At 34.3% G+C, this 133,009-nt stretch overlaps 12 protein-coding genes across 12 annotated transcripts; 6 read left to right on the forward strand and 6 right to left on the reverse strand.

Moving 5' to 3' along the window:
• Positions 1-23,915: 23,915 nt before the first annotated feature.
• On the forward strand, positions 23,916-24,506 carry LOC122597171. Its single transcript, XM_043769800.1, has one exon. It carries the CDS (start codon positions 23,916-23,918, stop codon positions 24,504-24,506), a length of 591 nt encoding a protein of 196 aa, XP_043625735.1.
• A 1,737-nt stretch (positions 24,507-26,243) lies between these two features.
• LOC122597172 lies at positions 26,244-26,798 on the forward strand. The gene has a single exon (XM_043769801.1). It carries the CDS (start codon positions 26,244-26,246, stop codon positions 26,796-26,798), a length of 555 nt encoding a protein of 184 aa, XP_043625736.1.
• Positions 26,799-27,443: 645 nt separating this feature from the next.
• Positions 27,444-28,256, forward strand: LOC122598671. The gene has a single exon (XM_043771254.1). It carries the CDS (start codon positions 27,477-27,479, stop codon positions 28,125-28,127), a length of 651 nt encoding a protein of 216 aa, XP_043627189.1. The 5' UTR covers positions 27,444-27,476; the 3' UTR covers positions 28,128-28,256.
• A 4,619-nt stretch (positions 28,257-32,875) lies between these two features.
• LOC122597173 (metacaspase-4-like) lies at positions 32,876-33,714 on the reverse strand. Its single transcript, XM_043769802.1, has 2 exons — positions 33,697-33,714; positions 32,876-33,644 (listed from the first exon to the last, which is right to left on the reverse strand). Exons 1-2 carry the CDS (start codon positions 33,712-33,714, stop codon positions 33,078-33,080), a joined length of 585 nt encoding a protein of 194 aa, XP_043625737.1. The 3' UTR covers positions 32,876-33,077.
• Positions 33,549-35,353, reverse strand: LOC122595957 (putative F-box protein At4g21240). The gene is made up of 2 exons (XM_043768445.1): positions 33,808-35,353; positions 33,549-33,669 (listed from the first exon to the last, which is right to left on the reverse strand). Exon 1 carries the CDS (start codon positions 35,004-35,006, stop codon positions 33,867-33,869), a length of 1,140 nt encoding a protein of 379 aa, XP_043624380.1. The 5' UTR covers positions 35,007-35,353; the 3' UTR covers positions 33,549-33,669; positions 33,808-33,866.
• Positions 35,354-37,784: 2,431 nt separating this feature from the next.
• LOC122596199 lies at positions 37,785-40,110 on the forward strand. Its single transcript, XM_043768734.1, has one exon. It carries the CDS (start codon positions 37,852-37,854, stop codon positions 39,883-39,885), a length of 2,034 nt encoding a protein of 677 aa, XP_043624669.1. The 5' UTR covers positions 37,785-37,851; the 3' UTR covers positions 39,886-40,110.
• Positions 40,111-41,399: 1,289 nt separating this feature from the next.
• LOC122595593 (metacaspase-4-like) lies at positions 41,400-43,825 on the reverse strand. The gene is made up of 2 exons (XM_043767985.1): positions 43,352-43,825; positions 41,400-42,565 (listed from the first exon to the last, which is right to left on the reverse strand). The coding sequence occupies exons 1-2, from the start codon at positions 43,695-43,697 to the stop codon at positions 41,652-41,654; spliced, it is 1,260 nt and encodes a 419-aa protein (XP_043623920.1). The 5' UTR covers positions 43,698-43,825; the 3' UTR covers positions 41,400-41,651.
• Positions 43,826-47,935: 4,110 nt separating this feature from the next.
• On the reverse strand, positions 47,936-55,598 carry LOC122595109 (citrate synthase, mitochondrial-like). The gene is made up of 19 exons (XM_043767422.1): positions 55,512-55,598; positions 55,282-55,354; positions 53,876-53,938; positions 53,199-53,240; positions 53,051-53,116; positions 52,882-52,947; positions 52,400-52,513; positions 52,178-52,241; positions 52,022-52,104; positions 51,854-51,903; positions 51,551-51,757; positions 51,407-51,449; positions 50,937-51,023; positions 50,736-50,837; positions 50,459-50,566; positions 50,321-50,371; positions 49,082-49,155; positions 48,888-48,939; positions 47,936-48,394 (listed from the first exon to the last, which is right to left on the reverse strand). Exons 2-19 carry the CDS (start codon positions 55,333-55,335, stop codon positions 48,302-48,304), a joined length of 1,419 nt encoding a protein of 472 aa, XP_043623357.1. The 5' UTR covers positions 55,336-55,354; positions 55,512-55,598; the 3' UTR covers positions 47,936-48,301.
• A 6,720-nt stretch (positions 55,599-62,318) lies between these two features.
• On the forward strand, positions 62,319-67,775 carry LOC122595917 (GTP 3',8-cyclase, mitochondrial). The gene is made up of 7 exons (XM_043768394.1): positions 62,319-62,541; positions 64,697-65,317; positions 65,762-65,929; positions 66,014-66,205; positions 66,742-66,810; positions 67,038-67,136; positions 67,529-67,775. Exons 1-6 carry the CDS (start codon positions 62,491-62,493, stop codon positions 67,119-67,121), a joined length of 1,185 nt encoding a protein of 394 aa, XP_043624329.1. The 5' UTR covers positions 62,319-62,490; the 3' UTR covers positions 67,122-67,136; positions 67,529-67,775.
• A 5,091-nt stretch (positions 67,776-72,866) lies between these two features.
• Positions 72,867-73,767, reverse strand: LOC122596404 (ethylene-responsive transcription factor 13-like). The gene has a single exon (XM_043768975.1). It carries the CDS (start codon positions 73,684-73,686, stop codon positions 73,075-73,077), a length of 612 nt encoding a protein of 203 aa, XP_043624910.1. The 5' UTR covers positions 73,687-73,767; the 3' UTR covers positions 72,867-73,074.
• Positions 73,768-98,604: 24,837 nt separating this feature from the next.
• LOC122597779 lies at positions 98,605-99,671 on the forward strand. Its single transcript, XM_043770347.1, has 4 exons — positions 98,605-98,676; positions 98,762-98,876; positions 98,944-99,004; positions 99,325-99,671. Exons 1-4 carry the CDS (start codon positions 98,646-98,648, stop codon positions 99,610-99,612), a joined length of 495 nt encoding a protein of 164 aa, XP_043626282.1. The 5' UTR covers positions 98,605-98,645; the 3' UTR covers positions 99,613-99,671.
• On the reverse strand, positions 99,651-108,276 carry LOC122597778. The gene is made up of 6 exons (XM_043770346.1): positions 108,103-108,276; positions 106,449-107,104; positions 104,367-104,674; positions 103,741-103,797; positions 102,854-103,290; positions 99,651-100,149 (listed from the first exon to the last, which is right to left on the reverse strand). The coding sequence occupies exons 2-6, from the start codon at positions 106,982-106,984 to the stop codon at positions 99,865-99,867; spliced, it is 1,623 nt and encodes a 540-aa protein (XP_043626281.1). The 5' UTR covers positions 106,985-107,104; positions 108,103-108,276; the 3' UTR covers positions 99,651-99,864.
• Positions 108,277-133,009: the final 24,733 nt, after the last annotated feature.

Below are 133,009 nucleotides of genomic sequence, written 5' to 3' on the forward strand. Positions count from 1 at the left end.
GGAGTTTCTACTTCTACCTCTGCTCCAGTTGATGTTGATGTTGGTCCTTCTGAAGTCCCGGTTAATGTTGTTGAGGATTCAGAAGATGAAGAAGAGGAAGAAAGACTGCCAAAGCGAAGAAGAAGACATGCACGATCTCAAGCTAAAGTTGATAGAGAGTTTGTTGCTTATTCTGAAGCCATGGAGAGGTCTCATGCACCTACTGTTGGTGATACTCCATTGGTTGCTGCTTTAAGAGCTTCAGTTTCTGATGTTCCTGTTTCGGTGTCTACTACTTCTGCTGGTGTTGTTATTGGGGAGAGAAGGTCGAGACCAAAGTTTATAATAAGGGGAATTGGTTCTCGCTCACAAGTTGTTACTGAGGCTACGACTGTTACGATTCCTGCTACTCCGGAGTCTACAGTTCGTCAAGAGCCAGAGCCGACACTTGTTGCTCCTAGGCCTTCGTCTGCTCCTCTTCAGGCGACAGTTCCTGTTTCTACAATCATGGGACGTCTGTTGGCTCCTTTACAAAGACCGCAGATGCCTCCCACAGGAACTTCTAGTGCTCGTATGCCTTCGTTTGAAGCTACGTTGCCACCTCAGGCCTCTACATCTGATGTTGCTTCTACGTCTCATCCAGTTGTTCCTGTTCAAGTGCAGCTGAGTCGTTTATTTTCAGAGAAGAAGATGTTAGAGATGAGGGTCACAGCTTTGGAGAGTCAGCTAAAGCTCCATGCTGCTAAGCATCAGGAAGAGATGGACATGATGACTGCTCTTGTTCATTCTCTTGGATCTAGACTTGACCAATTCTTGGCTCAAGGGGGAGATAAAGATGGTTGTAAGGATGATGAGCTAGCAAAGAAGACTAGAGATGATGATCATGATGATCAAGATCGAGCTCAAGATCCAAATCAACATCAAGCATATGGTGAGCCAGAGAATAGAGGTCAAGATCAAGATGCTGTTGGTGAAGCTATGGATACAGAGACTGCAGATGTTCAGGGGGAGTCATCAAGACAAAGAGAGTCAGAGATTGCTGGTACAACTATTGCTAGTACTTCTGGGACTCAAGATAAAGGAAAAGTTGTGATGACCGCTCCAGATGCAGATCCTGATGATCCAGATAAAAATGATGATGGGGAAGATTCCAATTCAGGTAACTCCGATTCTATTTCTGATAGAATAGAAAGGGAGATAGTGAATGATCCTCATAATCATAAAGAAAAAGAAAATCTTAGCAAAGGAAAATCTACTCAGGATAGTGAGTCAACTAAGACTGATTCTACTACCAATGCCTCTACAGAGTCAGATTTGCACCCTTTAATTGTGCATAGACTAGAAAAGAGATTGGGATATGATCCACAAGCTCATATGAGAGCTAGAGCTGAGATTATGGATTATGATGATTATTATGATCCAGGATCACTTAGGAATCAAATGAAAGAACAGTCAGGGTTAACTCATACATCTTCAGAGTCAGAGTCAGATTCGGATTCAGATTCGGATTATGAATCTTAGTGCTATTGATTTTGTATTTTTAATTGATGTGTATACATTAGATTACTTGAGTTATAATAACAGTTTAGAGTGTTAATCAAAGTGTTATTCAGTTTAGAATAGTTATCAAAGAATTATTCTGTTCGGCTTAACATATTGACAGTGTAATTTTTAAAATACTCGAGTAATGAAAAATAATGATTATAAGATAAATATGAATGTATGTGTTACATTATATTTATGATATAATATTATTGTAAGTTAAAATAGATAAAGATTATAAGATAAATATTAATGTAATTATTACATTATATTTATGATATAGTATTATTTATTTTATTATGTCTTGACTTATGATTTATGTTTTTTATCTTTGTATATGTAAATCGTTTGAATTGCAGATAAGCTTCAAAGGATAGGTGCATTGGATGATCTTGATGCTGAAGAAGATCTAGAAAGTATCGATGATGAAGATTTGGAAGAAGGAGAGTTCATTACTTCGGAAGCTGATAGAGGAAGGTTGCTTGAGACACCTTATGACTTTGATCGTGTCTTTAATGAAGATGAAGTCATTCAAGTTGAACCAATAGCTGAAGTAGAACATCTCAATCTTAATCCAATCAGAGATAGTCCAGATGAACCTAAGAATGCTGCAAGGTTAAGATTTGCTGTATATGCAAACATAGTCGATGAAGGACATGACAATATTTTTGATCTATACTGGAATATAGATGCTACACGAGAGGTTGACCTTGAAAGATTTAATATACCTCCGGTGCAGCAAGATCATGAGTTTATTGTTAATAGACTAATTCCAGGTTATAGAGGACATACTGGTTTGATGATACGTGATACGTATAAACCATCGATGTTTTGGGAATATATCTTAGACAAGGATGCACCCAAATACTTCTCAGTGATACAAAGTTGGTTCTATGATCACAGTTTCAAATTGTTTATTATTAAGAGAAAAGATGGTTGCCAGTACATGTCAATAAGTCAAAGACATTTTCACTCTCTCAGTGATTCTGACATGATAGATCTGGGAAGACACTGGTTCGTTAATCTTTAGAGCAATGGACTTGCAGATTTCTACTGGAATAGATTCAGAGATGAAAAAATTAAATATTTCAGTGATAGAGGTCTGAAGCCAGAAGAAAGGTTGATAAAGCCAACACCTTTGAAGAGGATTAAGAATCCAGATGGCACATTTCGGTTTGTCCAGAGAAGAATTAAATGTGTTAAGAAGGTTCCCGCTATCAGATGGGATCAAGATATGCTGACGGAGATAACATTTTGGCAGATAGATATCAAGTCAGGCGAAGCACAGATGTTTGTTGATGATTCAAAGAAACAAATGTTGCTACGTATGTATGATCCAATGCAGGTTGTCAATTTGTCAAGAGGTGATCAGAGAAGACTTTTGGATACACCTTGTTCAGCTGTGGATTTTTGGAGAGTAGAGGAAAGACGCTATCGCAACATTCTCGCTCATTGTTTACAAGAGAGAATTCATGCGAATAGCACTAGACTTTTGTTTAATGGATAGCTTTGAAGTTCAAGTTTGAAGACTTTAAAGAGATCTAGTTGCAATCGTCAAGGGGGAGTCTGTAGATGCAGATTCGTTGTGACAATCGCAACATAGATTTGATTAGCGTTTATGTTTTTAGGAACTTGTGTGTAATCATTTAAATAAGAACTTGTGTTGATATTTAATGATTACGTTCGAACTTCAATATTATATCTGTTTATGTTTTGTATTCTATTTGTGTGTTATATATTGTTTTACAGGTACAAGAACATAGAATCAAGGTTTATAAGTGTCATAGAACACTTAAACGGTGATTGGATGTTATGTATGAGTCAAACAAAGTCAAACAAAGAACAAAGGATCGTCCATCGTGCTGACGTCATCAGCATGTAGGAACAACCTCGTGCTGACGTCAGCACGAGGCAGAATGATTGTTTATTGTTTCGGGCCTAATACGTAATTAAGGCCTAAGCCCACACCATCCAATACTTAACTAGTATAAATACAAGACCTAATCTACGAAATTAGGTTAATGATTTACGAAATCTTGAGAGATATTCACGAATTAACGAGCTAAGGTTATTTGTTCCTCCGTGTGATCTTCTACACGAACCACAAGCCTTGTGCATCTCCTTGGGTTGGTTAATTGCTTATTAATCAACAAAAGGCAATAGTAATCTAGTTATCCCAAGAGGATTCTGCACTCTTGACATAACGAATTACATCTTATTACGATCCACGCAACAATAGGGCACCTTACAGTTAGTGTACAAGGTGCATATGTAAATGTGACATGACGATGCCATAGGTTACATGTAAAAGTCTTTGTACTTTGCCCTCCTTCGTATTCGTAAATGTATGCAAGTATATTCACTAAGCCTTTGCTTATATTTTAGTTGTTTACACTCTTATAGGTAGTTCCGGAAGAAGGAACTAGCGTTGTTGATCTGAAGAAAGTTGAATTAGAGCTTGAAGTAACTTTTGGAAGTTCTTGAAGGTATTTAGGTCATCCTTGGATGGATGACAATCTTTTGGTGTAGATACCTAGTTGTCCCTCTCCTTTGGCTCATGGTACATTTTGATTTGGGGTCATGTTTCGGTAATATTTCTGTAAATGTCCAGGTTGTAAAGTCTCTGAAAAATTGGTATTGTTGTTTATGGGCGAAAATGTTGCCAAAACGGGTAAATGACCCGTTAGGGTTGTTCTTGGATTTGTGAAACTAGTTATATTGTAATTGGGTTTGAAATGCGTCTACTTTGTTGTTGGAAACCTTTGCAAAGTGTTTTGAGAAGTTCGTTTTGACATTTGAAGGTTGCAAGTTGGATCAAGTGTTAAGTTGATGTTAGGGTTGCTGGTCAGGTCTCCCACTGCGGCGCAGTGGGGGTGGTTTTGCCCACTGCGGCGCAGTGGGAATCCTCGGATCATATTTGGTTTCCTCCCACTGCGGCGCAGTGGGGGTGTGCCAAGCCCACTGCGGCGCAATGGGGCTTTGTCCCTTTCTTTGCCGAGGCTTTCCACTGCGGCGCAGTGGGGAGTGTTCGACCCACTACGGCGCAGTGGGATATATATATATAATAAAAATAATAATAAATTTGCGTTTTCGGATTTATCGAGTCTAGTCCTTTCAAGTTGGTATCAGAGCCGAGGTTTAAGGGATTTAGGTTTTCCCTCGTGTAGAGAGTGCGTAGACTTAAACCTTAGTTGAGACTCGACCTTAGGTGACCGAAATTTTATATGGGACCGAAAGATGTGTTTGATGATGCTAGTTTATCCACTTGCTAGTATTAAAGCACAATAAGAAGTCGGCCTTATTGTGGTTGAAGTACTAACAATTTTATAAACTGACGGCATCAAACCTTAGGACGGTTTAGTATAAAAGTATAGGTTTTGACTTTTAGCTCGAGAGAAATAGGGTGTATATTTAAATCAGTTTTATCTACTCTTATTATAGTATGGCTGAAAATCATAATGAAGAGGATGAACACAATAGAAGAAACGAAGAGGAAGTTCTTTTTCCCGAGCATAACATGGACATCTCCGATCAAATAGGGAGAGCGTTGAAAAATTACGCTTCTCTTTTACTCAAGAGATTAAATCAAACGATGGAAGGGGCAATGAACGACCACATTGCTCAAATGATTAGAGAAGAGGTTGCGGTCAATGTGCAACTGGAGTTTGAGAAAAGAGATGCCAAGGATAAGGGCAAGAAAACTAAAGACGAAAAAGAAGTAGAAGTGACTGGAGAAAGATTTTACAAGAAGAAGTTCACTTTCAGGGATTTCAAAGTTTGCCACCCACCGGAGTATCACGGAGACCGTGATCCCATTGTTTGTACATGATGGATATCGGAGATCGAAGGGGCATTCCGCACTAGTCAATGCCCCTCACATTTGAAGGTTGTATTCGCGGTGGGTATGCTTAGGAATAGTGGAAAGAGATGGTGGAATGGTTTGTTGGAAATCAAGAAGGAAGCCTTAGATAATGTAGAGTGGCCCGAATTCAAGACCATGTTTTTCAAAGAGTTTAGGTCGGAGGCCAAAGTTACTAAGTTGAGAAGTGAATTTCTCAACAATTGTCAAGGTAGTATGAGTTTGAACGAATTTCGAGCCCAATTCTTGGACAAGGCTCAATTTTGTCCGGAATTTCTTGAGAATGATCAGTTGCTCAAAGAGCAATTTTACTTGAAGTTGAAAAAGAGCCTTCGAGAGAAGATTAGCCTACGCCAAATGGAGTCCTTCTCCATGTTGGCGGATGTGGCTAGGGACCACGAAATTGAGATGGCTAGGGTGGACGAAGGTGAGTTAAAAAGGAAGCACGAAGATGTGAATTCTCCAAACAAACGGTTCAAACAGGAGGGTAGTTTCGGTAACAACTCTCATAAAAGAAACATCCCATTTTGCCGTCAATGCAAGAGAAATCATACCGGAATTTGTAAGGCATCGGAAAGGGGGTGCTATACATGAGGAAAACCGGGACACACAAGCCGGGAATGCAAGTCGAAACCGCATAAACCAGTTATATGCTTTAAGTGCTATGAAGAGGGACATATGAAAAGTTCTTGTCCCAAATTGACCGAAGAAGAAAGACTTGAAGAGAGGAGGAGGGAGGTGGAGATAAGGAATGCCCAAGCTCATGGGAATCAATGGGGGAGATTGTTCCAACTAACGGTGGAACAAGCTAGGAATGCGAATGATGTCGTTACAGGTACATTTCTTGTATATGATGTGCCCATGCGAATTCTCTTTGATTCAGGGGCAAATAAATCGTTTGTTGCAACTAGAGTAATTCATGTTATTCCCGTGTCTAAGTCATGTCTAGAAAATACCTTGCAAGTTGAGGTTGGTAATGGTAGGATGGAATTAGTGAGGGATGTGTATAAAGGGTGTGAAATCAAAATCTCTTCGGAACTCTTCCAAGCTAATCTAATTCCTTTTCCACTGGGAGAGTTTGACATAATCCTAGGTATGGATTGGTTAAGCTCTTGTAACGCCAAGATTGCGTGTGATGAAAAAGCGGTATACTTGAAGACTTCTAAGCGCGAAGACTTGGTGGTTTACGGTGATAGGAAAGAACGTTCTATATCCGTGTGTACCTTTGCTCGTGCTAAACGTTACATATCCCATGGATGTCATGCTTATCTTGCTCACATCGTTGATGTTGAGAAGAAACCCCTTTCTATCAAAGACATCCCCATTGTTAAAGATTTCGTCGATGTTTTTCCCGAGGACTTGCCGGGTATTCCTCCCGAATGGCAAGTTAAATTCTCCATTGATCTCATTCCGGGGGCTAACCCCATTGCTAAAGCTCCTTACCGTTTGGCTCCTACGGAAATGCAAGAAATGATGAAGCAACTCCAAGAGTTACTTGAAAAGGGTTTCATTCGACCTAGTAACTCTCCTTGGGGTGCACCTGTACTTTTTGTCAAAAAGAAGGATGGTAGCTTGCGGATGTGTATCGATTATCGTGAACTCAACAAAGTCACCGTAAAGAAAAAATACCCCTTGCCTAGAACTGACGACCTATTTGATCAACTTCAAGGAGCTTCATATTTTTCTAAAATAGATCTTCGTTCGGGTTATCATCAACTCAAGGTACGCGATGAAGATATTCCAAAAACTGCCTTCCGGACTCGTTATGGCCACTTTGAATTTGTTGTCATGCCTTTTGGTCTCACGAATGCTCCCGCGGCATTCATGGATCTTATGAACCGTGTTTGTCGTCCTATGCTCGATAAGTCCATGATCGTTTTCATTGATGATATTCTCATTTATTCCAAGAGTTCGTCCGATCATGAAGTTTATTTAAGGGAGGTGTTGGAAACGTTGCGCAAGGAGAAACTCTATGCCAAATTCTCCAAATGTGAATTTTGGCTAAGAGAGGTACAATTTCTTGGCCATGTTGTTAATAGTGAAGGAATCGCGGTGGATCCGGCTAAGATTAGTGCGGTGATGAAGTGGGAGCAGCCTAAAAATCCGTCGGAAATTAGAAGTTTTCTCGGTCTAGCGGGCTATTACCGTCGTTTCATCTAAGACTTTTCTAAAATAGCTTCCCCATTGACCAAATTGACTCGGAAGAATATTAAGTTTGAATGGAAAAGTGAGCAAGAAATGGCTTTCCAACAATTGCAAGAAAGATTAAGTCAAGCACCGGTTCTTGTTTTGCCCGATGGGTTGGAAGATATGGTGGTGTATTGCGATGCATCATCTAATGGCCTCGGTTGTGTCCTTACGCAACGGGGTAAAGTCATTGCCTATGCATCGAGACAATTGAAAGAGCATGAGAAGCGGTACCCTACTCATGATTTGGAGTTAGCGGCGGTGGTCTTTGCTTTAAAATTTTGGCGCCATTATCTCTATGGAGTCAAGTTTACCATCTATTCCGATCATAAAACAAATACTTCTTTGAACAACGAGATCTCAATAATCGCCAAAGAAGATGGTTAGATCTTTTGAAAGATTATGATTGTGAGATCTTGTACCATCCCGGAAAGGCTAATGTTGTGGCGGACGCCTTGAGTCGGAAGAGTTCTCATCATGCTTTAGTTGTTTCTCCCCTATGGGTCTTGATCACCAATGATATCTTCAATCAAGTTAAAGAAGCTCAAGAAAAGGCCTTGCAACGAGATCCCAAGAGAGAAAGAATTCAAGGCCAAATGCAATATTTCACTAAAGATTCTCATGGCCTTACTTTACGTTTTGGGAGGATTTGGATTCCATTCTCTTGTGAGTTGAAGCAAGTTCTCCTCGATGAGGCTCACAAATCCAAGTATTCCATTCACCCCGGTGCCACAAAGATGTACCATGATTTAAAAGTGGAGTATTGGTGGCCCGGAATGAAATGTGATGTGGTGAAGTACGTTGAGAAATGTTTGACTTGCGCACAAGTGAAGGCGGAGCATCAAAAGCCTTATGGTATGATGCAACCTTTGGAAATTCCCAAATGGAAGTGGGAAGAGATCACCATGGATTTCATCACAAAATTGCCCAAGACCCCTAGAAATCAATTTGATACAATATGGGTGATAGTTGATAGACTAACCAAGAGTGCCTTGTTTCTTCCTATCCGAGAGGCATCATCATCCGAAGTGTTGGCAAAGATCTACGTGAAAGAAGTCGTAGCTAGACATGGAGTTCCTATCTCCATCGTTTCGGATAGAGACACTCGTTTCACTTCTCACTTTTGGCGGAAATTTCATGAAGACATCGGTACCAAGCTCAAGCTTAGCACCACTTATCACCCACAAACGGATGGTCAAAGTGAGAGGACCATCCAAATGCTTGAGGACATGCTTCGGGCATGTATAATTGATTTTGGAGGCACTTGGGATCTTCACTTGCCTTTGGTAGAATTCTCATACAACAATAGCTACCATTCTGGTATTCAAATGCCACTGTATGAGATGTTGTATGGAAGAAAGTGTCGATCTCCAATTTGTTGGGGAGAAGTAGGCCAAAGAGAAATAGGGGGCACGGAAGTAGTGTTGAAAACCATCGAAAAGATTGATGTGATCAAGGATAGACTTAAGGCGGCTCAGGATCGGCAAAAGTCTTATGCGGATAAAAGGAGAAGACTGATTGAAATTCAAGTAGGTGATCATGTTTTGTTGAAAGTTTCACCTTGGAAAGGCATTCTACGATTTAGGAAGCGTGGAAAATTGAGTCCTCGTTTTATTGGTCCATTCAAGATTATGGCTAAAGTTGACAAAGTTGCAACTTTTCATGTGTCACATCTTAGAAAATGCCTTGCCGACAAGTCTTCCTATGTGCCATTGAATGAGATTGAGGTCGATAATAAGTTGAATTATATTGAGGAGTCGATTGCCATAGTCGAGGAAGAGCTTAGAAGAGTACAAAATAAGACGGTGAGAACTTACAAGATATTGTGGAAGCATGGTAGGATGTCCAATTGTACATGGGAATCCGAGCATGATGTGCTAGTTTATTATCCATCTTTGCATATGGCTTGGATCACGAGGCCGTGATCCATTCCAAGTGGGGGAGAGTTGTAACACCCCAAATATTTTAAGGTAAAAGAAATTAACCCTTTTTCATAGTTTTGACATTAAATTAATTTCCTAGTATTTTATTTTTGGATATGGGGTTAATTTAGTTGGAACTTTAACGGATAGCGGGTAAAATACCCACAAAAGGTGGGATGGGTCGTGGCATCTCCAAAGAGTGCCAGCCATCCTTTCGGCTTGTGAGTCACTTCCCACTCTCTTTTTCTCTATCTTTTCATGCATTCCTTCCTATTTCTTTTAAAATCAAAGCTCAATTCCTTCAATTCAAGATAGAAACTATCATAATAACCATCACCAATAATCCTTATCAAGCAATTTGAAGAGTTAGGGTTTGTGGGTGTTGTAGTTTGGCTGAAAATCCTAAGGAATTTAGGGGAGAAGAAATTGTAACTTAAAGTCTTGAATTAGTTCTTGGAAGATTGAGGTATTGAATTTCCTTAACCTAGTTTTATCTCCTTTTTCTCTTGAAATTAGGGTTCTTGGAGATTTCCAATTTGGGGGGGTTTTTGCTAGAAATTTATTATGGATGGATTTTTCCCAATTCCTTAGCTATCCTAGTGTCATTGAGTTATTTGATGTGTTTGATTATGAAATTGATAAGTTCTTGTGATAATTTAAGTTTATGAGAAAAGATGAGTTTTTCTAGTTATTGAAATAGTGATGAAAATGGTAGGCTGAACTAACTTTTTGTAATTGTGGGTAATGAAAGTAACTCAATGACAAATGGGTTGGGTTAGGTTTGGAAAGGCTAGTGATTTAGTATGACTAGGTTGAGCTAGTCAAGTTGTGAATGAAAGCTTATGCATTTTATGATATGATCATAGGTTGAGCTTGTTGAGCATTATTGTTTAGCTTTGTTGTCTTTGTTGCGGAGGAGGTGAGTATATTTGCATACCTATGTGTATACGTTGGGTCAATTACCATGAGATGTGAATGTTCCAAGCATGGTAATTGATTTGGCGTTTAGCCCATGTGGGGCATAGTTTATGAGACCTAAGAACCTCCGGGGCCTAAGAACCCCGATAGTTGATCGATTGAGGCCTAAGAACCTCCGGTGGCCTAAGAACCCCGATAGATGATCATGATTATGTTGTTTAGCTTATATGGATCCATATATGTATTGTTAGTGTACAAGGTGCATATGTAAATGTGACATGACGATGCCATAGGTTACATATAAAAGTCCTTGTACTTTGCCCTCCTTCGTATTCGTAAATGTATGCAAGTATATTCACTAAGCCTTTGCTTATATTTTAGTTGTTTACACTCTTATAGGTAGTTCTGGAAGAAGGAACTAGTGTTGTTGATCTGAAGAAAGTTGAATTAGAGCTTGAAGTAACTTTTGGAAGTTCTTGAAGGTATTTAGGTCATCCTTGGATGGATGACAATCTTTTGGTGTAGATACCTAGTTGTCCCTCTCCTTTGGCTCATGGTACATTTTGATTTGGGGTCATGTTTCGGTAATATTTCTGTAAATGTCTAGGTTGTAAAGTCTTTGAAAAATTGGTATTGTTCTTTATGGGCGAAAATGTTGCCAAAACGGGTAAATGACCCGTTAGGGTTGTTCTTGGATTTGGGAAACTAGTTATATTGTAATTGGGTTTGAAATACGTCTACTTTGTTGTTGGAAACCTTTGCAAAGTGTTTTGAGAAGTTCGTTTTGACATTTGAAGGTTGCAAGTTGGATCAAGTGTTAAGTTGATGTTAGGGTTGCTGGTCAGGTCTCCCACTGCGGCGCAGTGGGGGTGGTTTTGCCCACTGCGGCGCAGTGGGAATCCTTGGATCATATTTGGTTTCCTCCCACTGCGGCGCAGTGGGGGTGTGCCAAGCCCACTGCGGCGCAGTGGGGCTTTGTCCCTTTCTTTGCCGAGGCTTTCCACTGCGGCGCAGTGGGGAGTGTTTGACCCACTGCGGCGCAGTGGGATATATATATATATATATATATATATATAAAAAAGTTGCGTTTTCGGATTTATTGAGTCTAGTCCTTTCACTTTCCTTAGGGGTTTTTATCATAAAGTTGACGCTCATCACTTATATTAATATTAATTAATATATATACTATAAGACAGGTGAACTAATGACTTATTAACCAATCAAATCGCTCAATTTCATCAAATTGACTATCGCTTATGTCATCATTTAGATTAGCTATAAATTAAAAACTCTAATGATCATTATCCAAATATATTATTATATTAGTATTTATATTAATTTGTAAAAAAAATCTCATTAATTTACACTTTTTGTTTTTCATAAATAATTTACACTTTTTAGCCCTCAATACTTAATTTATATTTATTTTTAGCATCAACTTGAGGAGATTTTTTTAAAAAGTTACAAAAGGTATTTATATTTAATTTTTTTAAGTTTCAATTGTCACTCAAATCAAGAAATCTAATTGTTATCAAAGAATATGAAAAAAATCCTAATTATTATCTAAATATCATAGGACATGTGATTGAAAGTAAACCTATGCGTGTTATGAGTCCGCATCATGGTCAAATACATATACTTGAATGTCAAGTACAGGATCACAAGTATATTTATATTTTAATTCCTAACTATCTTTATTAATAATATCAAATTATGAGTATAACTGGTTTAAAAAAATCTATAATAGAGAAATTATTGTAGCATGTGTCTTGTGGAATGACTACGACAAACAATTTCATCAATGTGTCTCAGCTAATAATGACAGTGACAAACCTATGATTATTGTACTACAACTTGCAAAATATAACACTTAGAACCGTATACATTCAAAATTATATGTTTTTATAAGTTAAATTTATGAACATCTAATATTGATAATATCATAAACCTCGTGTTCAGTATTAGACACAAGTCTAAAATCTAGTTAATAAACTAAAACTTAGTTAGAAAATAATATTAAAAAAAAATATGTAAACGAGGTTTTGAATATATATAAATCTCAAACTTATATAATAATAATAATAATAATAATAATAATAATAATAACTTACGTACGAAGAGATATGTATGAAGTTTTAGAGATATAAATCTCAAACTTCAAGAGCCGACTTCAAGATATATTTCTTACTTTTTATTTTATTTTATTATTAATTAATGATGATTAGAATTAGTGATTAGGAATAATTTAAATGATTTGAAATGCTTAAAATTTGAAAATTAATGAAAAAATTACACATCATGAAAAATCTTATATGGTATGCTCTTATAATTACCAACTAAGAGAAAATATATCCTCTTTTGGTTATATAGAGGGATTGTGTTACAATAAAAAAATATATCATCAATATAGTATATGTAGATATCATCACTTACATCATTGTCATTATCGCCAAACCATCAATATCAATACCATTATCAAACGGGTAATTATCTGTACACTATTATTTTCTAGCGTTATATGCCTAGCTTTACATTGTTGTTTTATAATATAAAACTACAAAACACATTTGGTTATATACATTAAAAGACGGATAGTACAAATCGCTTCCGTTAAATAGAATAGATAACAAAGTTAAGTCTATGTAAGTCTTGATGTGTAGCTTTTGACCATACGAGTTTCATTTTGATCATCTTATACTATTATAGCATACAAATTTCACTGGGACAATTTATTCGTAGACTCTGAATTACATACGATATGACATTGGGGTCTTACACTCTTATTTATATATATTTATTAAATTGTTGTTGATACGATTATATATCTACCAATAAACTAAAACTGGATTGAGATGTTCTTGAAACAATATATGGCGTAATCCTTGATCGACACGTGTACTTTTAATTTATTTATTTTATTAAATTAGTTTTTTTTAATTCTATATCGATTTAATTTCCTTATTAGACTTAGAATCAAACTCTAACTCTGAGCTAATACAAAATACATTATAACCTTATTTTATTGATCATTTTATCATTAATAATTTATCTCTTTTTCTTTCTCAATATTTCAACTTCTATTACTTATATTAATTATAATAGGTTATTAACATGAAAATTTTAAAATTTGAGTTTACAATCCGTAATCAAAAGACTATATGTCGTCATCCACTATGTTTACAAGTTTTGATTTTGATGTAATTCTAAATATTTAACATAAATCCAAAACTGTAACTAAACATATATTATATTTATCATTACTGTTTATTATAATTTACCTTTGATCATCGGTTTATTTTAACCACAATTTATTTCATACTCATCAATGAGGCATATTCGAATTTTTTTATAATACAATCTGCTATATAGTGCTATATAGCTACTGTACATCGTATTAAAACTAGATTATATAATATATATATATATATCTACCAATAAACTAAAACATGATTGGGATGTTTTTAAAACGACACGGGACATAATAATCCTAAATCGACACATGTCTTTTTAATTTGTTTATTTTATTAAAAAAATTTTTAGTTCTATATAGATTCAAATTCTTTATTAGATTAGAATTAAACTATAACTATTGGCTTATAGATACAAAACCTATTATAACTTTATTTGTGTAACACCCCGCCTTACCACAACACAATATTGTCTGTTTTATTCGCAGGCTCACGGCTTTGTTTCTGGTTGCTCGGACAAACTTTTCAGAACGGTCACCAATTTGGCATTGCTGCAGCCCGAACACGCTTAACTGTGGAATTCTCCTCTCATCCACAGCCAATACACCCAAAACGCGTTGTGTTATGTAAGACCAATGATATTACTTATAGCCAGGATCCCCCTTGTATGTCAGCGATGTATGCTTTCATACCCCCTCAACACAACTCAACTTCCTCGTTGAGTCATGCAAGTGCGTCATACACTCCTAGCAATCACAAGGGTTGCTCTGATACCACTTCACATCATATAACTGCAATTAATCAGCAATTAATAAGCATCTAGGGGGCATCATAGCAGTTTGAAGCAAAAACTAAGTTAATAACATATATATCAGTATGGCCAAACATTCATATTCTATTGGTTTAAGTTCAGACTGAATATAAGTGACATCATTGGCCTTACATAACACAACGCGTTTTGGGCGCATTGGCTGTGGATGAGAGGAGAACTTTACAGTTAACCGTGCTCAGGCGGCAGCAATGCCCAATGGGTGACCCTTCTGGGAAGTTTGCTTGAGCAACCAGAAATAAAGCCGTGAGCCTGCGGGCAATATTGTGTTGAATGGGTGACCCTTCTAAGAAGTTTGCCCGATTTGGATTCTATTGTTTTTTAATTGTTTTCTGAATAACTTATGTGTAATTTTGAAGTTTATAATTGTGTGGAGCATGGATTATCATCCGTTATACAATTACGTGAAGATTTGTATTCTTATCATATGTGCACGAATATTGCTATAGTCATATGTAAAGAACAATCATCGGTTGAGTTTGATTTGAAAAGTTCTCAAAGATTTTCGCAAAAAAGGGGTCTCAAACTCCCAACGGTCATAGCTGCCTATGAGCATGTCTATTTGATTTTTTATTTCTACTATTTTTCCTTTTTTGTCCCACCTTTATCACATAATAGTGTAATACCAAAATGTAGCTTTTATTAATTTTATATTTATACTATTATATTATTATTAGCAACTATAAATAAACCAATCATATTCTAACTACACAGTTAGCAGCCAACTAAAAGTGTACTCTAGGTCTGTAGCATCAAAGTTTTGAATTGTTTATATATATATTAATGTATTAAACTATATGATTATCACTTTCAGTCTTCAATCAGATATAACAGTCTGGAAGACCAATTAGGTGCACCGATATACAATAGAGAGTCTGAAAATATGTGTAGTGTTAGAAAATTCAAGATTTGCAGATTATGCTCCATGAAATTCATGCTGAAGGAATGACACTGAGCGAGACATTCCAAGTTGCTTGCATGATAGAGAAACTGCCACCAAGTTGGATTGATTTCAAGAATTATCTCAAGCATAAGAGAAAGGAGATGACCATTGAAGATCTCGTTGTTCGTCTTCGTATTGAAGAAGACAACAAAATTGCTCAAAAGCAAAGCTATGTCCCAAACTCAGCAAAGGCTAATGTTATTGAAAGTGGTCAATCTTCACGTGGTAACAAAGTCAAGGGACGGGTTGAGAAGATAGGCAAAGGAAAAGGTCAGAATCTTGGACCTAAAGGTGGAATTGTGAAAAAGAAATTCCAAGGCAATTGCTACAATTGTGACAAACCTGGTCATCGGGCTAGTGAATGCAAACAGCCCAAGAAAGAGAGTCGTCAAGCTAATATGGCTGAAGATGTGGACAATCTTGTTGCCATAATCTCTGACCTCACAATGATGATCTCTGAAATTAACTTGGTTGGATCAAATACCAAGGAATGGTGGGTTGATACTGGGGCCACCCGCCATGTTTGTGCTGATAAGGATCTTTTCAACACCTTCAAGGAAGTTACTAATGGTGAAAAGCTCTTTATGGGAAACTCTGCCACTGCTGATGTGAAAGGCGAAGGAAATGTGGTTCTGAAAATGACATCTGGAAAGGAACTCACTTTGCAAAATGTGTTGTATGTTCCTGAGATTCGTAAGAATCTTGTGTCTGGTTGGCAGTTGAACAAGATTGGTTTCAAAATTGTGTTTGAATCTGATAAGGTCGTGTTGACCAAGAATGGTAATTATGTTGGAAAGGGCTATGCCCTCAATGGTATGTTCAAACTCAATGTAATGGTTGTGAACAATGGAATGAATAAGAATGGTGCTAGTTCTGCTTACTTGCTTGAGCCTTCTAATGTGTGGCATGGTCGACTTGGTCATGTCAATTTTAATTCCATTCGTCATTTGATTAAATTGAATAGCATACCAAATTTTCATATTGACTCAAATCATAAATGTGAAACTTGTGTTGAAGCCAAATTAACAAGGGCACCATTTAAATCGGTTGAAAGAGCTACCGAACCGCTTGATATGATACACACAGATGTGTGTGATCTAAAATCCATTCCAACAAGACATGGATTTAAGTATTTCATTACGTTTATCGATGATAACACAAAGTATTGTTATGTTTACTTACTGAAAAGTAAGGATGAGGCAATTGAGACTTTTATTGCCTACAAGAATGAAGTTGAGAATCAACTTGAAAGGAAAATCAAGGTTGTACGAAGTGATAAAGGTGGTGAATATGTCTCACCTTTTGCTGAATTTTGTTCACAAAATGGAATACGACATGAGTTCACTGCACCTTATTCACCTCAATCAAATGGAATTGTTGAACGAAAGAATCGAACCTTGAAAGAAATGGTGAATGCCATGTTAGTGAGTTATGGTGTCAATCAGAACATGTGGGGGGATGCCATTCTATCAGCAAATTATCTTTTGAATAAGATACCCCAAAAGAAAAAGGATGTGACCCCATATGAGTTATGGTGGAAAAGGAAACCATCCTATGAATATCTAAAAGTGTGGGGGTGCCTAGCCAAAGTAGTTGTTCCACTACCTAAGGCCCAAAAGATAGGACCCAAAACTGTTGATTGCATATTTATTGGATATGCTGATCAAAGTAGTGCATACCGTTTCCTTGTGCATGAATCAAAGATTCCAGATATACATAAAGGATCGATAATGGAATCAAGGAATGCCTCATTCTTTGAAAATATCTTTCCATGCGTTGCAAAAGAATCTGGAAATTCGTCTAGGGTAGTCAATGAAAGTGTCCAAGATGAGACACCCAATGAGCCAGTTCAAGAGGAATTGGAACAACCTGAGGAAGAAGAAATTGAGCCTAGACGAAGCAAAAGAGCTAGGACAGAAAAGTCTTTCGGTCCTGATTTCTACACTTATGTGGTGGAAAGTGAACCTCAAACTTAACGTGAAGCGGTAACTTCCTCAAAAGGGCCTCAGTGGAGGGAAGCCATCAAAAGTGAAATAGATTCTATTTTACAAAACCATACTTGGCAGCTAGTGTATCTTCCTCTGGGATGTAATCCACTAGGTTATCGATGGATTTTCAAGAGGAAAATGAAGTCAGATGACTCCATTGACAAATATAAGGCAAGATTGGTGATCAAGGGTTACAAACAGCGAAAGGACTTTGATTATTTTGATACATATTCGCCGGTAACTCGAATAACCTCGATCAGGTTGGTGCTTGCCATTGCAGCCATTAGAAATTTGGAAGTTCACCAAATGGATGTGAAAACCGCTTTCTTGAATGGAAATCTTGAAGAAGAAATTTACATGGAGCAACCTGAGGGATTTATAGCTCCTGGACAAGAAAAGAAAGTGTGTAAGCTTGTTAAGTCTTTGTATGGATTAAAACAAGCTCCCAAACAATGGCATGAAAAATTCGATAATGTCATGCTTGAGTCTAGGTTCAAGATCAATGAATGTGACAAGTGTGTATATGTGAAAGACACACCAGATGGATATGTCATCTTGTGCCTATATGTAGATGATATGCTCATTGTTGGAAGTAATGACAAAATGATAAAGTCTACAAAAGATCTCCTAAAGGCAAGGTTTGACATGAAAGACATGGGTTTAGCAGATTTGATTTTAGGGGTTCAAATCACACGAACCCATGATGGACTTGTTTTAAGTCAGTCCCACTATGTGGACAAAATTCATGAGAAGTTCAATGCAAATGACTCTAATGTATCCAGGACTCCTATTGACACGAGTCAACATTTTGCGAAGAACAGAGGAGAGCCAGTTGAACAATTACAGTACTCAAGAATCATTGGTAGCTTAATGTATTTGATGAGTTGTACAAGACCAGACTTGGCATATGCTGTTAGCAAACTAAGTAGATATACAAGTAACCCAAGTTCAAGTCATTGGAATTGTATGACCATGTTACTTCGGTATTTAAGGTACACTCGTGATTATGGCTTGCATTATTCCAGCAGTAATTGAAGGACATTGTGATGCAAATTGGATATCTGACATGAATGATTCCAGAGCAACAAGTGGGTATGTATTTACACTTGGAGGGACAACCATATCGTGGAAATCGTCTAAGCAAACGGTTATTGCTAGATCCACGATGGAATCAGAGTTCATCGCTTTAGATAAAGCGGGTGAAGAGGCAGAATGGCTACGTCAGTTTATTGAGGATATACCAAGGTGGCCTAGACCGGTGTCAGCCATATGTATACATTGTGATAGCCAATCGGCAATCGGCAAAGCTCATAGCACAATGTACAATGGTAAGAATAGACATATCAGACGTAGACATAATACAGTACGATAACTAATCTCTACAGGAGTTATCACTGTTGACTATGTGAAGTCAAAGGATAATATCGCGGATCCGCTAACAAAAGGCTTAAGCAGAGAGTTAGTTCAGAAGTCGTCAATGGGAATGGGACTGAAGCCCATGAAAGGCTAAGTTTATATGAAGGAAAACCTAACTCAGCTGACTGGAGATCCCAAGATCTGAGTTCAATAGGAAAACCTAATTGTATGAGCTGGCGAGGTCACTGTGGGGGGATTTGATAAAACCCCACGCCTTACAAGGGAGTTTATTATAGGGCATAATAATCTTCCTAGTCCATTCCTAAAAGTGACAAGTTAAAAGGTTAAGCCTATGGCTTTTAATGATTCGGGTAGCCTACATGGTGAATCACCTATGTGAGAGAGAAGTGGGGTCGCTTCTTAGGGTATTGATGGGGCACAATACTTAACAGCTCTCGCAGAACCAGGCGCATGTCCAGGACCATAACGGACATAACTATGAGGACTTGACTTTGTCAGGAAAAGTCTTGTGTGAAGTCTATTGTCGCCTACACAAACGGCAGACGAGTTCAAAGACATCGCCGTCTACTCTGAGCCAGTAGACTAAGTGCGTTTCATGAGCGAAGGTTCAAAGGGTAACACCTACCTTTCGTATGCAAGATTCAACTGTTGAGACTTGAATGGAACACTGTTGTTTCTGAGATCGACCTCCATTCATGTGGGGGATTGTTGGAAAAAGTGAGTATTTTCCTAACTTTGGACATTGATAAATATATGATCGAATAACATATATTGAGAACCTTTTGATGTGTGTGTAGTCTCTGGCCAAGACTATACAATAAATTAAGACATGTCCAAATTGAGTTAAAAGTGAATGAATGTCAATCTCATAACGTATGATTTATGTATATCATAATTATGTGCAAGTTGAAAGTGAAATTCACTAATACGTACTCCATAACGTATAATAAATTGCAATTAACATTACACCAATTTATTGATATTGATTATGAAATGAGTTTCATTTCTATTTGGTGTGTATAAAAGGCCATTTTGGTTCTTGGAAGGATATATGAAAAATACATGAATTATATGAGAAAAACACACACATAGAAAACTCACTATAATTCTCTGAAATAGCATCTCATCCCCGTGTTTCGTTCATCTTTCAGGCAAGTGTTTAAGTCCGGCAGTACTCTGCTTTGAGCCGGTGTACCCTGGGAACAGACGACGAATCTGTTTAAGGGAATTGTGTCAAACACAAGCCCGGTTCCTTTACGGTTATTGTTACTGTTTTGTTATCTTCTGCAGGATTAGAACCAGTTGTTGCTCATATTCGGTTTTACATCATATTCTTGTTATTTTACTTTGCTTATATTTTTATTGTATTGTAATTAATAAAGTAATGACAAGTATTTTATTCAGAATTTCCAACATTGCTAAATCTTTTTCAAACTGGCCAACCACCGTTAGAAGATTTGTTCGGTTTCTCCTAAATTGCATATTACATATTTTGGAGTTGTTTTTGATCAAATGTCAACATTTTGTAATATTTCACTACTGCAAGGATCACCAAGATTATCAAGAAGGCCTTTAGAGAAAATTTTGATGGTATGAAACCATGCATGCATGGGAATCCAAGGGGACAGAATAGTGTCGACGGGTGTTGGATATAAGGAGTCAATTCTATAGTAGCCAACCATGATAGGAAAAACAAACTAAATATTTATTTATTTGGGATGGTGGATGTTTTAAAGAAGTGATCACATGAGACGTTTTTGTTGTTGATTCTAATGGAAAAAAAACAAATTAACTTATCACCATTCTTAAACTCACACCAATTCCATTTGAAGTTGTACACAAGTTTAAATATGGTAGGAAATGGGTTGTGTAACAATGAGAGGCATTAGTAGAAATAGATTGTATGAAATAGAGTCATGGTATGTAAAATAATAGATGAGGTGGGCAGATGGCCTCACCATTCAGCATAGGATGGGAAGGTAAAGAGTCAGGTAAAACTTTTTAAACCTTGCATTGTTAATATGATGATGGTCGATATACATACATATATGATGAGGGATATATCATTGTGAATATCCTTGTGGAACACTTTACCATAAAAGTGTGAGGCCATACCACTTTCACTCTTTCTGTTGGGTCGAAAATCAACCAAGTATAATTTGTCCAAAAATAGTTGAAGTTCAGTGAAGAATACTTGTACAGAATTCTGAACCTCTTCGGAATAAGTTCACTCATGCTTCACTTCAGCCCAAAGTATTCCAAACTGAAAGCATTCATTCTGAAGTCAAAGACGGAAAATTGAAGAGCCGGTTGACCAAAATGAGGTGAGGAACGTATCGAGAGATAATTTGATTTCACAACTCCTTTACAGGCTCCATAAATATATCAAAATCTTTCATAACTTTATTGAAACTAGAAATATTCTTGTTATTGCTTCGACTCATATTCCTCAAAAAGTAGATTAGAAAGAAACCAAAAAAATGTCCCTTCTCTCCCACTTCACACCTCGGAACGCGCCGTTCTTATAACGGCGCTTTGAATGAGATGGGTTGAATAAATATCCAGTTTTTGGTTTTCTATATATAGAAAAGGCACAGAAGCAGAGACCAGAGAAGATTCTACCTAATCGAAGACTAGAGCATCTCAGTGTAAAAGTACTTACAACACTTTTGCACTGATTACGAGGAAGCCTTTTTGACTTTATCTCTCTTTACCCGATTAATAACATTGTACCTGGTAAAGTGATAGATTGAGTAAAAGGTTGTGAATAAAAATGTCAAGTCACATCAAAGTGACTTTCACCCTTGGCCTTAAACAAGCATGTTAAGGATTTGTCATTCAAATCCTTAAATGTTCCCAACCGTGTTTGTACGGCCTTGTCCACGTCATCATGGACTTTGCCTTAAATACAAGGCTTCTCACAACTTGCATAATTCTCGAAATTTTGGCATTGCAATTTGTGAGATATACTCTAAGTAATTCTTACGAGTATTTTCAAGTTATTTAGATCACTTATATTTTCAAGGTTGTTTAGATATTTTCACATGGGTGATTTTCTTTGTTCCGCAATAACCTTTGTATTTTGTTTATATCAATGAATGAAATACATTGAAAAGTACATCGTGTCTCAATGCTATATACTTGACTTATATATATTATTTATATAGTTTCCTCACTTTTAGTTTCCTGCAATTAACTTCAGTCATTTACTTTATCATTTATATCCATATCTAGATCGCATTCTGAACTTGTCATTCCAGGTTAGAACTGCTTGCCAGCTGGGTTAATCATCTTAATTTGGACTTACACTTTCTCATAGGGTCCAAGAGATGATCACATAATAGCAAGTGGTCGATGCATTATTTGTTTTCACCCACAAGTTTTGGGTTCGACTCTTTGGAGTGACAAATCTATGAGGTTTTTTTCTTGAAATGCATAGGTGGCCTCATCATTCAGTATAAATGAAGAGGAAAGAGTCGGGTAAAACTTTCTAGTCCTTGCATTGTTAATATGATGATGATATACATACATATATGATCAGGGATATATCGTTGTGAATATCCTTGTGGGACACTTTACCATACAAGTGTAAGGCCCTACCACTTTCACTCTTTCTCATAGGGTCCAAGAGATGTACATGCATTTCAAGGAAAAAACCCCACAGAATTGTCATTCCAAAGAGTTGAACCCAAAACTTGTGTGTGCTTGAAAACGAAATATATTAACCACTTTGCTATTATGTGATCATTTACCTAACTCGCATAAATATCAATACATGATATTAGTTGTAAAAGTATCTTTTAGTAAATGATATTAATTACAGAACTACCTTCGATTAATGATATTAATTGTGTAGAGCTACTATCTAGGGATGTGCAAATGGCCCAACCCGGACCGACCCGTAAAAACCCGGCCCGGCCCGCGACCCGCGAATGCATGAAAATCAAAACTGTGACCCGACCCGTGAAGGTCCTGGCCGGTTCGGGTCGGGTCGGGTACGGGCGGGTCGCGAGAGGGTTACGGGTTTCCTTCACTTTTTTCCGGTTTTTGCCTTCACCCGACCCAACCCGGCCCGGCCCGCGACCCGCGAAAACCACAAATGCGTGACCCGTGACCCGGCCCGTTTGGGCTTCGATCGGGTCGGTTCGGGCCGGTTCCGGGTCAGGCGTGGGTCAACGGTTTTTTTGCTCATCACTACTACTATCTATACATAATTTTTTAATTGTACACTACAAAAGTTAAACTGACATGTTATTGGTGATATTTAGAAAAATACGTATAGAACATGATATAAATTTAATCTTTGAAGGCGTGAAACACTTTCAAATTGAATCAATTCGGTGGTTCACCCAAAAAAATTCAATCAAATACTATCAGATATTAGAGAATGTTTGGTATGTCTGTGTTTGAAAAGAATCAGAGAAAGAAAAAGATATCGACGAGAGGAAATTATGAATGAGATTTAAATGTTTAGCTCATTAAATGTATTTCAAATAGTTATTCCAAGGTTTTTCAAGTTGCTACTTTTGGTCTCTCAAGTTCTAACATTTTTACCATACCTCGTCAGGGGCTCTGTCTCTTTTCGTAAGGGGCTAGCTCCCCTTGTAACCCACTCCCAGGGGCGCCACATATAAGCATACCATCAAACTTATATGATATTTATTATGATTTAATTAGTCAAGTTAATCCATCTACAAGAAAGTATCCAACACATGTTTACTTGTAATGCATGCTTCCTTTTTTTTTTTTTAATATTAAGTCTGTTTCTTACCTATTTATAGATCCTCAAAGTTTTGTGATCCTTACATGTGATAGTTTGCATTTTTCTCGATCTGAATACCAAAGTTTTTATCTGTATTCAATATGTTTTAACGTTGATAGTTTAAACTCTCCGTATATATACACACACGTAACTAAAATCAAGGGTCAATTATCTAGCAATCTCATAAAAATCAACTATGCAGCTAAGTATAAGGGTGGTTCTATTAAACTATAGGAAATGCTTTGTTGGCCATGTGAGAGTGGACTTTAAAATTTTGACCAGGCCCATTCTCATTTTCATTGCTCATTAAGGCCCTAAACTCTTTTCTTTAGCAAATATAATTCTATTTATATCCACTAATTTCATCTAATTGTACACAAATACTCAAACCCAAAAGTAAAGAACAAAAAACTGAAAAGCAATGGATGATGGGTACAAGCATTTTACCCATGATCACAACCTCACCATGAACCAAGCACATGAATCAGTCAAGATGTCCTGCTCCGCCTGCCACTCCTTGGTCATTGGGACCATGTACAATTGTTGGCAATGCAACTTCGTGTTGCACGAACAATGCTTTCATGCAACCCGGTCACTTCAACACCCGTTACACCCTTCTCATCCTCTCACCTTATTACCTCACCCAACTTATATTCAGAATATGTATTACTGCAGTCTTTGTGAACTTTCAGGAACAGGATTATCCTATGCATGTGCGGATTGTGAGTTTGATCTTCATATGCATTGCGCTCTGTCCGATTCTACAGATACGGATACTGAAAATCATGATCAAGAATTGGCGTCCCAAAGTCAACAGAATTCTTATGCAACACAAAATGTTTACCCTCCCAGTGTTCAAAATCATAATCAATATTCAAATATGCAGGAGGAAATAGCTAGTCTGGCAAGGGAGAAAGAACGCATCAGGATGGACGCACAAAGGCATGAGATTCTGAGGGAAAGGTATCGGTTAGAGGCTAAAATACGTCAAGACTGCATAGACCTGATATAGTTGCATACCCAATGGTTATGGAATAACCGGTTGTACCACAGTTATCAATTGTTACTATTCGTTTTCTTTGTTTAATTGTCTTTTCTTGGTTTCATTCGTGTGATGTTTTTATCTGCATTTGTTTCTTCAATTTCTTATCTGTACCATTTTGTTATCCATTCCAGTTTGTTGTGTAAGTAACTGACTTGCACACATCTACATTGTACTTACTTTATTCTCAATGTTTTCTCTATGTTCTTTTTTTGTACTTATAACTGGATTTCCATCAACAAAGTCTTGGTTGTTCAGAAACCAAATGAACAAAATGTGTAAAACCATGCTGTCAATTAAGTTATTACTGCACAATCCAAAGAAAAAAGGGACAGTTCCAATAATCCAATCTTTGAAGATTCCGCTAAAAGTTCAAAATCTAAAATTACAACTCAAGCAAAAGATAACCATAACTTACCTATTGGGATAGGATGCGTTTGGCATGTATTTCTGGTTTCTCATGATTTGCAGAAAGTGGTTAATAACAAGATTTAATATAATTCGCCCTTAACTTAATGTACGCAATGAATTCGACAAAGAAATGGAGTTCAAATTAGTTACACAGCAACAATCCGAGTGTTACCTAATGTGTTCACCCTACGCAGGTCGATCCATATATGTAATACTACAATAACAATGAATGTTCCTTGTTTTCTAGAACATGTTTTTAAAGATAAGCAAGGCTAAAATCAATTGACTGGGTCAACTAGTGCTTTCTAAATTGTATGTAACACTAATACTTAGTAGTACATCATTTCTGACATCCTAATTTTAGTAAGAATATAGTTGCATGCATTTCCACCACCCAGCACAGCATAATCATGCACCAGATGACCTAAGGCGTTGAATTCTTGTGTTCTGGTTGTAACTTTTCCTGCGTTAGGACTGTATTTGTTTGCTGGAAATGTAACTTTTTCCTTCATGAGCAATGCTACTGAGCCACTGCATCTCTTAAACACTGATCACACCCTCAGCATACCCTTTCTCTGGTTCTTTACCCAACTTACCCTTCCAATTCGCAATTCCTGTGAAATTATTGGAACTGTATTCTTTTACTAATTGTGAATTCGACCTGCATGTTCAAAGTGCTTATTCCATTTCCAGGACCATAAGTTTTCAGAAAACTCTTTTCACAATGATACTGTTACAGACACCAGTGACATGAAGAATGCACTTCCTGCAAATGTTTTTTATTGAAATTATGCAAGAGTTTTTTATTGGGACAACTGATTTGTTACAAATGTGTGATGCTTAAAATGGGAAAACCTTATGATAAAAACTGAGCTAACCCGATTAATGCACAACAAAACACTCACTGCCATTGACTCCTTCAGTTCAACAAACTATATTATCATATTGTCCTATTTGATTGCCCGGGCTCTGTAGTTTTTGGAACATGACTGGTCTCGAGCTCTCAAATCAATTCCCCTATGAAGAGTTGACTTTGGGCTAATTGTTCCCCATGAAGTCTTTAAACAAAGTTGTCTTAATTTTATTAATAATGAAGTCAACCAATGAATAACTAGTATTAGTTGCATTACTCTTGACCAAGCCATATCATTATCCAATTCCATATCCAGTAACCATTATACTTATATATATGTAACATTCGTCGCATAATTATAATAACTAAAAAAGAAGAAAAAAGGCCCGATGGAGTCTGGACACAAACATTTCAGCCACACACACAATCTAACACTGCACAAAATGCCAGAAGGTGTCCAAGTGTCATGTTGTGGCTGCAACTCTACAGCCACCAAGACGGTATACATTTGCAGCCAATGCAATTTCTACTTACATGAGCAGTGTTTTCATGCTACCCGGTCATGGAAACACCCATCACACCCTATGCACCCACTCAACTTGTTTCCTTATCCCACATACCCTTCAAATTCCTTCTACTGCAATTTATGCAAAATCATCGGAACTGGTTTCTCCTATTCTTGTTCAGATTGTGATTTTGATATCCATGTTCATTGTGCTTATTCCATTTCTAATGCTAATACCTTTCATCACCCGCATCCATCAGTGACTACTACTCACCCACACGATATTTCCTATCCAAACAATGAAATAGTATCACCACATTTTCATAGCCAAATTTCCTCCACAGTCCCTAATGTTGATTCTGCTTCTCCTTCTATTCCCATTGATTCAAGAACTAACATACAGAGGCATGAGGAAGTAATGCTTGAGGAAGCAATGGATAATGCTAGGATAAACGCTATGGTTCAGCAAGACATATTAGACCTGTGGTCATGATTATTGCTAACAAAATATTGCTGATTACATATCAGGGGAGCAGATAAGATGCCTTAAGCTATAATTAGTGTTGTGTCTTTGTCACTTGTCTTTCTGTCCAAGGCGGCATAGAATTAGACCTGAACTTGATGTTTCCTCAAAACCTTAATTTGTATGACTTTTATGTATCTGTGAAATTTTTTCCTGTGGAATAAAACTGTGTTTTGCGGTCCATTTGTTTTTATTCGATGTTCATCTGATTTTTCCTACTTATTAAAGTTTTGTGATTCCTATATGTAATGTTTGCATTTTTGCAATTTAAATACCAAATTTCTATCTGTTGTCAAAACGTTTTAACGTCGATACTTAAAACTCTGCGTATATATGTAGTCTAATTATCATAAAATTCGATTAACTAGCTATCATATAAAAGTCAATTATCCAGCTAAGTATAAGGGTCGTTCTATTAAACTATAGCAAATGGAAATAACATGTTAAGATAGAAAGAGTTGACAACCTAGCATTGATTGGTTGACTAAGTCAGAGTGGACTTTAAGATATTGACCATTCCCATTCTCATTTCCATTCCTCATTAAGGCCCTAAACAGTTTTCTTTAGCAAAGATAGTTCTATTTATATCCATTATTGTACACAAATACCCAAACCCAAAATTAAAATATATAGAAAAAAGAGACACAGATGGATATTGGGCACAAGCATTTTACCCATGGCCACAACCTCACCTTGAACCAAGCACATGAAGCAGCCAAAATGTCGTGCTCGGGCTGCAACTCATTGGTCATTGGGACCATGTACATTTGTTGGCAATGCAACTTCGTGTTACACGAACAATGCTTTCGTGCAACCCGGTCACTCAAACACCCGTCACACCCTTCTCATCCTCTCACCTTGTTTCCTTACCCAACTTATCCCTCCAATTCATTTTACTGCAATTCTTGTAAACTATCTGGAACCGGATTATCCTATTCATGTTCGGATTGTGAGTTTGATCTTCATGTCTATTGTGCTCAGTCTAGTTCTAACAATACGAATACCAATAATCCTGCAACACTCACTCAAGTAAACAACTATTATCATGGTCAAGAAGCGATGTCCCAAAGTCAACAATATTCTTATGTAACACAAAATGTTTACCCTCCCAGTGCTCAAAATCATAACCCAATTACCAATCCTCAACATTCTTCCATGAATTCAAATATGCAGGAGGAAGAAATTAGTCTGGCTAGGGAGAAAGAACGCATCAGGATGGACGCACAAAGGCATGAGATTGTGTTGGAAAGGTATCGGTTAGAGGCTAAAATTCGTCAAGATTGCATAGACCTGATTTAGTGGCATACAAAAACTGGTGGTACAACAATTATCAATTATTACTATTTATTTTCTTTATTTGATTGTCATTTCTTGGTTTCATTCTGTGTGATGTTTCTATATGCCTTGTTTTTCGATTCTTTATTTCATTATTTGTATCATTTTGTTATCCATTCCAGTTCATTGTGTAAGTACGTGATTTGCACACATCTACATTGTGTTTAATATATTGTCGGTGTTTTCTCTTCAACTATAACTAGCTTTTAATCAAAAAAGCATATATAAATAAAGTCTTGGTTGTTCAGAAAACTTGAACACAACGTGTAAACCCCTGCTGTCAATCAAGTTATTACTGCACAGAGCCAAGGAAAAACAGACAATTCTAATTTTTAGAGATTGCTTTAAAAGATCAAAATCTAAAAATGACAAATCAAGCAAAAGATAACCATAACATACCTTTTGAGATAGAATGTGATTGGCATGTATTTCTTGTTTCTCATGATTTACAGATAGTAGTTAACACAAAGATTTATGAGTAATATATTTCACACTTTACTTAATGTACGTTCCATCATTTTATAATGGGGTTTGCTAAATACAGCCTTTAGGGCTGTGTTTAAGGTGCATAAATTGTTTGTACATTTACCATGAAAATCATGAGACGGGCTTTTAATATGGAAGGTACAAGTTTTTTTTACGCACGTTTAGGGCTGTATTTAATATTTCCCTTTTATAATCAATGACATTGACAAAGAAATGGAGTTCAAATTAGTTACTCAACATCATTCTGAGTGTTGCCTAATGGGTCCATCCTACGCAGGTCCGTCTATGTATGTAATACTACAATATATAATAATGAATGCTACTTAAGTAATTCACACCTTTCAACAGAAAAAAAAAAAAAAAAAAAAAAAAAAACTGACTTGTTTCTATAAGGTGTTTTTGAGTATAAGCAGGGGTAAATTCTATTTATTGGGCAAACTAGTGCGTGTTTTCATTAATTTTAATACTAACCCTAATACTTAGTAGAACACACTTTTTGACATCCTACTTATAGTAGGAATTTAATTACACAAAGCTTGAATTCACCGCAATCCCAAAAACGTCACGTAACAATAGATGGCAATGTGAATCACAGTATGTAGTAGTGTAAAATGTGAATCATGAAGCAGTAAAAATAGATGGCAATGTCTCAATTAGCAGCTTATGCAGTAAAGAGACCATAGAGGATCGCATGTGCAGTTCACCCAACAACAATGTTTGTAATTAGTATAAAATCGTAAAGCATATTAGTATAGTTAATTTATGCGAAATAATCTATCAGCAAACTGCCCAGATGGTTAGGTTCAAGAGCGAGCATAATGGACAGAATTAAATTTTGCCATATGCTTTATTGTTCCCTATTTTTGTTAATCTTTTGACTTTCATTAGTCGTTGGACACCAAAGAAAAAAGGATAGATTACAAAGTCAACTTCTGGAAATGAAGAATCTCTAAGAGGAAATAGTTGGCAATCTAACCAAGTCCAATGCTAGATACTTGCACAACTTCTTCTATTTGTTTATCTTCATAAACTTTCTTAATTTCCCATTGAACCAAAAGAAAACTAATTCGGGGAAGAAAAAAGGGATGGATCAAGGTGATTACAAGCATTTCAGCCACTTACACAACTTAATCATACACCAGATGCCTGAAGGCATTGAAGTCTCATGTTCTAGTTGCAACTTACCAGCGTCGGAACCGTATTTGTTTGCTGGATATGCAACTTTTTCCTTCACGAGCAATGCTACCGAGCACTAGATCTCTTAAACACCCATCACACCCTCAGCATCACCTTTCTTTGGTGCCTTACCCAACTTACCCTTCCAATTGCTTTTACGGCAATTCCTGTGAAATCATTGGAACTGGCTTTTCCTATTCTTGTTCTGATTGTGAATTCGACCTTCATGTTCAATGTGCTTATTCCATTTCTAGGGCCACAAGCCCACAAGTTTTCAGAAAACTCATCTCTCTAAGAACTAGTCCAAGATTAATGGACAAAATTCTAACATGGTTCACAATGTTCCCTTTGTTTCTGTACCTGATCAGTCTTCCAATTCCGTTCACTGCTTCCCAGAATCCTTACATGCCTCCAAGTTCGCTTCCTGATCAATATCATCCCACGGGCCATGATGTACCATATGTGTCTGCTCCACCAAGTCGTCAGAATTCAATTCCTGCAGTTCATGATCCAACCATTTATCAAAATCCGATTGCTAGTGCCCAATATCCGTCCATGGTTCAAACTGGTCATTCTGTTTCGAATCCTAATCATCCACTGAATCCTATTCCACGCGCCTAAGATTCAGGTTCTCATGTTGGACCTTCTGTCCCTGATCATAGTCTTCCAATTCCGTTCACCACTGCTCAGAATCCTCAAATGCCTCCAAGTTCGCCTCCTGATCAATATCATCCCACGGGCCATGATCTAGCATATGTTTCAGCTCCACCTAGTTGTCAGAATTCAATTCCGACTGCTGATGATCAACAACTTATCATATCCGATTGCTAATGCACAATATCCATCTATGGTTCACACTGGTCATTCAGTTTCTAATCCTAATAATCCTCCGAATCCTATTCTACTTGCCCAAACTTCAGTTTCTCATGTCAGACCTCTTACCATTCCCACTTATTCTGAAAATACAGTTCCTGGTCCCCCTATATCCTTGCATAGATCATACTGCACCTTCTGTTTCCGTCCCCACCAATCCACCTAATCCGGTTACTAGCACCCAAGATCCATCAATGCCTCAACATAATCTTTCTGTTTCCATTCCAAATATTTCTCAGAGTTCCAGTTCTAATGCCTAGTATTCTACAATGGGTCACACTGGACCTTCTGTTTCTATTACTACTATTCAACATCCAATTACTAGACCCCAACATCCTTCGATGCCTCAAGATGAATCAAAAGATAAAAAGATTATGCATAACAGCCACCCTTAAATATTATCTGTAGTTGATTTACAAGAAAGCAAAGAAAATGAAATTACTTGTTCAGCATGTGAAGACACCCTAGTTGGTAAGGGCTATTTATTTGTCGAACCAAAATGTGACTTCATCTTCATGAATCATGCTTTAACATGAAGAAAGAGATCCGCCACAAGTCACAACCCGAACACCCTCTGACTCTACTCCCAGTAGCGCCTTACAACAATGAAAATGGCGAATTTACTTGTAATGCATCTTTTAGTGACTGTACAGGTTATACCTATCACTGTTCTATCTGTACATTTGATTACATCCAATGTGTAACCTTACCTGAAACAATGAAACAAAATGATCATGAGCACGAGCACGAGCTTAAATTATTCTACTCGTTCCCAATGAAAGGAGAAAGAGATAAGTTTACCTGTCATGTTTAGAGAAGTCCCAAAGGAACGATGGGTGTACTATTGTGAACCATGTGATTATGGTACACATTTTGGTTGTGTTGATTGTGAAGAATGTGAAGGGGACAGTGTGACCGATGCACAAGCCCAGCTCCAACGCGTTATGGATACACAAGTCCAGCTCCAGAGGCTTCAGCTTCATATGCAAATGGCTTCACAGCAAGCGCAGTTTGAGGCTAGCATGGGTGCAAGCCTGCCAAACTTGGTATAATTACATTGCTAGATAGAAAACTGGTGTGTAGAAGGACATTATATTATGGACATGAGAATTAGGCCTTTAGTGTAGTGGTATATGAGCTGACTCGTCAATTAAAAGTTTATGAGCTCAAATCCCATCGGGGACACATATATTAGTAATGTGTGGAATTTATATATATTCGCCTTTTGAAAAAATAATAAAAATTTAATTAATAAAATTTCATATACAAAAACAAAACCCGACTTCTAACTTGTAAGTGAATTTTAATATATGTTTGATTTACAAAACTGGCAAACCAATAACATATGTTAACCATTTGATTTCAGAAATGTTTGCTTTTAAAGCCTATAAAACACAATGTCTGTTAAATTTTCATCTCAAACGAGTGTCTTATAAAAGAAAGTCACAACTAAAGGAGAAGGGAGAAAACGCACAAGTCTTTACCTGTGAAGCTCCATAACTTAGCACATGAACGATGCAACAACATAATTGTCATCAGAATATTAACTGGGTGTAGAGTTGACACTGTATCTCTAGAAACTTCCATCACTGCAAAAGATTGTTTTGAACTGATAAAATCCCCCACAAGCTTCATCCAGATTTCATAAGGGATTGCGTAATTGCGTTAGCCATGGTTTCATGAGTTTGGCACCGACTGATCAAAATGCTATTTCAAAGAACTTCCTTTTCCTTGGCCTGCATATACCTCTTCCTTGCTCTCCCTATTTCCATTCACGATTTTGTATAATCGGTGTCCTATCCAGCTTTTGCTTTAAGAAGTACTGAGCCAAAATTCTCTGCCTGTCTTTGCTATAGTATATTTTCACCAAATAGTTTGGGTTTCCATTACTTGGTAGGATGTCTAGTTGAATACTTGAATTAGATGCATATCATGTATTTCATCTAAATAAGAATAAAATAGGTTCCAGCTAGCAAATCGGTTATGATTGTTTCAGCAGTTTTGGCAAAATTAAAATTTAAGAAACTTTCAGAACTCGGTTTTGAATTTAGCCTAGATATTTAACTGAAACAGACCACGCTAAATTTTGACTCGTTATCATCAAATATGTAAGGGAATGAATAGAAGTTAGCCCACTACGCGGTTATGTTAATTTATACAAAGCCAGGCAAACGAAAGACATCAAAAGGTTCAAATATTGAATTCGAAAAGGGAAATAGTTACAATGAAGTACTAAGCTTTAGTTTGGAGACTTCTGAGCCAGCCCCTTTGGTTTCAAACTCTGTTTGTATTAAAAATAAAACAGAAACATACAGGTACAAGAAGAACTCAAACCACAAATTAGAGCTTGAAAGTATACCAAACGCTTGCTTATGAAGCTCACAATATTATAGCTAAGTACAGACCCGGGTGTTGAGTGAACACCTGTTTCTTTAACAACCTCCTAGCCTCAGTCACGAGTTTGTGATTGCTGACATTCCCATCGGATTCTTCAATAATTGTTTGAATTGCACTGCTAAGTGCCCCATATGCTTGATCTAGCTTGCCACCTGGTGTAGCATCAGCTGAAGTCTCATGGGTCTGGCACCCACTGATCAAGATGCCATTTTCAGGTAGATCACGTTTGTTTGATCCGGCATATGCATCTTCTTTCCTTCCAATATTTGTTTCCATTGCGGGTTTTGCATAGTCTGAGTTCTTTTCCAGCTTTTGTTTGAGAAATTCCTGAGCCAGACCCCCACCATTCCCTAGAAAACTGCCGCTACTGGATTTATTGTTTCCTTGGAACTTGTTCAAGAAGAACTTCATGAACTTCTTCACCTTTGGACTCGAATCTTCACCAAACATATCAAACAATGTTGGCGTCACGGACCCAACACCTATATCCTCTTTGCCGGTTTGTTGTTTTAGTATGTCAATGTAACTGGTTATAAGTAGGTTGCATATCTAAAGCTGCAAATAAGTAAGGTTTCTGCAAAACAAAATAAATTGAATGCACATAAGCAAGCTTTACCATAGAGATTTATCAAAGAACATTCTCAATCACAACAATAAAGACAACGAACAAAAGCAACATTATCATAATCTAAGATGAAAGTGAGATCTATACCTCAATTACAGGCTCAAACCCTCCCTCATGAGGTAGCAGACCTCTTCAGCACGAAGGAATCAATCAGAGTCGGCATGAATATGACAATCTGCTTGATCAAGCAGTAGTAGAGTTTCCACATAAGGGCTTACAAAGAAAGAAAAGGGTTTTCCATTAATCCCAAGCTTACTGATGTGTTCTGAGCACGGTTCATAAACTTCAAGTGTTCCTTCACCATGATACTGTGCTTCCATTATAGATTCCCCACTGTTTCTAAAACCTAGAACGTCCTTCGTTGTTGGATTTGGTGCTTTAATGGCGTATCGCTTTGAGAACGATTTCGTTACAATATCTTCCATAACCCAAACGACATTAATTTCCATGTTTACGCTCATGAATTCAACCACAACAATTGAGTCTCGCATCTTAGAAAACTTTAAGAAATTGGCGTGTGATAAGGTATCTGGGAGTTGTATGACATCAAACTCATGAGTAGTCATATCAAATGATACAATCAAATTGACATTCTGAGGTTTTGCAACCTTATCAACAAACCTCCATTCACGAGCATTCAAATAAATAAACTTATCTATAACTACCTGAGAGCCTACCCCAGCGGATGGCAGATTAATATTTCTACGGGACAGATTGCTCGACATGAGGCTCCTCCAAGTCCCTGAGGTCAATGTAAAAACTTGAGCGTTCCATGGTAGGCTAATGCTGACAACAGTAGGGTCAAAAGTGACGGGGCAAACCCCAAAACCAGCCAAAACTCTTGTAGCAGAAGCAGTAGTAGAGGGCGGCAAAACAACCTGAACGGATTTTTTGATTAAAGGGTTCCAAAGAATAGCAACGCTTGTTGATGGATCGTGATAATGAGAACCATATAAGCACACCAAGCCAAGAGAGCAGTCAACTACTTTAAGATCCATAAGTACTTTACTCAGACCCTGAGACTTGGGAGTAAAGTCTTGTCGGTAGAAAGAGTCGTCGTCGTCAAAAAGCGTAACATAAATGTCAACGTCTGATGGGTTTTTGCACCAAGCAAGTAGACGGGGTGGCTGGTGGTGAATGTTGCGACGGTGATGAGCGATAATAAAGTCGGAACTTCCGATGTAAGAATTCCAGGGTTTTGAAACAAGTCTGAATTTTAGGGCGGACTTGGCAGGAAGCCTTTTGATGATTTCAGTTTGGATTTCAAAGGGAATGTATTCTGACATATTTTTCTTTCCAACAAGAATATCTATATCATCTATATCTATTAGTTTAAAATTAGGGCTTTTTGGATTAATTAATTACTGCAGTATTACAAATTTGAAAGGAATTACAAATTTGAATATTTGGGGGGAAATAGAGCAAAATGCTTAGGATTAAAAACGCCACAACCTTGGAAAACCTAGGGCTTTTTAGGATTAATTAATTAGTAGTTAGATCTAAATATAAAGAACAATATGCGAAAACAGAAACAAACCTTGAAAATCCGGAATATTTTTTGGACCCGAAAGTATTACTTGATTTACTTCCAATTAGGGCTTTTTACGAGTGTAAGATCTGATAACAAGCCAAAAAAGAGTGAATGGATGTGCTTGAATGCTTGCGTGGTTTATTATGAGAAGGGACCATAACTTTTGATAATTTTACTATACTGTATAACTATTAAAACACATTGTACAAGTCAGTAATACATACTTATGGTATTAATACTTGTGGTACGATTAATAATTGTTTAAGGTTGTTTAGTTTAGAAAATTTTACTTTAATAAGTTGTACATTGTATATTTGAAATGTGTAATTTAATTTGGTGAGAAAAAATAATTGATAATACAGGAAGTCTTTTGAATTTTTTCTTTTAAATAAAATTTATTTTTCCATTAATATTAGATAAGAGGGGGATGTCTTGATGGAAATTGTAATAGTAATTAGTACATTTCTCCGTTGATGCGGGTCATGCTTTTCACACGATAAAGTATTGAAAGTAAACATGATAAAGTCATCAACAAACATAACTTTGTAATCGTTATACACATAAAATAGGTAATCAGTTTTTTCAAGGAAGATACACACAATTTCAACAAACACACCAGATATCGACGTAAGTATATAATATAATGTCCTAAAGTGATACAATAAGAACACATCTCAAAGTGACTATTAAAAAAATAAAAGAGTTGAAAATGTGAAAAAGGGCAGAAAAAAAAATCGTGCCAAAAAACAAAAAGTAAAAAGATACTCTAACACACTGTTAGAGTAATCTTGGTCTTTGGATGAAAATCAAAGGTCATGATTCAAAGATAATCATCGAATCTTGGTCATTGATTTTCAATCAAGGGTTAAGATTTTTTTGACTTGACTCAAGTTGGGGAAATAACTTGCCCAAATAATAATAATATTTGTCATTCAAACAAAAAATGATATACTCGTATGAATATGTGACCAATTAAAAAAAAAATATATTTCTAACATAATATTTAAAGCTCTATTCTTTTATTAAATTAACAATGAATAGATGAAAGTAATATATTGATTTGTGATCAATTCAAATAACATATACAATTCCTTTTATATATATATATATATATATATAAATTCTAGGTAAAATAAAACAAGATAAACTTTGATCTTGAATCAACTATAATGATCACAATACTCAATAACATAGATAAAGAACATAACTAGGTAGAAGAGAATCATATGGAGAGAATATGGAGAGAGTAGTAATATGTGATATTAAGTAATTGTAGTGTACAATATAATGAGGGTTATAACCCTTATATTAGGTAAACTAGTTTTTACTTAATATATATTTGTATATAATATATAACAATATATTAGATATTATACTGTATTATTTGGTCACAAATTATTACTATGCTACAAGAATTTAGTAATAATCAGAGTTTTATAATGATCCGTTTTAACCCAAATCCATTTGATACATATTTCTAAAGGAAAAAGATTCCCTCAAATTACCCAACTTAACTAGTCCAGTTGGGTAATTCTTAACCCCTTGATTTTAAATCAAGGGTCAAGATCGTTCTAACTTGACTCATCAAGTTATTTATAACTTGAGAGAATCACTTCCCATTTCTAAATGACCCTTGGCCATAACCCGTTTTGATTCGATCACCCAATCTAACCCACCCGCTCAAATTGCAACCTATAAGTATATTGTATGTATTCGGCCATTTGTTCCAAGTTCGATGACACAAAGGTAATTGGGCTGACTTGAGAATGACCCGTCGACCAAACACGACATGTAAATAAACATAAATTATGTTATTTGTTTCATAGGAAGATTAAAACAACTTGGTTAGTTTTATAGATAACAAGAAATTGGATACATGCGCCTTTAAACTTTAAAGGCATAAAAAGTGATTTTTAGCTACTTATATGGATTAGGAAATGTGCAATTTGATGAGGTCAACAACTACAACAACAAGAAGACCCAATATAGGGTACATTTGATGAGGTAAAAGTGTAAAATATTGTTATTACTTTTGAAAGGCATGTGGAAGCTCATCGAGTATGTCAACATTTTACATTCAGTTATAACAATTTCTCTGTATATCACAGTAGATAGCAATGTGAATCATATGTAATAGTGTAAAATGTGAATCATGAAGCAGTAAAAATAGATGGCAATATCTCAATTACCAGCTTATAATGTAAAGAGGCCATAGAGGATGGCATGTGCAGTTCGCCAACAAGCAATGTTCGTAATTAGTATAAAATTAAAATCATAATTTAAGGGAAATTATCTATTAGCAAGCTTCCCCAGATGGTTAGGCATAAGAGAGAGCAAAATGGACAGAATAATTTTGCCATGCTTTATTGTACCCTATTTTTGTTGATCAGTTGACTTTCATTAGTCGTTGGACACCAAAGAAAAAAGGATAGATTACAAAGTCAACTTCTGGAAACGAATAATCTTTAGGAGGAAGTAGTTGGCAATCTGACCAAGTCCAATGCTAGCTACTTGCACAACTTGATCTATTTGTTTATCTTCATAAACTTTCTTAATTTCCCATTGAACCAAAAAACTCATTTTGGGAAAAGAAAGGAGAGATGGATCAAGGTGATTACAAGCATTTCAGCCACTCACATAGCTTAATCATGCACCAGATGCCCGAAGGCATTGAAGTCTCGTGTTCTGGTTGCAACTCTTCCTGCGTTGGAACTGTATTTGTTTGCTGGCAATGTAACTTTTTCCTTCACGAGCAATGCTACCGAGCCACTAGATCTCTTAAACACCCATCACACCCTCAGCATCCCCTTTCTTTGGTTCCTTACCCAACTTACCCTTCCAATTCCTTCTACTGCAATTCCTGTGAAATCATTGGAACCGGGTTTTCCTATTCTTGTTCTGATTGTGAATTTGACCTTCATGTTCAATGCGCTTATTCCATTTCAAGAGCAACAAGTTTTAAGAAAACTCATCTATTCCAAGAACTAGTGCCACAAAGTTGGATTAATGGACAAAATTCTAACATGGTTCACAATGTTCCCTTTGTTTCTGTCCCTGATCATAGTCTTCCAATTCCGTTCACCACTTCCCAGAATCCTTACATGCCTCCAAGTTCGTTTCCTGATCAATATCATCCCACGGGCCCTGATGTAACATATGTTTCTGCTCCACCGAGTCGTCAGAATTCAATTCCCTCTGTTCATGATCCAACCACTTATCATAATTCGATTGCTAGTGCCCAATATCCGTCCATGGTTCAAACGGGTCATTCTGTTTCTAATCCTAATTATCCTCCAAATCCTATTCCACACACCCAAGATTCAGTTTCTCATGTTGGACCTTCTGTCCCTGATCATAGTCTTCCAATTCCGTTCACCACTACTCAGAATCTTTACATGCCTCCAAGTTCGCTTCCTAATCAATATCACCCCACAGGCCCTGATGTAGCATATGTTTCTGCTCCACCTAGTCGTCAGAATTCAATTCCTACTTCTCATGATCCAACCACTTATCATAATCCGATTGCTACTGCACAATATCCGTCCATGGTACAAACTGGTCATTCTGTTTCTAATCCTAGTAATCCTCCAAATCCTATTCCACAAGCCCAAGACTCAGTTTCTCATGATAGACCTTCTGTTACCATTCCCACTTCTCCTGAAAATACAGTTCCTGTCCCCCTATATCCTTCCATAGATCATACTGCATCTTCTGTTTCCGTCCCCACTAATCCACCTAATCCGATTACTAGCACCCAAGATCCATCAACGCCTCAACACAAACCTTCTGTTTCCATTCCAAATATTTCTCAGAGTTCCATTTCTAATGTCCAGTATTCTACAATGGGTCACAATGGACCTTCTGTTTCTATTCCAACTATTCAGCCCGATCCAATTACTAGACCCCAAGATCCTTCGATGCCTCAAAATGGATCGAAAAATAAAGTGTTTATGCATTTCAGCCACCCTCACAAATTATCTGTAGTTGATTTACAAGAAAGCGAAGAAAATGAGATTACTTGTTCAGCATGTGAAGACACCCTAGTTGGTAAGGGCTATTCATGTGTCGAACCAAAATGCGACTTTCATCTTCATGAATCATGTTTTAACTTAAAGAAAGAAATCCGCCACAAGTCACACCCCGAACACCCTCTGACTCTACTCCCAGTAGCGCCTTACAACAATACAAATGGCGAATTTACTTGTAATGCATGTTTTAGTGACGGTACAGGTTATACCTATCACTGTTCTATCTGTACATTTGATCTACACATCCAATGTGTAAACTTACCTGAAACAATGAAACGAAATGATCATGAACACGAGCTTAAGTTATTCTACTCGTGCCCAATGAAAGGAGAAAGGGAAAATTTTACCTGTCATGTTTGCCACGAGGAAGTCCCAAAGGAACGATGGGTGTACTATTGTGAACCGTGTGATTATGGTACACATTTGGGTTGTGTTGATTGCGAAGAATGTGAAGGGGACAGTACTGTGACCGATGCACAAGCCCATCTCCAAAGTGTTATGGATACACAAGTCCAGCTCCAGAGGCTTCAGCTTCAAATGCAAATGGCTTCACAGCAAGCGCAGTTTATGGCTAGCATGGGTGCAAGCCTGGCAAACTTGGTATAGTTACAGTGCTATATAGAAAATTGGTGGTTCACTCGTGTGTGGAGTCTTTCAGCTATAAGTATGCTCTTAGTTTGATTTTTCTGTTCCATGTTAAGTTGTTAACTATCTATGTTTTATTGGCAAACTTGATCTCTAGGTTTTGTCAATTGTATTCTTCTTTGCTTGTGTGACAGTGGATTCACTATTACATACTCATTCAAAAAGTTTACTTAATATTTTTTATAACGTTGGGGCATTCGGAGACGCAATTCAGATTTCAGAATGACAATATTATTTGAACATGAGAACCAGAGGGCCTTTAGTGTAGCGGTATTTGAGCTGACTCGTCAACTAAGAATTTATGAGCTCAAATCCCACAGGGGGAAACATATGAATTTGTGTGGTGTGTGTATATCTTTTGAAAAAACTTATAAAAATTTAAAACAAACTCTCAGATACAAAAACAAAACCCAACTTGTAACTTGTAAGCAAATTTTAATATTTTTATTGTTTACAAATTACATATATGTTAACCATTTGATTTCAGAAATGTTTGTTTTTAAAGCCTATAAAACACAATGTTTATGTTAAACTTTCATCTCAAAAGAGTTGTCTTATATATGAGAAAGAAATTTACACAAGGTTACAGGCATACAGCACCAAAGGAGAAAGAAGAAAGGCACATTTCTTTACCTGTGAAGCTCCATAACTTAGCACATGAATGGCACATCAACGTGATTGTCATCAAAATATTGACTCAGGTGTCGAGTTCACTTTATTTTAAAAATTTCCATCACTAGCGTATGATTAGTAACCACAACCTGCATTTCTTCAAAAGATTGTTTTGAACTGATAAAAGCCCCCACAAGCTTCATCCAGAGTTTCATAAGGGATTGCGTTAGCCACGGTTTCATGAGTTTGGCACCCACTGATCAAAATGCTATTTTACAGAACTTCCTTTTCCTAGAGCCTGCATATACATCATCTTCCTTGCTCCCTTATTTCCATTAAGGATTTTGTATAATCAGTGTCCTTTCCAGCTTTTGCTTCAAGAAGTACTGAGCCAAAATTCCAACCATCATAAAACTCAACATGCGTATCTAAACACCTTCTCTGCCTGTTTTTGCTATAGTATATTTTCACCAAATAGTTTGGGTTTCCATTACTTGGTCGGATGGCCCAGTTCATTTAGTTGATGTATTTCATCTAAGAATAAAATAGGTTCCGACTAGCAAATCGGTTTCAGCAAAATTAGAATTTAAAACTTTTTCATAACACAGTTGTAAATTTGACCTAGATGTTTAACTCAAACGGGCCAAGCTGAATTTTGACCCGTTATCGTCAAATATGCAAGGAATTTAATAGAAGTTAATCAACTACGTGGTTATCTTAAATTATACAGAGCCGGGCAAACAAAATAAAAAGGCGTCAAAAGGTTCACATATTTGAATTTAAAATGAAAATAGTGACAATGAAGTGAGTACTAAGCTTTAGTTTGGAGACTCCTGGAGTCCTGGATTTCAAACATGCTTTCATTTTGCCATCAAACAGAAATCACAACTCTGTTTATATTAAGTGTTTTAGAAATTACAACTCTGTTTATATTAAGTATAAAACAAAAACATACAGGTACAAGAACAACTCAGATCCACAAATTTCAGTCCAGATATAATATCCAAAACCATCACTCGAGTAAAAAAAAGAAAGAAAAAGAAAGTATACCAAACGCTTCCTTATGAAGCTCACAATATCATAGCTTGTATCAAGTAACACAATCACTTACTATCTTAGCACACAAACGAGGCCTCAACATGGTTGTCGTCACAGTACAGACCCGGGTGTTGAGTGAACCCCTGTTTCTTTAGCAACCTCCTAGCCTCAGTCACGAGCATGTGATTACTAACATTCCCATCTGATTCTTCAATAATTGTTTGAATTGCATTGCTAAGTGCCCCATATGCTTGATCAGGCTTGCCACCTGGCGTAGCATCAGCTGAAGTCTCATGGGTCTGGCACCCACTGATCAAAATGCCATTTTCAGGTAGATCACGTTTGTTTGATCCGGCATATGCATCTTCTTTCCTACCAACGTTTGTATCCATTGCGGGTTTTGCATAGTCTGAGTCGTTTTCCAGCTTTTGTTTGAGGAATTCCTGAGCCAAACCACCCACCATTCCAAGAAAACCGCCACTACCACCACCACCGGATTCGTTGTTCCCTTGGAACTTATTCAAGAGGACCTTCATGAACTTCTTCACCTTTGGGCTCGAATCTTCACCAAACATATCAAACAATGTCGGCCTCACAGATCCAACATCTATATCCTCTTTGCCAGTTTGTTGTTTTAGTATGTCAATGAGGGTAGAAAGAGGTAAAGATTTGTTCTTGACATGAAGATCGCCTTCATAGGTTTCTTCTGGCTCTTCTTCTTCATCTTCATCACGATTCCTATGGCGCAACCCTGAAGGGAGGCGAATGCCACGGGATTCCAATGCACTCTCAGCAGTTTTATGCAAGAAACTTCTAAATCCAAAACCAGATCCAGATCCACTTTCTTGTTGTTCATCAGTATCGTTTTTGTAGCTCTCACCAATTTGTTCTTTAGCTTCGTCGATTAACCCACCACTGTGGCATGAATCTGACACAATGGTGATTCTGCAACCATGAGGCACTTGATCAACAAGCTCCCTGAAGTCATCATCTGTATTCACCCACATGAGTACAACACGCCCATAGCAATCAATTTAATATAACAAAAACCTTACAGACCACATAACATGTCATATTCTGATTAAATTCTGTTACACAACTTATATGCACTTGTATCCAGCTATCTATGAACAGAGATCAACATTTGCACATAATCCTTCTTGCAAACATAAAACAAAATTTTCTTACATTAACACTCAAAATAATGGTAACTGTCAATGACATAGTTATATACTTGTAACAATACATCAAACACAACATGCTATCCAATTATAATCAAAGGAATTAAGATATATCATTTCTCCATTAAACTATCATCTATCTTAACCTTCATTTTGTTATCCCTTAAAATTCCCACTTCAAGCTTAACCGGCTTCCTATACCGATTAGATTATAATTCCATATTTCTATTCAAACCATATACAAGATGGTCGGTCTATTAGATAACATCTTGACATTTTTACAAGTGGTCTCAGGTTCAAATCTAGATATAAAAATAAAAAAAAATCCGCCTTCCTCGGACCCGTTTCCATATTTTTCTATTCAGATCCAAATTCTAAACTATACGTTACTTAGTAATTACACACACACACACACTATCCTAGATTCAAGCAAAATCCTATGGATCCAAAAATGAGACCCCAGTCTATAACAACTTTATATGTTACAACTTAAAGTCAAACAGTCAGATCAGATCAACCTATAATAATATACACACACACACACACACACATATATATATATAGGTAAAAAAAATATTTAAAAAAAACGAACGTACCGTTAATGAGATTAAAATCACAAGGAACAATACACTCATCATAACCAGTATCATCATCATCACCAGTTTCAGCAGGAAGTCTAGTCCCGTGACCACTATAATGTACGAACAAATAATCACCTGCTTCAGCTGACCCCACCAGATCAGCCAACGCTTTTCTTATGTTTTTCCCAGTTGGCTTCACGTACGACTCGTCTGAATCAATCAGAACATTTATGTCTTCCTCTGAAAACCCGAACCTCTCAATCAGACATTGATGCATACGTTTCACATCGTTAATGCATCCTCGTAGTTCTGCTTTTGTTCCTGCGTAGTTGCACCCGATCAACACTGCTTTCTTTCCCATTTTTTTTTTCTTCTTCTTCTACTTTAGTTGGTTTAAAGATTGATCTTATTTTTTTGTTTATTACAATGTGTATGTTTTAGATGATAGATTGATAAAATGAATGTATTATTGTGTGTCTTGAGATCCTTTTGACTTCTTTTTTATGTTATTTTATATTAGCACATTATCTTGTCTTTATTTTATTTTCTTTTTTAACACAGAGAGAGAAATACTTTCCAAATATTAATCCATCCTATTTATTTTCTTTATTTTATTTTCTTTTTTAACACACAGAGAGAAATGTAACATGCGAATGTATAAGAATGTCCTTCTTTTATTTTAATTAAAATGCATTCCTATTTAAACTATTTTCATAATTTCACTTCAATTAAATATCCACTTATATTGTTTTGGGATTAGTTTCCTCGAATGTAAGAAACTTTGAACGAATGTTTATAGTAGGAAATAACTAAAGTTGTGTGTATTGTATGTAAACAACTTTGAAATAATGTTTATTGTATGTAAGAATTTCGTTTCAACCAATTAAAATATGACAAGTGGCACCTATATATGGTTGTCACGTATGTTTTCTTATATACAATAAACATTTTTTCAAGTTGCTTACATACAATACACATAACTTTAGTTTTTTCCTACTATAGACATTTGGTCAAAGATAGTTACATTCCAGGAAACTAATCCCTATTGTTAATACATGTATTTTTTGTTACTGTTGGTTGATATTGAAGTTACGGTGTCATCGTGGTATCTCGCTTAATTAATTGTTCACGGATACTGTTTTTGGTAATCACGACATCGAACACATTATCAATGGTATCCGCTGCAACGCGTGGGTACCATGCTAATTAAAGTTGAAAATAAATGGACAAAAAGGTGGATCGAGAATTTTTTTTTTACTTCAAAATTTTATTACCTGTACTCATTTATAGCCTTCATTGGTTTTTCCATTGATATTTTATATTTTATAAATTTTTATTTTTATATATAATATAAAAAACATGTTATTTTTCATTTTTCTTTTACGAACATTTTGACATATTTTTTTATTAAAAACAGAGCTATTTCAAAAAGTATATATTTTTTAATACTACTAATTTTGTATATTCCTTTTGTTGTTTTTATATATGTAAGATTATACTAGAAATTATTAATTTATTTGAAGTAAAATAATTATTTTTAATGATACAGATAGTTATAAATTATAATAATATAATAAATAAATGGTTTAGATTGGATTGTGAATGTGAGTGAAAATTTGAGTTAGTTTGGATTGTATAGGTAGAGGATAGAGATATTAGTTTTTAATTAAAAGTTGGGTTGAGTTGGTTGATAGTATAAGGGATTGTGAAACAAAATCATGATAATATATAGAAATTTTATGTATTCACAATAAATATTTTTGAAATTTTATTAATCCACTTTTGAAATCTGTATAACTAAAGGGTGTTTTGCTTAGCTTATTTTCAAGCTTATCGACTTAATAAGTTGGTTTATTTTTATTTGCTTTATGATAGGACTTGCCGTTGTCATATACACGCTTATTAGCTCAAATATAACAAGCTTAACAAGTCTCGCCGAGTGACTTTCTTACAACATTCTTCATCAGTTATGTCATATTAAACACTTTTTTGCTTATAATAGACAACTAACACATCACTACTCACTTATTTCATCACTTTAATTCGAACTCACACAACTATCATTAAATCAAATTTAAACATGTAACTCAAACCCACACCCTCATCACAATCTCACCGCTCTCACCACTTAATCGAACATACGGAATTGTTGCCTCAATCAATGAGGTTGTGCCAATGTCATTGGTCTACCGATGATCAACTATACGGGTGGTAAAGATAAACCAGATATAGATAACCCAATTAGCCAAATATAAGCTGAGCCATACACCCCTCATAGTCGTAGTGAAACCGAAGTTTAATTTCAAAGCTCAAACAAAATGTATCAACCGATCGTCACTTCGTCAGTCATGGATGATAACTATTAATTAATGTAAGAGAAAGGGATCACTATAACTAATGTAAAGTAGTCATATTTTTAAATACTAAACAACTTGATCAAAGGCTTGGTAATTTGATATTGATAGTTAGAGTTAGAGGGTGTTTGGGAATGCGTTTTGAAGTGATTATCTGATTATTACGTTTGTAAAACGTAAATAATCTAAAAAAGTGTTTGTGTGAAAAAGTGATTATATGCTATGAAAACACATGCTTTTTCAATTGAAAACGCAGAATCTATTTTGAAAAAGCATAATCTGTTTAGTAATCACAATAACAAACACCCCTTTAGAAAAATAGAAAACAAACAAAGGGTTAAACGTTAATTAACTTCTTGATAACACTATTATCTTGCCTTTTAAACAAAAATGAATGGAGACTTTCCAAATCCAGTAATTGAATATTCAATATCATACTTTTTTCCAAAAGGTAAATTTAACATTAAATTAATAGAGATTGATTGATGGAGGAGTAGGAGGACCATATCCCATATCTTTTAATATCTTCAACATTGTTATTCAATCATATATCAGTATTAATTATAATAAAATTATTATGATATAGACAATAGACGGGATTATTAAAATTTTCTTTCTTTTAGTAAACATTTTTCTTATTAAAGGTTTTTTTTTTAACGTTCGTGTCACGGGACGTCTAGCCATTACATTCATATGGGCACGCAGTCACTAGCGACCAATCCACGAAGTCAAGGACCACAGGGGAGAGAAAACCCACCAATTTAACCGCTACAGAAGTCACGACATTAAATTGGAGGTAAAATATCGTCTGCTCAGACTCGAACCCTGATGTGCCAAGATCCAAGCATCATTGTCGGACTTCGTAATGTCAATGGGGTTTTTAACCCATTGGCATTAAAGGGTGTTTGTTAACCCGCAAAAAGGTTTTATTAACTAGTGCCGAGTTGAAAAGTATATTTAGTATCTATTAACTTAAGTTAATGTTGCCTAGTTTATTACACATACTAGTCCTAATAACCGTTAAATGTACCGTATCTATATAGTTTGTATCATAAAATTTTTTGAATATGTCACATGCATGTATGAAATAAATTATGGTTTAAGTTAAACAATGATCGAAGTTAAATTATAATAAACAGTATTGATAAATATAATATATATTTAGTTAGAGTGTTGGATTTACCTTAATTTTTTATAATCACATCAAAATTGGAACTTATAAGCATAATGAATGACGGCAAATACCCTTGTGATTTCGGATCGTAAACTCAAAATTTTGAAGTATTCATGTTAATAATTTACTATAAGTAATAGGAGTTAAAGAATTGAGGGAGAAAAGACAATTTTATTAATGAGAAAATGATCAATCAAATAAAGTTATAATATGTTTTATATTGATAAGCCAAGAATTAAAGTTTAATTAAAAGCCTAATAAGGAAATTGTATCTATATACAATTAAAAAAACTAATTTAATAAAATTAATTAATTAATTAAAGGATACATGTCGATCAAGGATTACGTCATATGTTATTTTAAGAACATATCAACCATGTTTTAGTTTATTGGTAGATACTCATTTTCTTTGCAATAATTGAGCTTTTTTGTTACTAACGCCATAGACTTTATAGTTCAACAATTTAGACAAAAGCGGTAGTTTTCATAAAGCTGATTAAGAAAATTGATTATTCAAATCGTATAATTAATTTTTTAAAACACAATCCCAAACACCCGTAAAGCTGCTCACACATCCTATCATAAGTAAACTGTGTTATGTCTCAAACGTGCGTGTAATTTAAAAGTATGAGTATATTTAAAAAATATATATATTACAACAATTTAGACAAAAGCGGTAATTTTCATAAAGCTGATTAAGAAAATTGATTATTCAAATTGTATAATTAATTTTTTAAAACACAATCCCAAACACCCGTAAAGCTGCTCACACATCCTATCATAAGTAAACTGTGTTATGTCTCAAGCGTGCGTGTAATTTAAAAGTATGAGTATATTTTAAAAAAATATATATTATTACAAGTTTAAATTTAAAATATCATATACAAATACAATAACACAAGGCGACTATACATGTATAGATTCTCAGATATAGTAGTATTCAACATGACATGATGTTTTTCAGCCCAACTTCTCTATAAACGAACAGAAATACCTTGTTAATAGATTCAAGGATGAAACATCTGTTAGTGTTTTTCGGTATGCAAAGAGGCACGCTTTGGAGTTTGGACCTTTGCCACAATGATCTTTGATTTAGATCAAATTATTATTTCGTTGAATTGGATTTGCTCATGAAAATTGGTAATATTTTAACGTGCATAAAATTCAAAATATCAACACAAAAAAAAATAAACACTATAATCTCAAGCAACATATATGACGCTTTTTAAAGTATAAGGGATCATCCGAGCTATAGACTTTTTGTACTATCAACAAAGCTCATCGGGTAAAAACAGTCCTCATAGTTGATCTAAGCAACTACCCCTACTCAAACGCCATTTACCACCTCGTGCTGACTGCAGAAAGATGCCTTGAAAGGCTGAGGAGCTATTATTATTTGCAAAAGAGATGTAAATTCTTTACTTTTGGTATGCAAAATTAGGCAGATTTCTTGCAGTGATTTTCAAGCCATTCCATCGTAACACTCTTTGGCCTCTCCAATGGCAATCCAAGAGCTCTATCCCATATGAGCTGTGACACCATGAATCACGAAAATAATGAGAACACAAGGAGTGCAGCGAGCAAATAAGAATACACCCACCATGAAAATTGCAGCATTTTTATGTATCTTACAATAAGGTATTTATGATATACGGTATGTATTTTTGACATATTGACACTTGGACAAGACATAAAAATATTACGAGTATCTCTCCAGCCATACAATGACTTTATGTAACAAAAAGAACCATTAGTCTTGCAAGAGAGAACAATGAACGTTCAATTCATAAGAATAAAACAAAAAATTGTAGTTTTTTGACAATTTTGGAAAATGTGTGGTCAATTTATGTGCTCCTATAATAACAATGATGATTTGAATGAATTAATCTCTATGTCATGAAAGAGTGTTGGCCCATCAACCATGGTGAGACAAGTGTTTTCAAGTATTTTCCAATCAAAGAAATAAAAAAAATTATTGTCTACTAATTAATCAAGTCATAGGTATAAATAGAGTGAGACATGCCTGAGAGCAGATTCCAATGGCCCTCGATACACCAAAAAGAACAGTGTAATATCTGCAACATTAACATAACACAGAACCGGCAATTTTAAATAATTCAGATTTAGAAGTCCCTCCATTTTAGGGATCTGGTAATATGACAAGAATACATGGACATGGGGACATATGTTTCACTGTATGGACAAAGTTTTGCATACCTTGCTTCGGTTAAGCCATAATAGTTAAGCAAAACCCCACTGTGAGCATCCACATTGGGCCAAGGGTTTTTCACCTGCAAGATACAAGTCGGTGTTAAATTTATGTGTGCAACTCAACCTTATCCTTCTTCCACTTTAAAGAACGTTTGCAAATAAAGAATTATTAGCTCAATGATATCTTTTCATCAAAAACCACTACCACGCCAAAATCAGTTTCTGATTTGCAAGATATACATATTTATACTTCCAACAAGAACCACTACCATGCCAAAATCAGTTTCTGATTTGCAAGATATATATACATATTTATACTTCCAACAAGAACAAATACCATGCCAAAATCAGCGTCTGATTTGAAAGATATACAGGCATAAAGAAACTCAAAGCATTTCACCTGAGCAATGTGGTGTAAAAGCTATGTCCGAATAGCCATACAGAAAGTTGTACTGACATTGAACTGGGATAGAGCCTAAGGACATCAAGTAGGTCATCACTTATGTGGGATGTGAAAGTGAAGATAAAGGCTGCAGGTGTGACGTAGTATAGGTGGCAGTATAGACTGCTTCGCAGGTGGAAACGAGTCATCTGAATAAATGAATTCGGGTCTGGTTGAATTGTATTTAGGACCATAAAAATGGGTCAATCGAAGATGGGGCTATTTTATATCAATCTCGCCATCTGAATAAATGGATTCGGGTCTGGTTGAACAGTATTTAGGACCATAAAAATGGGTCAATTGAAAGTGTGGCCATTTTTGTATCAATCTCAACATTTGTAGTCAATAGAGTTAGGTCTTATGTCCTTTCAGTTATTTAGTAATATGATTGTTTAAATGCTTTTATGCTTTAATATCGTACCTATTACTACAGATTTAATAGATCAGTAAAAAATTCAAGGTTATTCGACATATTTATTGGTTTAATCTGCACATAAATATAACCATCAATGCATCGCACAGGTTTAATCTGGTAAATTTCTATTGAAATATCTATGACCAGTAGATTTTTATGACTTAGATGTGTTAGCAAGACTGGTAGAGGAGTCCGATAGTATATGATTATCAATAAAAAAAAAACCCACTTATGTATGAAAAAGAGATGCATCTTTTACATATTCACATTTTTTTAGACAAACAAAAAGATGTGTTAATGGCATATGTATACTCTCATAATTATATAAATTGCATATTCTCACACATCCTTAATCAGGTTACCATAGAAATTGATCAATAGAAGTTACCTTGCCGAGTTCAGTTAGTATTGGAGGCACCACGTCATAAAGCTTTGAAACCTAAAGAAATTAATAAAACAAAGCAAAAATTAACAAAAATGTCAACTTGGTTTCAGGACTTCATGACGTGAGATATAAGGTTCTCACCAGCTGAAATAGAGGATCATCGGGTAAATGCTTTAATGCAAACTCTCTTTGACACATGTATCTGGGATCCGTTTTACGCAAAACTCCATGCCCAAATCCCGGAACAACCTGCTTATCAAAATAATTGATGAGAGTGATGTAATGAGAGAAACCTTGATCCAAACGCTGCTTTTGGTTTGCACCATAGTGTGACATTTTGCCTTTGGTAAAAACTGTCTTGTGAATGCAAGTAAAATGTGAAATTAAAAAAGAATCTTGATTAACACTTCCATTTTACCTTCCCACTATTCAGGGTTTTCCAAACATAGTCTTTCAGTTGATCCTTGCTTATGTTCTCCCCACATTCATCTACCACAGACTTGATCCAAAGTAGCACTTCCTGCACGAAAATTACATAATTTTGATATGAACAAATGTAAAAGAATAAAGAATATACATAAATATTCTTGAATCCCAATTAAAAAGACAATATAGGTACCTGATTAGCCAAACCATGGAGGGGTCCAGCTAAACCATTTAATGCTGCAGCAAATGAGAGGTATGGATCTGAAAGGGCACTAGCGACCTGAAATAAACATCAAATTAGGTTAGATTGAAAACATATATCTAGGTATACTAAACTCTGATACAATGCGGAGAGAGAAGGCAGCAAGTGTCAAGTAGAGAGAAAGGACACACAAGGCTTTGTGTGTGTGTGTGTTGGGGTGGGGGAAGTAATGGAATTATGGTGCAAAGTGTGTGGAGTTGTGTGTTTAATATACTAGTAAGGAAGACAAATGTGTTTCATTATAGGTTTAGAAGATGCAAGGGTTGAAAATATTCTGTGCATGATCCAAGGGCTTGGATAACCCCTCTTAACTTCAAGACCTTTGATTTAAAATTTGGAGCACCCTACAAGATGTAAGCTCTATATAATAGTATAAATATATTGAAAAACAAAATACTTACGAGATGACCGGTATGAGCACTGACATTTCCACCTTCATGATCACTGGAACAAATTATACGAGATTAAGTTGCAGATTCGTTAAACAGACTTAAAATATATAAAGAAGTTCATGATCATAAATCTCAACCAAAAATTTATCTTACCTATGGATAGTGACATATAGCCTCATAAGTTCTTGCATATCAGGACTATTAAATCCAAGCATGTGGGCGAAATTCGCACCATAATCTAATGAGTCATCCACTGGTATAATTTCTCCATTTTTATACATCCTACGATAAACATATGCAGCTACAGCTGGTAGTTGAGCGATCAATGAAAGTGAGTCCTCAAATGTCGGTTCCCAGTATCTTCAAGAATAATAATAAAAAAAAGAATATATATGTTATGCTTTCATGAGATAGCAAAATATAGTTTCAATAAATAAAAAATTTGAAGATGCATACTTGGATTTATGAATTCCGTTCTCATATGCTTTTGAGAATTCACTTTGTACCTGAGATAAAGAGTAAAGCTGATAAATTTAGGAGTACAACTATTTAAATCATCATTATATTACACATATTAGTTTCTAGAGAAAAAAACAGCAACCAATATTATAAAAAAATATTAACCTGTAGAGCCAGCACACCAGTTGTAAACTGAGTCATTGGATGAGCTGTTATAGGTAAGGCGTCGATGGCTTTATACACATGATCTGAGCAAAAAGGTATACATTGATAAGTAGATGTTGCCGTTATATCAATTTTAAAAGAGAGAAATTATGGAACCTGGGATAGTGGCACGACTGCGCAACTCTGCTGACAAAGCATCTACTTGTTCTTTAGTGGGCACCTTATTGAAGGAGAATAAGAAAATAAGAACAAGGTCAACACAAAAATGACAAGAACCAGTTTATACCAAATGGCAAAAAGATTAAAGATACAAAACATAGAAAATTAAGAACCAATCAAACAAAATGAAGAAAGGACACTCGAGGATCAACAGTTTACCTTCCCAGTCAAAAGAAGCCAGAGAAGACCCTCGGGTAACGGCTCTCCGCCAGACTTTGCTGCTGGTAATACCTTCTGACATTCAGGAATGGAGAGACCTCGAAAGCGGATTCCCTGAATAATAATAAAATATGTCGCTCTCAATTTAGAATCACCCATCAAATTTTCGAAAGGACTATTATAGCTTAATTAATATGAGAACCAGTTTTCAGTCGCAACATGAGTTGCATCATGTCAAAAAACGTCAGCATGATCTAACGTTACTGACATGCTAACTTTCACAACATCATTTCGACCAGTTACCAGGTCAACTACCTTAAATCAAAAGCTTTTTATTTTGAAACTTTTATTTTATTTTGGCCTAAGAGAGTTTATTAGCTAAGTATATATTACAAAAAACTGGTTACATTTCTATGCTCATATGCATATCCTACTGCATAAAATAAATAAAGACTCTGTCAACAAGCGAATACAAAATATACCTCATCTGGGTCGAGTAGAGATGTTTCCCACAGCAAACCTGTCATTCCTCTCATCCCACCAAGAACCTTTTAAATTTGTACATAAAACATGATAGGTACATATTAAAACAGCCAATTAATAGTGGATCCAAAAGTAATAAATGAACTAAGCAAAGAAGCCTTTATTTACCATATCAACGGTAATGTTACCCAACTGAACTTTTCCATATTCTGACTTGATCTTTTTTAGGCGCTCCTGCACAAGAAATGAGTGATATTAATGCTGCAACAAGCCTTGCATTTTAATGCTACATATGAACTGTCAATGATAGGAACACCTGCTGTTCTGGAATCAATTCCTTAAGGTGTGATCGGATGTCCTACATGAAAGAAAGACAAAAATTAGACTCCAAATTAAATTATCACATATCCAACATCATGTAAATAGATGGATATACAGATATCTATGTTAGATTCCAGTCTAACTAATTAACTTCAGGATTTCCACTCAAATTATCATTCTATTTCTAGTAAGTTTCCTATCAAGTATACATTTGTACACATTAATAATCATTTAATGAATTAGTAACTTGCATTTTATTCCTCCACTTTAACAACACGCAATGCCACAAGTAATTAAAAGGTGGTATACTGGTATGAAAGTCGAATACACAATCTCAAGAAAAATCAGTATTTAAATTTAGAAATTGCAAGTCAATACTTTATTCTGCAAGAAGCTACACTTGAAATAGACAAAATAACTAACCTTTCACACATGCCATTACATGAACGCTATAGATACATGTCATGTAATAAAACTTCTTATATATGTAAGTATTCTGTTCAGAAGACAAGCTAAAATATGTATCTTGACAAGTTTGAAAGTTGGACAAAACGACCATCATGCACAAACTTGAAAGTACTACTGATACGAGAATTCATGAGATTGAAAATGTATATATAAATTCAAAATGATTATTTAACTTGAAACAAAATATAAACTACGAAAACTCACAAGGTCAGAGGAGGTCTGAATTTGAAGCCACCTCACTGAATTGGCAAGATTAGGCTGTCGAACCTGTCAAACAACACAATTGCGGATTATGTCAAAACCTCACAACATACTTACATGTGTGTTCTGTTTTAGTCATTATAGCCTAACTTATTTATTCCATTTTTATCATTATACTCTAATTCAATCAATTTTGATTCAATCTGAAAGTCAACTACTTCCACTTCTAACCACCTATTATATTTGTAACGCCTCCAAAGCAGAAAGCAATGGACTACTTAGATATCCTTTTCGGTTGACAGTTCAACTAAAAACCATGATGAAAAGATATCAGTAGCCCACAACTTTGAGCTTATAAGAGCCTCAAACTTCTTATATCATACCAACGTGGGACGGCTTGTTACGACTCAAACTCACAAGATGTGATCGACAAATCACATTCAATACCAAAGTGATTTTTATATAATTAACATTTTCCATTAAAGGCGGGTCATGGGTTGGATCAGTGGTAAACACCCTGGCCTCTGGAGACAGAGGTCATGGGTTCAATCTTCATCCCATGCAAAGGTTGGAGGCCTTTTCTACCATTTAAGTAGAACATGGAAGCAGCCTCTCTACTTAGGTAGAGGTAAGGTTTGCCTACAACTTAACCTCCCCAATACACCGTCGAGGTATTGGGGCTCAAAACCCGCGGAAGGCGGCACTGAGCAGTTCCTTTCTAACATATTCCATTAAAGGGTCTTTTCTACCATTTAGGTAGAAAATGGAACCAGCCTCTCTTCTTAGGTAGAGGTAGGGTTTGCCTACATCTTAACCTCCCTGTACACCGTCGAGGTATTGGGACTCAAAACCAGCGGAAGGCAGCGCAGAGCAATTTCTTTCTTTCTTTCATTCATTTTAGTCTCTAAATTAAATATAAACTAAGAATGTTCCATAAAGTTCTAAACCGTTCCACCATAGTCATAATCAGTATATCATATCAATATAATATATATATATACACAATATCTATACTTCTATACTATATTATAAAGCAAATCCACTTTTCAACTTTCAACATTCAATTTCAACAATATACACATATTAATGCATGATGTACCATAAATCAATGCATACAACTTTCTCTCTCCTCCATAAATCATTTTATTCCACTAATTCTTTCAAAATCTTTTATCTCAAAAACCGTACATCGATAAATTATAAAAATTATATGGGTGTTCTTAAAATTTCATGCTCTTTCATTAGAGATGTCATTCGATTGACTTTCGACAAATTTTTAAATCCGATGGTGGAGTTTGTACTTTGGCTTTGACACTCTATGACATATAACCTCCTATGACCTATCACACTTTATGACTTATCACCCTCCATTTCTCTCGTGTATAATAATAAATGAAATGAAAACATACAGCGCGAGTATTCTTAAGCTTAGAAAGCAGTGAAACACTTCTGTAGAGCACCATCGGTAAGGATCAAAGGTTACTGCATATAATAGATATACATAAATATATATATTTCATCAATAAAAAAAAAAATATACATATAAAAGATACATATATATACAGAGATCTTTTTCAATGTGTATATATATACATCAATTGATTAAAATGTTACAAAAAGTGGATCAAATTTAGTGTACCTTCAATTTTTGAAACACACAGAAGAAGAGAAGCTGCGTATGAGAGAGTCGGAATAATAATAATAAATAATGAATAATAATGGTTAGGTAAAATTAATTTTTAATTTAATTAATTATAGAGGGAATATTGAGAAGAAATTTCGGGCCCGGATCACCGGGTGACAGCAAAGGTGTTTTTTTTTTTTACTTTTTTATTTTGACAAATAACAATTTCATTTCATTTCTAATTCTATTTTATTTTAGTTTTTATTGATTATCAAGATAATCTCGTATTTTTGCAGGTTAAAGTGTATCTTAAAAAAATTTCCCTTTTCAGAAAGAAATTTCTATTTCTAGTTTTATTTATATCGGTTTTGTGATTAGAAATTTACTATTAAAAGAGTTAAAATTTTCTTTCTTACTTTGATATTTAAAGTTAATCCACACCAATCGTGACAAGAAGTTAGGTAACTTGAGGGAATCTCATCCCTGTATGTATACATAATTACATATAATGTGGATCAACCTTTAATAATGATGGTACAACTCCTTTATAATGTCTAATTTTTTTACAACTACAATCTTTTCATACGTATTTTACTGCTATTAAAATGAAAAATCTTTAAAAAGTTAAAACATACCACAAAAAACGAAGATGGTTGTGCGGTTAGCCGGAAAATGATGTCCTCGTTGACGCTGGTTGTTCCGCCACCATGGATACCTTCGAAAAAATTGTTGGCTTGCTCTCTGCATAATCTTTCATCTTTTCCACACCATTAGATTAAGAAAAAAAATCATCTGTAATCGTACTAATATGTAAATGTGATTCACATATCTTATTCTTTTTCTTTAAGAAGATAAAGAGATATACGTAATGTTATAATAGGTTAACGAAAACATCTCATAGAATACACGTTGGTTTGAACTGATGTTCATAGAAAAAATGAAATGAAGACATCTGACAATCCAAAAGGAAAACTAAAAAATCATTTTTTTTAAAAAACATTGGGCGAGTGAATGAGTGATCATTATTTGTTTATGTTTTTTTCTAATTATTTTTCTTTAGGTGTTTTTTCATTTAGCTTTATACTATATGTTTTCCAATAAAGAAACCAACTAAAGTAAGACTCTACTAGGTCATACTCATTCATAAGTCAACCCAACAATAGTATTTATTAAAAAACTATTTTCACTCTCTTATATTTAGTCAACCCAACAATAGTATTTATTAAAAAACTATTTTCACTCTCTTATATATAGCCAACCCAAATAAAATTAATTTTTACATTTCCATCAACACTCAACCAAACTATTTATTTAATACATTATAATGTTTTATGATTAACTTTTTTATTTCAAGTATTTCCTTAATAAAAATAAATACTTTTTATATAACAAAAAATTAATTTATTTAATCATAAAAAAATAAAAAATAATTAAATTCCTAAAATATTTCACATTCATCAACATATATTAAACAAAATTGATACCTCATTTTACAATCCTAACATAAAATAAATGTATTAGTTGAACATATAACTTACATAATTATCCATCGGTTGCAAATTTATGTCATATGTGCTCAATCAAGTTGTTTTTTAGAGCTTTTCCATTGCGAAGTTGCGTCATATTGATCATGTAACTTGAGAGGTCTGCAATTTGTTCCGTTGAGTATTCAAGAGGTTGATTTTCATCTTCAGTAGAGCTTCTCTATTGTCGGTTCATAGGTCGGTCATTTAGAGATTCAGAAGGATCATAATAATTAAGGTAAGTGTCTCGTTTATCCTCAACGATCATATTATGCATGATGATACATGCAATCATAATTTTTCCCATCATATTCTTACCCACACCAGACATGGTTGTCGGATAAATGCAAAGCGAGCTTGTTGTCACACCCCGACTAAGGCGGAAATCTCGGGATGCGACGCATAGTACACGCGTCATGGGCATTACATAGGAAGACTAAATGAATCCACAAAAATAGAAAGTCTTAGCATAAATAAACTCAAGCATTCAAAATAAATCCATACACAAATAGAGCATAATCCAACTCCCACGCAGGGGATCAAAGGTTAGGCATAAAGCCATACTAACACAAAAGAAATCATAAGATAGTATAGCAGCAACAGTGAATCCTAGAGTCCAAAGTCTGCTAATAAGGCTCCCTGTTACTCTCCTCAGCCACCTCTAAGTTGTGCACCTGAAAGAATACTTAAAAACGTCAACACAATGGTTGGTGAGTTCGTAGAGTTTCAGTCTAAATTGTCAGGGTAACATGATGCATTTCATGTATAGTCAAAGTGGCCATGTCACAATGTTGCCAGAATCACAAGGTTGCCAATATCACAATGTTGCCATGGACTTATCAAGTTTAGTCAGGACTTACGGTTCAACAACCAGCCAATGCGTTTAGTTTAGTCAGGACTTACGGTTCAACAACCGGCCGATGCGTTTAGTTTACTCATAACGTGTATCAATGAGTATCCAAGTCATGAAATCATATAAGTATCCAAATCATGATATCAAAATGTATCCAAAGTAGGTCATCACAATATCATATCAAAGAAGTATAGTCTTACAAGAAAACACATTTGTATCCTTTCAGCCCCATGAAAAACATGTAAAAAGGGGACTACAAAACTCACCTGTGGTCCTGCAATATAACAAGCTACACAAGTATCCGGTTACAAGCAATGGTTACGCCTAATTTGTTCATACAACAAGTAATAAGTACTTATACTAGTGACAAGCGTTTTATGGTGCAATATTAGTTTAGTTATAAAGTCCTTAAGTATTTTAACTTAGTTTGTCCAAAAGTATGCAAGTTTTGTCTTAATAAGAGTTTACGAGTCTTTGACCATTTTGAGAGTTTTGACCGTTTTGAGAGTTTTGACCGTTTTGTGTGTTTTTGATGATATGTGTGTTTCTGATGATTTGTGTGTTTCCGATGATTTGTGTGTTTCTGATGATATGCGTGTTTCTGGTCATATGTGCGTTTCTAGTCATATGCGTGTTTCTGGTTATATGTGCGTTTCTGGTCATATGTGCGTTTCTGGTCATATGCGTGTTTCTGCTCATATGTGTGTTTCTGGTGGTATGCGTGTTTCTTGGCATATGTGCGTTTCTGGTCATATGCGTGTTTATGGTCATATTTGTGTGTTCTTCCTAAGAACTCTCAAAATACTTTTCGTAAGAATCGTTGTTAGTTTTGATAATCCGGTTGTACTTTTATGTTTCTTATCACTATATAAAACACGGTTTCAAAAATGAACTATAAGTATGTGACCCATTTGGTAACAAAGTTAATAAAAAGCTTTACAAAATCGCTTGAAATTCCTACTTTTTGTTGAAGAAAACATGTGATACTTTAGGATTAGTAATAACATATGTTTTAGGAACTTTTGGACATAAAAAGTTGTAAGCTTGATGATAAAACTTGTGCCATATTTGTTAATAAAACCGAAATATTAAAGGAAGAAAGATGGGAATTTTTGTTTGAAATACATTAAATTTGAAAGAGATGATGTTACTTGAATGATAGATCTATGAATTACTATAGGAAAATATGATTCTTGGATAGAGAAATATTTGAGTGTTATTATGAGATTTGTGTGTTCTTGAGAGGATATTTTAAGTTTTGAGTGTTTGTGTGTTTTGGGTTTTCTACCATTTGAGAGTTCTTATGGGTTTATATGGGGGGGGGGGGGGGGGGGGGGGTGGAAAGGCATGGGAAATTTTGAGTGTTCTTAATGAGTGTTTCCAAAATTCTAAGAATTTCACTATTAGCATTTCTATCAACAAACATTTTATTCATTAATCCTTTTCAAACAAAATTTTAATTTATAATAATCTTTTTCTTAGCTGCCGACACCGTAGTTTTTCTCCATGTTACTTTTTATAAACAAGTTTCCCTCAATGAATTTAATTACTAATTATCACTAAGAAGGCTAGTCACATTGAATCCAACTCTCAAAAGTTAACAAATCTAGATCGCGGGTGTTACACTTGTAGAATTCCAAATGCTCGTTCAACATCTTTTCTAGCAGATTTTTGATGTTGAGGAAACAACTTATGCTTCTGAAGCTGTGGAGAAGTTATTGATTTGACAAAGGCAACCCATGAAGGATAAATGTCATCAGTAATATAATGAGCTTTATTATATTCCCTGCCATTCATGACGTAACTCACATGTGATGCTTTACCTGATAAGTCGCTTTTGTTAAGTCGTTTCCAACGACCTATCATTTGATCTTCATTTCTCTTACCAATTTTTTTTGTGGATTTTCAGCCTGAGTTGCATCATAAATACTTTTACTCGTGCCCAAAGCGATGTTTTTTGTTGACTTTTACCACGAACGTTATCTTTACTAGCCATACACCATGCTGACATAAGAGCTACATCTTCAATAGCATCCTACTTGATGCCCCATTGTGAGCTTTGAGGACTTTCCGTCATGGCAGCTTGATCTGGATTTAAAAATGAAGCGTATTGTACACTCGGGTAATTTTCATGATAAAAATGATGTTGGACACTCGGGTAATTTTCTGGATTTTCACAATTGAAAAAGTTATTTGGATTCATTTTAAAATTTCTAAAAAAGTTATGTAATTTATTTTTTTTAGATTGAAATGTAAAGAACTAAAAATATTGTCATGATAAAAAAAGAAAAAAAAAAAGAAAGAAGCACATACACACATACATACATATATATATATATATATATATTGAAACGACTCAACTCAATTTAAGAGAAATAAGAGATTTGAAATGACACATACCCAAATCGAAGAAACGACAAAAAAAATTTATATACTGGCCGTAAATTTATGGCCTAGAGCCGTAAATTTACGGTGACGGTCGTAAAATTTTGGACGTAAAATGCGTCTAGGTTTTTTCACGCTCTGATCTGAGACCTCGTAAAATTTGTATTGATCGTAATGGTCCGAGCTGTAAAGTTACGGTCCCATCTAAATCAATGGGGCGTAAAATTATGGTCAGGGCCCTAACTTTATGGTCCGACTTGCACTTTTCCATTTTAACCAAAAATCCATATTTCACATTCCATGCTTCAAATTCTTAAACCAAAACACCAAGAAGTGTAAAATCACATATTACAACATAAATAACACATTCAGTATATTAGTCATTCAAAATTTCATTAAAATGACCAAACGGATCATTCGCCCGTAGTTAACAAAAGTGGCAAAATGGGCGATTTAACCCTTTTTAGTTGCATACTTCATTCAACAAAACTCAAGACTTCCAAAACATAATATTATAACTGTTTTACCAAAATGAACCAAAACATATCGATAGTACCAAGAGCCATGAGTGAGGTGGGAATTCTAAGTTTCTACCGAAGTGTCATTCTCACCAAATGACCAACTACCTTCAAAATGCAAAAGCTTCACTTCAACGCTAAAATCAATTACCAAAAGCTTTACTCGAAGAACTATCACTTGCTCAATTCTTTGCTACGGCTACTACCGATTCCTATAAAAGGGTAAACATCTAAAACTTTAAGCAATGCTTAGCGAATGCATATACATATAATCACACACAAGTTATCAAATCAACAAATATCAATTGTAGCCTATCTCATGATATCCATTTTATTCATTTCATTCATAATCATCGTAATAAACATAATTCATATGGATCCATATATAGTAGGACTTTACCCACCTACTAATTTTATTAATAATTGCTAGTAGGACTTTATCCACCTAATAGTTTTTAACAAACAAATTTGCTAGTAAGAATTTACCAACCTATGACATCCATTAACATGAGTATGATTATATGTATATACACTCACCTTCTATGTGGCTATTAGGCACTCCTAAATTGAAACTCCAATTTTCTTCTTTTTCTTCTTGTGAATTTCAACCCACACCAAGCCAAAATCAAAACCCTTAATTTGTTTCTTTGCTAATTGAATTGGATGGGTGGATTTAAGAAAGATGAATCAGATATACAATTTACCATAATAGATTGGGTATTTTGAATTGGAAATGAAGAATGGGTGGAGAATTATAATAATGGAAGTATGCGTCACAAGAATTGAGATGGCTGGTTTCTTGTGATGCAGCCACGTTTTTTTACAAAAGTAAAAGGGTATCATACTCGATAGTCACTAAAATTTCAACTAAATTAACCCCATATGTGAAGATAAAATATTAGAAAATTATTTTAATGTCAAAACTACAATAAGGATTAATTTTATTTACCTTAAATATATTGGGGTGTTACATATATGTTAATTGTTGTATTTCATGTAAGGTTTCTAGCTTGCCACGTCGCTCAAACATTTGTTGGGTCAGCTCATCAAGTCGATTGCATATGACTATATTTAATAGTTTTTACTTGATATGTGTGTTAATCGAACAAGAATCATACCACCGACGGCAATGGTCTTACTTAAAAACATAAATATTGATTCACATCAAGGTGAAAAATAGTTGGCAAGAAATGTTCTAATCTGAGTTATACATTATACATTACTATTATATATGTCAGTCAAAGTCTGAGTGCTTTAATTTGAGCTTAGTTAATTAAACATAAGGAATAACTTAGAAGATTTGGTAAAAGAAAAAATATATATTGTACATAAAACATCACTTCCCGTACCCCGGAATCTCAGATTGGGTTTTTGTTGTCGTTGTGAGTTAGACACTTAGACCCCCTTGTTAAAACCCGTGTGTAAAATGAGAGCCGACTTTTGGCACAGACGAAATGAAACACGGGTGTGAGGTGTCCTTTGGCTCAGTGACCAGCTTTCTACTAGAAACAAAGTTATTTACAAGAAAATACTCATTTCTTTATAGTACTAAAATTCATTCCAAAAACTGATGCTGGATGCCAACACCATAAACGCCAAATCCATCTTTCTTTTCCCAGATATTATTAATATCTAATAATCTAAAGGCTTTTTAGGGTTCATTATCATCATCATAAAATCTTTGACTTTCACTTTCCATCACTAATCAAGAAAACATGCGCCCCTATTTATCCGGTTTTTCTGCTGGTTTCACAAGATTTCATTCGGTGTGTCCTCCTTTTATTATATGAATATTATTATTACACACCCTATATGTGTTATAATTGAATTGACAAGTTATAAATTTGTTATGTTTTTGAGCTTATCTGCTAATTATAATGGATAGTTGGAAACTGTAGACCAAGTTTGTGACTTTCTTTTATTTTTGAAATTTATGAGGTGTTTTTAGGATTAGCAAACTACATAGAAATGTATGCAGTTACTACTCGTGTAGGGGGTACTGATATATCAGATATTTGACTGCGGTGACTTTTTCGTTAGGTAAAAAGATAAAACCTTTTTATCATTACCACTAGCGCCCCTTCACCGACTTGCCGGAATTATATCATAGTGGTAGTAGAGAATCATAAGTTAGTTACATCGAAAGGTAAAACTGAATCCTATGGCAAAACAGGGTATGGATGGCCTTGTTCATATCGCTTCTAAGTTTGAGCTCTAGTGGCTTAGCGTTAAAGATTCTGGTTTTTGTGAGCTAACTGGATGCTTTTAACTGCATTTAAGTCCAAATGTTGCAATGTACTTGTACGAATGCCTGCCTAGTTTGTAACACCTCAAAGCGTAAAATCGTAGGCCAAACTGAATGACCTATGAAGCAAAACTTATGACCTATTTAGCACAACTTGAAACCATAGTGGAAGTTACTAGCAGTGGCAACTTAAAGCCCAATACGGATGCAAAACTCTTCTTTGTATATATATGTGGGTCGGGTTGTTACATATATATACTCTTCTACTTAAAAACGATGTCAGGTCTACGCACCTAGAATAACACCCAAGCGCAAAGTAGTAAGCTAGCCCAATAGCCTCTGAATCATAACTTAAAACCATGGTGGGATTTTTTAGGAAGGTTAGCCTTAAGACTTGTAAAGTGTATGTTTCATTTTATGTTCATGTGGGATGTTTGTTGAGTTAGGTTTTTACAGGATGATTATAATCTCTGCTAGTGGAGACTGGAGAGATAGTTTTCCCGTGAGTCACCTGCGTGGCTTTGAGGTCAAGGTGGAGTGCTTCTGGTGCTATTTTGGAACAAGGCTCTCCCTTGTAAACCTAAGTAGCAAACACTTGTCCATGGCTGAGAATATTTGATGCCAATAAGTAATAGGCAAAATCTTCATGTATCAGCTTGAATTGGAATGTATCATGTCCTCCATTGAAAAATCGTAGCATTGTCGTTAGAGTTATAGACTTCCCTAGTTCCCTACACATTGTATGCGCCACTAGTACCATTTAGTTTGAAAATGCTCAAAAGATAGCAGAGAAACATACTGATATATGATGTATTCAGGGGACTGATTGGTTTGTTCGAAAATATGGTAAGGATCTTAAGTTTCTTAGATAAAAAGTTGAGTATGAGTTGCTGTTTCTTATATTCGGTGAACTTGGTCTGCAGTTCATGTTAGAAATCTTGAGATCATGTATAAGAGGTTTATGGTGAAGTTGAAGTCTGCCGATAGGTTCGTTGCGCATGGTTTCTAGGCTCTTCAGGCTTCATTGGTGCTGTTTGCCAATTGGTTGAGTATAAGACGCTAGCAGATGGAAGTAGAAGAAGGACATCATTTTAAGTTGGTTATAACTTCTAAAATGATACCAAAGTATTAGTACAGAAAATTAGCAATTATATAGTTCAGACTTCAGAATCGACTAAGATGATGTTATAATGTAGCTAGTAAATGCAATATGCAATTTTGCATACATCTCTATATGATCCTTACGAGCCTAACATGATTTGAATTGGGAGCAAGCTCGAGTGCATTTTGTCAAAAGTGTATGGTCTGAAGCCTTACCATTGCTGCTTAGCAAATATCTCTTTCTCTCTTTTTGAGAGGTTCAAATATATCCGGCAATTATAAAATCTTAGAAGATCGATAGTTCTGCACTTCTATGGCTTTCTTTATCACAACACTAACTGTAACTAGGATATAGCTTCTTGTTAGGCGGTCATGTTTTTATTATGTTTCTTTTACCCCTTTCTTTGTTCGCTTACTAAAAAGACTATTAGACCGCAAGCAAGTAATGAACAAAGAATAATAGATAATAGTTTTGCTTCTTGCTAATATTTGTACATTGTTGACTTGTTTTTATGATGAAAATTTTATGGATTATTTCCTAGAAAGTACAATTGAGTTTTAACATGTGATAACAGGTCAAGTCTAAATTAAAATCCCAATCCCAATGTGGAGTTTATCATGGCCAGCTTCTTGATAGTTATCACGTGGAAGGTTCATGGTCAAAGATGTATGCAACTATGCCCGAAAAGATGTCAGAGGATGCAGTAAAAGATGATCCTGTTTCTAATATGTTGGTTGATTCATTTGGAAGACTACACACTTATCTAAGAATATCCTTAACAGAACGCTGTAATTTACGTTGCCAATATTGTATGCCAGCGGAAGGGGTGGAGTTGACTCCTAATCCTTTGATTATGTCACAAACTGAGATTATACGCTTAGCAAATTTATTTGTAAGTTCCGGAGTGAATAAAATTCGGTTGACTGGTGGAGAGCCTAGCATAAGAAAGGATATTGAAGAATTATGTTCACAACTTTCAAATCTAAAAGGACTAAAAACACTTGCCATGACTACAAATGGGCTTGCTCTAGCAAGAAAGCTTCCAAAATTGAAAGAATGTGGACTTAATTTGCTAAATATTAGCTTAGACACACTTGTTCCTGCAAAATTCGAGTTCATGACAAGGCGCAAAGGTCATGAAAGGGTAATGGAGTCAATTTACAAAGCAGTAGACCTGGGATATAACCCTGTTAAGGTATGCATCTTCTTCAAGGTCTTATGTCTCCTCGTGCCTTAATGGTTTACCTAAATGTTGAAAAATGGACGTCAGATGGGCTAGGTTACTGGTTAAAACCAGTTTGGATCAGCACAAGTAGATTTTATTTCCGTTTGGTTTGGTTGACCAAAATACTTTTTGTCCTACATTGTTAGATTTTTATGTAGTGTATTATATATAATTAATATCAGCAGTTAAAACTAACAAGTGTTTAAGCTCAAGGTTTTATGCATTAGAAATACTCTCTGGGTGACTTTTGACCTGTTCCGCGTTTAGCTAGTTTTGTTTACCAGTTGGACTGGTTGAAGAGAAAACATAATCTGTATTGATCCATTCATAAGTAAATGGGTTGAAATGGCCACCTTTAATTTTACCCATGGATTTTTACTGTGTCTAATGTTTGTTACCCCTTTTCTTTATCAGGTAAACTGTGTTGTGATGCGTGGATTCAATGATGATGAAATTTGTGATTTTGTGGAGTTAACAAAGGATAAACCGATAAATGTACGTTTTATTGAGTTCATGCCCTTTGATGGTAATGTATGGAATGTCAAGAAACTTGTATCCTATGCTGAGATGCTGGACATAGTGGTAAGGTACAACTCTAGCAGATGTTCTCAGAATTTTTTTGTTGCTGTTTCATATAATATTCGTCACTGATTGTCATCGAAACAGGGTAAACGTTATGCAGGGGTAAAAAGAATTCAGGATCACCCAACAGAGACTGCTAAAAATTTCACAGTAGATGGGCATCAGGGCACAGTTTCTTTCATCACATCAATGACCAATCACTTTTGCAGTGGTTGCAACAGACTGCGACTTCTTGCTGATGGAAATCTTAAAGTATGCCTGTTCGGGCCGTCCGAGGTATGCTATATAGCTTATGTGACATCAGATGAAGGTTTCATCTTTGATGATTTTTTTGCTTCAAAGATGACGAGATGGGCAGTTTGGCAGGTTGGGTAGTACTGTACTAGGTTTAGTCTGAAACAGGTAATTGTTGAAATGGGCGGGGTCTGATGGACGCACTACCTTGTTTCTGTTCACATACTGTAATGTGATAAATAATGAATGTCGTTAAAAATATCTAATTCCTTGAATAAAACAATTTTGGAGGTTATATGCATTTAAATTAGACTTTTAATGGCTTTTAATCCGTTTGATTGGTTCCTTTTGTAGTAAATCTTTTTATCCGACTCATTTGAGCTATTTGAGATAGAACACCACTTGAATCAACCAATTTTTTGATAGCTTTAATATGGATCATCTCCAAGGAAGGAAACGTCCTGGCAAATACAAATTAGTGAATTACAGTAAAAATGCTAAAACATTTACATATAAACTCTATAAAATCTAGATGATTTTTGATATAAATTTTGTAATTGTTTCATCTGAATATCCAGGTTAGCTTGAGGGATCCTATTCGAGATGGTGCTGATGATGATGAACTGCGACAAATCATTGGGGCGGCGGTATGTTTTATCAGATCTTATGCACAGTATATAAAGCATTAAACTTCACACGAGAATTTGCTTTGTACTTTTTATTTTCATGTTTGCCTTTGCCTTTTTATTTTTAAGTTTACACATTATCAATTCTCTTGATGATGCTTTGAAATCAGTTTTTCACATAAATAAATAACTTTTCTTTTTCTCATGTCATTGGATTATCAATTCGAAATTGTTACTGCCTGTTTCAGGTCAAAAGAAAAAAAGCTTCTCATGCTGGAATGTTCGACATTGCCAAGACACCAAATAGACCAATGATACATATTGGTGGTTGACTCTTTCTCATTCCTGTAAGCCTTCTTAATCAACTAGCCTTCTTAATCAACTAGCCAAGATACCAAATAGACCAATGATAATATTGGAGACTAATTATCAGCAGCGGGCTAATGATTAATTCAAAATTATACATCTGGGTTTGGTAGTTTTAACGCTGCACTTTCCAAAAGCTCAAAACATGTCAATGTTCCATTAAGCAATATTTGACTTATTTGACAGACCTTTCCATGTTTAAAACTGCTGAATCATACCAAAACAATGTTAATATTATTTAAGAAAAACTGTTATTTACAAAAAGAATAAGATGACTTTGGACTTGGAAATTCCAGAAAATGGGTATGTTGGATTTACTTTATGTATGAATCTTGTGTTCACAAATCTAACGGATAATAGTTGCTTTTTTCAGGTTATTCGGATTGTTTCATAGATCACAGAGAAACTTAAATACACAGATAGTATAAACAACATGCATAAATGAACCGAGTGTACAAGTGTGTACTGAACGTCGTGCTGGGGTAGACTTAGTACTTCTAGTTTGACTAAAGGTTATTCCAACGCTCCTGATTATTGTGTCTGGGAGTACTCTTATATATAATTGTATTGATATAACTAACAGATATGTGTTTTATTAATTTAAGTATCACTTTGTTGTACGTGTAATGGTCTATGGCTGCAAAATGTGCTATTGCAACTAGCTTTGTACTGGTAACTAACAATCATTGACCTATACCAGTGAGATGCACTGAAGGCTGCGACTTTGTTCACTACAGTTTTCACGTTTATATTTTGCATTCGACGAAGGATGACTAAATGGCTGGGGCGGGTATCAGCTTTAGATGGGTTAGGCTGAAATGGGCTGGGCTCGATTTAATTGGTCAGGTTGGGCTGGACTAGCTAGTAATTGTTTGCCTGTTTATTGATCTACAGTGGTGTTCTGCATATATAGGCAGTGGCTTTATTGGTGGTGAACAAGTAATACGTAATGCATAGAACTTGGTCTATACCCAGGGCGATTCCTTTAACAAACCCAATCGTACCCAATCCTCATCTACTTGGTACATTTTTGGACATCATCCATAACAAAATGAAAAATAGCACCTGAACTAACCACAATTACCAAAATGAGTTAAAATCGATCGGGGCAGTTCTATTTCTAACTAAAGGAGACTCGCGTCGGAAGTTTTTTGTTGATCAACAAAAGAACTACCATAGAATGCAATGACAGTTGCTACATGAGCCAACATCCACTGCAAGTTGCAACGCCGAGATACTTGTAAAGGGCGGGTCATGTGAAATGCCAAAAGACCATAACACTAGAATAATAAATGCTGGTCTACTCGACAAAATCTAAAAGTTCAATCAAGTTTCAAGATGGGTTTTACCACTTTGTATCTTTCTCTTTGAGGCTCTTTTTCTCTTTAATATAATTCTTGTCAGTTTGGAAATCAGATGTTATGTACATTCCAGGACTACAACTCTACAAGTTCCTTTGTACTAAATGTAACAAACGAGGATGGTCTTACTAGTGCGTCGCATCAATTTTGTTTACAACACACTAAAATGAATGAATGAAATCATCATATTTAACACTATTGACTAAACAGTTCTTTTTCTTTTAACTTCGACCATTTTATTTATATCGTATAGTAATTGATGAAAAATATGAGTATATCAATTAAAAGTTCATTTAAACCTAGCTGATCAATTTATATATATATATATATATATATATACAGGGGACAATCAAATAAGAACAATCTTAAAATAAGAACACGGTGAGAACACTTAAAAAGTGCATTTTGATGCATTAAAAGACCATAAAACTAACATAGTGTATAACTAATTATCATTATTTAAGTGTTTAACAACACATTGGTCTGTCAAAATCGTGAAAATCATGTTTTTTGTTTTGTGCATCCATCTTGGATACATATTCATCAAAATGATGCATCCAACAAAAAACGTGATTTCTTCAATTTTGACGGATCAATGTGCTTTTAAACACTTAAATAATGATAATTAGTTATGCACTGTGTTAGTTTTATGGACTTTTAATGCATCAAAATGATGTTTTTGGGTGTTCTTACCGTTCTTATTTTAAAACTGTTCTCACCGGAGTGTTACCCATATATAGGAAAAAAATGTTATATATATATATATATATATTATAACAAGTGTTATATATATAAAAAAATGTTTATGATTAAAATAGAATGAACAGAAAGTAAAATATTTAAAATGAGACTTGGGGAGTAATATAATGTAATATAATATTTTAGCATCAACACATAATCGATCAATAGATATAGTATGATTTTATGTTATTTTCTTTTGTTGGAAGGCTTCGAGTACAAAACGTCACATTCTATTAAAGCAGATAAAACTTGCAATATTAGACAAACCAAAATTGTTCGCTTGTGATTGTATAGTGACAAATTGGCAATTATTTCTTAATATCTTAAGGTTCAAAAAGGTTAAAGTAATATTGAAAGATTAGTTGAGTGTTTAAGTTGTTAAACAAAACAATTAAATATAGAAATGATCAAAACTGACGGGCCATGGGAACCCGCATAGTCAAAAACAAATATGCAGATGACAAGTGACATTCACAACATAATTATAAAATTGTATATTAAGACTAGTAGATCGTCATTTCCTAGCAAAGCCAAAAACTATATTTGACATATATACACTATTAACTTACGTAGAATAGAATGATGACCATGTATTGTGTGTGAAGGTATTGGCTATATTCTTAATGGAATATGATTAATTTTTCTAAATATCTTTTTAAAATTTTTTTTAAAACCTTCAAAACTTGATATGTAGATTATACTAATTCTCTTATCTAATCTCATCTTTTGATCATGTCACATGTCATGATCTTGTAATTAAAAGGATTTTTAGGTTAATTCGTTAGAAGGATTGATCATTTCCTATTATTAATTGGTTAACATAAAACTGAATATTAATTTTGAATATGATTTGTTAAACTTGTCCATTTGAACTAATAAATAGGACTTAGACACAGTGGTGGTTCAAGGGTAAGACAAAGAAAGCAAAGGCTTTAGGCCTCGTATTATTGAAGACCTTAAATTTTATATTTAAATTAAATATATCAGTTCATTTTATGTAAGGAGAGAAAAAATTATTTAAAAAATTTGAAAATAAAAATAAATAAGAGAAGCTTAAAAAATTTAAATTAAGTGTAGTTTAAAAGGACTTTTGATTAGGGGTGTTTGGGGTTGTGTTTACAAAATAAATTTTACGTTTTCAAAATAAATTATGCGTTTTCAAAAATGCGTTTTGAAAAAGCATGTATGTACATGCTTCTCTAAAACTGCGTTTTCATAACAAAAAATCATTTTTTCACACAAACACTTTTTTAAATTATTTGCGTTTTACAAACGTAATAATCAAATCATCACTGTATATCATAATCTCAAACACCCTCTAAGTGAATTGTAATACATTTTGGGTTTTTTGTTCTTCTTTTTAAATAAGTTTTAGTTATAAATAAGCCTCACTTATTTTTTTTCGCTTTAGACCCCAATATGGCTTGAGCCGCTACTGCTTAGACACTTTAAAAAATAGAATCAAGTGTATACACGAGGTTAACTTGACCATGAAAATAAAACACTCGTCTCGTGGTCAAGTAAACCAAACATGAATTATATTTAAAATATATTTAATAAAAGCGGTAAATATTTGTTGGCACAACACTTAGTTATAAAAATACAACAAGGAGCCAATCAAAATGTTATTGTTTGTTATAAAAAGATGACCATTTAGGTAGATTTTGGCTTACGCCTTGTACTATTTATACTAATGAGAAGTCTAAGTTCCACGAATTGTTATCTGTTAACCCGACATTATTATATATTTGAATCAACCCTAACCATTATATAAAAAAGAAAAACTAAGCGAATATATTACTTGATGTTTTATCACTTGTTATTTTGTTTGGTAGTTTTATTGTCTTTTGCACTTTTATAGCTTTTAAAATCAAACTTTAAAAACAAGTTTTTCTTAGCAAATCACATGTAAAAAGGTTTTTCACACTTTTTAATTCATCACTTTCTTTTTCACATCCGAGTTATACTTGCCTTGTATTTATGTATCCAGTTAAGTTTTGACTTTCAATTCATTCATAGTTCCATTCCTTTTATTTGATCGAGGCATGTTGATTTTTCATCAACGTTTTCGAGACTAGTAACCTGCCAAGCACACTTTACCTATCGAGTTCCTAGGTATTTTAAGTAATTGTGGCTCCTAAGCGCATTGCATCTTGAAAGTACTAGAGAAAACTAATTCGCTCCAAACCTTGGACCCCTCACAACATATATGGAACTTCAGTAGTGGAAAAAAGGTAAATTAAAGCAAAGGAAACAAGGCTTTAGCCCCCAAAATTTTAAAGGCCACCTCTAATACAAACGAAAATTACAAAAAAAAGTTTAAAAAAATAAAAAACGTAAAATTATGTGTTACGTGATATGTGAATATGTCCACTTACATGTATGTATATGTAAATAAATTAGCTAGGAATATTAGGCAGAAAATATGTTAACGCAATCATAAAATCAATCACATAAAGTATGAATAATTTTATTAATCTGAGAGGTTCGTAATAAAAACTCGTTTTAAGTCTCCTATTAGATTGAACCGCTTCTGACTGGTTTGTTTACCATGTTCACAAATCACAAACGTTTGAGGAATGGCTACTCACTAGCTAGTGACGTGATCATACCTAGACATGATCATCATATTTACTCTTACTCAGCTCCCTCGTGTTGATTTTTATTAGCGGCGCAAACTCATAGAACCCTATTTTATTTCTGATGTATAATGTAATTTATCATTTTTATTACATTATATATAAATATTAGGGTAGATTACATCAATGATAATGTGGTTTATGCTAAGTGACGATTTCATACATACATTTTAAGAATTACAAGAGCCATATCCATTATGGTTGGCATTTTTCCACTCGGATCATATCCAAGCTCAATGTATGTCGTCAATTTGACTGATAAGTCATCGTGCACGTGAGGGTTAGTTTGGTATTTTTACACACTTATCTTCAAAGTCTCACTACAATAGATATATCATTGTCTACACTTACTTTTAAATTCGTGAATAAATTTATTAATTTTTTAACACTTAAAAATGTATATAAAGAACTTACATTAAAAGTGTAAAAAAAGAAATTTAAAATTTTAGTCCTTTCACACTTATATATGTGAAGAAAATTTTTTTATACTTTTAAGTGTGTAAAAATATATTAATTGTTCACATTTAAAAATTGTAACCTTAAATTTTCTTCACGCTAGGGGGAGCGTGAAGAAATTAAGTGTTAGAAATTAACTTTCATATTTTTAAGTGTGAAAATGTTTGACACTTATTTCATTTTTTATTAATACAATTATAAATGTGTAGAAATTATGATTTTTGAAAACTTTTTATAATATTCTAAATATGAAATTTTTCTTCACAATTAAAAATTTATTCACACTTCATTAAAAGTTTGTTGAAAAAAAATGTGCAGACAAATAATATTTTTATTGTAGTTTTTAACAAAAACCAAAACAACATAGCTAGAAAGTAGAAACCAATATCTCAATCAACAAGAGCATGCACTAAACCAATATCATAATCAACCAGAGCAGCACTAAACCAATAGTTGAATTCTCAATTATAGATCAAGTTAATTTTGATTTCTTATTATTTATGAATTCAAAGAATAAATAAAAAAGTGTACTTACATTTATATCTCAGAAATTACAATTGTGAACATACAGAAAAACTTAACAATGAATCAAACATGAAAGAAGGAAAAATCAAATTTCTCTTCTTCTTAATCAAAAGAATTGAATTGAATTGAATAAATCAAATTAAATGATGATTAATTAATTAAATGATGAATCAAATTAATAACCAATTATTAATTAATTAGTAAGGCCTATAGTAGTAATGATCATCATCCACCATACTACTCCCACCACTACTACTACTTCCCCTTGACCTCTTTACACCGCCATCTTCCGACGACGAAGACGGCGGCGAACCACCATCCACCACCGTTTTCCGCCTCGGAGTCACCCTAACCGGCTCAGCCATATTAGTCCCAATCAAATGAGGAAAGTTCAACAAAGCTCTTGACCCTCTAATTTTATAAGCCGCTTGATCATAAGCAACTGCCGCATCTTCAGGTGTTTCATAAGTTCCAAGCCAAACTCGAGCTCCACGCTTCGCCGGATCTCTTATTTCCGCCGCGTACTTCCCCCACGGCCGCCTTCTCACACCGCGGAACTTCCTAAACTCCTGTGGCGCGTGGACCTCACGCGCTACCACACTATGAGTAGAATTTTTTTCTTGGTTTTCTTCTTCTGTACTTGTTTCAAGTTTGACAACCGGAGTATTATTATTGTTCTTGGCCATGACGTCACTGCTGCTTGTCGTCGGAAAAATATCGGAGATTTGGGAATCGTAGAGAAGATGGTTTTGGATCGAATCAAGAAATGAAAGATCAGATTCTGACATGAATAAGTTGTCTTGGAACATATTAAGTAGGGTGAATATATGTATATAATATATATGTAAATTTATATGATGATGTTGAAATTATGAAATGAAATTATGGAAAAATAGATGTAAGAAGGGTGTATATATATGTGCGAATGATTTAAGGTAAAGTGTTTGATGAAATTATTTTATTGTGTAGAATAGTAATTTAATTATGTGAAGTAGCCCATGAAACTTCGTCACCTAGCTATCCATCCATGCAAAAGTTGCAAATTGCATGAATATAAAACGTGGTGGTGTTCTAGATAATATTTATTTATTATTTACAGTATCTCTATATATGGGTTGTTGGATTTATTGTTTAATTAGTTACATTAGTATATGTTGTTCAAGATGTTGGTAAAACTTACAAAATATTCTATATATCATATTTATTAAGTAGATGATGGAGGTTTTGAGTTATAAACATGAGAAAGATATTTTATGGAATTTCGTAAATAAAGTCTTTTAGTGAAACAAGTTTGAGTCTTGTAGATAGAACAAAGTTTTATCTCAATTAAATGTCGTATCCTTCGGATATATAATTAGTTAAGATTACATATATTGGAAAGTTACCAACCAATGTATTCCTTCATATGTTTTGGAAAAAGGTGGATATTAAAAATAAAAAATAAAAAACTATGTATAATGGATATCTACTTGTCAATACTCAATATACATACTAAAAATAGTATTAACGATGAAGAGATCGAAAAGGATTTGTCAAAGGTTTATCTAATTATCTGTTTTCAAACTCTGTATTATCTTGTTGGACTTACGTTAGTTGCAATATTTTTCAGTTCATGAGGAAATATTTCTTTTACTTTCTGGTCAAATATGTGTATTATTATTATTTTCAAAGCATACATTAAATCAATAATACGTCTTTTAAAAGTAACCTTTCACTTCTTTTATATTTTATATAAGGATAAGTACCCAGAAATGCAGTTAACTAATGCTCAAAAGTTATTGTGTGCACGAACTTTAGGTCAACTTTATTGTATTCAAGAAACTTGTTCAATAGTCCTATAGCATGCAAAAGTGACCGGGTCAAAAGTTAGTCCGTCACCACTTTCACGTTGACCCCTGCTTACGTGACATGCACACAATAACTTTCTGGGATTACTTTATGCACACAATAACTTTTTGGAATTAGTTTATGTACACAATTAAAAAAAAACAGATTATTTATTTTCAAACTCGCCGGAAACTGCAATTAATCGTCGGAAAACTTAAAAATCCGATTAAACCTTCGTTTATTCGAATTAGACCACGAAATTGGCACCAAAATACTCAAAAATTAGCCGCAAACAAACCCTCGGCAACAGTTAAACCAATTGAGACTTGTCGGATAATTCATCAACTCGCCAGAAAATTTAAAATCACCATAACTTTGTTGTTTCTTCGAGTTTCGGACAACAATTTTGAGCAGTTTGGTGTTGGTTTCAAGTCGAAACTCGAATAAACAACAAAGTTATGGTGATTTTAATTTTTCCAGCGAGTTGGTGAATTTTCCGGCGAGTCTCAATCGGTTTAACTTTTATTGAGGGTTTGTTCGCGACTGATTTTTGAGTATTTTGGTGCGAATTTCGTGGTCTAATTCGAAGAAACGAAGGTTTAATCGGATTTTTAAGTTTTCCGGCGAGTTTGAAAAAAAATTATCTGTTTTTTTTAATGTATGCATAAACTAATCCTAAAAAGTTATTGTGTGCATGCCATGTAAGCAGTCAACGGGTCAACGTGAAAGTAACCGGTCCTACATAGCCATAATCACGTTTTATGTTCATAATAACCAAAACTTCAAGTTTCGTGAACACAATAAAGCTGACATAGAGTTCGCGCACACAATAACTTTTGAGCATTAGTTGACTGCATTTTTAGTTACTTATCCCTTTATATAAAGAAACGTAAATTATTCACGGATAGGAGATCTAACATATATATATTGTTTTAAACGGTTATGTGCTATAATCCTTGATTAATTAGACCTTTTTGAAGGGAAAAACTTTATCTTTAAAACTTGAACTCAAGACCTTAAGTTTCAAGTAAAACCTTTCCTCGCTCATCCTAAAGCACACCACAACCAACCCACCTAATTGAGTTGGTTAATTAATCTTTCACTTATTAGTCAAAATATTGTTTTGACCGAAAATAACATATGTATCAAAATGTTATATAGTTTCGAGTTTATTGTTTATCTTACGATTTATAATAGTTTTACCACTATATTTTATCTCTAATAAATTTTTTACCATAACTACAGAGGCTGCTCATAACATTTCCGCATAAGCTCATTATCTAGTCATGCATGTACGTGCCTTATTAGTATGAATTTATAAAAATTGATTAATCCTTTTAAAAAATAGTCTAAAAATCATCTTAATAACATAAAATTTTAACATGTATAATTTACTTATTATCTTTTTTTTATTTCTCCCTTGATTTTTTTATGTGATATAATCTTGTGATTAGGAGGGTCATTTTGTTAAAAAAAAGATTAATCATTTCGTTTAACTAATTATTCCAAACTCTTTTTCTAATAATTAAGATTAAATTCAAGTCTCTTCTTAAACCTTCTAATCGATTACCATCAATAAACCACCTTGAGACAAAGCGGCTGCATACATTAAAGAAACATTATTTTAAAATTAAAATAAGTTATACAAAGATAATGAGTAACTGATTCTAAATATCGTTATCCAAAATTCTTTAGGAAGTTTATCGTATGCAATCAGAATATTGGTCAGGCGGCTAAAACAACTTCAAGTTGTCGAGTTAGATTGGTCAATTTTAAATAACTAAATTACCCTTTGATGTCCAAACTACATTCGATGCATCTTATACCAAGCAGGGGTAAATAAGTCATTAACTATTAACGTCTTTATATAAATTATTAAACTAATGTATTATCCGCCGTCAGATCATATTTCAACGGCTAGAGAGATATGGGCAAGGAAGTAAAGTTTATTAATGAATTTATGCCAACACGATACCCGCACAATCCGATGATTTAATGATGACGGAAGGTGATGGTGGTGGCGGCATCAAATGGTGTTGTTAATTGATTTAAAAATATTTAATTTAAAAGGGATAAATAGAATTATTTTATAATAAATTGACTAGTAGTGTAATTTAATATTAAAAGTTGACGGTGATTTAATTCATTAAGGGTAGTTTGATTTTTACATTCAACATGGGACAATAATTTTTACATAGTAGTATACGGGACAAAGTACCCGCACGTTGCAACGATAAGATAGTGGGGGTGATAGGTCATAAAGTGTGATATGTCATAGGAGGTAATATGTCATAGAGTGTGATAGTCAAATGCTTTAGCCGTACGTGTTCCACCATCGGAATTATAAAATTCGTCGAAAGTATATCGAATGACATCTCTAATGAAAGAGTATGAAATTTTAAGAACACCCATATAATTTTTATAATTTATTGATGTACGGTTTTTGAGATAAATTTTTTTTAGTGAATTAGAATAATTAAAATGATTTATGCAGGAGAGAGAAAAATAAATGGTTAAGATGTATATAAATATATTGTACATTATTATGCATTAGTATGTGTACATTGTTGAAAAGTTAAAATTTTTTGAAGGGAACACATGTTTTATAATGTAATAAAGATAGAGATAGAGATAGAGATAGATATGGATATAGATATTAAAGAAAGAAAGATATTGCTATGATTTTTTGACAAGTCTTAAGTCAAAGGTCAAATAGGTACAATGTCACACGTTTGGTTTTTCAAGTTTTAGTAAAACCAAATTGCAGAAGAGGGAGGATGCTTCTTAGAACATTTGGTACGTGCTTGTGTCGTCCTTAAAAATAACTCCACTATTTGTCCTTTTATAAAGTTTTGAATCTCTACATTATGTTCCTTTTTATAATTCTAGAAGAAAATTGTCTTTCACTCATTTAGCGACATATTTGAAGCTAGCGACACACTTAGTGTTATCAAGTAAAAAGTCTCTAGAAAAAAGTTGTAGATTATTGCGTCATTAAAATGCAGGACGCTAAAAGTAGAGAGAATAATAGCATTGTCCTACGGATGTCGCTAAGTTTTTTTCGCGACTTAACTACTATGATAGTAACCTTATCGCTAAATATTTTAAGCAAGTCGCCATAAATGTCGTTATTCGTGACGCTAATAATAGCTAAAAGTTTAATGTTCTAAGTCATTTGCGTCCTTATACATGCCAAAGGTTTTTTTTTTTTGGAACCGAATAATTGATATCTATACAAATGAAAAAGGATATGATTTTTGAATTCAAATGATTATACATTAAATTAACTAGTTACGAGTATTACATTTAACATCTAAAGTAATTACTACCAAAAAAACTAAACATCAAAACGAATTGCTTAGGTTGAAGTGCATCTAGTCACAGAAGATTATAACATTTTAACTACTCAAGTGACAACATATATGCTTCTTGAGCATGACCTTTCCAGCTTTCATTAGAAAGTGCAAGAGTATAGCATGAGCAGTAGGGGTGTAAACAAGTCAAGCATACTTGATAATTATTCAAATTCAATTAGTAAAAAGCTCGTTTCGAGCCGAGCTCAAGCTTGAATTTCGAATACATAAGTCGATTAAGCTCGCGAGCCTAAACGAGCTTTCATATATAATATAATAATATAGCTATTTGTATATATACATACATATTATATCAATCGAGTTTTCATATACTAATCGAGTCGAGTCTAAATGGGCTTTTTTCATGAGTTTCAAATAATTAATCTCATTTTTGATTAGTTACCGAACTCGAGCTCGAGCTAACTTCGAATTCGTTTTATTTTTTTTGACAAACAAACTGATCTCGAGTCGAGCTTTCTTAATACATCACGAGCCGAGCTCCAGTTTAGACATTAAGGTTCGAACGAGCTCAATCTCGAGCTCGAGCTTTCAAAATGATCTCGATCTCGAGCACTGCCAAGATTGGGTTCGGCTTGGCTTGTTTACACCCCTAATGAGCAGCACCTTCAACAGCTTCCCAAACAACAATGACTTGATCAAAGAATGAAACCAATAACATACTGTTATGAACCATACCAGACTGACTAATATATATACATATATATGATGCTTCAATATTAATTTAATATTTAAATTTACAATTTACCTGATACAGAGTCGAGTGCTAATAAGTCATGATCTGAAACCAACCCAACCTGCCGCAATAGATGAACCTCTAAATACTTTGTAAGAGTTTTTATCACAATTTGAGACAAGTGACTATGGTAGCTTGAGACAAGTTCACAAAACACCAGAACATAAAGGTAACCATCACCAATAATATTAGTGGAAACATGATGCAATAGACATAACTCCCGTTACCTTTTTAATGTAAGACAGTAGTGAGATCTTGAATGCTTAATCTTTGTAGTGAGTCGTGTCACTGAAAATAGAAACCAAATAAATCAATAAAAACAAACACAGCCATATATAGGCCAACATACTTTAAACCCTGCTGGTTTAAATACTTTAAACAAACACAAACATAGTCAACGTTTTCTATGTTCTAGATAACATACTCTAAACGAAAACTTCACAAAAAAACTTGATTTTTTCTTTTCAACTTGACACCAAGTTTCCTACGAGTAATATGGTTTAGAAATTGTATCTTTTCAACAATAATCTTGATTTTCGAGAGAATAAAAACTATGTCATCATCATTTTAGTGATTTCTATGACATTCTTTTGCTACTTTAAAAAAATAATCACAAAAAAAAAAAGAAAAAAAAAAAAAAAACACTTTCTCTTTAAGTTTTAGAGATAAAAATAAAAGATAATCTTCTAGATCATTAAATAGATAAAAATGCCTCATTTTACTTTACACCTGTGAAAAAAAAAACACTAACTAATTTAGATGATTAAACGACGGGCACAATAAATAAATTACTTATTTTGGTATTTTCAAATATAATGCCACATTTATACGGGTCGATAGAATGAATGCTCGTACATAAGATTAGAGGACTTCCATCTAATTATTTTTTTTATTTTACTTATTTATATATTGTTGTTTAAGAATAATTTTGAGGACATAACCGCAGAGAAATAACTTTCGAGTATTTTAACAAAAACTACATTTGTGGCGGCTTACTATGAAAGATTATATGCGCCACTCATTTAATACATCGTATTTATACAAAATATTTAGTTGTAATTTTAAATTAAAATTTACGGTCACTATATTATTTAGTTAAGTTAAGAATGAAAAGAATATAATAGAGGATGGGAAGTTTTACTTCCTAATCATTTTAAAAATGAGGATAAAAATTTTGAAACAAAAAATAATTACACTTTCACTTTTATATTCGGTTATTTACGCACTAAAAATAATCTTAAGAATGAAATTTACTTCCTTCACTCATTTCCTTTTCATTTAAAATCTTAAAAATGAATATTATGAATTATGATTATCCCTCTTCTCTTCTTTTATTTACACCTTAAGTAAATTAAACAATACAACAATGTTCGAGTGTATACACGGAACCATTTCACTAGTTGACGAATAAAAACTTTTTCTATGAGATTAATTTTGTCCTTTTTATTAATTAATTTATTAAACCTAAACCTCTTTTTTTTTTTTTCTAAAACTTTTTTTCTAATTAATGATCTTCTTTTTTATATATAACTAAAAGATGTTATGTTTTATCTTAGTTATTATTTATAAGAGCTTGACACATTCATTTTTATATAATAGCCTGACAATCATCATAACTACTATATGAAAATGTATAGAAAAATCAAGGACACGATTACCGCTGCCATCACTACTGATTGTGTCTGCTATCGTCCCATCACACATGTATACGTAAGGTATTAATAAAAGTAGTAGTAGTCCGTACATGCCTAGCGTGTTGCTTACTCTAATTAATTACTACATCCGGCCATGAGCTTTTACCCTCTCTTACAACTGCTATCATCCATCACCTCGCTCTCTTACTACTGCTACGTTCGTTAACTCTTTTTTTTTCTCATTATTGCCCTTTCTCTACAACCAACAAAACCCCAATTTTTCCATCTATATTATATAACAAAACCCCATTTTCATACATTTTACTGAAATATAAAAATTAAATAATAATAATAATAATAATAATAATAATAATATATTGATGATGATGATGATGATGGAAACTGAAGAATGAGAAGTACCATATATATCTATATTCCTTTATAAAGGTTATCTACTGTAACATCCCAGTATTTTAAGGTAATAGAAAATTAACCAAATTTGTAATTTTGACATTTAATTAATTTTCTGGCATTTTATTTTGAGTTAAGGGGTTAATTTAGTGGGAACTTTAGTGGTTAGCGGGCAGGGACAGAACCAGAACTTATTTTGTATGAGGGCAAATTTAAAAGTCTCTTGTTAAATTTATTAGAGTCATTTTTGAAGGAAAATTTTTTTTTAAAAAATTGACCCTCATATGAGAATTAGAAAATATGGACTGTTAAAATAATTTCATGTGAGTGCAAGTTATGGGAACTTAAACATTGGTCTTTGCAATTTTGGCAAATATGCAAAAGGAGGGGTTGCATTATATTAAACAACATAAAATAAGTTCATCGAAATCAATGACATGCAATTTAGCCTCTACATAAATTTGCACCTGACTATTGTAATTACTATTATATAATAATGTGAAAAGAAAATATCATTTTCACATACAGCTATATCAATGTATGATACATTAACTCAAACAAATAAAACACTTTTTTCCAACTTATCTTTCTAAACTCTATTAAAAATCAAAATAACTCAAGATTTTTACTTAATCAATAGAGGATTTTATGTCAAAACTAATGCTTCCAACATAAGTACATACTTTCAAAAAAGAGGCGTATGACAACGATGGTGACATTTGTGTGTATTTTCTGTTTATTTATATTTTTTAAGAACAAAATTACAAATATACCTTTAAAAAATTATATTGTACCAAAATTGGAATGGGGGCAGTTGCCCACACTGTCCCCATTGTGGAGCCGTCCCTGTTAGCGGGTGTTAAACCCACAAAAATTAAAGATGGAACGTGGCCATCAGGGATGAAATCCAACCACTTCGTTTTATGACTCATTTTTTTCCACTCACTCAATTCAACTACTTCTTCATTCTTCAATTCCTACTTCAATCCATGCAATTGAGACTTCAAATCTCAAGTTAAAGAATTTAATCTTAGAACATTAACAATAACCATCTCCAATTGTAAAAGAAATTGAAATTTGAGGGTTGTGAGGAGGTGGTGGTGGTGGCCGAAAATTCTAGGAAGAAAAGGGGAAGAATTGTGATTTGATAACCCTAATTCTTTGTCTCTTATTCTTGAGGTAATGATTCCCATAACCCTAGTTCTATTTGTTATTAAAAATTAGGGTTCTTAATTTTAAAATTTGGGGGGTTTTGTTATTTGGGATTTTCAAGTAAAACCCTAATTATATTTGATTGAGAAATGGTTAGTTTGATTTAAAAAGTTTGTTAGTAATGAAAATCCCTCAAAGTAAGAAATTTCATACTTTATGGTGTTTGAGTAGTAATTTATGTAACAAAGTTTTATGATGAGAATTTAGAAGTTGTTGGAAAAGTGTTGAGAAGCCAAACACCATAATGTTAGAATTTAGGAAATGCAAGTAGATACATGTAAGGGGAGTTGAGTTATGGAACTCATAGATGTTATGTGTTCATTCATGTATAGGTGTGGAAGAGTGAGTTGTTGATCTTGTAGCCTTATTGTATCAACTAGTCAAGTTTAAGGTGAGTGTATATGCATATAATCATGTTCTTGTTATTAGAGGTCATAGGCGAGTAAATTCCTATGACCCATTTGATAGTTGTTAAATGGAACTAGTAGGTGGGTAAATTCCTACTAGTCAATTTGTTTGCAAGAGCTAGTAGGTGGGTAAATTCCTATTAGCAATATTGTCTATGGCCATGTTGAAAATGAATGTATGTTGTTTGATTTGTATGAAAAGGCTAGCTTGCTAGGCTTATATGGTGCTTGATGCACAAAGTTGAAATGACATGATTATGATTATATGTGTATGCATTCACTAAGCGTTGCTTATGTTTTAGTTGTTTAACTCTTTTATAGGAGTTGGTAGTAGTAAAGGCAAGGAAGCTTTAGAGTGAAGTTCAAGTGAAGGTTCTTGTCATCGCTAAGGTTGGCAAGTTGGATAATTTTGAGGGTAGATAGTCCCTTTTTTGTACCCATTGGCTCTTGATACATTTTCTTTGGTCAAATTATTTTTGGATGAACTTCGAAGAGTTGTGATTGTGTTGGAAATGCTAGTAATGGTAGAATTTGTGTTTAACTTGACAATTACCCAAGTAGGGTTATCGACCCGCTTGTGGAATTTTGTAGTCCAAAGTCTTGTAAAAATGAAGTATTTCAATGTATTGGTGACTTATATGTCTTAAAGTCATGTTTTGGTATTTGGTATGTTGAAGCTGAAATGGTGTTTTGATTTTACCAAATTGAGTCAAGTGCAGGGAAAATCTGATTTTTGAACATGTAGTTTTCTGCAGGTAGCCTCATTGCGCCGCAGTGGGCTAATGGTTAATTGTTGCCGAGTATATCCACTGCGCCGCAGTGGTTGTGTTGTACCTCACCGCGCCGCAGTGGGGTACTGGTAAAAAAAAAATTATTTGATTTTGTTTGAAAGGTTTGGGTCTTTATCTACCCCCTAAAAATAGAAATTGTTACACAATAGTTATATACGAAAATACAAAATCGCCCTTTGTAAACACCCTGTGGTTAGAGATTACCAAATTTGTCCTTAATTAATTAATTTACACTCTAAACCATTATCTTGCTAATTTACATTCTAAGTCCTTATCTTATAAAATATTTTCACTATTATCGTTACATTAACTTACACCACTCGATACCAATTGTGGATGTCATCACCATCAGTCACCAACACACTAAACTGCTATCGCCGTTACCGTCGTCGCATTGCACGGGTACCATGGTCGTTATTAGGAAAGAAACTCACAGTTTGGATTACTATAATAAGTTTTGAATCTCCGCATCATATTCCTTTTTATAATTAACTAGCCTGGTGCTCACGCGTTACGGCGGCTAGAAGGTAGCTGTTAATATTAGAAAAACCCTTGTTGATGGTGAGAAATTCGGCGGCGGTGGTTGAGGGCGATGAATCCGGCGAGAGAGGGGGGTTGTGATTTAGTTGTTGATGGTGATGAATTGATGGCAAGGGTTGCGATAGGGAGATCAGTTGGAAATAGTGATATGAGTTCTTTTTTTTATATGGGTTTTTTTTGTGGGTTTAAATTTTGATAGGGGTAATTTCGGTGTTTAAAGGAAGAGGTGTAAATTACAATGTAATTAAGGAGGGTATGATGGGAATAAAAAAGTGCTTAAAACTTAATCCCAATACCCTTTATAAGGGTTTATAGATAGATAATATAAAAAACTTATAGAATGACTTTTTGATGTAGGGCTAATATATCAGGGCAGATCGAAGTAAGGAATAGGTAGGTGTGACCATTTTTAACACGACCAACACAATACATACAAAGACATGGTAAATAAGAGGGTTTTGGTTAAATACTTAGAGTTAAACCTGTTTGGGACAGAAACAAGCCAAGACAGCTAACTTGCTTAATAAATAGTCGGGTTGACTTTGAAATGACCTTTCAAACCCTTCTACGACCTCCGAAACTAACTATATTGAAACTTAAAATTTACCCTGTTTAAATTTATCCGTTTACTTCAAAAACCGTAGTAGTTTTATGTTATCAAAGTTTTCTCATTACTAGAATCGTACCTGCATAATGCATAGATTTTACCGTATATCAAATTAAAAAGAAGGGATAAGTGCCTGGAAATGTAACTAAGTATGGCCAAATGTCTATTGTAGGAATCAACTATCAGTTTTGGATATTATATGAAAGTAACTTGGTAAAAGATTCTAAAACTTAAAAAAGTGACTTGTTCCATCATAAGCCGATAAATACTCAAGTGCCTGGAAATGTAACGAAGTATGACCCAATGTATACTGTAGGAGCCAACTATCCGTTTTGGATATTGTATGAAAGTAACTTGGTAAAAGAGTCTAAAACATTAAAAAGTGACTTGTTCCATCATTAGCTGGTAAATACTCTATTTTCTTTTTAATTATTTTCGACGTGGAATATGTGAGCTGGTGGTGACTGAACTTGTAATCCCGTATTCTTGTATCTGATAACTGTAAAAATCGGGTCTACTTGCTTTCCTTTACACAACTCAACAATTTTGAATTGCCTTCTATTCCGTCTCTCTCATAGCAAATATACACAAGCAGCAATACAACAATACTTACCCTATGTGTAGTACCCCTTTATTCATCTTGCATTCCTGTGCAATGAACCAAGTTATCACATTTTATTAACTGTTAAGAGTATTCAAGAGATGACACTTACTTTTAACAACCTTCCCAAAGATACTTAGTATTTGCGGTCAAAGAATATATGAGGAATTGAATCTTTTATATTCGACATAGAAAGTAATTGCAATAAAATTAAAAACCTTGAAAAAATGAAAAATTAGGCTTTTCGGTTTCCCCCCTTCCTATATCTGGTAGATAAATGAAAAATTACTTGTAGATAAATGAATGACATACCTTTATATAGCAATGGAAGAGTTAAATAGACATCGATCGAAGACGAATTTTGGATTTTGTATGTTGTATGTGTTGATTTAGTTTGGAATTGTCGTGTGTGTGTAAAAGTGTGTGTGTGAAATGAGAAACTGATCCAACGTTTGTTTTTATATGTAAGTTAGTTTTTGTTGTTATTTGTCAGCTCACATATTCCACGTCGGAAATGATTAAAAAGTAAATAGAGTATTTACCGGCTAATGATGGAACAAGTCACTTTTTAATGTTTTAGACTCTTTTAGCAAGTTACTTTCATACAATATCCAAAACTGATAGTTGGTTCCCAGGGACGGAGCCAGAGTATTTTTTGCGAGGGGTCAAATTTAAAAGTCATATGTTATACTCACGATGGTGTACAGATTTTTGATGCCTACAACGGGTCGCTCGAAGAAGCCTCTACTAAATTTTGTAAAGAGATACCAAATTATTTGAGACATACTCAAACTAGAAGCTCATTATTTTGTTCATTTTTGCTTTTTTAGGAAAATTATTAAACTTTGTTTTTTTGAAAAAAAAAAAAGAAAACTAAAAGAATACAAGACAATATTTTATAAGTAAGATTCTATTGAAATAACCAACCACAAGTTTTCTCTTCAACAAGTCTAGATTACCATAATTAATTTTTTTTTTTTAAATATATTATAGTTTTCTAACATTTATTTATAAAATGAAGTTCATAAGATCGAGTTAATAAAAATATAACAATACGTATAACAATTTACTTTAATTGTCAGCTTATTTCTAAAACCATAATAATTATAAACAAATTGTCAATATTTATTAAATAGCTTATAAAATAACATTCAATTTCAACTAATACAATTATGGTTATTTCGAAAAAAAATGAAAAAGGTATGATGTTGAATTATTGTTGTTACTTTAATATTTTTTCTTTAAAACAAAAATTAACATAAAAGGTCGAAGGGTTAAAGAGGTTTTTTACAAAGGTTGAAGGGTCAAAAAGGTTGTTTATAAAGTCATAAGGTCAATATAACTACTTTATTCAAGTATAGAGGTTTAAAAGAAAATAGAAACTAAAATGTTAGGTGTGTTTTGCAAATATATCATCTTCCTCCCTTATCAACCTGTAACTTTATCCAAAAACACAACCACCATTAAAACATAACTTCAGTAGTTCATTATGACTTCAAAATCGAATAAACTTTTACCTTATATAAAATATGCTTCCATTAATACAGTTTCTTTTCATTTTTAGTGTCAAAATTCCAAGTATATTTTTAAAATAAATTAAAATTTTTTACATAGTACCAAAATTGGAAGGGGGCAATTGACCCCATTGCCTCCAAGCTAAATCCGTCCTTGTTGGTTCTTACAATAGACATTTGATCATACTTAATTACATTTTGAGGCACTTATCTCTAAAAAGAATTATATATGTAAATGCCTCAATGAGTGATCGTGGCCACAGTCAGCTTGCCTGTTGGCTTTTAATGTCTACCACAAATATATAAAAAGTGTGATTGTTATTTATCTATGATTATTTATATATGTGAATGATTAAGTAAATCAAATATAGAATGGATATGATATATATTGAGAATTGTAAGGTAGATGGGTAGTTTTTTTTAACTCAAAATTCAAAATGTAAGGCAAATGCTTTTATCTATCTATCATCTCTATATAAACAAACTACCCCTTTTCCAAATTAAATACTCTACCTTTAAATTCCCTACTTTACCCTTATAATTTATATCTCTCCAAACATTTTATTCCTGAACTTTCTAATATATCCTTAAAAAAACCTTATGCATCTACGCATCTATCATTGATTTTTTGAAATAGAGATGTTTCTGCGTTTAGGTAATGGATATTGTGGTATGTTGATGTTTGCAGGTTGTTCACTATGTATAGTCATGTAGATTGAAAGTAGTTTTTTTTTCAATTTCATTTTAATCTTTATACCGCTGGATTGACAAGGGTTAGTTGATGTATAAGACAAGATCTCAGTTTAATTTCTATATTTGATTAAAATTATTAGCCGCATCACGTGTATTTCTATTCAATACAACCCATTGTTTTTTATTCATGATATCCCACATTTAACCGCCTTTTTTTTCCAGAGGTGCCGCTACAATGTGCGGGTATCCCTTTAATAAATTATAACAATGAAAGGAGTCACTAATTAATACACTTGAAACAAAGAAAGAGTACCACGTGTACCAGCATATATCTACCACCATAACAATGTCGATGGCTATGTTTAGACTAGCCGACATATATAGACGTATGTTTATAATAATGTGCTAGATCAATTTTGCAAGGAGAACCAACAACTATTATTTGATTGACTTAATTATGAGAAATAGATACAAAGAATCTAATGAAGGATCTAGAAGAGGAAAGCATAATGTACATTTTATTTGATGATATATATGTGTTTGGTTATGTTGTTATGTTGTTGATGTAAATTGTAATGAACTTATATATTTTGTTAATGTATGTGTTTCTAACTTTGTTCTTTTTTAAATTAAGAGTATCCAGATCACCAAATCTAACTCACTCATTTTTTTACCTGACAATTTTCATCCAGTAGATCCATTACATTTCATTTTCCGAGTTTAACCCCCCCCCCCCCCCTCAATAAAAAGAATGAAGTTGTGATCTTTATCAATCGAAATAGAGAAAAATAATATATCCTAGATACTTTGAATTACCGAGTTAGAATCTATCATTATCAACACATTAGTATTGAGTTTAGATTTTATTATATAATAATTTTGCAAAGTTTATGAAATATAACCATGGATGGAGTCCTCTACTCCAATTTGGTGAATCTTGTCTTATTTTCACTCCCAACTATTCTATAATAACATCTTAAGGAGCTAACAATCGAGTGTACTTCAGAGAATAAAGAACATATATTTGCCTATAAAATACTCTATGAAGTTACTTGTCTAGGCTTTATATAGTCTATGAAGTTAGTTATCTATAAATATCAAAGCATCATAATATATCTAAAGGTAAAAGTAAAATAACATATTAAGTTAAATACATTATATTTAATTATATAAAGTATAAGGACTAATGTTTTGTTTTTTCAATAATAATTTTGGTAATAATATCATTATTTTGATTTAAAGGTTGTAATTAAAAGTTTAAACTCATCAAACGGTCCTTACTTCTGCATAAAAAAATTAAGACCTTGTTATATTTCAAGCTTTAAAAGTACTTATTTTGATTTTTCAGGTTGACTTTAGTTTGACTTTCAATAAGATTAACGTCTTTTTGGCCTTTAAGTCATTTTATATCATTTTGTATTGTTTAGAAAATTAAGGACGTTACACTACTTCAACACTAAATCGAATGTCTCAGATAAAACCTAAAAATATTCACAAAAATACATGAATACTATAATCGTAAGAGTTATCATTAATGTGTCGAAAAACTTATATTTTTCATACTAAAAGCTCATTTTTTTAATTTTATGACAAAAACTATAACTTTTTTTGCACATTAACAAAAACATCTTTATATATACTAAAAGACAACTGACCTAATAGCTTATTAACCAATCATAGCTTTCGATTTTATCAAATTGAAAATTGATGATGTCATTATTAATTTAATAATAAATCAAAAATCTTAATAATCATTATCCATATATATTAGTATATTATATTATATTAATATTTGTCAAAAAAAATCTCACTAATTTAAATCTTTTTGTTTTCCATCAATAATTTACACTTTTTACCTTCACTATATGTTTAACTTATAATTATTACAATATATAGTTATCAACCTCATTACTTAAATTATAGTTATTACAATTTGTAGTTAATTAATTATCAACTTTAGGATTTTGTTTTAGATTTTCTTCATTTAATTAATTAAAAAAGATTCAAAATTTTATTTCTAATTTTTTTTCCATAAAATCTTTTCTTTTAATATAATAAAAGGCAGTTGCTTTAAAAGCTTATTGACTAATCACAATTCTCGATTTTCTAAAGTTGGCTTTTGTTTTTAATTTTGAATTTAATTTATATTTTTTTGTTTTCAATTAAAAATTACACCATTTAACCATTAATTTCAGTATAATTGATAAAGAATAATAGCTAATACATATCCAATAGAATGATGGATAATATTTATTCAATAGAATAATAGCTATTATATATCATAATTATACGTTTTATCATATAAATATAAAATTAAAACTAAATAAATTTAAAGTAAATATATTGAGAATTTAAAAGTAATTGTACTATTCTTCTTTTTTGAATTTTTTTTTAGTAATTGTCATGACACATACACGAAAAATAAAACATGTAAAAATGTAATCTTTATAGGTGTTTAAGCTTAACACTTTCACGTTAAATTTACGAGCTCGATTTCACATCACGTATAGTTTAGGTGTTTACACAACCTAAACAATCATCACATATATACATCTTTACGTTTGGGCCCTTAAACTTGCACGTGTCATGGCAACTTAATAAGTCTAGTGAACTAGATGCACAAGCCATATAATCATGCACATTTCACATATCATCATCATACATCACATTTCATAGCATTTCATTTCAAACATCGCATACATTGTTACATCACGTACATCGTCATATATCATTGCATATCGTATATCATTACAACATTGCATAACATTTATCATCTTAGATCGTACATCATTTCATATCATATCATCTATTAAGCATACATAACATCTCATAGGAATACGTATCATTGGGGTAGCATTTCAGGCTTTTATATGCATCTACATAGCCCATATCACCTCCCGTATAATTCCGAATACCCATAAGCAAACAAGATACCATTTGGGATGTTATTATATGAAAACTATGTTTATGTTGAACCCTCAGCGTGTCAAAATAGTGTATCTTACCTCGTAGAAGCACACAACAAATGATAACATAAGTTACCGAGCTTTGCAAGTATTCCCGACTACCAATAATCATTAAACGACATAATAAGCTAAACAAGTACCTACTTACTTAAGTTCATGAATCAAGCGTAAATATCTATAAACATGACCCATGACAAGGCTTTATGTATCGGATATTCGATTAATACTTTAAAGCTTACATAACTCGACGAAACTCGGCATACACTCACTAAATTAACCTTTCTGGAAACTTGACATTACAATCATCTTTCAAAAACATTACCATTAGAAAGTAGACTCTCTCACGATTCCGTGGATATCTTATTTGTCAAAAACGGAGTTACGGTTCAAAAGTTACGGCCATTTTAAAATTCTGTCGCTATTGCGTCGCAACTACCAAATTGCGTCGCAGCTAAGTGTCATTGTTTCTTGGTTGCGCCGCAGCTAGTCCCGATTCTGCACAAAACTCATTGTTTAACCTCCAAAACTTAACCAAACACACCCCAAACGACCCCAAACCTTATGAACGACTTTTGCACCTCAAAATTCACCATTTTAAGACCATAATGATGCAATGAAATCATTGATTAATCCTTACTTGATTTGCATCACATAGTTAAACGTTTTAGGTTACCGAATCGATCAAAACACACGTTTTTTGACATCAATTGATCTTCTAATAACCTAGACCAGTTATGGATCTGATTATATGATTGAAAGGACATAAAATCAATGTTATTATACCTTAGATACCTGGAGATTACAAAGAGGATGCAAAAACTTGATCAAAACACTCTCGAATCAACCGAATAATGATGAAATCGAACAATAGGATGCCATGGAGCAAAGGGAACGACTAGGGCTTCAAAGGAAATGTATATTCTCTGATTTATGAGTCTAATGACAGATTATTAGACCCTTAACCCATTTTTTAGTTTCCAGCTTTAACAAAACTAGTCCTTGGACTTCCTTATGACTCATATTTAGCTTAAAACACCTATGGGGAATATTTACAACACATTAAACACTTTAAGCACTTCCAAAGACATTAAAATATAACTTTAGACACATTAATACATGAATCATTAAGGCTTTAAAACCTTACACATAATGCACATTAATCACACATAAACATTAAATCTCTTAGAGACTTAACGGACACGTTGTGTTGACTTAACGACTGAAGTCAACCGTTAATTAAAAGTTCGGGATGTTACAATTACCTCCCCCTTAAGAGCATTCCGTCCTCGAAATTATTTCGCCACTCGTATATAAATAACTTGTCCGTATCCTTAACTTTATCATATCATTTCAGGATTCCCTTGGGTCGTTCTTTAATTTAGCATGGCCAAACTCATTTAGCTCCTTACATAGTCTTTTCTACTTTCACTTTTCATTTTAACCGTTTCGTCATTTCTTTGGTTCAATCTTTAAGTCAACTAGGTAGTCAACCTAATTATCCAACCTTCATTAGTAGTATACACATTACATTCAGAGAAGACTATTCATTTGGCGAAGAAGCCCTTTCGATACCTATCCTCATTAACTTGCTAATATAATTCACAAGATTCATTGAACAAAGGTTTGACTCACCATGACTTTCGATGCATAACATATCCCTCCATAGGGTCTTATGGTTAAACCATTATACTCACTTGTTTAACATAAGCTTTCTTTGCTCACCACAAAACCTTCGGTCGATTTTGAGCTAATTAAACACTCGTTTAACAATATTAACTTTAGGAGCGGCTATCTCATGTCATATGGCTCTACAACTTTCCTTTCAATAATAGGTCATTTTATGAACTGATATCCACACCTACATTGTAGTTGCCATTATATGTGAACTCAACAATGGTATATGAAAATCTCAACGCACTAACACATGATCATATGATTTTCCCAAGTTTCTAGATCATCCTTTCTCGTTCCCATCAATCTAAGGGTTATAGACACCATTGTAATTCACCATTCCTTACATACTTTTCCAAAACATATCTAAAAATTTTGTTTACATAACAGTCGTCTGAATTCGAAGCATTCAACAATTAGCTTTCACACTTTAAGAGAACTTCTTAACGAACTTCCTTTTCTTTCATGTCCAATGAAATGGTACAATAGTTCATTGAGGAATAAACATTCTTGGTTAACCAATTTAATAATGGCTCATATCAGTACCTTCAACCTTCCCGTGAAATTTCGTCTCTTAGTCCATAAATGACGCGCCTCCTCACTTTCGTTAAGGAATCATTAAATAATTACTTTTGTAGCGGAACTTTTGGCGTCCTGTCTAGGCTTCTAGCCTCATCACACGTTCACATAAAAGATTTACAACACGTCGTATCACAATAGGTTGTATCACGTTTTAGATGGCATCCAAGTAAGCACGTCACCATGGTTCATAAACCTCCTTAAGTACAACTTTTGGGTCATAAGATGACCAAACGAGACAAAACTCAGTTCTTAACAAATGAATAAAACTCAAAGACCTTTTCAAAAATGCAAGGGTTGACTCTCGAAGAGCTCTAATGCATAAGTTGTGACATTTGCAAGGCAAGTCTGCAGAATTCGTCAGAAACCTGACCACTTCTGGAAATCGACGTTTTTCACATATCTCTGGGCAAAATTACAAGAAACTTTGTTCATATCAAATTTAGGGGACACATAGGGGTTTCCAGAAAGGTAAGATTCAACTTCTAAATCGTTCATATAAGGAAGATATCATTCTTGCAATATGATTGAATTATCAGACCAATAAACTCTTTGTTTTGCAAACCATTTCCGCCATCAACCTTTCAAGTCATGCCACAACGACCTTTACAGCTCACACACATCAAATTATGACCTGGTTATCATTATGAAATCATCAATTGAGCCACAGATTCATTATACTCCTTCTACATCCGATTTGACGCCCGATTGACCTAAATCGACTGACAAACGTAATCGAATCCATACAAGCCTTAAGACCGGATTTGAACTATATATTGGTTCCATTTGAACATTTAAAATGACTTTGGAAGCAACTTCATACCTGTAGGGATCTCAAGATACATATTGATTGCAATAACAATCACCGAATGACCCGAAATCGTCAAATCTAGCAACAAAACGTCCCCTATCAATTAAAACTCAACAAGTTCGGGTATGGACGGAATACATGGATGGATATGACTAATATTCAGCAAGGATTTTGATCTAAAGAAAAATCTAAATTTTATCCCTTAAGTTCATGCATGGCAAAGACCGGTCGTTAACATGGAGGTACTTCGAGAAACTCAATAGGGTCATGATGAGGTTAGACATAGCATTAGTGGGACTTTCACCTTTATCAGTTGATAGCAAAACTATAAATCCATTTTATAGAAAGAAATACATCTCACAATCGAAAACTTTAACTTCTTCCTATAAGGGAGGGCAAAAACAGAAGGTGCACTTGCATGGAAGTAGTACTAGTCACACATCGATTGAAGGTTCGACCTCACGATCAAAACAAAACTGAGAACTTTATTAGAACGTCTCAAAACTACGTGTAACCTCGACTTTAGAAGTATAATGTTCGCCTTAAATGGTTAATCACACAGGTGAGAGACATGATCACTTCGGAACCAAATACTCTTGAGTACTTCTACTTCGTATACTTTAACAAATAACTATTATAGGATCTCAACATTGCCCTTACATCCGTGCAATATACGGAAGAATCTCCACCTGTAGATACTCGTCCCAATCGTCATATATCGTCCCGTAGAGAAATCAAGTTTAACGAGTCGCGAATCCAAAACAAGCCAAAACATGTGCCGCATACTATCGATAACACGCAAAGCTAGTTCCAAACGAAAGCTAAACGTTTTTCCTTACACTCTAGCACGACTTCAACCCTTCACAGCTCGAAGGTGGCTTCACAGCATATTATAGTGTTCATAGAATTGAAGAGCTTCATGGTTAAAAGTCCAATCAACCGTAGTGTTAACTTCATCATTCTTCATTCCATTCATACGTGTCTACACCTCCCGCGGTTAAACATGATGCCTTTCTGTGATTCCAACATTCTCATCTTTACCTCATTCGGATCAACATAGACGCAGTCTCACAAACACACACATTTCGGGATACATTTACAATTACGTTCGCGACCGGAATTGTAACTATATCCTTTCATACGTGTGCCCGGTAACCCTTCTATGCATCACCTACTTATAATCCTTCAAGTAACCAGCATCAACTTTATTTTCAAACTTCAAATCCATGTCCTTTAACTAGTAGACTCGACTACATTGACTACCAATCACTTCGTTCAACTTCATGTACATCATTATTCATCATAAACATTTCATTCAGCTATCACTTTCCATCTATCTTCATCCATTTCCATACACTTGAAGCATCAACACCACTAAAGTTGTAACACGATATTTACTCTTGACAAATAGGGGTATAATCCATAAAAATCTCTCCCACTTCATTACTTTGTACACTAGTCAACACAAGCATGGTCATACAAACACGCTCGCGTCGTGATACGATTGCAACTATGTTCCGGACCATAATTGTAATGGTATCCTTTCACGCGCGCGTTCGTTCTCACATTTGTGTATCTTCTTCTTTTTACCAAATCCTTCAAATTTTGTACATTCCAACAATAGCCCGTGTAATATGAAGCACGAGTTATCAAATTCAATAGAGCATTACCACCTTACCTTTCACAGAACGTCTTTCATAGCAATAGAATAGTTGGCGACGGGAGCGCGAGAAACAGAGGAATAAGGGCTACACAAACAGGAGTATACACATAAAAACACATCAAAGAGCATAAAGCCTTAATCCTACATTCTCACTCATCCCAACCCGTTCTAAAAGCATTTCATCTCAAGGCTAAGCATACCTACTTAAGCCTACATTGTTCCTTATCGGTTTAAGTCCAAAATCCTATAGTCTTGGTCGAATTTTGGTTCACTTAAACCTATTCTCTGATACCAACTTGTAACACCTATCATTTAAGAACAAGGATTTCCAAAAACTTTTGCCTAACGGCGTTAAAAGAAGCGGAATTAACTTTAAAAGTCCAAACCAGTAAAATCTCTTTGGTTTATTCATTAAATGGTGTTACTAGCCATATCATCAAAATAAGTCTAAATGGTAATCCATCGGTTGCCCAATATTAAGCAACCGAGTACATTATCAATACAAGTCATTAATATTTAAACATAAAGCAAATGTCTAAAGCGAGCAGCCACTATGGGTAAACTATAGCTAGCTTCAAGATCATCTACCCATGCCTCACATCTTCTCACATCTACCTGCTCACTATTGTTGGACCTAAGGGCACAACATATTTAAAAGAGCAAGTGTTAGCTAACGAATTAGCTAAGTAAGATAACACATAAGTTATGAAACGTTTGTCCATTTTAAACATTATATAAAAGTCATATTAAGTCGTTAAGGCACAAATCCTCAAACATATCATCACACTTACATATTATATCATCAACATCATTTATATTAGGATGGGTCATCCTAAATGTGCCTAGTCATCTTTTGCATCATCACATATCACATATGAACATCTTTATAATTGTGACAAAAGTCACGCATCTCATATAACATATGCATCTCGTTAAGTGTGACATAAGTCGCACCCGACTAGATGAACCACCATTCAGTAGTACATCAATGTCGTTAAGGAATGGCAAGCCAATCCAGGAGTAATCCGTATGTTCAATGACAATGGGGCTGGTAAGACCTCCCGTATTACTCTTCACGTTGTACCTCGTTGCAAGGAGCCACCCGAGCAACCACATCAACGCACTTAACCGGGCTAGGGCAAGTACGGGTTAAGCTTAACACTTTCACGTTAAATTTACGAGCTCAATTTCACATCACGTATAGTTTAGGTGTTTACACAACCTAAACAATCATCACATATATACATCTTTACGTTTGGGCCCTTAAACGTGCACGTGTCATGGCAACTTAATAAGTCTAGTGAACTAGATGAACAAGCCATGTAATCATGCACATTTCACATATCATCATCATACATCACATTTCATAGCATTTCATTTCATATCATCACATCGCATACACTGTTACATCATGTACATCGTCATATATCATTGCATATCGTATATCATTACAACATTGCATAACATTTATCATCTTAGATCGTACATCATTTCATATCATATCATCTATTAAGCATACATAACATCTCATAGGAATACGTATCATTGGGGTAGCATTTCAGGCTTTTATATGCATCTACATAGCCCATATCACCTCCCGTATAATTCCGAATACCCATAAGCAAACGAGATACCATTTGGGTTGTTATTATATGAAAAATATGTTTATGTTGAACCCTCAGCGTGTCAAAGTAGTGTATCTTACCTCGTAGAAGCACACAACAAATGATAACGTAAGTTACCGAGCTTTGCAAGTATTCCCGACTACCTATAATCATTAAATGACATAATGAGCTAAACAAGTACCTACTTACTTAAGTTCATGAATCAAGCCTAAATATCTAAAAACATGACCCATGACAAGGCTTTATGCATCGGATATTCGATTAATACTTTAAAGCTTACATAACTCGACGAAACTCGGCACACTCACTAAATTAACCTTTCTGGAAACTTGACATTACAATCATCTTTCAAAAACATTATCATTAGAAACTAGACTCTCTCACGATTCCGTGGATATCTTATTTGTCAAAAACGGAGTTACGGTTCAAAAGTTACGGCCATTTTAAAATTCTGTCGCTATTGCGTCGCAACTACCAAATTGCGTCGCAGCTAAGTGTCACTGTTTCTTGGTTGCGCCGCAGCTAGTCCCGATTCTGCACAAAACTCATTGTTTAACCTCCAAAACTTAACCAAACACACCCCAAACGACCCCAAACCTTATGAACGACTTTTGCACCTCAAAATTCACCATTTTAAGACCATAATGATGCAATGAAATCATTGATTAATCCTTACTTGATTTGCATCACATAGTTAAACGTTTTAGGTTACCGAATCGATCAAAACACACGTTTTTTGACATCAATTGATCTTCTAATAACCTAGACTAGTTATGGATCTGATTATATGATTGAAAGGACATAAAATCAATGTTATTATACCTTAGATACCTGGAGATTACAAAGAGGATGCAAACACTTGATCAAAACACTCTCGAATCAACCGAATAATGATGAAATCGAACAATAGGATGTCATGGAACAAAGGGAACGGCTAGGGCTTCAAAGGAAATGTATATTCTCTGATTTATGAGTCTAATGACAGATTATTAGACCCTTAACCCGTTTTTTAGTTTCCAGGTTTAACAAAACTAGTCCTTAGACTTCCTTATGGCTCATATTTAGCTTAAAACACCTATGGGGAATATTTACAACACATTAAACACTTTAAGCACCTCCAAAGACATTAAAATATACCTTTAGACACATTAACACATGAATCAGTAAGGCTTTAAAACCTTACACATAATGCACATTAATCACACATAAACATTAAATCTCTTAGAGACTTAACGGACACGTTGTGTTGACTTAACGACTGAAGTCAACCGTTAATTAAAAGTTCGGGATGTTACAAAACATATATAACTTTTTATGTAGTTATATACATTAAGTATATGTTTTTTTAATGCATCATGAATCAAAATTTAGTAGTGATTTTGATATGTAATTAAATATAATTGATTATAGTGATAGTATTTCGTATAGTGATGTTCTTTTTTTGATTCATCTTTTCAACAATCAAAATGGAAAGTAAGGAATTTCTATATGAGATTTTCGTATGTCCCTTACGGTCTAAAATCTTTATATATATTTATTAACTATTTAATTTTGAATACAATTATAGAATAAATGTTAACTATATAAAGTAGAAGGTTTATTTTGGTAATAACATAATTATTTCGATCTATGGGTTGTAATTAAAAGTCTGAACTCATCTAACGGTTCTTGTTTCTTTATAGAAGAATTTAAGACCTTTTTATATATATATTGGTAGATAATTTTATAAGTTACTAATGAGTTCTTAGTCTAGTTGTCCAATGAAGAGATGGAAGATCTTGTCATTATGAAAGTCTCATGTTCAAATCCAAGCATTCACATTGAATTATTAACTTAAAGAAGCCAACAACTAACATCTACCGTTGTTCAAAATAAAATGAAAAAACACTTAATGGTTTTGTTGTTCTAATCTAACAGTAAGTATGACAAAAGCCTAAGTTTAAATCATACACATACTTAAGGTAAGCCAAAAGCAACCCTGGTGATGTGATACTTTGCTTGCATTTAGGTTTCTGACCCTATCACCCCATCAAGCTATTCCATTGCTCTTTTTACCAATATAACTTTAGTCACCAGTTCACACTGATATTCTTCATAACCTATCCTACAATGGGTTTGTTAATGAGCTTCATGGGCAAAAGTTAGTTTTGTAAATTTAGATTTTTTTTTCCCAGAAGATTTTAAAATCTTATCACGGTTATGCATATTAATGATATTTTTTGTAGGTTTGCCGACTACCCAAATGTTGAGTCTGGTAATGGGCACATTGTACAGTAAATTCATGGAGAAAGAGATCAATAGCTTTGATGACTTCCATTTCGCCGTTCTTGACATGTTCAAGTAAGAATTTGATAAACATTGTGTGTTTGTTCCTACAATATATTTACTAGTCCTCGTCTGAATGCAGCACTATAAATGCAGCATTGCCTGGTAAACATTATGATGTTCCACCACCCAACAAAGTGCAGGTCATACAAAGTTCCTTCTGAATCTTAATAATTATAGTAGTAGTTGTCGCAATTTCAACCTATTTACGTACGATGGGTCAATTCTGGTTATGTTTTCTCTCTCTTTAATAAAAGCTCAACCCATAAAATGGTTTCTGTAACATGTAAAATCAATCAAATACAGATTTAAAAACTTTAGACATTAAAGTTTTACATGCTCGACTTGAGATGACCCAGACTACCAAAATTACCCGTTATCTAACTTTCCCCACCCACCCATTATGCCACCTCTAGTTATAAAACATTTAAGCCATGTGCTAAGAAGCAAATATGCAATTCAGGAAATTTTCATGAAGTGGGAAGGGGCAAATGAGCCAGAAAAGAAGAAAATATTTGTTGATTTCATGAAGACAAGTGTAAGCATGAGCAAGTTTGATGACTCAACTCTCATAACAGGACTAGTTACGCCACCAGCAGCTATGGCTGCAAAAAGAGCAAGTGAAACATTGCCACAGTTGAAGATGATCAAAGTCATCCCAGATGTCATCTTTGTGCCATCTGCAACAGTTTTGGCTCTCATATCTGCTAAGCTCTCAAAAAAGATGTTCTTAGGAAATGTAGCATCATAATCATTCATGTTTTTAAAAATTAACCAATTCCCAATATATGACATTTAATTCCTCTTGCATTAAGATGTTGAACAAAGATCAATCAATAGTGGTTGAAATCAATCAATACCATTGTTAAACTGTTTCTACTTAAAGGCCTATACATATATCTCCGAAAATGGTATTCATAAGAGAGTATGTTTCATTCACAAGAAAAGTGATACTGTAGGAAAGCTGGTTGGGGAATGTACAAATGATACCAATGACCAAGGCCTAACCTGGGTTTCTTCGAGTCCATAGGTTTGCACTGCTCTTACGTCGGGCTCTAGTCGCTCTCTTTTTTGTGCTTTTAGATGCAGTTAAATTGGAAATTGAACGTAATTTAACCGCTGGTTGTTCATTTTGACTGGAATCTTCAGAAACTGATACTGAAGCGCTATGGTTGCTCTTTTCTTCTTTGCGTACTTGGAGGTTCTCAATTGGATGAATCTTTACAGGCCCGGAATCTGTTTGTGGCTTCTTAGCTCTACGATTGTATATCAGGATTCCATCCGAGCTCTGATAAACAAAATAGTTAACCCCAATAAATGTTATTTGTTTACAATATTCACATCTTCAATAAAAGAGAACCTCAATCAGTCATAATGCAAGTTTATTTGAGAAAATTAGCAAACAAACTTAATAACGTGCAAAACTATTACTGACCCCCAAAACTAAGCACTATAAACTCTACGTAAAATCTCAGACGGTAAAAAAACATAGCACCATTGTACCACTAGCCCTAGCCCCAATAAAATTGAGAACACACTCCATATCCCAGATTTGACACAATTTTAACTCGGCATATAGTTCAATGGAAGTGTTTGATTATCCATAAAATGTGTTATCCATCTATCATCGAGCAAATAGAATAATCTGGTTTATCACCAACAACTGACAACAGATTCAGATAAAGAGTCAAAATGAAGTCAAGTTGGATTACAACAAGTATCTACAGATGATTAGAACTAATTTATAACAGACATTTTCAAACAAAAAGGCCAGTCTCGCACCCTTTGTCTTTCAGCAAATTGGGGCTTAAAGCTATAAGGCACCACCACTTGCTGTATTAGACACCTTATATAATTCAAAGAGGATAATTTGACTATGCCTTAATTAGGATGTAGAATTTGGTTTAAGGGTGGGGTAGGTCTCGGACTCCGGGTGATTTACAATTACTTGAATTTATATGACTCAATTTTTTTTGGGTTTTGCTAAACGAAACCCTAAGGGTTTTTGTTAAAATGTATTAATTAGTTGTACGTTTGCCATAAAACCCATCTTATTTGTACTTACCGGCTATTGGCAAAGAAGAAGGTATACACCAAGGTAGTTTTTATACTTAAAAGAGGATATTGTTTATTAAAACAAAAAGTTTAAATTTGGAACATATATTCAAGGTGTAGTTAATATAATGTTAAGATTTATGAGTTTCAATGTTATCTTTTAACTAATTAAATCTATTTTTACACTTAATTTGTTTTATTTATTTGTTTTATTTTTGTATATTCATATAGTTTTGAAAACTTCCATATAATCATCATAAGAAAAAAAGGAAAAGAACTTTATGTAATGTTGAATAAAAAAGATAATGAAATATCATTATGTATAGACGTGATTTTTTAGTTAAAGAGAAGATATCATTTTATCTAATGAGAAGATCTTAGATTTCAATAATATATTTATTTATTAATTAATTAATAATTAATTAATATATATATATAAGTTCATTTTTTTTCTAAATATATAGTTTATTGATGTTATCTCTTAACAAATTAAATCTATTTTTTACACTTAATTTGTTTTATTTGTGTATATTCATATAGTTTTGAAAACTTCCATATAATCATCATAAGAAAAAAAGGAAAAGAACTTTATGTAATGTTGAATAAAAAAGATAATGAAATATCATTAGGTATAGACGTGATTTTTTAGTTAAAGAGAAAATATCATTTTATCTAATGAGAAGATCTTAGATTTCTACAATATATTAATTAATTAATTAATTAATAATTAATTAATATATATATATATAAGTTCATTTTTTTCTTAAATATATAGTTTATTTTTGAAAAAAATATGGAGTTGACACATTGGCATTTTTTCAATATAGTTTTAGATTGCAAGAGGGCTTTAAAAAGCTTGGTTAACTACTTTTTTATAAGAGTTATAGATATATATATATATTAAAAACCGTGGGTGGATTTTCATGCTATCTCACAGCCCATTATATTTTTAATCTTTTGGTGGCCCACATGGATTCTTATTCTTTTTATTGTTGATACTTCAGCCGCTTTCTGTTTTATTTCTTGGATAGTAAAACTTTAAACTTTTATTTCAAAATGTACATAATGAGTTTTTCACATTAGTACATTTTTGGGCTTAATTTGCAACTATGTATTTTCTCATCTAATGAGTTTTTCACATTAGTACATTTTTGGGAAGTTTGTATTTTCTCATCTACCTACTTCTCAATAATAAGCTTTTGGGTTTTATGTGCAACTTTATGTTTTCTCGTCTGCCAACTTTCATTTCATTATAATAGCTTCTCATGCTCAAAATATCACACGGATATTTAATCGGGGATCAAAGGATTGTTTGACCGATTTACTAGCGATTCTTTTTTATATGCCAATTTTGTGTTTTCTCATCTACCAACTTCCATTATAACATATAGTCGCTTCTTTCACAGTAGAAAGCTTAGAATATGTCAAATATCTCTAAAAAAATCTGCTAATTTTGTCTTTATTTAGTTTTACGATGGATTCAGTTTCCGAATATTCCGATCTGTTAGACGTTACGTCTCCCGGGGCAACGCCCGGGTGACGAAACTAGTTTACTCCAATTGTCAATTATGTTATAGTTTTTTGGCGTAGATCGACTTAGAAGGTAGTATGCAATTTGGGCAAATAGCAACTTTAACCTATCCAGTTCGACCTATCATTCCCTTTACCCATTTAGCTAAATATTATAACTAAAACAACCTGATTGAGTTGAAGGAAAAATAAATATAATTAATCTAAGCATTAGTTTATGAATTAGTTATAATTAGTTAATTACCACCTCTAGCCCAAGGTATATTTCGTTCTCATTAATGATCATGGGAGACAGTAATTGACAAGCCGGCCAAACACTGCCATTAATGGATAAAATGGCTATTAAAGAAAATGTTGCATATCTTATAACGAGGAAGGTAAAGAGAGTAAAAGAAATAGACACTCACTCGTTTTCTAGAAGCAAAAGGGGGCTGCTCCATAGGTTCATTTGCATCTTGAAGATGATACCCCTCTTGATGACCAAAAGATGCATTTTCAGGTCTCACTAAATCGTCAGGTTTGACAAGATCATCACCCGTGTTCAATTTTATCAGTTGTGATGCAAAGTCAGCAACTACAGACGGTTTATCCACTCTTGTTGGAAACTCGGGTTCCATGAACGTATTATTAGATTGTTGCATTATGAGCTCCTCATTAACTGAGATCCTTCCCGCATTTTCAGCCATCAGTGCGTTGATTCTGGCTTTCATTTGAGATACTTGGGACTGAGAAACTTCGATCTTCCAAAGTATTTGTTCCAATGAATAATCGTCTCTGAATTCAAGAGATAACAATTCATCTGGGACTCTAAACTCATTACCAACATTCTTATCAGTGGATGGAGCTGCAACGAGAAGGGTAACAAGTACAAATTATAATCCAAAAAACAAACAAATCCACATGAAAGATTATTCATCAGCATTGGTGCAATCACACTGGTTTCTGATTTAACATGAAGAAACGAGTAAATCAAAGCAGAAAGCGGTTTGCAAAACCTTTTCTAACATCTTGTAAAAGTTTTATGATTTGAATATTTAATTACACATTTGTCAGATTGTTAAATTGACAGTTTTTCTAGACACTTTAAGTATTGGTTAACTTTAATCCATCATGAATGACCTGATGAACTTCCTGTGTGTTACCTTTTTTCAGGATAGTGGGTGATCAGAATGTTAAAAGTTACTTATAACATTGACCTAAACTAAGATTTCTGCAACTTCATGGACCACGGGAGCAGACAACATAATTTGCATTAAAAAAAGCTAATTGATTATCATTGGAGACAATGTAATACCTTGGTTAGGTTGATCATCGTCCATCGCAGGACCATGAGAAGGAGATCTGCAAGTAGCTGTATATGACAGATATCAGTCTCATAACAACCATCAAGATCCCAATTTCAGACATTTACTTAACAGGAATGAGTCGAACAGGCTACATAGTCCTCATGTTCAAGCCAGCGTAAGAAATGATGGCATAAGAGGTAATCAGGTAAATAAAAAAGACATAATTGGATAAAGAGTAAGAGACCAGCCCCTAATAAACAAAATGTCCACTCCTCTTTCTTTCTCAGTTCTCACTAAATCGCCTCTCATGTTTTACTTCAACATGAGAAGCTACCAATTCGATTGTGATGCATACAACATAGTGAATCATTTTTATCAGAAGGTTTAAAATGTTAATACATTATTTAAAGTAACTTTGATTTAGTTCTCATATTTCAAACATATATTATTTATGACTTCTTAAAATGACAAAAAAGTGTTTACCAGTCGACCATACAAGATCAGCGAAAGTCTGACCCAACAGGAAAAAGACAGCTAGGAGCACTTTAACCCCTACCCAGCCCACCCGGTTTGACCATCTTAGGACTTTTAGGATCATTCAATGTATGAGATGATGTAAATAAAGAGCATATACCAAAATATGAGAATAAGCTATGTTGTGACATGAATGCGTCTGTGTCCATCTCTTCATGACTTCTCCTTTTCTTTCTCTTCATAGGTTTCTCTCTATGAGAATCATGAAAAAAAGGCACTGACTTTGCACAACGACCTTCCAACTCAAAGTTACCATACTTCAAATGATGTGTTTGCTTATAATTTTCAAGCTCTTTGTCATATTTGACAGCAACGGACTGGAATTTCCTAAGCTGCAATTCGACCCATTTACAACGCCACATAATAGGTTGCACAAACTTCCTCCAATGAGATGTCACTTTTTTCTTCCTAAATATTAGCACTCTTAAACATCAAAACATAGCACAAAGTAACCAATCCATGTTATCACTACTGGGATCTGAAGTAAGCAATAAAATATATTTAAAGCTGCAGTTATTTAATTTGTAAAATGTAAACACGAACATCTTAAACTAACAGCTTGTGATGGCTAGTTCTCTAACTAAAACACACTTCTGTTGGCCATCTTAATCATTAATATCTTCTGATTGCAACATGCAAAATAATTTAGAATTTGTAACAAACTGTCCACGATATGTTTTGACAAGTTCTATATGGCTAGCAAGGAATGATGCTGTTTTTAATGATAGCTTGGTTTTAAAAAGCGATAGGCGCACAAAAGCGATACGGTCCATTTCGGAAGCACTAAGCGCAAAAGCGGTGAGCTTTTCATACGCAAGGCGCACACTTATGAAGAAATTTTATAAATTATTTATATAGTATTCATAACACATAAAATACCAAAAAAACATCAGTAAGATACTCGTTTAAGTCCGGCTTTGATCAAACTTGGTATTTGAAAAGCAATTCTCAAAAGATTGTTGTTCTCGTTGAGGAAAAAAAAAAGAAGAGATCAATCTTGCTGAGAAAGAAGAGGTAAGAAAAAAGAAATTACATATTTCTATAAAAAATTCCTCTTGCGTACAAAAAGCTCACGCTTTTTAGCGCCTAGTCTCACAAAAAAGGCCCAAAAGCGTGCGCTTTCTGTACACCCTGCGCCTTGAGTACCAAAAAGCTCTAAGGCTTGCGCCTAGCGCTTAAGCGCGCCTGAGGCGCACTTTCTAAAACCAAGAATGATAGCTGCAGATATGATAGAAAACTAGTGAAACAAATTCACATTTTAAGTTATTCGTTGCTACAGGCAAAATTAAACTTTTCAAACAACTGTTTAGTATTTGAGTTATCAGCTTATCAAAGAAATACTTCGGGAAACTCAGAGAGGAATAATCACAAATCCTATTGGCTTTATTTACCAAAGAGAAAAAATATTAGTTCAATAACATAATACAAGATGCTCAAATCAATTAAATTAATATTATATAACCCATACGGAAAAAAAGTATTCTCACCTATTTTAGCAATGAAATATGACAATAGCGCTTAATAATAATCAGTCCACTATTACTGGCTATATTGACCACTTAACCCTAAACATAAATTCGTATGAGTCAATAACCTTATATCAACTGAAGGATGCAGCCATAAAAAACATCCCATTATCTAACACGACTAATTCTAGTATACACATACCATGTCACATCCACTCAGTCAGATGACATATTGAAGGCCTTTCTTAAAAAAACATACTTTGCAAGTAAATAAGAAAGGGCTATGTGTGTCAATCAAGAAATCCCTATATAGTATATAGTCCATATCCACCAAGATACACTTTCCGGTCTTATTAATAAAGGCATAAAGATAGTTCAGAGGCGTAAATGGGTTTATCAAATAAAATGTATCAACAGTCAAGGAAAGACATGCCTTTTTTTACCCATTTCATCTCATAATTCAGTATAAGAAAAACACTACAGATCCAAGACCACACTGATTTACTAAAATTCATGATGTGCTAAAATGATACCCCAAACTTGTGAAAGTGAATCACATGGGTGTTAGGTTTCTGTCTCGTGTATCAGAACTCAACATGCTCTATGTCATAGAACCTAGGATTTAACAAATATGCCTCACGATCCCCACAGAGTGACAAAAAGACTATATCGCAGTTGTAAACTTTTTGATAAGAGAAGTGATTTAGATATATTACCTGGGCAGAAACAAGTCACCTGATCCATCCAACCCTGGCAATGGTGCACCATCTCCACGTAATTCTGACATAGCCTCGTTGTCACTTTCAAACTCATGATTCCCAAAATCTAAGTTTATGTCGCCAAAAGAGCTTGAAGAGGCAGTAGCATCATCAGAGTGAGATGGAACCAATGCACACTGAGCATCATTGGTACAATTTATTATGTCAACTTCAACATCCTCATCATCCTTTGTACAGTTTATAATGTCAACTTCAACGTCTTCATCATTTCTACAGTTCATTATGTCAACCTCAACATCTTCATCATCATTTGAGCCATTGATTATGTCAATCTCAGCATCCTCATCATCGTTCGTAGAGTTTATTAAGTCAATCCCCATATCTTTCTTGTTTAATAAAGTTCCCATGCCAAATTTTCCACCACTCATACTTTCAGGTCTCATGGCATTACATTTTGGCGTTGGTACAAAAGCCATATGGCCTTTACTAGTTGAAGCTTCCATTCTTCCTTTTAGGTCCAAAACTGATACCATATTATGATATTACACAGGTGAGATCATTCTTAGATTAGTTTGGCATTCCCAACAATGAGTAAAAAATGCTAAGCTCAGCTGAGTAAAGTAGAACGGTCATGGAGTGTCTAGATTATTAACCTGCAGTCAAACATTTTTTCCTGAAACAGTAAAAATAGGAGACAGACAAGAGTACGGAAACATATTATACTTGCGCTATTTTGCTGTTCTATGTATCCAATTCTCAAAACCTATACTGTACGTATCAAACTTTCAATTCGTTAATATTTTATATATCTAGTTCCCTCTTTACCGGGTAACAAGTATTTGTTGCTGACATGGAGTCATATAAGTAACCGATAAAATAGACCAGTTACACTATATACTTACAATAAGAAAATTTAAAAACTTTAACACATACGATGAAGGTTTTGAAATTTAGATACATACGAAAAGCACAATGATAATGAGACAGCTTTAAAACGGCTAAATTCATACAAAAGAAATATCTGGCAAATTCAGTATATTTCCATGTACTTTTCCGGATGACGAAAAGCAAACAATTATTAAAATTTAAACCGGATTACGGAATTCTAAAATATAAACTAAACAAAATTCAATAACTACATTTAAGCTCATAACACAAGTTTACCTTTTGATCACAAATTCACCATTAACTCAGTCTTTCTTATAATCCAACAAATAAAATGTTAAATTTCATATTCAAAAAAAAAAATTTTGGGCTCAAATATCAAAACTAGACACAATTGCCTAATACAAAATTTCCCACATATAAAATCACAAAAAAATTCACCCTAAAAATTGGTTAAAATTCCACATATCACAAAACCCAATTTTTTTATAAACTGGGGTTTCAAATTAACCAAAATCTTGTACCAAAAATTAGGGCTTTTTTCTTAAAAGGCTAATTTAAGAAAAAATATATTCAAAAAATTCAAAAAACAAAATTTATATAATTGAAATGACTAAAAGGTTGAATCTTTTGGGTCAAAATCTAATCTTGGTTTCTTTAGAATTTAAAGTGGATAAAAATTTTAAAAAATAAATTAAAATAATAACAAAAAAAATATAAATTAAATAATAATAATAAATAAATGGTTTCCAGTGACTAAACTTACTTGGTCGCCGGAGGGGAAGGAAACGGTGGCAGAGAAATCGGAGAATTTTTTTGGAGTTTTCAGAATTTTATTTAATTTTACAAAAAAAAAAAAATTTGTTTGTCAAGCAAGAAAATAGTTGACTCAGAATTCGAAGGAGAACAGAGGGAGAGATAGAAAGGAGTAGAAATATTCTCTACAATATCTTCTTTTACTTTTTACAAAAGAAATTCTATTTTATATATGGATATGGATTTATTTATGACGTTTCCTATTTCAAAAGATTTTTCGTTTCTTATTTTATTTTTATGTAAATTAATTAATGATCGTTATCATTAGTGTTAAGGATAATTACAACCACGTAATTTATTTATAGTTTCTTAATTTTAAAAGATTTAATTCCTTAAATGGTACCTAACGTTTACGCGATATTGCTAGTTTGATACCCTTTCTTTCGAAATTACGCGGATCATACCTAACATTTTCAAAACTTCACTCGGACCATACTAGAATCAAACGTCGTTTGATGGTCGGTAAAAACCCCCCACGTGACTTGCACGTGAGGGGTAAAGATGTTATATCGCGTTTCTTAATTACTTAAATGGTACATAACGTTTACACGATATTGTTGGTTTCATATCTAATGTTTCTTAATTATTTAAACGGTACCTAATGTTTAGTTACTAATTTTTTTTATTTTTTTTTGTATTTTTTATTTTGAAAGGTAAATTTCGCTTTAAGTCAATATCTTAAAAACCGCTATTTTAGTCATACTGCTGTGGAAAAATTTTCGGTATTATCGGTATTACCAGAAATACCGTCTGGTACTACTATTTCTAACTTGTTTTATTTTTTTTATAAAAATTCTCCAAAACTTGTTACAATTTAACGAAAATAGTTAAAATACACTTATAATCTACTAAAAAAATAATACTAAATAAGTATTTCATAACAAAATATAAGTTTTAAAGTTTACAAATAGGTATTTTTCGGTATTTAAAACATTGCTTTAAGCTTCGTGTCAAGGTAAATACCGACCAGTATTTCTGGTATTCCGGGTATTTTTCGGTATTACCGTTGCGGTATTTTCGATATTTTCAAAAAAGAAAATTTGAAAATTTTTTAAATTTATTTTTATGATACTTTTTGCTATTTTTGGTTATTTGTAAACTTTAAAACTTATATTTTGTTATGAAATATCTACTTATTATTTTTTTAAGGGATTGTAAGTGCATTTTGACTATTTTCGTTAAATTATAACAAGTTTTGGAGATTTTTATAAAAACAAACAAAACAAACTAAAAATAGTCGTACCGGCCGGTATTTGGTATTATTTTTTTCTCTTAGATATAATGTTTAAGCCATGTCAGGTATATTCTCATTTGAATTTATTTATATTTTATTTTTTACAGTTAGGGTTCTTTTAGGGAAAACAATTAGTCATTTATTTTATGTGAACCGAATGCGTACAAATGTTGGGATTCCAGATTTCTTCATGACAAATTAATATATATATTAAAAACAAAAGTACGAAAAAACGTGTAAAGAATAGTGTATTTTCTATTATTTTTATTTTAACCACAAAAGTTTCAATCTTTACATTTTTAGCACTAAACTATAATATTTTTTAGTAAACTTTTTGTTCTATTTATTTTCACCACAAAACTTTCAATCTTTACACTTTTAGCACTAAACTATAATATTTTTTTAGTAATAGTATATTTTTTATTATTTTTACTTTCACCATGGAAGTTTAATCTCTTTTTATTATTTTTACTTTCACCACGGAAATTTTAATCTTTACACTTTTAGCACTAAACTATAATACTTTTTAATAAACTTTTTATTCTTTTTATTTTCAACACAAAACTTTCAATCTTTACACTATTAGCACTAAACTATAATATTTTTTAGTAAACTTTGTATTCTTTTTATTTTCACCACAATATTTTAACTCTTTACACTTTTAGCACTAAACATTCATAATTTTTAATTTTCTTTTATTTTAAGATACGGGAAAGCGTGTATATAATAGTAAACTTTTTATCTTATTTTTTATTTTCACCACAATAGTTTCACTCTTTACACTTTTAGAAGAAAACTTTTATAATTCTTAGTAAACTTTTTAATCTTTTTATTTTCACCACAATATCTTAACTCCTTACACTTTTAACACTAAATTTTTCTACCTTTTGATAATCTTTTATTTTAACTACAACATTTTAACCTACTTACACTTTAACAACAAACTTTTTAACACATATATTAAAAAGAAATGTACGGGAAAACTTGTAAAGAATAATAAACTTTCTATTCAATTTTCACCACAATATTTTAACCCCTTATACTTTTAGTACTAAATTTTTATACTTTTTGATTTTCTTTTATTTTCACCACAACATTTAAGTTTCTTACACTTTTAGCATTCAACTTTTACGCGAACGACTTTCACTTTCACACAAAACTTTTACAGTTTATTTTTTAACTGACAAATGTCAGTTTTTAATAATTTGAATAATACATGTTTTCTTCAAAAAGTTTATGACACATTATCTCTTGAATAATATTTTTTATCTCGTTAACAAATGTAATGTCTCCGGGGCAACGCCCGGGTGACATATCTCGTTGATAACTAATAAAGAAGTAATTTTTTATTCCTTTGTTAGTTTTTTCAAATGATATTCAGTAGGCAATTTTTGCTAATTAATCATCTAATTTTCAAATGATATTGGAATCCATAGAGGAATGTTGACTCAAGTTACAACTTTTCAAATTGGATTCAGAGTTTTCAAATCAGGTCGGTGTAACTAGCAGTGACGTGTATTACAATAAAGTGATATATTGCTCAACTATCTGATATCAGATTTCTAATAGAACTAAGGTAGTTAACCTTTTTAATTGGTTTTGGATCTACTTTTTTCAATTGTAACCTTCGTTTTGGTGATGTTTTAATTTTCTGTTAGGTTACCTTTTATTATTTCTCCGTATATAAAAGGGGGAATGGAGGGGACATGTAATGGTTCATAGATGAAAATTGGATGTTAAAGATGGAACTTCTTGAATGCAGAGCAGTCCTATGTGTACAAAAAGAGTTTAAAAGTAATGAATTTGATATTAGAACCTTTTGATACTATCAATTTTGTTATATAGAACTACCAAAAACTTGGGTGGGACCAAAGTTAGTGTTTTTTTAAATAAATGCAGCTGAGTTTGGTGTTGGTTTGATCAATGTGAGGATTCCCCCCTCTCTAAAAGAAATTAAGGGTGCTGGCTATGAAAAGCTGATTGTTGTCGTTTGTAAACTGTTTTAGTCTAAATAGTTTAGTAGTTTAGTATGTGCTTAGCCTTTAAACAATGATATGTCTTCTTATCAACCATTCGAGAAAGCCTAATAGATTATATTAAGTTTTGTATGAAAAAGAGTAGGGATGAACGAAAATGGTGGGACTGTTCTAAAGTTTTGTATGAAAAAGAGTAGGGATGAGTGAAAATGGCGGGGTTGTTCTAATATGTATCAGACTCTTACCGACATCTGCCATGCATCTGATTGCATGATACAAAGGGATTTTTTTTAAAATAAACTTCTCTTATATACACTTGAAATGTCATATACACTCGAATGTTTGATCAAAGTGTATTTTCTGTTATATACATGAAGGCAGGCTCAAATGCATAAGTTTGTTTGTGTTATTACTGAGTATAGTCTTATAGATGGAGCCTGCCTCAAATTGTTATGTACATGGAGGCTGCCTCAAATGCATACGGATTGGTTTATGTTATATACATGGAGTCTGCTTCAAACTGTTGATCTATTACTGGAGTGTTCTTTGTTAGATTTAATGATGTATATGCTATAATAGGTGTCCAAGCTGAAGTACTTATAGATATAGATATGCTATGAACTGATTTTAGATTTACTACACCATCATTCCATTATCCAACGAACTCATTTTTATTTTTCGTAACACTTCTGACCCAAGCCCTTGAGCAATTGAAGTAAGTAGTCGGCTATTTCTCCCCGCCATGGGGCTTAAGATCGAGTGAGTACAAAAAGGTATCATCGACTCTTGTATCATATGCATTTTGCTAACATGAATCTTAGAAATTTGGTACAAACAGGTAAGGTACCAAAATTCTCGGTATCAAATAGTGGATTTGGTACGATATCCTCTTGTGAATCGGTTTCGGTATTTCTCGATTTTGGTACGTTTACCGGTACCATACCGAAAGCATTTCTAAAATAGGGTAAATAGTTTGGTGCTTATGTGTAACATAAAGGGCTCCGATTCTTCATTTTTGGTCATATAAAAAAAATGTAGTAGTAATGTTGAGTTTGCTTTGTAAGTCATATACGAGAATCATATATGTAGTCATATATGAATTTGCTTTGTAATATATGTAGTAGTAATAGTGAATTTTCTATGTAAGTCATGTATCATATATGTAATAGTAAAATTTTAATCCTCCTTGTCTTATGCCTAATTAGAGAGACAGCAAGTCAAGCTGCAATGGAGGCTAACATGTTGATTTAGTATCATCCATATCCGTCTGTGGTGTCCATGTCGTCATTGGTGGGACCCGACTTCGTTTACATATATCATTTTTGTTTTTATAATCAACTTGTATGCAATTTTTTTTTTTTTTGAGTGGCAGAAACCTGTCTACAATTTACTTATAGAGTTTGATACATTTTAGATGAATTTATAAATTATAACAATAAGTATGCATTTTTTTTTCTAGGTATGTGGTTGCTTACAACAATACACTTCCTAAACGATATCAATCTCACATTAATGTTAAATGGTGCAACCGAGTTGGATCAATTAATTACATTTTCAAGTATCAAAATGCCCTTGGAAGATACCCCTTGCGAGAATAACATGGCTCTCAATACACATATCATCAAACCACCCTGTCTTTGGGATCTTATCTCCATTAGGTTGTCGCCTCATTTCTTTTTTTTTTCTTTTACTTTCTTTTTAAGCTTTTAAATTTAAATGTTGAGTTTGTTGTGATTTTATTTATAGGGACATGACCACAAAATTTAGGATGTACATGAGTTTGATTATGAATGTATTGTGCAAATTTGTTTTGATAAATTTTGTTCGGTCATTTTATTGAGTTATGCTTATTAGAAATGCTTGGTCATTCATCGTTGCTTAATATTTTTTTTATTAACTATTTATTTGAACATCATTCAAAGTTGCTTATTTGAATTGCTTGGTCATTCAAAGTTGCTTAAAACGAATGTGATTTTGCAATCCTTTTATATGATCTTCATTATTTTGTTATTAAGATGAAATTAGTATTTTAGGTTTGAAGTCAAGTATATGTGGAATTTTTTTTATTGGTCTAAGTTAAACCAACTTTACGACCGGCGGTCAGTTTTCTCCAAGGTCTCGGGTTCGAGTTTTGGGTTTTCCATCTCAAGGTATTTTTCATGAGGAGAGGGTTGGAGGTTCAACGATTTGTTGGTTAAAATTGCCTCCAGCACGTCAGAATCACAACTAACTTTACAAAAAAAAAAAACCACGCCCAACATTTGTGGTGGTGGTTCAACAGCAGCTTGTGGAGGCTGTTCAACGGCAGTTGTGGAGGTTTCCCACGCCCACGCCCAAGAGCTTGTGGTGGTGGTTCAATGGTAGCTTGTGGAGGCTCTTCAACGGCAGCAGGTGGAGGTTGCCCACGCCCAAGACCACGGCAACGGCCACGCCCGACAGCTCGTGGTGGTGGTTCAATAGCAAGTGGCGGTGGTTGTTCAACGGCAACAGGTGGAGGCTGCCAAAGACCACGGCCACCTCACGCCCAGCAGCAACTTCCGCTAGATTTTCTTCATATCTTGTTTGAAGCCAATACTCAATGAGATCTTCACGACCCACCCAACAGAACCCAGCCCATAAATCAAAATCTTGAACTCTGGGATACTCCCTGTGTCTCAAATAGCCGCAACGACCTAACTTTTCTTCTTCCAACAAATAATGGATAGTGACGGTCTCTACCCTCTTCTTCCATCGATTTTTACGCTGTCTGAATTTAAGGGTTTTATTTTATCGTGATTTGCACTTTTCATGTTTGATGAAGTTAGTAATGGTAAATAAGTATAGAATGGATCAATACTTGGCTCTCCTGTTATTGTTAAGGTGTACCCGCATAAATACAAATTCCCCGAATTATCCATCCAGTTGTGACGCTCAGCTCCAAATGACCACCTCGTACAATTTAGGGATTGAGCAACCAGGGATAGTGATGGAAGTTAACTCGTGGCATTTTCACTTTGTTGGAGTTTGTGAAGACAACTGAGAAGTCATAATTTCCAAAAAAATTCAAATCAAATATTATGGATTTCACACTAAGGGAACTTACCACACCCAAATCAACCCGTGGAACATTCTAGTCACGGGTGGTTCAAAGGCAAGACTTTGCGGGTTTAGCCGATTTAGCAAACCACAGAGCTAATCGGAAAAAGATCGACTTGGAGACCAAGATGAGATAGATCTTGGCATAGCTCTTTCATATTGCTACTATGAGGGAGAGATAAACCTGGTTCAGATTATGAGAAAGATAACCCGAATGATGTATATGTGATTATCAACCACATAAAAGACATAAAAGATGAAGTAGCAAAAGATGTTGTAGAGTACTCGTATCTAAGAAGGCGAGGTCTTTTAGAAATGACACTGCACCCGTCGTATTTTGAACAATCCAATAGGATGGATTTTGCAAAAGACTTTAATGATTATCTTTTTACCGCTGGTAGAGACACTAGGGATATTAATAAGTTACTAGAGGAGGAAAACCAACCCCCGTTTTCCCCTGTACAAAGATAAAATGAAGATCATCATCAAGGATTGTTATCCCGGCTCAAGATGGAACGTAACTATACCCACGCAGCTTCTTACATGGGCCAGGAGGCCTAATCAGAGACTTCTTTGAGCTTGTTGCATGTTATAAGAAACATGTTAAGCCATTTTGCAGAAGTTAGAGCCCATGCACAAACTCATACAGACTTTTCTGAGTTTGTTGGTCATATTAGTGAAGACCTCGAACAAAGCTTTCATGGGCGCTTTCCCACATTCATAACAAGTGTATACAACTACATCAGAACCGAGCTTAGGAAACTAGAAATAGAAGCTTTGCCTTTGAAAAAGTACTTCGAAAATATGTGTTCGTCGTAATTTTGACATATTTATATTATTGATGTAAAACATTGATCTAGTCGTCCTATTCCTTTAATTACCCCTAGTACATCCTTTGTCGTCTCCCTTGTACCCTCTGCCAAAAGTGTCCACAATTGGTTAGCTTCCATATGCAAACCATCTTGAATCTCCCTTGTCAACCTCGCGCTAGTCGTCGACCTAAACGTCTCTGCTGCTTCACCCATTAAGTTTTCTTTGTCTTGATTGCTCGTCTACTCAAGAGCAAATCTATGACCAACAGGCTATGTTGGCAGTAGTCGCCTTTACGCACCTAGAAGTAGTCGATCTGAGTTTTATATGGGCCATTCTCAAAGGTAATCAACTGAGAATCCCTCTTTTGGAAGAAAGAGTTTGTGATAACCATGTCGTGTGCAGTAACAAACTCCAATATTGTGCGTCCATCTTCATCTCTCTGTCCAAATCCTAATCCTCCCTGTACACCCGAGTAGCCGCCTGACTCTACTCCTATATGTCCGTTTAAGTCTCCTCCTAAAACTAGTCGTTGGTCATCAAGGCAACTCCTCACAAGCTCATCCAGTGAGTCCCAAAAACTCTTCTTCTCTCCCGCTTCCATGCCCGACTAGGAGCATACGTGCTCGTCACGTTTATTGTCTCCTCTTGTATCACCAATCTCACCAACATCAACCTATCCCCGTCTCTTTCCACGTGCACTACCTAGTCTTTAAGTCTTTCTTTCACGATGATCCCTACTCCGTTTATTGACTTAGGCGCTCCTGAATACAATAGCTTGTATTCATTCTCCCCTCTATTGCTTTTTCCTGTCCACTTAGTTTCTTGAAAGCAAACAATGTCTATTTACACCTAGTCAAGGCATATCCTAACCTAAAAGCTTTCCCTTAAGGGTACCTACATTCCAGCTCCCGAATCTAAGCTTAAAGGTTCTCTTTACTCTAGCATTAACCCCCGTATACCTGCCCACCCCTGAATCTAAAGGACATGACCTCACGTAACCATTTGAAATAGCCAGCTTATTAATTAAAATAAAACCAAAGTAAAAAAAAAAAACGTTAACTAGCACGCAGTAATAAAACTAACGTCGACTATCACCACACGGTATATATTACTAATAGCAGCCAACAATATTAATAATAGATAATACAATCAAAATATCATAATAATTAAGATATAACAATAATATATGATAGAGACTTAACAGTATGTTAACTAGTTTACCAATTTTAATAAAACTGTTTCAAGCAGTCACAAAAGGAGATGATTGGCACGTTGTATAAGTCAAAGAAAATCAAGTAAATTAGATATATAGATAAATAAATAGTAATAATAACTATTAATGATAATACTAAATCACAGCAATAATAATAAAAATAATAATAATAATAATAATAATAATAATAATAATAATAATAATAATAACATTTTTAATAATTATATACTACTAATAATAATGAATGGATCGAGTAGCAGCCAGTCACCCACAAACTCCAGTAAATAAAATGAGAAAAAGGTCAGTCGATCAAAAGAGTGATAAACCGATGTATGTGTCATAAAATTCACCCTTTTTGATTTTAGGAAATTCTTTAGGTTTAATTAATTGAAAAGTTAATGAGATAAATTAAAGAAAGAAATCGAAAAAACCAGTAGGGATGACGGAGCTCAACAGGTGGTCGGAGTTAGAAGTTCGGATGTTTGGTGAGGATTGTTCAAACGGTTTTGAACCGTGGCTAGTAGCAAAAGAGCAACAATTCCAGGAGGTGACCCAGGAAATTTCAAATGGTCACAAGAAAGGGGAAGATGACACGCTTTTCAAGTCAGAGAAAAGAAGAGAGGGATAGAAAAACAAACGTTTACTTGAATATTTCAAACGGTCACAAGAAAAGGGTTTACTTATATGTTTGGTGACGAGGATTGTTTTGTCTTAGTGGACATGGCTAGGTTATCTGCTTCTGAAAGGGGTTCTTCTCTCAAAGGGTGTTCTTTGTTATACTCTGATTGTAATTGTCGACCTGATCACATTTTATATATCCATTAGCCATGTAATAGCATTCATTAATTAATGTTTATGTAGTAAATTTATAGTTGGAAGTAAGCCAAGTTCATGAACAACAACATATTGTATTGGGATCTCCATTAGGGCAGCAAATGCGAAATCTGCTTCTTTGCGAGTTGCAATTCGATCCATGAACTGATGAACATGATACCAGTAGAGTTAACAAACTGCAATCAAAAGTCCAAAGAGCCATAAGTAGTTTGTTTTTTCTGGTTAGAAGTGACTAATGTATTCTTCAAAGTCATTAAGAATGATTGAAGTTTTTCACGAGCTAGATCTAATTACAAGATTTAAGTATTTTAAAAAAAGGCAAATTAATTTTAAAGGTATATTACTTGTCATTTTTTATTATTAAAGATATATAAAAAAGAACCCTCTATTATAATACCACTATGTGTAAAATCCGTCTAATATGAGGACTAAAACCACCATCAGGTTTTACGAAATCTACATGGAAGTGGTTTTGTGTATTTTTTGCACTGTATGTAATTCCACGTCATTTCTATTATCATGTGGCTGGAATATTTATTGCCACATCAATTGTTATATCATTTTTTCCTCATTATCCTTTTTCTCATAATGTGACTTCGGTTTTAGAAATTCAACCAAAGGGTTTCCATCATTAGTACCACCATCATTACATCTAATTTCTTCCCCATTAATTTCTTATCCCTAAACTTCTGCTTTGAATCGACACGCCTTTTATTTATAAAATCAATACAAATTAACATTATCAAATGTAAAACAAAATTTCAAAGATCGTTCACGAGTGGAATCCGTTCACCTTCACCCACTAGCAAATACCTCCGGCCACCGGCAGCCGCTGTAAATAATTTCCTTCCGGCCAACCTTAATAATATGTTGCCGCCTACCACCACTGTTTCAGTCACCATCAGATCTAACCAAAAAATATCGCCAGTGAACATCTCCGACGATTGGTCATCACCTCCAACCACAAGTCAGGCAGTCACCATCTCTAGCCACCACGTTTAGAGCTGAACCCATTTTAAATCTACAATCACTATATCCAGCTTCAAATAGAAGAATGAACAACAGTGGGAAAGAAGAAGAAAGAATGAGCAGCGCGCAGCAAACTTTCATTTTCATATTATATATGTATATATAGGGTTTTGATCATTTGAAAATTAAAATTTTCATGAAAACTAGAAAACTGCCAAACAAACTGTGATCTAAATTTAACACAATGTGTTTTAAATATGTTTTTCGAAAACACATTGTGTTAAGTTCATATCACAGTGTGTTTGAACAATTTTCTGATTTACAACGCTATCAAAAACACATCGTGATTTAAAACTTAACACAACGTATTTTAGGTTACACAATAAAAACACATTGTGTTAAATTTAGATTACAGTGTGTTTTGGTCAGTTTTCTAATTTTCATAAAAAATTTAGTTTTTAAATGAATATTTCACTTTATTGTATATAGACAGAAAAATATGTGTATTGAAATCTGTTGGATCTCTTCATATTCAAATTGCAAAGTGAAGATTGAAGAAAACGTATAATGAATGTAAGTTATTTGATTATCTTTAATTGTTGGATATGTTTACAGATTATGATGGTTAGAGTTGTAGATATAGTTGTTTACATATATACACTATGTATAGATGGATATATTTACAGATCCATATTTATATTTTTATTTTTGACACAATTTGTGATATTCGATATATTATCATAAAGATGATGTAGTGGAATAACGACATGGCTGCCACGGAGGATAAAACAACCGGGTGGTTTTTCCGATCCTAACTTAGCAAAAATTTACACTGTCATAGATTATCTTAAAGGGTTTTTTGTTTTATACCTTTGATACTAAAAATTGACAAGTAATATACCTTTAAAACTAATTTGTCCTATAAAAAAAGAGTTTTGTTAATGACAACCCTTAGGGCTGTCAGTATTAGTTAATTTGATGCATTAAAATTTGTACTTTGTCTTGCGAAAATTCAGGGGGCGGTTATTGATATATAAAGTACTACTTTTTATGCATGTAATAAGCTGTTAATGACAACCATTAGGGCTGTCATTATCATTTTCCTAAAAAAAACTATATATTGTAATAACTTCAACAAATAGACCTGTGAATGAAAATGAGAAAATTTTTGAAAAAATAGTTGATTATGAACGAGTTAGAACCAAAAGTGTAGGATATTTTCCCACCTAAAAGTTATCAAATTCACGAGCAGGAAGTTTGTCATCGAACCTTTTCATGTCAGCCCAGGGACCATCTTCAACGCCAACAAGGATAATTACGAGAGTGTACGAACTGCTTACAAATGGTAAAGTTCATATCAAGAAGCTATTGCTTTATGTATCTATATATTATAATTTTTGGGAGAGTTTTAAGAATAAAAAGATTTGTTTTTTATATTTAATTGAATATAAGTCGGCCTAAATTTTTCAAAAAATATAGAAAAATAGAGGATTAATTAGGATGAAGAATTAGACGGAGGAGAATTAGATATAACAAGTATACCTCCAATGTCATCTTTTAGTTATAATATAAATAGATAAATATAGATAGATAGGAATAAAAGTATTGTCTAAATTTACAATTTTATGCATATAAAATAAAAGTAAATTGTTGAATGATATATAATCTTATAATTCAGGGATATAAGATATAAAGGCATATCTCAACATTTACTAACAAGAATACGAAGACCATTGATTGCTATTTTGTGACTATTGTAGACAAAAGATCATTGCGTTTTATAATATTACGAGGTAATTATAACTCATGCGTTGCACCCCGAGGATGAATTCAAATTGATTGCGTGTTATAGACGCAGTAGAAAAGTAAAGGATAATACATAAAAGAAGCAAGACTGTAATCTCCTCCGTCTACTTAGAGCTTGATTATTAAATCGGTTCCAATGCCATCAGCTATTTGTACCCCCGCACATGAAATATCCTTAATTCTGCTCTTCCAACGTCTCCCCATGTAAGGTCTTTGTGTGTCTAGTTAGACCTTTGTGTGTAACCGATCATGAATATCTTGCTGCAATTATAGCATAGTTGTATCTTTATTAGTAGTTGGTTATCTGCCTCTTTGATGGTTTCAGTACCTGCATAAGGGAAACATGAAAAAATACTCTTAAAAGACATCACTCACATAAAGTTTGAATCTTTACTGGCTTTGTGAGCTTATATTGCCAAAACATGCACATCTAGGTCGGAAATTGAAGGAAAATGTTATAAACTTTTTAAAGTGAACTTAGTGGGCCGTTTTTTATTCTTTGATGTGCAATGAATTATGTATCCCTCAAGAACACGCACCGGAATATATCAGTATATGTGTATGTACATTATGCATAACGGAGAAAATTGTTTTGAAGCCTCAACCTGTTAATTACGTCCAAGATAGTAGTAAACAATACAATTTTAAGGTAAACCATGACTGATAACATTCGTTTATAAACAGATACGCTTATTTAACATACTCTCTCTATCCCCAAAAAATTAATCATGACGACTAATACAACACTTTATTGCAATTAACCAAACCTGTCTAGACCCTTTTATCTGGCCCCTAAAAAAACATGAAGAAACTAACAATCAACCATGGACCAATGGAGTGTAAATGACAACCCCATTAATGTAGAAGACAACCCTGTTTCGATTTACTAATACAAAAGGTAATAAAGCATCATTTATGATTAACAAACACATAGGAAAACACCAGCCATGATCTTTATATCATATAAAGTAGCAACTACTTTATGACGATATAAGAAATCATTACACACAATATCCATACAAACCTAGATGTCATTTTAACTATTTGAATGCTATATCAGCAAAAAAAATCCAAAGTTTAAGCTTCATCAGAAGATTTTTTCTGTTACCTCTAATAACCTTATGCAACCCTCTTGAGTTGCCCGTTATGCCATCTCTAATCATGATCGTACCTACCTAGTCGAAACAAATTATGCTATTTTCAAACAGCAATAATTGGTTTAAGACACATCCCTTGCCGCCTAACTTCCAATTAATGGTGGTGTAAACTATAGAAGAGAGAGAAAACTCACGTTGACGATGATCTTTAGACATGTATAACTCAAGCCTAGAAACGACATATTAAACTACAGCACAAACACACACACAACATTTTCTTTTAGAATGGATTAGTTCTGGTTGTGTTGTACCTCAAATGGGTAGGATGGATAATTATGATATATTTAAGAGAAGATCAATTTTCTATTTTAGTAAATTGAAGAAAAAAATTGCAAATCAATCCAACCCGAATGGTCATAATTCAACTCTCTACTAAAAATGCCCTGTTACAACTCAAACATTTTTGACACATTACCTGACCCGCCTAACCTGAATGACTTGAACCATATATATAGAGGGATTTACCTGAATTTTAAGTTGACGATAAAGGAGTTCTTTTTGGCGATCCATTTCCATTTTGACACTGTTGGTGAGCGAATGAGTGACAGAGTGCAGTGATTTTAAGTTTCACTAACGGGCGTAACAGTAGAATGGCATGAATCATCTTCATAAGATAGTTTTAGTCCCGTTGACTCACATTTTTTTTTGTATGCAAACAATTTTTTTTACTTTTACTGTAGAACATGTCCCAAATATAGCATATTATTGTAATTATCCAAATATTTTTACTTTGATTACGGAAAATTGTAGGAAAATGCAAGGTACTATAGATTTTACCAATATATGAAACATTACTTATTTTACAACCATGTGAAGCATAATCGCCATCACTTCCGTACTTACACGGTTTAGTAGGTTTGAATGGTTACAAATTGAATAATTAGGTTTTAAGATAATTTTAAATACTCTCTCTTTATTAACATAAATTTTGTTAACAAAATACTTTTTTGGATCATTCCAGCCAACCTGATATGTTCCAAAGCTACTCGAATTCACCCATTATACAACCTGTTCGACCTGCCCACATCCTAATTAAGTAGCCTACTTCTTGATTATAGAGGACGTTTAGCACATCTAACTTGCATTTTAATCAGCTTGTTGACCACCAGTACTTTGTTGACCTGGCTTTACAAATTATCAAATTCTTACTAAATGCTCTTCTTGAACACACACATGTACATGATATTATACACAAACATGGTACGTGTAGCCTGAGCATCTGTAGATGACTTAGCTTCATAAAACTTGACTCTTCACGTTCACCATCTTCCTCCAATGGCTGAGTCCAGTTAGCTTTACAAAATTAGAATATTTCTTGATAACTTTTTAGCAAAACAGACTACCATTCAATCCTAATTTTTCCCCAAAAGAGTATTTAACCATTTCTTGATAATGAAATATTGCATTTGTTCCCACCTTCCATTTAATGTCCAATATATCGATCCAAAGTACGTTTGAAACTGAACATTTGCTCTAATCTGAACTCTCTTTGAGATAAGCCATTAATGCGCGCATGTATATATGGACGACAAGACATCAAAGTTGAAATGATTACAAACTTTTTTTACATGGCATAGAGAAACATCAATTAAGAACCCAATTTCTACTTGAAAGGAGCACTTAAGTTTACTTAATAATGTGATGTTCAGAAATGCAAACTCAATGACTGAACGTGCACAAACGAGTAAGACCAAACCTTGCTCGTAAAAATGGCGTATATAGACATTTCTGAGCCCAAATTATCGACGTTTAGTCGAGTGATTAAATTTCTCTTAATGTAAAGAATAGGTAAGAATCTAAGCATTACTATCTTTGTCACTTTAGGTCCAAGCCAACGCACTACGATGGGGGCAAAATTATCGACGTCGACCGGAAAGACAAATTGGCAGGGGAAAAGGGGTTGGTTTTCCTCCTCTAGTAACTTATTAATAACCCTGGTGTCCCTGTCAGCGGTAGAAAGATAATCACTACAGTGTTTTGCAAAATCCATCGTATTAAATTATTCAAAATACACCGGGTGCAGTGTGATTTCTAAAAAACCTCCCCTCCTTAGACACAAGCACTCTACAACATCTTTTATGTGGTCGATAACCACAGACATCATTAGGGTAATCTTTCTCATAATCATTCGAGTAATCTTTCTCATAATTTGAACCAGGCTCATATCTCTCTCTCTTTCTCTCTCCCTCGTAGTAGCAATATGCAAGAGTTATGCCAAGATCTAGCACATCTTGGTCTCCAAGTCGATTTTTCTTCAATTGGCTCTTTGGTTTGCTAAATCGGCTAAACCCTCAAAGTATTGACTTTGAATCACCCGTGACTAGAATGTTTCACGGGTTGATTTGGGTGTGGTAAATTCCCTTGATGTGTAACTATGTCAAAGCCTTAAAAAGAGATTTGAAAACTTTTGGAAAATTTGACTTATCAGTTGTCTTCACAAACTCCAACAAAGTGTATCTCCATCTTTCAAATGCCACCAGAACTTTCATCAGTATCCCTAATTGTTGAACCCTTAAATTGTACGAGGTGGTCGTTTGGAGGTGAGCGCCACAACTGGATGGATAATTCGGGGAATTTGTATTCAGGCGGGTACACCTTAACAATAACAGGAGAGCCAAGTATTGATCCATTGTATACTGATTTACCATCAGTAACTTCATCAAATACATCAAGAAATTTATCATCTGATCTACGAAACCAAATATTTGCTTCAACCTCGCCACTCTTAATTTCTAAATCTGCACATAAGTGCTCTAGTTTCTCAGCTTGATCTAAGTACTTTACTTGTATCTCGACATCAGGACTATAATCTGACAAAAATCCAAGCTTTATATGTATTGTATTTAAGGTACCAACCACTAACTACAACTTCGTGAAGTTCTCTTTCAACCATGTATCCTAATGCAATCCTGTCTTTGCTTAATTCCCTAGAACAATCAGAATAAAGAATCGTTGTCTCCAAAATATTATCTCCATCACGACCTTCACGAATAATGATGCCCAGGATTTGAAACGAAATTGAAGAAAAAAGTATATAATTGAATCACACAATTATATTGAATCAAATATGTTTACAATCACTGTAACGATTTGATTACAAAGTTGGATACCAAACTAAATAAAATCTACTTCTATTTATACTAGATACTTTTGGCGGTTATCCCTGAAGTGTTGTGTTGATTCACAAGCGCCATGTCCTTTTGTATAGTCGCGTCTGTCTGTTTGTGTGAGGCCCAAAACAGTTGGCCCTTTTCCTTGAACAGACGTGATAAGCCTCAAATTGTACATCTTTCCCTACACCGAATTGGACGTTTTGTACTAGTTTTATAGCCGTTTATACTTGTTTTGTGGTGCGTTATGGTATTTGCTAGTGGTTTCAGGCCTACAGCAGGTATATTGCTCCCAAATGGTAGAAAATAGCTCAGAAGTCGTCCATGTGCAATAACGGAATAAGAACGAAGCTGAATCGACAACTCCAGGCAGACCTCGCGGCGCGAGGAGAGTGCCCTAGCGGCGCTAGTTGAGGAAGTTCAAGACAGAACTTTAACCTGTAGGAGATAGCGGCGCGAGGTAGGAAGATAGCGGCGCGATCCAGTGTGTTCAACCCAGTAGCGGCGCGATTTTTGCTGCTTTTTGGATAGAAATGCTCAAGGACACCTCTAGCGGCGCGACCCAAGTCCCTAGCGGCGCGAGATCGATCTGACATCACCATTTTCTCTCTCCTGGGGTATAAATACCATCCACCATTCCACCCAAACCCTAGTCTTGGACATTTTAGCTCACACACTTATACTTCAGCCGTTTTTCCAAGGTTTTCAAGAGTTTTTCACTACTCCAACATCATTTGAAGACTTGAAGACTAATTTTAGCTATTGTTACTCATTGTAGCTCGATTGTAACTTCGGTTTGGATTTGTTCTCTATATTTGGTACATTATGTCTTCCTTTCTATTTCAATCTTTAGCTTTTAACATTATGAGTAGCTAAATCCTTATACATCTATGAAGATGAAGTGAAACAATTAGTTATGGTTACATAGTATTTTGAATTCAAGTTGGTTTTACTTAACAATTTGTCAAGATCTTAATGAAGTGATTTCTTCTACTTAAATTTATGTTCTTGGTGATATTTGTGTTCTTCAATAGTGGTACTAGTTGAATGCAAGTATTATTTTAGTTGTTTGTCTATGAACAACTTTTGCTAGGTCATGGTATGATAGTAAAGAATACAAGTTTAATAGAAATTACTTTGTTAAGTGAATTTAACGGTTGGTGGTACCACGTTTCTTTCACAAAGATAAAATTGTTATTTAGATAATCAAACAAACTAGTTAGTTCAAGGAATTGTAATAGGGTTGGTGGTACCACTTGTTGCAAGAAATTGGGTTGATTAGGTGATTGAGTGAATTTTACAAACGTTGTGCACCCGTTTGTGTTTTGAACTTATCACGATTATTGTCACCAACATTATTGAATTTTGAGCTTAAACCATATGCAACCTAGACTTCTTGTGTAGCGGATTCAACATAGATGACTTTTTAATTATTTGTTACATCTCAAACTATTTTCGCATACTCTCGATTGACACCGGTTGAGTATTTCATTTATTTTACTTGTTGATTAATTAGCTTTCTGAAACGCAAAGTGACAACTCGGTCACAAACCAAACTTTCTCTTGATTTACATTTTTACAACCTTAAGTACAACATTCAGTTCTTGTGTTCGATCCTGGTCTTACCAATTAACTATATTACATACGAACGGGTACACTGTCCGTAAGTGTGTGGTAGTCAGTAAGCGATAGATCTTGTTATAAATTATTAAACTCGATTTCACACATCAGACGTCTCTTTTCCTCTTTGTCCTAATGACACTTTAAACCCCTTAAGTCTTAAACTAATTATATTTCCAACATTCTCCCCCCTAATTGTTTAAGACTTGTTCTTCTAATCTTCAGACCTATCTTCGCATCACGCCTAGTCTTTGCTTGATCCAAGTCTTCTCAACTTGTAGTAGTATCTTTGTCTTTAATAAATCTTTGATGACGTCACACCATCTTTTGTTCCTCGCGAACTTTTCATCACACAAATTTGCTTCACACAAATTTGCTTTGTAGTTTCTTCGCACTTGGCATCACACCATATGCATTTTGATCAATCACTGACCTTGTTCATCACGAACCATCCTTCATGGTAAACTTGGTTATTTCACACAACCTTTAATTCTCTCACAGAATTTAATCCATCACGGATTGGAGTTGTATCACACGAGTTCCCATATAATTCAGTCACTGAATTAACTACACCCTTCACAGGTTATCTCCCGCATCACACGGTTTTTGCTTTGACTTGATCTAATCACTCAATCTTGTCAATCTACCCTTCACAGGTTACTTCTCCGCATCACACGGATTTGTCTTGATCGCGTCACACGATCAAGCCTTCAAACTTTCTATAATTGTTAATAAGGCACATCAAAAGTGTCGGTTCATCATAATCAGTCTCTATGGAGAGTCCTGCAAATCCTTTCTCTTTCTTGCTTGAACATTCATAGGCATAGTGCCTAAGTTTTCCACACTTGTAGCAATCTATCTGCGACTTATCTAGGGATGAGCATTTGAACCGGAAACCCGAGGACCGACACAAAACCGACCGAACCTGGTATGACCTGGCCCGGCCTGACTGTTTACAGGTCCGGTCTTCGGTTAGTTATTTTAGGGGTTTTCGGTCTCCGGGTCGGTCCGGTCTTCTGCTTAAAAAAACCCGAGAACCGAAGAAAGACTGGGAATGTAGGTTTTAAAATTATAGTGGGTTTTTGGGCTTTCAATTTGCATGGACCGTGAATGAAATAAAAAAAAAAAAGAAAATTGGAAGAAAACCAAGCGACGTGCTGCTCCTCTTTTCTCTCAAACTGAATGAACTGCTGCTGCTCCTCTTTTCTCTCAAAGATCGATATCTTCTTTTACATCTTCTACCTTTCCATTATCACAACACTTAACAATGTCTTCTTCCTCATCAATGGTATTATTATATTCTTCTTTTTTTGTTTATTTTTGTAAACCCTATATGTGTATAAATGAATCAATATACATGTCTGTTAATTGTTTGTAATGAGAATGTGGGGTTTATTGATGAGAATATGGATTTACAAAAAGATGAGGACGTCGTTGGAGGTAATGTTAATCTAAATCAAATTTGATTTTTACACAAGATAAGTCATATGTGTGTTTTATTAATTCGTTTGTGTTTTTTTGTAGAGATGGAAGAACAACTTCGACATATGAGCATAAATGGGAAGGGAATTGAGTTAGATTAAAAATTGTTTTCAATTAATTTTGGATATTGTTTGCAAGCTCTTTAGATTTTTGAAGTGGTTTTTGAAGTTAGTTCTAGCCAATTTGGATATTGTTTGCATTTTGCTTGTTTATGTTATGTTGATACAATTGTAATCTAATTTTATGGATTTTGGATTTTTGATGCTTCTATCCGTATTTTGTGGTTCTGTAACTCTGTTTGTAGTATGATACGGTTTGCTAGTCCAAATAAATGGAGCTGAGCTACTGCTTATAGTAGCTGCTGCTATGATAAATGGATTTTTGATGATAAATGGATTTTTATGGTTTAGTAACTCTGTAACTTCATGTAGTATGATACATGGATATTTGATGAGCTGCTACTGGTCCAAATAAATGTAGTATGATGAGCTGCTGCTAGTCCAAATAAATGGATTTTTGATGCTTCTGTCCCTATACGGTTTGCATTTTGTTGTTTGTAGTATGATACGGTCTGCTGCTTCTTTTTAGTAACTATGGTCCAAGCCCAAAAAAAAGGAAGCCCAAAATTCGGGCCCGATCTCGGTTTTTTAGGACCGGACTTGTCAAACCCGGGACTGACCCGAGCCGAGCCGAGCCGACCCGACACATAAACGGTCCGGTCTTCGGTTCCACTTTTCAACATTTTCTGGTTTTCGGTCTTTTCCGGTTCGGTCCGGTCTTTGGACCGTGCTCATCCCTAGACTTATCAACATTCTTTCGCGGTTTGTTGTCGTTTCCTTCTGAATCTTCCGAGTTGTGTCCTTCGCCTTTATATTTCCCTCTGCCTCGTCCTCTCGACGAATCTTGTCCACGTTTCCCAAAACGCCTTCATTGATTAAAATTATTGTTGTGACGTGTCAACAATAACTTGTTTTGATTGTCGCTTTCTTTATTCTTCTTAAACTTTGTTCTCTCCTCGAAAGCCTTCAATCTTCCTATCGCGTCATCTAGTGTCATTTCGTCAAGATCGCAGTGTTGCTCGATGGATGCAACAATTTGTATAAACCTATCTGGTACGGAATTCAAAAGTTTTCGTACTAAACATGGTTGATCAAATGTTGAACCCAAATTTGCTGCCTTAGTGACAATCCCATTTATCTTCGCGGTAAATGCATCGATTGTCTCTTCCTCGTTCATTTGTAACATCTCAAACTCCAATTTGAGTGTTTGCAATCTTGCCTTTTGTACTCGATCTTCTCCAACATATCTTGTCTTAAGTGCATCCCACACTTCTTTTGCGGTCTTACAACTTGCAACTTGTAAAACTAGATCTTCTGACAACGCTTCAAATATATATGCCATCGCGACCTTGTTTTTCTTCACATCAGTTCCAGTGCCTGGTTCTATAATTTCCCATATACCGTTTGCTTCTAAAATAGTTTTGAAACGAATAGCCCAAAAGGGGTAATTTGTAGTTATTAAAACCGGGCATTGAAAGTGTGTCAATAATCCCCCAAGTGCATTATTGTTGTTGTTACCGCTTGAACCCGACATGGTGTCTATATTTTCTTCTTAAAACTTAAACTAATATGGATTCCTTCTAAAATTACTATGGTTAAAATAAGATGAATGGAAATTAAAAGAATAAAAACATGTATCCTTCTATCCCACGTGAACACCAAATTAGTCTTTGACTTTTGTTTCCTTTCACCAATCAACAATATTGTGCCTCTATCTTTATCTCCTTCCGTTCATTTTCTTTCCTTCTTGTTGCTGTCGAAGATCAAAAGTAAAAATCAATCGAATCCAATTTCTTCCGCCTTCTGTGTCTTCTTCTATGAATAATAAGAAACCGTCGCCCCCTATTTGTGGCTTCACACAGCAAACAATAGCAAATCGTCCTTGTTTTTCGTTGTACTTCGAAATCGAATCACTCGATTCTTCCGTTTGTTTTGATCGACTCACTCGATCCTTTCAATATCAAGTTTCTGGTGGTTTGTTTATCACAAACAAACAGCCTCTTCAAATGATTTTCTTCACAAAAATCACCGACTTTGTTTCAGTTCTTCTAGAACAGAAAATCTCGATCACTCGCTGATCCCGTTGATCCAATCTGCAATGATTCTTCAAGCCTGAATCTTAACCTGGCTCTGATACCACTGATGCCCAGGATTTGAAATGAAATTGAAGAAAAAAGTATATAACTGAATCACACAATTATATTGAATCAAATATGTTTACAATCACTGTAACGATTTGATTACAAAGTTGGATACCAAACTGAATGAAATCTACTTCTATTTATACTAGATACTTTTGGTGGTTATCCCTGGAGTGTTGTGTTGATTCACAAGCGCCATGTCCTTTTGTATAGTCGCGTCTGTCTGTTTGTGTGAGGCCCAAAACAGTTGGCCCTTTTCCTTGAACAAACGTCTCTTTTCCTCTTTGTCCTAATGACACTTTAAACCCCTTAAGTCTTAAACTAGTTATATTTCCAACAAATAACATCCTCACATCTGGACCACTTATACTTTTGTTCAAGTTGGGAAAAACAAACTTTCTTTAATTTGTTTTTTCCCAACATGAACAAAAGTATAAGTGGTCTAGTTGTGAGGATCTTGTTCGTGAAGGTCATGATGGGGATAATGTTTTGGAAACAGAGATTCTTTATTTTGATATTGGGAAATTAAGCAAAGACAGGATTGCATTAGGATACATGGTTGGAAGAAAACTTCACGAAGTTGTAGTTAGTGGTTGGTACCTTAAAAAATTAAACATATATGCCTGGATTTTGTCAGATTACATCCTCATGTCGAGATACAAGTAAAGTACTCGGATCAAGCTAAGAAACTAGAGCAGTTATGTACAGATTTAGAAATTAAGAGTGGCGAGGTTGAAGCAGATACTTGGTTTTGTAGATTAGATGATAAATTTCTTGATGTGTTTGATAAAGTTACTAATGGTAAATCAGTATACAATTAATCAATACTTGGCCCTCCAATTATTGTTAAGGTGAACCCGCCCGAATACAAATTCCCCGAATTATCCATCCAGTTGTAGCGCTCAGCTCCAAACAACCACCTCGTACAACTTAAGGGTTCAAATATCAGGGATAGTGATGAAAGTTATCTGGTGGCATTTGAAAAATGCAAATGCACTTTGTTGGAGTTTGTGAAGACAGCCGATAAGTCACAATTTCAAAAAGTTTTCAAATCTCTTTTTAAGGCTTTGACGGGGTTACACAGCAAGGGAATTTACCACACCCAAATCAACCCATGGAACATTTAGTCACGGGTGATTCAAAGGCAGACTTTGCGGGTTTAGCCGATTTGGCAAACTAGAGAGCCAATCGGAGAAAGATCAACTTCGAGACCAAGATGTGCTAGATAAGGCATAGCTCTTGCATAATGCTACTACTACGAGAGAGATAAGTCTGGTTCACATTATGAGAAAGATTATCCAAATTATGTATCTGTGATTATCGACCACATAAAAGATGAAGTAGCAAAAGATGTTGTAGAGCGCTTCAAAGAAGGGGAGGTCTTTTAGAATTCACACTGCACACGTCGTATTTTGAACTAGGATGGATTTTGCAAAAGACTATAGTGATTATCTTTCTATCGCTGATAGGGACACTAGAGATATTAATAAGTTACTAAAGGAAGAAAACAAACCCCTTTACCCCTGCACAAAGATAAAATGAAGATCATCATCAAGGATTGTTGCGCAGCTTCTTACATGGGTCAAAAAGCCTGATCTGGAGACTCCTTTGAGTTTGTTGCAGGTTATAAGACACATGTTAAGCCATTTTGCAGAAGTGAGAGCCCATGCGCAAACTGTTACAGACTCTTCTGGTTGGTTGTCATATTAGTGAAGACCTCGAACAAAGCTTTCATGGGCTCTTTCCCACATTCACACCAGAACCGAGCTTAGCAGAATAGAAATGGAAGCTTCGCGTTTGAAAAAGTACTTCGAACATTTGTGTTCGTCGTAATTCGGACATTTTTATATTATTGCTGTAAAACATTGATGTTTCTGTTTTCTTTTTGCTCGAAAGATTTTATATGAAGGGTATTTATTGTAAACCTTACTTGGTCTATATAAAAAAAAAACTGAAAGTCTGCAACAGTTCACGGGTTGGCTATGTTTGTTCGATTGTCGTTTTTCTGCCTTAACCTTTAATTGTTTCTTCAATTGCTTAAACCTTGCTTATTTACTATATTTTGGTTGGTTTTGCAGCAACAAAGGGTTGACCAGAAATATGAGGGATGGGATTGGTCAGCAAATTATCAGTTTGACTATGTCCAAGAAAGCTACAACGCACCTACTGCTAAGCCGAGTAAGAAGATAGGGGAACTCATTCCACCAACCCATCATTGGCTGCAATTCAAGGATGTTCCAAAATCGGAACGACAAGTCTTCTTGAATAGGTTGGTGGAAATTCAGGGTTACACTTTGACTCTCGCTCGCATTATGGATTGGGGTTTGATTAGGAGCGCAGATCTTATGGGGTACTTTGAGCAAAGGTTTAAAACGGAATATGTGAACGAGGAAACTAGTCGGATGGCGGAGATAACCATTTGGAAATGGATTTTTGAATTGAACCAGCCGGCAAAGAAAGAGTGGTGTCAAGAGTTTTATTCGACTCTTCAGGTGAAGAGTCTTCCTATTGAGGATGTTATAGAGGATCGGGTGATCCATTTTAGATTGGGAGGTAAACAACGCCATTGTACACTGGCTGAGTTCGGGTATTTGTGTGGGATGTTCGAAAGGGAGGAGTTTGTTGATGGGCTTGTACCGTTGGAGGAGTTTGTTGATGGGTTTGTATCGTTGTTCATGGACCAGAGAGTACTAGCTACTTCCTTCTTTGAGGATGAAATGGAATTTGATACATATTGGTTCAACATCTCAGATTAGGAGCATTTTAGCCCGGGGCAGAGTAAGCTTTCGAACATCAAGTCAAAGAGATTAAGGATCCTACATAAGATCATCACTTATTCGTTTGTCCATTGGGAAAATATGAACGATAAGGTTACTAGGGATGATCTTTGGTTGTTGAGAGTTTGAGGAGTAGTATACTCCTGGTATGTATGGTTGTGTTCCCTACATTTTGGCTAGACATATGTAGAAGGGAGCGTTGATACTTGTGTGGTCATTTGGTGACCGAGATGTTAGAGAGATTAGGGATGGTTGATAAACCTCAGGGTAAGAGAGGGGTTACTCTTGTGGAGCCCACTCCTATCATCGACGCCACTAAGATGCGTAAGACAAAGTTGATGAAGACCAAGCCGCTTACTTTACAGTCTGATTCTGAGTCTGAGGAGAAGGAGGAGCCACCAGCCCAGAGAGAGAGGGTGGACTCGCCGTGTACACTCGAATAGCCGTCTGCCTCTACTCCTTATATGCCCGTTTAAGTCTCCTCCTAAAACTAGTCGTTGGTCATCAGGGCAACTCCTCACCAACTCATCCAGTAAGTCCTAAAAATTGTTCTTCTCTACCGCTCCCAGACCCGTCTGGGGAGCATATGTG

This window comes from Erigeron canadensis, chromosome 4, assembly GCF_010389155.1.
Source record: "Erigeron canadensis isolate Cc75 chromosome 4, C_canadensis_v1, whole genome shotgun sequence".
Lineage (NCBI taxonomy): Eukaryota > Viridiplantae > Streptophyta > Magnoliopsida > Asterales > Asteraceae > Erigeron > Erigeron canadensis.

Bases quoted from the DNA above. Each gene is read 5' to 3' on its own strand.
- LOC122597779 (XM_043770347.1), top strand. From the start codon at position 98,646: ATGGGTTTGTTAATGAGCTTCATGGGCAAAA. The intron at 98,877-98,943 runs GTAAGAATTTGA...GTCTGAATGCAG, and splicing joins GCCGTTCTTGACATGTTCAA to CACTATAAATGCAGCATTGC. The intron at 99,005-99,324 runs GTCATACAAAGT...TATGCAATTCAG, and splicing joins CACCACCCAACAAAGTGCAG to GAAATTTTCATGAAGTGGGA.
- LOC122595109 (XM_043767422.1), bottom strand. From the start codon at position 55,335: ATGGTGCTCTACAGAAGTGTTTCACTGCTTTCTAAGCTTAAGAATACT. The intron at 53,939-55,281 runs GTATGTTTTCAT...GTTGTTTGACAG, and splicing joins AGCTTAAGAATACTCGCGCT to GTTCGACAGCCTAATCTTGC. The intron at 53,117-53,198 runs GTGTTCCTATCA...TTTCTTGTGCAG, and splicing joins AATTGATTCCAGAACAGCAG to GAGCGCCTAAAAAAGATCAA.
- LOC122595917 (XM_043768394.1), top strand. From the start codon at position 62,491: ATGCGCCCCTATTTATCCGGTTTTTCTGCTGGTTTCACAAGATTTCAT. The intron at 65,318-65,761 runs GTATGCATCTTC...TTTCTTTATCAG, and splicing joins TGGGATATAACCCTGTTAAG to GTAAACTGTGTTGTGATGCG. The intron at 65,930-66,013 runs GTAAGGTACAAC...TCATCGAAACAG, and splicing joins CTGAGATGCTGGACATAGTG to GGTAAACGTTATGCAGGGGT.
- LOC122595593 (XM_043767985.1), bottom strand. From the start codon at position 43,697: ATGGGAAAGAAAGCAGTGTTGATCGGGTGCAACTACGCAGGAACAAAA. The intron at 42,566-43,351 runs GTACGTTCGTTT...GGGTGAATACAG, and splicing joins TGATTTTAATCTCATTAACG to ATGATGACTTCAGGGAGCTT.
- LOC122596199 (XM_043768734.1), top strand. From the start codon at position 37,852: ATGGATCAAGGTGATTACAAGCATTTCAGCCACTCACATAGCTTAATC.
- LOC122598671 (XM_043771254.1), top strand. From the start codon at position 27,477: ATGGATATTGGGCACAAGCATTTTACCCATGGCCACAACCTCACCTTG.
- LOC122596404 (XM_043768975.1), bottom strand. From the start codon at position 73,686: ATGTTCCAAGACAACTTATTCATGTCAGAATCTGATCTTTCATTTCTT.
- LOC122597172 (XM_043769801.1), top strand. From the start codon at position 26,244: ATGCCAGAAGGTGTCCAAGTGTCATGTTGTGGCTGCAACTCTACAGCC.
- LOC122597171 (XM_043769800.1), top strand. From the start codon at position 23,916: ATGGATGATGGGTACAAGCATTTTACCCATGATCACAACCTCACCATG.
- LOC122597778 (XM_043770346.1), bottom strand. From the start codon at position 106,984: ATGGTATCAGTTTTGGACCTAAAAGGAAGAATGGAAGCTTCAACTAGT. The intron at 103,291-103,740 runs GTATTACATTGT...TTCTCGTTGCAG, and splicing joins CGATGATCAACCTAACCAAG to CTCCATCCACTGATAAGAAT. The intron at 100,150-102,853 runs GTGAGTGTCTAT...TTTGTTTATCAG, and splicing joins CTTTTGCTTCTAGAAAACGA to AGCTCGGATGGAATCCTGAT.
- LOC122595957 (XM_043768445.1), bottom strand. From the start codon at position 35,006: ATGTCAGAATACATTCCCTTTGAAATCCAAACTGAAATCATCAAAAGG.